Source organism: Notothenia rossii (assembly GCF_949606895.1).
Source record: "Notothenia rossii genome assembly, chromosome: 1".
In the NCBI taxonomy this organism is placed as follows: Eukaryota; Metazoa; Chordata; class Actinopteri; order Perciformes; family Nototheniidae; genus Notothenia; species Notothenia rossii.
Window position 1 is genome coordinate 39,681,736 of NC_136912.1, and position 110,000 is coordinate 39,791,735.

At 40.8% G+C, this 110,000-nt stretch overlaps 3 protein-coding genes across 15 annotated transcripts; all 3 read left to right on the forward strand.

Moving 5' to 3' along the window:
* Window positions 1-15,381: 15,381 nt before the first annotated feature.
* On the forward strand, window positions 15,382-72,386 carry LOC307042702 (uncharacterized protein; the record flags this gene model as incomplete). Of its 13 annotated transcripts, XM_079686738.1 has the most annotated exons (8): window positions 15,382-15,814; window positions 36,213-36,322; window positions 45,808-45,888; window positions 64,943-65,063; window positions 68,642-69,663; window positions 69,944-70,099; window positions 70,566-70,655; window positions 72,072-72,386. In XM_079686738.1, exons 5-8 carry the CDS (start codon window positions 69,142-69,144, stop codon window positions 72,384-72,386), a joined length of 1,083 nt encoding a protein of 360 aa, XP_079542864.1. In that variant the 5' UTR covers window positions 15,382-15,814; window positions 36,213-36,322; window positions 45,808-45,888; window positions 64,943-65,063; window positions 68,642-69,141. The 13 variants fall into 13 exon arrangements, with proteins under 13 accessions (XP_079542864.1, XP_079542858.1, XP_079542865.1 ...); XM_079686732.1 differs by lacking the exon at window positions 64,943-65,063 and having other exon boundaries at window positions 45,808-45,899; XM_079686739.1 differs by lacking the exon at window positions 36,213-36,322.
* Window positions 72,387-72,886: 500 nt separating this feature from the next.
* LOC307019066 (uncharacterized protein) lies at window positions 72,887-75,592 on the forward strand (the record flags this gene model as incomplete). Its single annotated transcript, XM_079649686.1, has 4 exons — window positions 72,887-73,279; window positions 73,382-73,589; window positions 74,255-74,994; window positions 75,377-75,592. The coding sequence occupies exons 1-4, from the start codon at window positions 72,890-72,892 to the stop codon at window positions 75,590-75,592; spliced, it is 1,554 nt and encodes a 517-aa protein (XP_079505812.1). The 5' UTR covers window positions 72,887-72,889.
* Window positions 75,593-76,446: 854 nt separating this feature from the next.
* LOC307047674 (uncharacterized protein) lies at window positions 76,447-79,809 on the forward strand. Its single transcript, XM_079694780.1, has 3 exons — window positions 76,447-76,637; window positions 76,930-77,078; window positions 77,341-79,809. The coding sequence occupies exons 1-3, from the start codon at window positions 76,603-76,605 to the stop codon at window positions 77,511-77,513; spliced, it is 357 nt and encodes a 118-aa protein (XP_079550906.1). The 5' UTR covers window positions 76,447-76,602; the 3' UTR covers window positions 77,514-79,809.
* The last annotated feature ends 30,191 nt before the right edge of the window (window positions 79,810-110,000 follow it).

Sequence of the window (110,000 nt, forward strand, 5' to 3'; positions counted from 1 at the left end):
GGGTGCAGCAAGTCAGCAATATTCATCTTTATTTCATTCATTCATCCTCTGGCTCTGGTGAGCTGATCGGAATCACAATCAGAAACAATTAGATTTTTTGCACCAGAAAAAAAAGCAAGTATTGAAAAGTCAAGGAGATAGAAATATAATTTAGAAATGTATCAATTCATCACTCAAACAATCAAGATACTATATTTATCCCAATGGAAAATTAGTTTTTTGTGGCAGTTGCACCGTATTAGAAGAACCTAAATTATATAAAATCTGTATTTTTTTTAAATATTTTTTTCCTTCTAATTTGTTATTCTTTTCTAAATAACACACTGTTATTTACTCAACAATAATACACAATTATCCTTGTTTTTACTTTATTTTTTAATTCTATAATCTCGGGCTTTTTTGCCGTCCGTCAGGAACTGAATTTCAAAATAAAATAACCGGAAACAGACGTAGGCCTATATGGGATATTTCGAGCATTATTGGGATACACACCCACTGAACTGATTACCCAAGATCCTATGGTTGAAGCTCGGGTTGTGTTCGAATAGTCCATTTAGCTTAGGAACCTTCGTAACCGAGTGAAATGACCCGGAAGTCCCTCAGTGGCAGCCATGATAAGTGCCGTTCGAATTCTCTAGAATGATAGGAAAGGAGGTTTCAAACTTCCTTTATAACCTCCTTTAGCTTAGGAACCACTGGACCTCCCTAACCAAAAGGAGAGGAGAAAATGCTGCCCCACAATGACTTGCAGCCGCAGCATTTGACGTCACACAACAGTCGGCCGTTCACGGACACAAACGATTATGACGGAGAAAATGATATCATGAAAGTTACGGTGCTTATTAAGCATTTTAAAACGTATGTGGTAAGTTGCCAAAGTGCTTTGTTTTGAACGTTTATCAGTATTATAATCAAAAAGAGAAATATGAACGTTAGTTTTTACTGAAATGATCAAATAAAGTCAACATTTCACTGAGCTGTGTGGGGTTTGTTCAACTTTTAAAAGATGTTTGAATGGTGATATACACAGTGATAGGTGTTAAAGACTAACGTTTATAATAAATACATTTGTATTGATTTTAAGATATTTTCATAGTCCATACAATCATACGTATTGGGATCATTTGTAATTATGTGGCCCGGAGGGAGAGGGTGACAAGCATAAGTTGCACTTTCATTTTGTATTTCAATTCCAATTTTGGTCATGAAGAATATGTTTCTCTGTTGTTCATAAAGCATAAAGCAACAGCATCAGAGCACGGTGCAGTCTCTAGATGAGTCCGTCGTTCTTATTAAACATCCATTTTTAGTCCGTTGTATAGAAAACTGTAGTTTCCATAGTTTCCCCACAGCAGCAGACGCACACAATGACGTCCGCTGGCGAATCGTAAACACGTCGGATAGTGAAAGTGCATTCGGATTCTCTAAAGTACCGCAGTCTCTTCTCCTAAGTCCTTTTGAATTCTCCTGTCCACTATCCCTTAACCCCGTGACGTTTCACTCAGAGGTCAAGGAATAGGAGATAGGGTTAGAACTTAGGAGCTGATTTTTAAACTATCCGAACGCAACCATGGTGATTGGATGTTGTAGCCGCAATGCATGTTGGGATATGGTGTTAATGCGATATTAAATAACTATCAATATAATTGCGTTGCCAGGCAACAGCTTGGGGTGATGTTTGCATGGTAATCTGCAGTACTCATCCGTTTATCCTTGTTAATTACACAACATTGATTGGTTTAAATTGTACAATGCTTTTGTGTTTTCCCCCTTCGATTCGGAGAAACACATATTTTTTTCTGAGTTTAGGATGGCCTAACACTACACTACCCATAATCCTTAGCTATTGTTTGGGACTACAGTCCCTTTGCTTGACAAACCCCGAGATTAATCTTCAAGCTCTGTGATTGGATGTTGGAGTGGCAGTGTGCCAAGGTTACGCCGAGCGATAAACAGATCTATGAAATGGAATGAAACTACGGCAGCCTATCCAAAACTGGACTCTAACGGCCCCTACACACGGCGGCATGCGTTGCCGCTTCAACGCTTCTGCCCATTCACTTTGAATGGGGTGACGTCACGATTCGCCGAACTGCATTGTGGGAGCAAAGCGTAGCTTCTCTCGCGGTGTTCGCTGCAAAAGTAGAGCAATGTTCTACTTTTCAGCCAATCGAATCATATGCCAGTACAAACTCTAGCCAATCAAACCGCGTGCTTGTGTGTCTGGGGCGGGAGATTCATGTGATTGGTTGTTGGTCGAGTTTCAGCCCCCCCCGCCGGCAAGCGACAACGCACGCCGCCGTGTGTAGGAGCCGTAACAGGTCACGCTCCCCCCCTCACCCCCCAGAACTACCCATGCTGGCTATTTTGTTTCGCAACATGTTCTATGGCACGTCTCTGCTGGGAATTGTAGTTTTAAAAGACGTTTTGTCATGGTTTTGGATTTGCTGTTTTCATTTACCACCTTTATTATTTTTGAAATGTTTTCCTCCTTGTGTCTTGTCTGGTCCTACTTCCTGTGTTTGCCTCCCTGTCTTTAGTTTCCCTGGTGTGTCTGATTGTGTTCACCTGTTGCCCTTGTGTTTCTGCCTCCTGTAAGACATTAAAATTAATGTTTAATTATGTAATATAGTTTAAACATACAGTAATTTCATAACTGTTTTATTGTGAAAACATTTCCGGTTAGAATTCGCCTGTGGTTAAAGTTTATTTTGAAAAGCCATTCCGGAAGAGATTTCCGAAGTACCAACAGCAGGTTTGATTTCCGGCTTTGACATAAACGCGATTACTGCCGTTAAAATGCATTAAATAAAAAGTCATGAAAGAGAGTATGAGGAGAAAAGGCGTATTAAGTTATGTATTGAATGAACAACGTCTGAATCCTCTGTTATGCGCAATAACGGACATTGAAGACCGAGGTGGGCGGTCCCCCTGCTACGCCAACCGGCACGTGAGGAGGAGCCAACGGAGGATACTTAACCAGCCGACGTGCGTGTTTGGGGCTCTCTTTTCTTTCGCTGCAGACCCGAAAACACAGCTGTTTTCTCAGGACCATCTTCTGTTTGTTACATTACCGCGCCATTTAATTAAAGTACACATTTGAACCTTATGCCAGAGACTCCATTGGTCTCTTACTTCCTAAGCTTCTCTCCTGGACGCGAGAACAACGAATACTCTAATACTCCCCTGCCCAGCTGTGTCCTGTGATTACCCTTCTGTGTATTTAGTCTTGTCTTCCGCTGTGCTCCATGTCTGTTCTTCGTCGTTTCATGTCCATGCTACCTGTTGTTTCTTCGTGCCCATGTTCCCTGCCTCGCCTATGCTCGTCTATGCTTGTCCAAGTCTCCTGCTTTTTCCTGTCTGTCGTGCTCCCCGGTTTTGTTTTTGTTAAAGGGAGGGAATCCTCATGACACACATTTTTAAATAATTATCATCCGATAAAACAGACCAGTCTCTGCCAGTCTTTTTTTTTTTTTTTTTTAATCCGATGACATTATCAGTGATTTTAAGCTGATTAATTACCGAAATAACATCAACCCTGTGGGCGGTGCCATTTTGACGAGTCACATGACTTATTTTACCGGAAGTGACGTGAACTATGTGTTTGGTGTCGAGGACAAATTGGACGTATATGCTTTGTTCATGTTGTTTACCCTAGTTACTCTCACAATTCTATTGAAATATGCCTCATTGTATCGCGAAACATTGCCACAATTCGGATAGGAACAATCCACGGAATGCTCCGTGTGCACGTGCACGTGTGCTCCGGAATGCTTTCTTTATTTGATTGATTAACTACTATGGAATTTATTCAACTACATTGTACCATTATTATGTTAGGCAGGGCTGCCAACACTCACGCATTGAGCTTGAGAGTCACGCAATTAACCCATATCTCACGCACTCACGCCACACTTGCCTTTCCTCACGCTAAGTTTTCGTCCAAAACAAATGTATATAAATATAAAAATAAAGTGAAGGAACAGCAAACCGAGCGGTCTACGAAATGAGACGGTCTTCTGGCTTAGTTCAGTAAAGTTGGAACAATATTGGAAGATTCTGATTTCACGGATCAATAACTCATGAAAACGTTATTCAGACACAAATGACGTCTCCTAAGTACCGTGGTAAGGTTGACAACGAACTACAATCACATTTTGATAATAAAAAAAAGCCAATACGCGCCGTCCTCCGAGCTGGGCACATTACATTGGTCTCTATCCGCAGCCGGAGAAGAAACGAGTGCTCTGCTCAGGGACCGTCTGCAAAGTGCAACTCTGAAAAAAGAGAATACAATAATATTCAATCACTATTATACAGCTTATTACTACCAAACTCACCACACACATCAATAGTCTCCTGGTGGTCATACTACAGCAGAGAGTTTGGAAGAATATGCTTTTGAATAATTGTGGGGAATATTTATAATGTAAAATCTTCAATAAATATGGCATAATCTTAAATAACTTTACTATTATACAGTATATTTCTACCAAACTCACTATTTGCATTGTTGTTGTTAGCATCTGGTTAGCTTAACGGATATTAAAAGCTGTTTCTAAAACAATGAGAGGGAGAGCTCTGTCCTGTCAGACTGAGAGATAACTACAGCTCAGTGAGGTAAGGGACTCTGTTTAGATACTTTACTCTAGTTATCTCAGTAGGTCTCATACGTTTTGGTCACCATTTATGAGAATAAATGAAAAACAGTTATGAAATACTATATGACAGTGAAACAAGAATACAGTTTAAAAGGTGAGTGATTTGTAAAATATCCATAAAGAAAAAGAAAATCTGTTTACCATAAATTCATTTTGCTCTCAAAGTGCACCAGGTTGATGCATTTAACTTCAATATTTAAAAAAATAATCTTCCCAGGGGAGCATGCCCCCGGACCCCCCTAGAATAGATGAGGACCCCCCCCCCACTTATAAAATAGCACTTGATTGTAAGAGTTGCGGGTACACTGTGTATGTGCGTATTCCACTGTAGCGCCCGGTACATTAATTGGAAACCCTGTACATGTTCAATACATTTGTAACACTGTAAACATGAACGTTTTCTTTTCAGCTTCTCCAAGCTGAACTCAAATGTTGGCAGCACTGTGTTAGGACTCCTAGCCTACATTGTTCTATAAAGAGTGCATTCTGTAGATATGCTTTTTAATTTCTTTTATCATGGCTATACTTAGTAAAGTTTTGGTTTTGAAAATTATCTGTCATTGTCCTTCATGTCCTTGCCATGCAATTGTAGACAGAATCCATTTGAAACGCTTTAGAATTAACAACCATAAACTTCTTATTGAATATGGTCGATACACAAATACTCCTGTAAATGACAGGTTGTGCAAACATTGCCATGAGATTGAGGATGAAAATCATTTCCTCCTAGAATGTAAACGTCATTATAAAACTTTTGATAAAGTCAATTCAATCTTTAATCCAGAACTTCCTAACCAAATAAAATGTCTTTAGTTGATATGTCCATTAATAATAATAATAATAATAATAATAATAATAATAATTGTAAAGTATATAATGCTAAGAAGAAAGGTCTGTACCCGTAAAATGTACCCACCTTTCATTTATTGGTTCAACCAAAGAGGTGCGTTTCACATCCTTCATGGCAACCAGTGCTGTTCTCAATACAGCTTTTTCTAACACCACAGTGTCGAATTCCCTGTGTAAACATATGCAATCCAAGTCGTCTGTGAACAGTTTATTTTCAAGCTCTTCAAGCTCATGACAACATATGTTCATAAGAGGATTGTCCATGGCTACACACCGATTGCAAGTACACCATTCATGTACAGGTCTCCCTACTCGCCCCCCGAAATCAATTGCACGAGTAAAGGGATCGTCTCCAGCAAGATCACCGTGCTGTTCATCCTCATCGTCACTGTCCCTGGATTCCTGACGGTTCTGGCCACTTGGCTCGAATCTATATGGCTGAATTCCCCCATCCAATCTCTCCGCATTGCTCAAAACTTCTTCCTCGGCTGACGAGTGCGAACTCAAATACTTCGCCATGTTTTCGTCGAATGAGCTGTCGTGTTTACAAAGTGAACGCATAGATGACGTTACGACCTAGTTTTTCGGATCATGTGACTACTGAAAATGGCCAAAATGGCAGCTGCCTGACGGAATATACAGGTTTTGATAAAAAATAGCAAATAAATCATTATTTACTGGGGAATATCGCTGATTTCTTCAGGGTACGGTTTAAACATAATGTTTCACTAAATACTGAAGTTTTTATTAACTATCTAATAACTGGAGCCTTCCTTTAATTAGTTTCCTGTTTTTTATGTCTTAGGCTTTTTTTTTTAATAAAGCTCGCATTTTGTTAACCAAACCTTTTTATATTTTTTAACTGCACTTGGGTCCTATTTTCCCCATCCTGACAGTACAAACAGACCAGTATGGACCCAACAGTTGTTTCATTTAGCCAAGAGCTTTATGAGCTTAAAGGTTCCATGTCGTGGCCATCACTACTGATCATAATTCCATGGTTGAGGTATACTAAAATAGATTTATACTATGCAATGTTCTAAACTCACATTGGTTTCTCATACAGCATCTCTGTAAAGTATGTGTATTCACCGGTATTCACTCTCTGTCCTAAACGGCTTGTTGGAGCTCCCCCCCCTTCCTGTGAGCCCAGTGTGCTCTGATTGGTCGGGACATTGAGAGGCTCGTTGCAGCGATCTGCTGCGAGGAGCGGACAGGCTTCCGGGATTGCAAGAAAAGTCCGACATTTAAACACGATTTAAAATAAGAATAATAATCATGGCTTGATATTGAACATGTTTTTATTAACCAAACAGCTTCCGGTCTTCCAAGACATGAAACATACTACCAATAGAAATAGAACTGCATTGCTTTTAAAATCGCTCTGTGTGACACGAAAAAAAGGGGAAAATCGTGTTGGTGAGGATTTTTTGCGAGCAACGCGACCAACAACCAGTGTTGGGTGTAACGCGTTACAAAAGTAACGGAGTTACAGTAATATATTACTTTTTGCTGTAACGAAGTAATGTAACGCATTAATAATGAAATGTTGGTATATTACCCGTTACAATGCTCAGTAACGCAGTTACAACACATTTCAACCCGAAATTAAATGGTGTTTTGTTTTTTAAGAATGTACTAACATAGCGAGACATTCCGACACCAGACAAATTGTGCGGGTAGATTAATAAATCTGGTGTTTTTACTGTTCAGGCTTCGCGTCGGGATCTCCCGCCCCCGACATACAAAATAATAGGTATGTTAAAACGAAGTAAACTGGATATAAAATCCCCAAACAGGCGAAAACCTACCAGTTTCACCCACTGTCTTTGCCACCTCCCTCCATGCCTGGTTCCTCCGGTTTGTATCCCGGTAAGTAAATAGGGACTGGTCATAAAGAACCGGGTGATTTGCTTCCGCAATAATTAATTTCTCCTCCATTTTGTTAGGAATATAGAAAATTAACTGCGGTATGTCACTCCCAGCTTACACACGGTCAGATTTGCCTAAACCGGATTTGATTGGCGGATGCTTCTACCTCAGCTTCAAAAGTTGAACATTGCCCAACTTTTGAAGCCTGAGATGCCAGGAAATCTCCGCTTTGCTTCCCACGATGCAGTTCGGCGAAAAGTGAGGCAAAGTGACGTCACCCCATTCAAAGTGAATGGGCAGAAGCGTTGGAAGGTTTTTGTAATGCTGCTGTGTAGACGGGCCGTAACACGAAATGCCGTGAGACTGGGTTGAATTATGGTAGGGGCATGGTTTTGTTGTGATAAAATGTTTACTGTGAGTGAAATACCATGTCTTACAGCTCCCTCAGCACCAATGAAGACAAAGAACAAAAAACAGACAAAGGCATTCTTTCACTGACATTTCCCTAGTCGTTAAAGAACGAATGTAGGAAAGAAATGTGTCGCAAAAGAGGACATCAAATAAATCTCATCTTTCTTCCTATTTCGGACAAAAGCATTTTAGAGGTGTGAAAACAAACAAATGCTCATGTGTGATATATTGGCACTTTATGTTATTTTACACCTCTCGTCTCTAATGATCCCAGCTGTTCAAATAAAGCCGTTTCAACACTTCAACACCTCGAGTTGGATTAGTATCCAGGTTTCAAGCAAATGTAAGGAGTGTCTATCGGCGTGTTCTGAGGTACCTCTCGGCAAAAGGGGACTTTCCTGGGGGGGTCGTCTGGGGTGAATGGCCTGACATAAGGCTAGATCTGGTGCATCAAACCCCTGTGGCACAGCAATGGAGACAGCACCCTGGCCTGCGTGCAGAGGAAGCACTCTCAAATGGAAGCGCTGGCTTTTTGGATGCCATTAATTTGCAGTGACAGTTGGGCTTTCATCGACCACAGTGCTGTATAAGAGAGGTCAACCTTAATGTGGAGCTCAGACTCTTATTTGATGTGCGAGAATAAAAGAAGAGGGAGGAAACTGTCTCCCTTTTACATACATTTGGTTAAACAGCAGCTGGCAGTCAGCTGTAATTACACAACTAAGCTTGTGCATTATTTATGCCACATTTTAAAAATCCATTAAAAGTCATTTGGTCTCCTCTAAAACCTGTCATTATCGATTGACTTTACTGTAATTGCTGATTTAAGCCCCCCAAAGATTTTCTGCCGGGTGATTAAGGATGTAGGCGCGCTGCAAGGGTGTGCAGGAAACATGCGCTGATCAAGTCGCTTTAAAACTCTCAAGCACACGTAGTATTTCACCCGGTGGTCAGCCACTAAAGCCGGGGCCTGGATTCAATATCTGATTGGAGTGGATGGAGGTTTTACAACTCTGATCATTCATATAGCTGCTCCTCCTCAGCTGATGATTTGTACACTAATAAGGCTGTGGTTTACTTCCACAGCAGCTACTAAATTGGCATTGCATTAATCTTCTGCATTGCAAGAAAAATGCACAGTGCTGACTTCACACAGTGACTCTGCAAACCACAATTGGCTGCAACTCCCTATCTGTGGCAGAGACCTGCAAAAGAGCCTGGGAAAGATAGAGTAATCAATACCGACATCATTAGCATGGACTTGTTAAAACGGCTCTTAAAGCCCTGTGTTAACATTTAACGTCATGAGCCTTTGGTGATGTTTCTGGGGGGGCTTAATAATTCCAAAGCAAGTCCAGCAGAGTGTTAGGCCACCTCACAGTTCAGTGATGTAAAGTTAAATGGGCTCTCAATTGCTTCTGTATGGCTTTAAACTGCAAAATGATTGAGAGCGCAGTGACGTTTGAGGACAGCTGTTGGTGTAGTGGATGATAATGGACAGCTGAACAGTGCCTGTGTGTGCTGTGATATATATAATGTAGTGCTGTGCTTTAGAACTGAAGCATAGTGTGTACATTTCAATTATGAAATAGATCTGTTCTTCCTCCGTTTTGAGAAAAAAAAGCGATGACACCATACCCTAACACTTACTTAATAATTAAAGTTTGTTTGAGGATGGTTCTTACAGAGATGTGAAACGTGAAACAGCTTGAATTATTAAGATTTAAGAATGTAATATTCACTTAAAATATCAAAGTTTAAAACAAAAAGGAACAAACCTCTCACATAAGGAAACGTTATACTTGACTTCCCTTCATATCCCTGCTTCAGTTCAAACTGCATCGCTCTACCACTGTGAATCAAACTGTGCTTTGTTTCGGACAGTAAACACATCAGATGAAGCGTAATTGGGCACTGGTTCAGAGATGACAGCATATGTAGCAGCCACCTGAACAGAGTCCATGCCAGCCATGGGTTGGGGCAGACACGGTGGGGGTATATACAAAAGACTCCCATGGCACCAGCAGATGGCTGAGAGGCTGACCAAGTATGGCGATTCAATCTGCCGCTATTATCCAAGGTGGGCCAACTTCCTCCCGCCAGCAGGTCGTCTCTTTCATCACGCGCTCGCTCTCCAAAACTAATGTCTCCTGTTTGCATCAGCTGGGTTGTTGTATAGCTGCTGTGGGTGGAGATAAATGAGAACTACGGAGCCATGCCCGCAATTTGGGGAATATCACTTGGCAAGCAGGTAAATGTTTAAATGGTGGAAAGCTCTCGGGAGCCTAACTAATTTCTATCTATCAGTTTATACTTAAATTCAAATATTTTATCTCGGGCTGTCAACGTTAATGCGTTAAAGGTGGGGTAGGTCATTTTGGAGAAACCAGCTTGAGTGCGCTAGAATTTGAAAATACACAACCGGAAAAAATCTGCCACTTCCTTACAGAGCCCCTCCTCCGACACACACGAGCGCGCACATGACCAATGAGGGCACGAGATAAGTTTGTGCACAGATGGAAGGCTGACTGGCAGGTAGGCCATCCAGTTATTTTAGCGGGGCCGGCTAAAATGATTGGTCCTGCTTTTTACAGTACTACAGCTTCCACAGATGACCTTTTTTTATGGATTTTTGGTCAAAGCACTTAAGATATTCATTGCTATCGGGATGTTAAGAGCATTCCATGGAATATAACAAAAAATTTATCTCGAGCCGGTTTCTCAAACTTACCTACCCCACCTTTAATGTTTGTGATTGATCTGTAACCCTTAAAACGTTCAAAAAATTGAACTCAACTTTATCCCTTTACCAAGTGGGACTGAAATGTCTTCCCATTATTCCCGCTTGAATGTATATCATATATTGCATGGCAGTGAAAAGGAAAAGTGAAGGAACTGGCACACACTACATGTATTGCACTGAGTCTAGCAGCACACCTAATCCATGCCAAAGGAAACGGTACGTGTTTGCTCTAGTTGTGGTAAAAACAGAGAAAAGTGCATTTTGGCAAACCATGCACAATTTTCTTGAAGTTGGAAAAGGAGTGGGAGATAGAGGACAAGATCACCATAACAGGAACAGATAGTGCTTGCAGTATGATAGTGCCGGAGAGATACCACCGTTCGAGCCCTGTGTGGCACACATTATAAGAAGGGATATCACAGCGACTTTCCAAGAAAGCGTCTTTGTCAATGCTTTAGCTACGTTCTCTGAAAATCTTTTGGAGAGTAGACATGTTTTGACTACAGGCAGATATTTGCATGACCAGGCCAAGAGTCGGTTTAATATAAAGACTGGAGAACAGTTAGTCAGAATGGGTGGCGGCATACCATGTGCAATATTTGCTTTTATTATTCATTTGCTGTATTCCTTGGCCAGGGCTTTCAATTGAAACCTTAAGTTTCAGACATTAGATCTAGTTCTCCTGCATCTTCCTATTTCCTGCTCCAAATGTCATTCACATAAGAGAGATAATGAATTTGAAACATGAAAGGGAAAAACAAGTATGATTTAATCATATAGTATGTGCTTGTAGCTGTGTGCATCCATTTATCTCTGTATGCAAGTGCACCTGTTCAGTATCTGTGTCGGAGCATGTCTGCAAAAGTCATGATTAAATTAGAGAAAAAAAAAAAAAAAACCTTTCAATTACTTTCCCCAGACAAAAAAAATGTGTATCCTGGCATTGTTTGCACAGAAGCCTAGATCAATAATTGGGTAAACAATTAAGTAAGAAATCCCTCCTTTCAGGCAAAGGCCAGAAAACAAAGGGTTTGAAGAGGTTAGCCTTCAATTGAATTACTTAAAATCTGATTAAAGAGATATTTCCATTCAAGGAGGGCAGATGAAACACACACAAGCACAGCTCAACAGAACATTTAGCAGCACGTTTACTTCTGTCAGAGGCTGTAATGAGGGCCAGCCACATATCACTGTTTAATCTTCCATGGCACAGTTTCTATTAGAAGCCAGACAAATGGTGGTTGGTAGGGAAAAGGAAAGGTCAGCCGATTCTCCGGCTCATTGATCGTCTGATTTTCTACCCAAGTTGCCTTTGTGTCCCATCGTCTGACTTTATGATCTGAAGTATCGTTTGCCACATGTCAGGCGCCAGCACCGACAGCTGCTGATCATGAAGGTCGTGCAGTTACAAGGCATGCATACGCACAAAGCAGAAACATGTGTTCATCAAGTCAGAACCGTTCCAATGTAGTATATATACATCTCTGCAAGGTCCGTCTTTCCTTCTTTCTGCCCAGCACATTCCTTCCCACTTATCGTCTTAAGTCTTCTGCACAGTTTAAGTTCAGTCTTTGCCTATGGGTCTGAGGCACTTGCCTGGCAGACCAATCTCACTTTTTCTCAGATGTTTTCTTCTCCTCGTTCCGATCATCAGCCAACTTTTACTCCTCCTTCACACTTCATCTTGGACACCACCATGTTCAGCTCGGCTGCCAACGGGAAGGAATAAATGATGGGCAAAGCACAGAAAAAAGGTTCCCAGAGACAAAAAGGTGCAATGAGTTTTGCCTGTTGTTGAAGATGAATGTGTATTTTTTTGTGACTTTGCGCCCCTATAGTTTCAAATACAATTCACCTCAACGCTCATATCGTAAAAATTGACAGCCTTAACGTCAACCTGCATTTGTTATGATTACATCATTATGAGCAGTGGTGGAACAACTTATACCTTTGTATAATAAATAACACAGCAGTGTATAAATACTCTGTTACAAGTAAATGTCCTTTTTCCAATATGTTACTATATTAAAGGTAAAAAAGGTATTAGCTGTAAAATCTACTTAAATAGCAACTTGCAGGTTTTTTTTTTACTACATTTATGAAAATTACAATTTAAAAAAAAGTTAATGCAGGATTATATATGTTTTACGAGACATAAGGGCAGGAATTCAGAGGGAAAGGAGCCGTTTTGAGCTCAGCTACTAAAAGCTGCTTTTTTTTTACGTCATACGTCAAACGCGTCATATTACGTCACATGGGGGAGCAACTTTCTCGGACTCCTTCTCGGCCCAATCCGCGGTAGCAGTTTGTAGTTGGTTTTAGCGGTTGTGATTTAGTGAGCTGGTATTTTTTCGGTAATTTTACATTGCATTTCACCATTTGTAATCATGGTGAGCTGGAGTTTGTGCAGGTTGCTCAAACTTCAGGACATCGAGCCAACAGTTTCCCTAACAGGAAAAGGACCGGAGCTTGCTTTTGTTCCTGGGTGCGTTGTGCGAGGTGCATCTACCTCCCTGCAGCACATACTCTCCACAGCTGAGGCCTATCAAACAAAACGTTTATCAGGGAACCGTATTACATCTCTCTCCTCCACTTCGTTCCTCTCTCTCCCGGAGGGACCTGTGGTGTGAGGAGAATCAGTGGAGAATAGGGCAGCTGTCTTGGTGAGGGACCGGTGTTAGCTACAGTTAATGTTAGCTAACGTCAGTCACATCATACCACTGTTGATACTGATCCATAATAGAAACTAATGCGCAAGTATCAGCCGTATCTCGCGTTACTTAATGCAACTCCACACTACGTCTTACGTTGCTGTGTACTGGAGGGGAGAGAGAGAGGAGCGAAGGGGAGTTCGCTCCTCTCTCTCTCCCCTCTGGCACAGCCCCACATAGTGTCAGCAGAAAGTCTTAAAAATAATGATGACAAAAGATTTGTTTTAAAAAATATATAAAATATATTTTAAGATCATGTTTAATCATCTGATTTGTCTGTACATTGCTGTTTTAGTCTGTGTTCTTCTAATTAGTGTCTAGAGTGCCGTTTTGAGCCATGTGGGACAAAACCCGATCATGCCCCTCCCTCTCACTGTCTAAGTCAATGGTGACTCTAAAAACTACACTACGCATGCTCAAAGTATTTTTCAATTGAATGTGTGTGGCAAAAAAATAATGACCATAGGGGCACTGAGCTGCCATCAGGGTTTCCCACACATAGACTATACTTATTTTTTTGTTTTGTTATTCGTCCGTGACCACGACGCCATCTGCGATCGATTAACTTCTGGACAATGATCCCTCGCTCCCTATCTCTGATCTCGCCTCCTTCTGGCCTGTTAAGTGGCCTGCCTCACACAGGGTGACTGGCTGTCCACATGATGTGGCCTGCCGACATGGCCACTGTCATACAGATAATAAATCAAAGCCCTTGATTGGTCTCTTGATTGGTCTCTGTGTGTCATTCAAGCTCGGGATAACCTCAGCTCAGGTGAGGTAAAGGACTCTCTGAGTGTTTAGATAGTTAACTTAGTCTAAGTTCTCAGTGGGTCTCAAACAGTGTGGTCACCATTTATGTAAATACATATTTCCATTTGAGAGGATAGTGATTGGTCTAATGGATAGTGAGGTGGGCTGAAGATCGGAAGGCTGTTAGTTCTAATCCCGCCAGGAACACCACCACTAGTGTGCCCTTGAGTAAGGCACTTAGCCCTTAGTGACTCCAGGGAGAATGTCCCTGTAATCGGTCATTATAAGTCGCTTTGGATAAAAGCGTCAGCTCAATGAAATGTAATGTGATTAGTAAAATATGCATGAATAAATAAATAAAAAGTTAACTTGGTGAAAAAAGGTAAGATACACTTTTAAAACTTGTTGAGAGCTAAAACTAGTCTTTGCTGCTGCCTCAAAGAGGAGCAGGGAGGAGAGGAGAGAGACAGGAGAGGCTGATTCAGGAGCAAAGACACACTCATAACTATAAATGAACCAAAAATAAATTAATAAACAAGTTTCAGTGTTTTTTTCATATTGGAAACGGTATGTTATTGGTTATGGCCATGATTTTATGATTATGGAAATGTATACAATTCTGTTTAATATAGGTGTTTTCATAGATCTAGTCTCTTTATTTTCCCCTCAAAATGCACCAGATTGATGCATTTAACTCCAAAAAAAATAATAATAATCTTAGCGGGGGAGCATGCCCCCGGACTACCCTAGAGGATTTGAGGTCGACCCCCGCTTAAAATCACATGGATAGGTTCCCAAATACATTTAAAAAAAAAATAGTAACCCATTTCCATATGTTTATGTGTGGGTAGTAGATTTAAACTATAGGGCTATCATTATGGGCCCTGTCTGTACCTGTTCGCTCTGCCATCGCGTGAAGGGTCTGCTAACAAGCGACCAACAGAAAGGTTAATGTTAATGTTGTTGCACGTCACCTCAACACCCCCTCCCCCCCCAAGTATATTTCAGATCTGTGGGAAACAATGGACCAGCACCAGAGGTGTTCCCATACACACAGGCGTTGGAGCTGTTCTTCATGAAACCCAGAAGGAGGAAGTGCTCTGACAAACAGTGTCATCTTTGTGCAAAATGATTATACAGGAATGAAAAGTCAATAAATAAACATGTTGTTAAAACTCACACTGCCACCACCCGCCCAAGTATATTTCAGATCTGTGGGAAACACTGCATCCCCACCATACGTCATCTCACATCATTCAGAATTGATTGGCTGTAAGTACGTCACGTGTGCAGTGCTGTGAAACGTCACGTGTAATGTGAAGAGGAGACGAGAGAGCATATAGCTAACATCACCAGCGATTAAAAGAAGTAAAAAACTGAAAGAAAATGAATGAAGTTGACCATTTACTGGAGCACACATTTGAGACACTTAGTCTCGGAGAGAAACTGGAGGTAAAGCACCTCGGTGCCCACCATCTACCGGATTTCCAAATGGTCCAGACTGCGGGCAAAGTTAAACGCGGGTTTAATGCTGAGTGGTTTGCTAAAAAGAAATAGCTAACGGCGAGCATCCAGAAGAATTCCCTCTTTTGCTTTCCTTGCCTGATTTTTGGTGAAGATCAAGGTACTTGGTCGAGGACAGGTTACAAGGACTTAAAGCATCTTTCGGAGAGGACAATGAAGCATGAGAGCAGCAACACTCACTTGGAAAATGCCGTAAAATTGGGATTACTGGGAAGGGTGAATGTTGCAGCTCAGATTGACAGCGCCTACAGACGCGGCATTGATGATCATAATAGGAAGGTGGAAGAAAACAGGTATGTGCTGCATTGGATCATCACCTGTATTAAACTGTGTGGGAAATGTGAGACAGCACTGCAGGGCCACAACGAGTCGGCGGACTCTCTGAATCCAGGGATATTCGGGTAAATTTTCGAGACAATGTGTGAGGGCGATTCCAGGCTTCGACGGCACTACGAAGCTCAGCCCGTTTTTAAAGGGACATCAAGCACCATACAGAATGAACTCTCAGGCTGCATGTATGAAGTGTACAGGGAGGAAATAGCCAAGCAAGTGGACAACACATCATTTGTTGCCGTTCAGGCCGACGAGACAACCGATGTCTCCTGTAAATCGCAAATGGTGATTGTGCTGCGATACATTATTAGACCCTCCAGAAAAACGCGGGCTAAATTCCTTGATTATGCGGGCTAAAATCCTTGATTATGCGATTAAACATGCAGGGTTTTTATGTGATTTTATGCGGGGAAATTGCGGGAAGTTGTGAAATATGCGGAAAGTTGCGAAATATGCTAAATATGCGGGAAAAAAATCATAGATTTTTTTTAAAATATTGGGCTTTCTTATTTATTCTCTCTCACACACAACCTGCCACTAACGTTAAACCCCTTTACTATTCAATTAAACACATTCAATGTTTATTTATTGTAAAAGCAATTGGGCTATTTTAATCTCACACACACACACACACACACACACAGACACTTCTCCGCCTCATTCTGTTTTCATTTACTCGTTCGTTATCTGACCAGCTTCAATCTTGTAGGCTACTCACCTCGTTTCTTGTAGCCCTCGAAAGGGTTTTGGAGGTTGATGCCTAGGTGAACGTCAGTTGTTTGGCTTTCTTGTCCGCAGCAGCAGAAAGCATTTTCGAATGTTTGAACTAATCAAAGTGGGTCGTCACCGTCGATTTTCTCTTATGCTCCAACACACAGTTGCACGGGGTGCAGAATAGTTTCCCCCCACTTTTTGCCCAGTCTTTAGTAGAAATGTTCATTGGTAAATGAGATGGATTAGATATTTTCATCTTGGTGTTTTCTCTATCGTGTGAGAGAAAACATTCTGTGGTGCGCGAGCTGATGACGTCACGTCAAAACGAGTTAACTTTTTTTTTTTCAAATTTGTGTGGAAAAATGCGGGGATTATGCGGCCTTTTGATAAATATGCGGCCTTTTAAAAATCTGCGCCATTTTGCTGATTATGCGTTAAATTCTGCGATCGCAGAGGGTCTACATTATGCCTGACCTCACAGTTACGGCCCGTCTACACTACAGGCATCAAAAAATCTTGAAGCTGGGCGTGTCTGAAGCTTGGCAATTTTTTGCGAGCAACCAATCACATGAATCTCCCGCCCCCGACATACGAAGCAATAGCAATGTTAAAACGAAGTAAACTGGATATAAACTCTCCAAACAGGCGAAAAAACTGTCAGTTTCACCCACTGTCTTTGCCACCTCCCTCCATGCCTGGTTCCTCCGGTTTGTATCCCGGTAAATAGTTCCGGTCGTAAAGAACCGGGTGATTCGCTACCGTAATATCTCGTTTGGAATATGAGGAAATGAACTGCGGTCTGGCTCTCCCAGCTTGCACGCGGTTTGATTGGCTGCGCTTGCACTGGCGGGATTTGCATAAACGGGATTTGATTGGCTGATGCCAAGCATCGAGCCTCAAAAGTTGAACATTGTTCAACTTTTGATGCCGATAGATGCCCGTGATGCTTGCAAAGCCATGCCATGCTCCCCACAATGCAGTTCGGCGAATATTACAAATCTTCTACGTCACCCCATTCAAGTGAATGGGCGAAGCGTTGAAAGCATTTTTTGATGCCTGTAGTGTAGACGTACCGTTAGAGTGTTTTTTGGAGTTTTTGGAAGTAAAGGACAAAACTGGTATAGGGTACCGGGGCACTCCCGCAACATCTTGCAGGAAACAGTGTCTGAGGGCATGTTCATTTAATAAACTATGAATGTTTTATATCCATGTAACGGGAAGAACCTCATCTAACTGATCATTTAAAAAAAAAAAAAATCCCCCACAATGCTAACGCTGAGCCTCTGAATTAGCAACGAGAGAAAAATGCTAACAGATTACTGCACCGAAATTCATCTTCCGAAATTCACTCACAAAACCTTATTATTTATCTTTTCTGAACATCCAAAACATCGTTTCACATTGTGAGATGACACATAATCGATGGGTACATACATTATCACTCAATGATACGAACTTGCGACTTTATAAACAAAAACAGACATCAAAACATGTGGCGCTAGGTAGCTAAAAACACTAACATGGTTTACCTGTGTCGTAGTCTGGTCAAAAGTGGTCTTTAATGGCATTAAAACGATACAAACGCTGCTGAAATTAATCCATAGGTTAATCCAATGTGTCTGTGTCCCTTTGAAATGATTTATGATAATCCATAAGCAATAAAACTGCTTTTCCGTTTCCAGATGTCAGAGCTAGTATAGGTTTGCTCTGATGCAAAACTGCATGCGCGAAGCCCCCACCTTTTATTTGTAACATGTGTGTGAGTGGGGAGATTCCCCTTCGATTATATTGGCTCTAACGGTCAGAAAGAGATGTCAATCACCAAAATCAACCAATGGGTTCCAGAGAAACGGTAAAACCCCCATTTCCACCCAAATCACCTCAGAGGTGGAGTTTTTTTTTCTAAACCTCTCTAAAAAGGTCAAATGTCACTTGTTTTACATCAATCTTGATACAGGGTACTTATTATATGTTGTACTTTGGATCCCTAAAGCTTTTAGTTTACCTTACCATCATCCAAGGGTAGTTTTCACTATAAGTAAAACATTATCTTTGGACGGACACTATAATTTACAGTTTTTTACTATGTTCAATCTGAATTTTCTTTAAAATAACAAACATCTATATTGATTCTGACTTTTCTACATCCAACTCACAGGTTTATCATTACTTTGAGAAAAAATATTATTAATTTAACCCTTTTAGAAGGGAAGATATGGTCATTTGTTCTGGGAATGTCATTTTCGAGCCTGAGACCTGAAAAACAGGCTCAGGGCTAAACAGGTTAATCAATGATTTTATCACTGAGAACAATCTCGATTTTATGTTTTTAACGTAAACTTGGATTGAACAAAATAACAGTGCAGCTGTTCTTATCGGATCAACCCCTCCCAACATTAGTTTTATGAGTCAGGAAAGAATGCATAAGAAAGGGGGTGGAGTTGCTATTTTATTCAATGATTCCATTCAATGCAGGAAGACTTTGCTTCTTTTGAATATGTGGCCCTTAAGTTGTACCTAAACAGGGCCGTGGGAAGTAGGGGTGCTGAGGGTGCTGCAGCACCCCCTGGTGGAGGACAGGGGATCTGCACTTCTACAAGATATAATACAAATATAATACAAACAAAACGAATTTCCAGCCTTGATGTAACAACATTCATAATTAAGTAAAGATAACACCCTTTTCACCGTGGTTACATTTTCCATTTGCCCTGTACGATGGGCGCTGTAGTGATGAAAGTGGGGGATGTTGGCTTATCAGGCGCCCGCAGCTCACAGCCAAAGTGAGAGAGATAGAGAGAGGGGCACCGGTACCGGCGGGGATTGTTGTTAGCTTCTGTTGCGCTAACGGATATAAGAAACTGTTTCTACAATAATGTGGAGGGAGAGTTCTGTCCTGTCAGACTGAGAGGCTCAGTGAGGTAAAGGAATCTGAGGGTTTAGATAGTTCACCTTAGTCTAAATTATCTCAGTGAATCTCAAACGTATTGATCACAATTTATGTAAAAAAATCTTTCCAAGGCACACCTTTATAATTATTAGGATAAATTAAAGCAGGTTTGAAAGCATTCCAATGTATACTATAGGACAGTAAACCAAAAATATCATTTAAAACTGGAGAGATTTAAAAATATGCATAAATAAATAAATGTTAACTGTTAAAATAAGATATGAATGACCAACAAAAATAAAATAAGTTACATTTATTTGTTATTGGCTATGGTAGGTTATTGGTTATGTTCACATACTTATTTGATTAATAAAATGCAAACCGATTTTTCTCATATGGGTGTTTAGAGTTGTACCCCCTAGATCAGTCTGTAGTAATTGGGCGCTCAAAGTGCACCAGATTGAAGCATTTTACTTTAAAATGTTAAAAACATCTTCTCGGGGGGGCACCCCCGGACCCCCCTAGAGTATGTGGAGTCCACCCCCCAATTAAAACATGTTATAATACTAAATACATTTGAAGCCTTTTTATATAAGCTGTCCACCATGTCAGTATGTTTCTCTTTTTGTAGTGTATTGGTCTTTTGTAGAGGTTTTTCATTGCCAGCTAAAATCGGTCAGAACCAGCCCTGGTGTTATCCCCACAGCACCCCCCATTTGAAACATGTTCCCACGGCTATGTACCTAAATATCTATAGACCACCCAAATACTGTGCAAACTTTGTTGATGACTTTACTGAACTGCTGTCTCGTGTGTATTGACTTTGACCCTCTAGTCATTGTTGGTGATTTTATAATATCCATGTTGACAACCCCCAGGACAGAGGGGCTAACGAACTGTTTTGTGTTCTTGGTAACTATGGACTGACTCAGCATGTGACGGAGCCCACGCACAATAAGGGGCACACTCTGGACTTAATTATCTCAAAGGGTCTGAATATCTCTAAGGTTGTGGTGACTGATGTTGCACTCTCTGATCATTCCTGTGTTTTCTTTGAGAGCTCTATTTTTGTTCACAAAAAATGTTCAAAAAGAGGTAACCACAAAGCGATATTTAACTGAAAATACTAGGGAAATGTTTACTCAGAATTTTTCTTCCAAACTTGCCCTGCTAACATCTCAGTAAATGATCTAGTAGGTCATTTTAATTCAAAAATGTTAAATGTTATAGATGCCATTGTTCCAACTAAGGTGAAGGAAGTGACTGGCAAGAAAATATGTCCATGGAGAAAGGCCATCACCGTGAAAACAGAAAAAAAAGAGTGTCGAAAAGCTGAACGTAGGTGGCGAAAAACCAATCTCCAGGTGCACTTTGAAATCTATAAAGAAAGACTTGGCCTTCATAATTTGGAATTGAAAATTGCACGACAGTCTTTCTTCTCTGACACCATTACCAAAAACAAAAACGCACAAGCCGTTTACTACCGTTGACAGACTAAACCCCCCCCCCGTGTCAGTAGCCTCTGAATGCTGAAAGGCGTACATATATATTACAGCACGATTTCTTGTTGAATAGATTTCAGTGGTTCAAAATTTCGCGATTTATTTGCAAAGGAAAAAGTGGGTCCCGAGGCCTGACCAGTTGAGACCCACTGCCTTAGAACGTAGTATGACTCATTTTTTCCACATTGAGGTCTCTAATGACCTATTTGAGATCACCTGCAGCGTCACAGAGGGAGAAAAAGGCTAATGACTGTTTGAATTGTTTTGCGAGTATTCATCCAAATGTTTTTTATGATGTCTAAATGAAGTTTCAAAAAGTAATGAAAAATAAAGAATAAAACCGGAGGGAGCGTTTTTCAAATTTCAAATGTAGCCAACGTAATTATTTTGGGCTGAAGTATTAATTAGGTGATTGCGGGGATGATGTTTGGGGGATACTTTTTCATTTGACAAACTCGCAACCAGTGTGTAAGGGAGAAATCATTTATGGAAAGGATAGGCGATGGAGAAACATGGCCGCTGGATATGGTGGCGACGGTACTATGAGGACAGCCAAATTGGAAAATACTTCTACCTTAACATGCACAGACTCTGCTGAACCACAAGTACAATTTCTGTCAGTGGTCAGAAATACTAAAATACTGAAAAAACACGAAGTGAGCAAGAGACGGAGAGATGGAAACAGGGGGAAGAAGTTGAACAGAATGAAGAATAGATTAAGAGAGAAGTGGAAAACATGCAGGACTACAAGAGAAATAAAGATAAAGGTTTGTGTGACAGAGTGTGAGAGATGCTTTGACTGGAGAAAACAGTAGTGGGGTGGAGGCGGTGATAAAACAGAGGGCACAGAGAGAGATGAAAGTCAGTGAAGACCTTGAGCTTTTTGTTCCTCCCTCTGATGCTACTGTGGCACAGCTGGAGCTGCTCTGCTGCCTCTGGAATCTCTCAGTCGAAACCAGAATGTGCCTCAGCTCCTTGCAGTGGGAGGGTTACAGAGCGAGAGGCAGGTAGATAAAAGGAGTTAGTGATTCGACAGTATTGAGCAGTCTTTTTTTCGAAATATGCCACAGTTCCTGCTGGCTGTTTTTATTCCAGCTAACGGCTCACACATATATGCTACCGGATCCCTACTGCTCTGAGGGAAGATGTTATACCGAAACAGGGGTGGTTTTTGATAAAGCTTATTAGGGCTGGCTCAGGCTTACCTTGAACCAGTCACACGAAGGCTTAGACAATCCGGTGACTTTGACCTCTCTTCTCCTACTTCTCCTTCTCTTTATTTTTTTGCAATTATATCCTAACAATGCATGTAACTAACTATGGAGTTTTTGTCTCTCTCACCTGTCACTTTTCCAGTATCAAAGGTTATGTCTGGATCATGACTGTGACCGTTAATTTTATTTTTAAGTCACCACGTTCGAGCTCTAAGTTGAATGTCGAAATAATACATTTTGGCTTGCACTATATTGGAGGTTATTGTAAATCCCTATGTATTTCTCTCAAACATATACACGCCAATATCATTTCTATTTATGAGATCATGGTGCGTGAATATATTGATGCGGCTTACATCGGAAATAGGATAGGAAAACCCATTTCAGTCGTTAAAAAAGTAAGCATTAAGTCTTTATTTATATGCACTACCATGACTCAGAGATCAGAAAAATATGCTATTGTTATGTGATTATTTATCTGCCTTTCCTACACACATTCTTTGTTCAGTCATCCAACATTTGTGTCCCTACCTGTGGTTCATTTATACATGGATAATGTTTAAATATATGATACCTTTTTAAACAATTTTCAAATATTTAATTAGGGGACGTTTTGGCTATCCCTCGACTTTGTCATTTCCATCCAAAATAACAGTTGGATATTTTCCTTATTGCATAGTAAAGGTTATTGAGTTATCTTTGTCTTTCTTTGTTTGGGAAACTAACTAACCATTTTCACATGCATGCTAACAAAATCAGACAACCTTCTTGAAAGTATCATTAACAATTAAAGCATATATTTTCAGACAATAGCCTACGTGAGAAAGAAATCCCACTTAATGGAACAGTATATTAAAAGTGTAATCAGGCACACTGTGGGGGGGACTGCAGGGCGAGTTTGACCCCATCAAGTCTTAATGAGGTCCGCTGAGTGTTAACCCCCTCATTTAAATAAAGTGCATCAATATTAATAGATTATTAATGACTCACAGAAATTATATGTATAGTGGACTGGACCCAGAGATCCCGCTAAAGAAAGTAAGAGAAATGTACAGAAAAAAGTGATACTTTTCGGAATGTTTTGATGTAGTTTAGATTTCTGCAGCACTTAATCTCCATCAATACATCTCATACCAATTTATTGATCTTTTTGTCTTTCTTCAGAAGGTCTTGTTGGTTCCTTTTAGTATTTATTAACTAAGCTGCAATCAGCCATTAGGGGCAGCAGCGAGCACATCCTACACTTTAACCAAACTTGGACAAGCCACACAAAAGTGAGATGAAAAAAACAATGTTGAAAGATGGCGACTTTCTGGTTAGTTCGGCATACGTGGCTTACTCTGTCAAATTCAGTCACATAGACCATTAAACACATGTTGTGTTGCATTCACTTCTGGAAAAAGAACAGTCTTAGATGTATTATGACAATCATCTTTTTTGTTGGCAAAAATGCTTTTAATTGCTGAAATCAAAGACTCTTATCTGTTTAAAATCAATGAGCCATTGTGACAGCCAACTGAAGTGAAGGACTTCAAGTGTCTCAGGTTCTTGAGTGATGGGACAGTGAGATGGGCCGGATAATCAGAGTAGCGGGAACTTTAACGCGTGATGAAGAGAGAGCTGAGCCAGAAGGTCCATCTTCATTCCTACCCTCACCTATCGGTAATTGAGGGTGGGTCATGACCAAAAGAACAAGATTGTGAATACAAGCTGTCAAAATGGGTTTTCTCAGGAGGGGGACTATCATCTCCCTAGGAATAAAGGTGAGAAGTTCAGTCATCCGGGAGGGACTCTGGATAGAGCTGTTGCTCCTTTGCATAGAAAGAAGCTAGTTTAGGTCAGCTGGAAGGAGATGGAGGGGCAGACCCAGGACCAGGTGGAGGGATTATATATCCACACTGGCCTGGGTGGGCCTTGGAATCCAACAGTCAGATGTGGCTACACTGTAAAAAAATGTTTTGTAAAAAAACGATAAAATGTCCGTTAAAAAAAGGAAAAAACTGTAAAATAAAATACGGAGATAACATGTAAAAAAACAGTAACTTACCTTACCACAAGTAGCCTTTATTACTGTAATTTTACATTAAATATCTTTCTTTTAACATATATTATTTGTTAGAATATAGTCATAAACCTCTAGAAAACAGAATAATTATCTTTTAAAAATAATAAAGAAAAGCTAAAATACAGAAAATTACTTTTATTATTACAAAAAAGTACCGTATATCTAAGACCATTTACAAGTAAAACACAAGGAAAATAACGTCATTTTACTTTGCAAAAGCGTTAGTTTACATTAATTATCTCATTCTTTGCCAAAAAAATCTGTAATTTCACAAGAAATCTTCTTATAATTCCATGAAATATATTTCTTTTAACATATATTAATTGTTAGAATAGAGTCCTTTACCTCTAAAACAACAGAATAAATATGTTTTTAAATGATAATAAAAGCTTAAAGACAGAAGATTACTGTTGGTCTTTAAAAATATTACTGTAAATCAAAGATCATTTACATGTAAAATACAAAGAAAACATGTAATTTTATTTTCGTAAATGCTTAAGTTTACATTAACTGTCAGATGTTTTGCAGAAAAAATCTGTATTCAAATACATTTATAAACTGTCAAAATAAATGCATTTACTTTCTTTAAATGTAGGTTTACTGTACTTTTACATTGTGTCAATCTTGTATTTAAAAATATAAATTGGAAAAAAGAACTCCTGAAGTATGATGATATTTGGCTGCATAATACTTTAAAATCTGTGAAATGATGCAGCAAAGAAATGTATGCAATATCATTAAAACGTTATGCCTTTGGCAACATGTTGAAAATATTTGACAATATAAATAAAAAATGACACCACCAGCATTCTTTTTTATAATTTCTTTTTATTTGCAATGCCGTAACATAATTAAGAACACAAAACATACTAGTTATTACAATACTTTCTATATATATATATATAACCCATACATATACACACATACATCCATACACATAAACACAATAATAATAAAGCAGAATAGACCGGCAAAGAAACCTTAAACATTAGCCAACATTTTGTGCCAAAGATAACATTATAAACACTAAACTCTCTTAACAGTTATGTATGTGACTATGTGTGTGCGATTTTACTCTCTCCATTCAAATTCAGCGATGTTGGTGATCAATGAAAGCAACTTCGGATTGACTGACTGCTGTTTCTTTGAAGCTTTCCTCTCCATTTTAGTCCCGTTGTCCGGATCGATTTTGAAAAGGCACCTGTTAAGACAGAAGTACACTTAAATGTAGTGCTACAAACAATAGTTTTTATAATTACAGATTCTGTGGATGATACGGCCATTAATTGTCTTCACACTTATACAGCTTGAAGTCAAAGGGCAATACTACCAGTGCTTAATTTGTAAATCATAAGGTGCCGGAACGCAAAGTACATATGACAGCTCAGGGATGACGAGACGCGTACAGGTCCCGGAACGTATACAGAAAAGGTGCTGAAAACAACATGAAAATGTCCACTTGCAACGCTGTGGGACTTACAAGCCTCAATTTCAAATAGTATCTATGGTATAAATGTTATGACGATAATTTATAATTTTTTAGGCTAGTACGCACAACATAGGCAAATGCCCACATCACCACAGGTGGGACTTCAGTATACAGCCAGCAATTAATTTCTCAACAGGTTTAACGTGTAAAAAAAAATATTTATTAGGCCTATTCAAAGATTGGCACGGCGGCCTATTAATAGAAAGTCACATCACGAGCATGTCCGGATTGTCCTCTATCTCTTTTTTTCTGCTTTTACTGCGTGTGTCTGTGGCAGTTCTGTGTCCTTTGGCCACCCAGGACCTCACGTACGGGACTGGATTGAATTTAGCCAGGGGGGGTCCAACAAGATTTAGGAAGAGTAAAGATGACATGGTGGATGTGAGCAAAGAGCTACGGTTGGGAGTGCAAATCAAGTTCATTTGAGAAAATCCGCGCTCACATTCAGCACTTGCAATGGGAATGCTGTTGACAGCAACAAGTAACTCCATCAGCTCATCGGGGGTGTCTTTACCATCTGAGTCTCTGTACGTTCTGTAGGCCCGTATGACTGCGCGCGGGTTGGCAATGTTGAAGCGCTGACACAGTGACTCGACCTCAGTCTCTCCATACAGCGCACCTGCGTCCTCGGGCCAGTATTGTCGGTTAAGCACCTTCAACTCCTCAATGAACTTGTTATATCCAGTTTTATCTGGCATCCGTCCTCCTTAAGATAACATACGGTCCTCCAAGTTCTTGGCCACAGTTAGAAAAAACTGACCTGTCGCTGGACGTCCCACACTCTTCTACGCTCAATGCGCTCTCCTCTCCTACTGAATCTTCCTGCTGTAAGCCAGCTGATGTCGCGGTTCCGCTCGCCTCTTGCTCCGGCTGTTGTACCGGGCTAGTTGATGCCAGGGTACCCAACCGTTGCTGTTGGTGGTCCACCTGGCTGACGGTAGCTGGCTCCTGTTCCGGCTGGCGGTGAACCTGACCCGCTGCCCGGGCTTGGCTAGCTGTCGGTTAGCTAGCTGGCTAGCTGTTGCGGCGCTAACCTCCTCCTGGTTTTGACCATCAACATGACCGCTGCAGCTGCCCTCGTCGCTGCTTGTGGAGGCTTTTCTGACTCGTTTTGAAGTGTCTATTACCTCTTCCTTCTTTTTGAAGAAAGACAGTAAATGTAACTGTCTTTTTGACATGCTTGCATTGAATCACCGTTTCTTCCTCTCTGCGACGTGCTCCTCATGTGGCGAATTTCAAAAGTGAAAGACGTTTGTCCGTTGGTCCAGCTTTTCAGTGCGTAAACACAGATCTCCGACTCTTTCAAATCTTAATCTTAATAAACGACATAAAATTCTTGGGATTTTTTCTGTAAATTAATATCTGCATATTTTATTTCATTTTAACCATTTTTATTTTTTATTTTTTGTGAGAGGTACCGGATCTGCCCAAATAGGTGCCGGAACACAGGGTGGCCAAAATGAAGAGGTGCCGGATCCTGTTCCGGCAGGATCCGGCTCAAATTAACCACTGAATACTACTCTTAAATTGACTGTTATGATCATATCTGTACATTTAAAGTATTTGTTTGAAAAGACTTCTGTTTAGACCCTCCAGAAAAACGCGATTCTGCGATCGCAGAATTTCCCGCATAATCAGCAAAATGCCGCAGATTTTTAAAAGTCCGCATATTTATCAAAAGGCCGCATAATCCCCGCATTTTTCCACACAAAGTTGAGAAAAAAAATAAAAAAGTTAACTCGTCTTGACGAGTAATGATGATGACGCAACGTCATCAGCCCGCGCATCACAGAAGGCAAACACCGTCGTGTGAAGGTGTGGAATTCAAACACCAAGATGAACAAATCGAATCCATCACATTTACCCACGAACATTTCAGCTAAAGACCGGGCAAAGCAGTACCCAAATGTCTTGCACGAAAGTGGGGGGAAACTGTTCTGTACCCCGTGCAACTGTGTGTTGGAGCATAAAAGGAAATCGACTGTGAATACCCACTTCGATTCGCTCAAACATTCAAAAATGGTTTCTGCTGCGGACAAAAAAGCCAAACAACTCACGCTCACAGAGGCTTCAACCTCCAAAACCCTTTCGAGGCTTGCAAGAAACGAGGTGAGTAGCCTACAATATTGAAGCTGGTCAGATAACGAACGAGTAAATGAAAACAGAATGAGGAGGAGGAGGAGGGGGGGGGGGGGGTGGGTGGGTGTGTGTGTGTGTGTGTGTGTGTGTGTGTGTGTGTGTGTGTGTGTGGGGGTGTGGGTGTGGGTGTGGGGGTGTGGGTGTGGGTGTGTGGGTGTGGGTGGGTGTTGTAGCTTGCTTCTAGTATGCTTGTTTATCATAGCAACTCTTTAAAAGTGCTCCCTTTCATTCAGTAGTAGCCTAGTAACAGGGTGCGGGAGAATAATCACCTTTTTTCCGCTTCCCGCATATTTCACAACTGTTCGCAACTTTCCGTATATTTCGCAACTTTCCGCATATTACGCAACTTCCCGCAATTTTCCCGCATAAAATCACATAAAAACCCCGCATTTTTATCGCATAATCAAGGATTTTAGCCCGCATAATCAATGATTTTAGCCCGCATAATTAAGGATTTTGGCCCGCGTTTTTCTGGAGGGTCTATCTGTTATATAAAGTCGTCACTTGGCATCACTATCACACTGAACAGTATCGCAGCAGGTCTGTAAACAGAACAAATACTTGAGGTCATTTGAGTGTGGTAGCTACGAGTGCCATCTTGAGAGGTTTGTGTAACTGGGGCGGATGAGGTGCATGTGAGCAGCAGAGTGAGCGGTGTAAAAGCATTTTAGTTAACCAAAATAAGTATTAATGTGTTTGTTCACTGCAATAATACCGGGTTTTGGTGCCCATCCCATTTCGGTGCAAGAAATAGTTGCTTCTTCCTCGTCAGATTCCGTTGTCATCAGGTGCTGACACTCACGCAAAGCCTCTATAGACCACACACATACACTAAACCTGCTCCATGGCTGTATTACTGTGCTGTTGATATGAATAAGTTAAGGAAATCAACCGCTACCAAGAATCTTGTGTGTTCTTACCGACACCCCAAAGTGTAAGTCACTCCGAGTGAAACCTTCCCCTATACAGTCCTAGCTGAATCCCTATTCAATAGGACTCCTTGAAAACAATTCCTTTTTCCAAATAACATAATTGGTTTTCTTTTGTTGTCGACAAAGGGCCCTCTTTCTGTCATTTTCATTGAGCTGAATTAAACATACCACCGATTGGCTAAGAGTGAGTTTGGGCTTTTAGGGAGGAGCTAAAGCACACCACTGCAAAGGAAAGGGGTACGCTGAATTTACATCGCAAGACGGAACTAGAGCATAATGCGAAACAGAATGCAGCGCAATAATTTTTTTATCTCGATTATCTTGGATTGTCAGGAGCACTTATCGTGTGTCAGAAATGTGCAGAATCCTCTACTCTGTGGTTTAAGATGGAATGAGTTAGAATAATTACAATTCAAGTCTTACCTCTGCAAGAACTCCAGGGTACCTCCCAGTTCTGTGGGATAGCTGATGTTGAGGCAGTAATATACTGCAAACATCAGTGTCAGGGCGTCAACAACATTTGGGACACTGCCATTGACGATGGTCTGGTCGACGGCGACCATGAAGTGTCCAGCTGTCAGGGGAGAACCCCCTGTAAAAAAAATTATAAATGCAAAAAATATTTGGTGCAGATTGTTCAAATTTGTTTGTACTGGTGATCATATGGCCAATTGTATTTAAAGAATTGTGAGCTCCTGCAGCTTTCTTTTCTTTCTTAAGTGTTTCTTAATGTTAACAGTAGAAGATGGCACATCTTAAAGGGATAGTTTGGGTGTTAAAAGTGGGGTTGTATAAGGTACTTATCCATAGTCAGTGTCTTACCTAGAGTAGATGATTTCGGTATGCCCCGAGTTTGGAGATGCAGACAGGAGCAACCACATGGAAGCAAAGCAATGTACTGCTCTGGACAGAGTCAGCAGCAAAACATATTGTAGCCACCTTAAAGAAAGGCCCTCCTAAAAATATCGTACGCTATATTTTGAATATTTTCGTGTGTTTACTTTGCCATAAGACAGCCCTTTTCAGGGAATTGAAGCTGTTGTATGCATCTATACTCTCGCCAAAGCAACCTTAAGTAAGTATGTTTTTGTTATTGTGTGACTTTGGTAAGTTCGGATTCACCAAAGTCACACAATAGCACAAACAAACTAAGCGATTGAGGCAGCAGCAGACAAGCAACTCCAGTGTTCTGAGAGGTAAAATTATTGTTTTCTGTCTGGTGGCTTTGATGAGAACATCAGTGTTTCCCCTATATACAAATAGTGGCGGCTCAGCGTCGCTGCTAGGGGGCGCCAGCCAGGTATCCAAAACATTTTTCTTAAAATAATAATGAGTGGCGAACCCTTTTTCATTTTTTATTGTTTGTTATGTGGATTTGTAGTATTTGTGTTACTGGCATAGGTGACACAGTCGGTCGCCTAGGGCGCCAGATCTTGGGGGCGCTGCGCTGGTAGCTCTGGGAGGGAAAACATTTTTGACCGTTGGTGCTCATCCAAATGTTCGGCCTTGATGTAACAACATTCATAATTAAGTAAATGTAACACCCTTTTCACCCCGGTTACACGTTTAATTTGCCCTGTACGGTGGGCGCTGTAAGTGATGAAAGTGGGGGATGTTGGCTTATCAGGCGCCCGCAGCTCACAGCCAAAGTGCGACCGTGGTAGCGAGAGAGCGAGCAAGGGAGAGGGCGCACCGGTACCGGTGCTATTAGAATCTGGTGCTAGCTGCGCTAACGGATATAAGCACTAGATGTTTCTACAACCAGGGTGGAGGAGAGCTCTCCTGTCAGACTGAAAGGCTCAGTGAGGTTAAGGACTCTCTGAGTATTTAGATAGTTAATATTAGTCCAAGTTATCTCAGTGGGTCTCAAACGTTTTGACTACAAATTATGTAAAAACATATTTCCAAGGCACTGCTTTATAGTTATTAGGATAAATAAAAACAGGTTTTAAATCATTCCAATGTATACTATAGGACAGTAAACCAAAAGCAAAACGAGAAGCATTTCGGATACAAGTAGACAGAAGGAATGAGGTATTTGCGGTCAGGGTATGGCTGGGGTAGGCTACAGCCATACCAATAAATGGCTTAGCCCCACCATGAACAATGATATTAAAGTAAGCAAAATAAAGTCTGCCAACTCGCGGAGTAAATTGCACAGACAGCAGTTAGTAAGATTGATTTCAGTAGCCACTTGTCTGGAAATACCGAAGACTAGAAACGGTTTTGAACACTTTTGTCATGTAGTGATCGTCTTCTCAATAGAACATCTTTGATAATATCTTCTGGCCAATCAGAATCACGATAACGGCGTAGTGTTGTTGCAGGAAGTCCCGACGGAGAGTACTGTTGCTGTAGTACATCTCTATATACATCGGTACAACTATAAGACCCCACGGTTTGATGATTGATAGGTGTGTGGGCTGTCTTTCATTTTGACACACAGAACAATGGGGGCTATCCACCCTTATCCACAATGTAAAGTAATTCACACAGCCTCTTCCCTCTCCTCTCTGTGAGGAGCAGCAGGTTCAGCTTTCAGAACAAAGTAACAAAAAAGTAAAATGGCATTCATTTTTTTAAATACGTTGTGTAGTAATATATATTTATTTATTTTTCTTCTTAAGAGAGCACCAGAATGTGTATTTGATGTTAGTATTTCAAAAAATCTCCTGAGGAAGAATCCCCCCAGACCCCCCTGCAGGGGTTGGGTTTTCAACTCTTTCACCTGTGGGGAAATTGCAGGATTGGCTCCAGGTAGCCCTTTTTATTTACTACAAGACAAATGTGCCTTTTTATTTCATACAGTTAAATTTGGATTAAGACAGGGAAATAATCTAAACCTCACGCGTGGCGTTTCACTGTCAAGGCGAGCGTGTATGTAAATACATTGCAAATACTGACTTGAGCCCCACCACTGTATGGGTTAGCCCTACCATAGATTACCCAACACAAATAATCTGGCGCCGCAACTGTTTGCGGTCTACTATGACAGAGAAGAGCCTGTCAAGTTTGACTGTACTCAGCATTGAATCAAAACGCACCATAGTTTCAAATCTTAATAAGTTTGTGTGGCGTTTTGCTGATCAAGATGGTAATCGCCACATTCAGCTGTTATAGACATGCCAACTTGATGCTCTGCTCACGGATGAGTCGATGAGAATAATAAACTGTTTAAGAAGATGACCTTACATGTGTAAATATATGTTTTTTCTTTGTGGGGGTCTGCCCCCAAAAAACAGTTTAAAGTCCTGAGAAAGTCAAATAAGAAGGTGTGTAAAACTTCACTACCCAGCCAAAAAGAAAGTAACCACTTTGATTTAACTAGGCCAGTAGGTAAAGGCTTTCCACTGGATAATAACTGCAGCGATGTATGTTTTAGCTGAATACACGTTTTTTTTTTTAACCCTAACTGATGCAGTTAGTCACTTCTTTAATGTTTGTTCTTTCTGATGTAAAGTCAAGGTTGTAACTGTTTGCAATGAAGTTGTGGGGCGCTGAACTGTTCCTTTGATTCTTTTGAATTATGATAGTAATTACTGGTCTTTCAAATTTGAAGGAGGGGGAGCAAGCATCTTGAGGAACATTCATCATTAACTCTCCAAAATATATAGTTTATTTAATAATAACACTGAATATGTGAATCATAACAGTGATTGACAGCTGATAGGAATAATATGATTGTTAATATTATCATATTCATACAGACACACATCGATGAGACAGTTAATTAATGTACTTATTGCAGCAGTCTGCATATTTGGTACCCCTGCTGGTCTAAGAGTTAAACCAACTCATTCAGTTAAAATTCATAAAATTACGTGTGCCACCTTATATATTTATATTTAAGGCTTTACTGATGTGCCACAATAATGTCACCTAATGTTATTGAGTTAAAATATCAATATTGTGGCTTTCCAAGTTAACATTGATTGATATGACTGCGATTAAATCAGCATATACTTCTGCCAGGGGATGCCACCCCTGAAATTCTCCTGCCACCCTCTTGCCACCCCATGAATATGTATCTAGATCCGCCCCTGCCGGGGGGACATACCCCCGGACCCCCCTAAAGGATGTGACGTCCACCCCCTAATTCAAACATGTTCATACAATACTGAATACATTTGAAGACATTTTTACGTCTATTACCTATGTCAATAAGTTTCTGTTTTTGCAGTGTATTTGTCTTTTGTAGACATTTTTCATTTATTCTTTACACATAAAATATCGCCTCAAATCTCACCTAGGGCAGCAAATTAACTAGAACCGGCCCTGGTACTAGGCCTCAAGAGCCTTTCTTTTGCTGACACATAGAAACAAATTGGCGGGGCGCACTTTGCACGCAATAAAAAATTCCACGTGCTCCGCGCCCACATTATGCTTGCCCCAAGTGCCTTAGTACCGCTGCTATGACTCCATCCTAGGGGAAACACTGAACATAGATGGCGACTTTGGTTCTCTGTAAGAAACATAGACAGTATAGCTGTCTCATGGCAAGGTAAACCAGCAAAATGTTCTAAATATATCATACACTTAACTGATTTTTGTTGTGAGCCTTTCTTTTATGTGTCTTAAATATGTTTTGCTGCCGACCCCATCCACCCCAGTACATTGATTTGCTTCTGTGCGGTAATTCCTGTCTGCATCTCCAAACTGGGGGAATGCCGACCATCATCTACTATGGGCGTAATACACTGATTATGGATAAGTACCTCATACAACCCCACTTCAAAACATCAGGTCTGAGTGCCTGTATTTAGGCTATACACTTCATTGTAGACTTATTGTAGGAGCTTTAAACTTCCAACATTTGAAAATAAATAATAATAACTCACACCCTCACCAAAACGTATGCCATTTGTATTAACACAGCCAAATGATGGGAACATTTAAAAAAACAAAAATATTCCAAGCCAATGTAGCCATGCACAAGGATTAAAAGGCGGGGGGAATAAATAACAATCATACCACACACAACGATTCATGGTGCGCTTGGCAGGTCATCAACTTCCGATGGCAGACAAGTTTCATCAACTTTCAGGAACATCTTGGCCTGGTCTTCATTGAAATGCCTCAAAAGAAGCATCTAGATGCCTTGCTTTGGCTATTTCCATGTCTGATAGGATGTCCTCTATTTTGCTCTTCTTCTCACGGGACATGAGGTATGACACAACTCTTCTGCATTTGCTTGACATAGCTTCTTTGTCAACATTCATACCTGTGAGTTATTTGAAGTGAGCCCTCATGCCGCACATCTCAAACAGATATGGCAAATCTCTTAGCAGAACCGGGGTTTCCATTCCCTTTATGATATCATTTCTCTGAGTGTAGAATGTTGCCACCATTTTCTCCTCAATCCTTTTGGTGTCCTTGCTCCTCGTTATGTGCATGTTCTTTAATTCTAATTTTAACTGTTCTTGAGTCTCCCCAGTTTCACCTGGTGGTGGTCGCTGTGGCTGCCAATTAATACACCCATAGGTATCGAGTCTCATTGTCTTGGGAGGTTGGTCTTCACCCTCACTTGCGCTTGTAGCCTTTCTTTTTAAGTAAAGGGAGGTTTTTCCCCTTTTTAAATTGTCCACTCTGCTCTGCAGCTGCTTGGTTAGAGAGTCATAACCGGTACCTACAACTATGTCTTCAATGTAGTCTCGGAATGAAATTGGATACATTAAAACCATCTCCCTGGCAATTTCACTTAGGTGTTTTTTTCCTGGCATAGGGCAGATGGTAAGGATCTCCCCTGCAATCAGGCGAATCACCTCACGCCTCTCACATCCTGTTGGCCGCTCGTTGTTTACAAGCTTTCTTGTTATCTCTAATGGCATTTTACTCCAGGGGATCTCAAAATTGAAGTGCCAGTTATTGTTCAATGGAGTTCGTCTATGCAGAGTTGAGGTAGACGGGGTACTTGAGGTAGACGGGGCACTTGAGGTAGACGGGGCGCTAAACATAATATTTCTACAACGCACAGAACATTCTTGATATATTTTGGCTATACTAGATGTGGCTCTCGTCATGCATCTCATAAACCTCTATTGTTTAAAAATCTCTATTAAACCTGGTCACAGAGCTCAATTAAATAGTTCATCTTGCAACTGGTTTGATGCCTACACCTGGTCTATGGGTAAAATGAAAATATTTGAGAGGAGATAAAGTAAAAGCAGGCATCGACCAGGTACCAGTTTTTTAATAGGTGGGGAAGCAGTAGGGCTTGGCGATATATCTACTGTTTAAGGCAGTGGTCGCCAACCGGTCGGTGCGGGTAGATCGCGGACCGTTAAAAAAAAAAGTAACAAAAGAAAGAAAAATAAAATAAAAATAATAATGTTTGAAAAATACGTTTTTAGATGTAAACCTATCATCCACCACCCCGTTAGCAGGTGCCACTTTATTGACGTATATTTGAGACACCTCAGTAATATAATACATTAACCGTGCTTTACGTGAAACTCATCATGACACAAGAGAGGACGGCAGGACTGTAATTTCCCGTGTTCAGTGAATGCAACAGAGGCAAGACACCAGACCAATCAGAGAGTTGCATGGAAATAAACGTGTGCTTGTGTCATTCAAGCTCGGCTCTGTGTGCGTGTGGCGATAGCGCATTTAGTGTGATAGAGAGAGAGGGTGAGGAGAGAGAGAGAGGGAGAGAGAGGTGCTAGCGGGGACTGTGATGTTAGCATCTGGTTAGCGAGCTGCACTAACGGACATAAGGAGCTGTTTCCACAACAAGCTGGAGGAGAGTCCTCCCCTGTCAGACTGAGGGGCTCAGGTGAGCTAAAGGACTCTCAAAGTGTTTAGAACGGTTTTGTCACAAATTATTCAAAAGATTATTTCCGCGGCACACCTTCATATGATCATTTTAGTTATACAAACAATAAGAGAATAAATGAAAAACAGGTATGAAATACTATATGGCAGTAAAACAAGAATACAGTTTAAAAAGGGGAGTGATTTGTAAAATATCCATAAAGAAGAAGCCAACCTCCTATCCATCCCCACCCACATCAATCACCGGACCTGGGTGGACAGTGCCTTCTCCGTCGCTGCCCCCTCCCTCTGGAACTCACTCCCACAACCCATCAGAGACTGCACTGACCTCACCACCTTCAAAAAACTTACAAAAACTCACCTCTTCAATCTGGCTTTTAATGTGTGATTGTTTTTGTATTATTTTACTTTAACTTTAACTATATATTTATTTGTTGTTCCTTTCTTTTCTCTTCACTATATCTGTAAAGCGGCTTTGAGCACCTGTAAAAGCGCAAACAAATTAAATCTATTATTATTATTATTATTATAAAGAAAAAGTAAATCTGTTTACAGTTCTGTTTCATATCTCTTCATGTTGCTCTCAAAGTGCAACAGATTAATGCTTTCAACTTCAATATTAAAAACAAATCTTCCCAGGGGAGCATCCTCCCGGACCCCCTACAGGAGGTGTGGACCTAGAGGACGTGAGGACCCCCCCAGGGGAGGTGAGGACCCCCCTAGAGAAGGCAAGGACCCCCCTAAAGGAGGTGAGGTCCGCCCCCCACTCATCAAAAATTGCACTTTACCCCTGCATGTATGCCGTGAGCTGATTATGGAGCCTTCATTGTAACAGTAATTCAGATGCAATTAGCCTATATAAAAGGGCTCAAATTGGAAGCACTGTCTGGGCCGTCTTTTTCACTAATTCTGCAATAGGTAGATCTCGCCTTTCACCTAGGCCGAGGTCGGTGATCTTGGGCTTAAAAAGGTTGGTGACCACTGGTTTAAGGTAGGTCCGATATTAGGAATTATGACGTCATCCCGATAAACCCAATAAAAGTATTAATAGCCCCGATAATATACAATATATTTTTGGGTAAAAAAAAAAGAAAAAGATACTGCGGTGTGGGTGGATTGGGATGAGGGGCGCTTGTTTTTCACTCGGCTCCTCCCGTTTTGCCAGTACTGTGGTATTAGTGGTTTAGGAAGAGGGGAGTTTTTCACAAATCCAGCGCTCCCTAAGTCATGCCTGGCTGTGACCTAAATGGTGTGCGGCCATGAAGCCATGACAGTAAACCAACATGTCGTCGGTAGTATGGGACTATTTCAAAGTTTCAGAGTTAGATAGTTCGCTTGCTATTTGTATTAACAAATGCAATTCAGAAGTTCCACAAGGAGGGAAAAAGGCAACGAGCTATAATACTTCCAACCTGATTAGTCACCTGAAACATCGATATCGCTACGATGGTGTGTTAAAAGCGTACGAAGACGCCTGCGCTGCTAAACTAGCGGCGAATCCAAAGCCAGCTGCAAAGGCACCGGGGCTTTTACCTATCGACGAGGCTTTTGAAAAAGGCAAGAATTTTGCCAGAGACGACCCCAGGGCTAAAACGAGGAAAAAACTACAGGTACATTTAATATATATATATATATATATATATATATATATTTATATATTATATTATATTATTATCAGGTATCGGTCTTGAGAAGCAGGAAGTTATCGGCATCGGTTTGAAAAAAACAATATTGTGCATCCCTAGTTTAAGGTATATCGATATAAGATGAAACAATACCATGTATATCGATATAGTTTGATGTTGTGTTGCATAACCTGTTTTCTCTGTAAAGCTGTGCCAGTGTGTTTGCCTCTCTTCTCTGACACTCCGCACGACCTCCCCCTCCCTTTTTTTGGTTGGAGTGCAGCAAAGCGGGAGTTAGTCCTCGACTGAGGGACTGACTAGAATGATAACGTTGCTGAGTGATGAAGTTACTCCATTGGTCGAAGTGAGTTATAACTTTAGACCATCAGCCGACAGTGATTCTGCTGGTTATGTCGCCTCCGCGATCAATCATCTGATCAACTTCTTCAATACACACGCAGATGTTTTTTTTCCTGTAGGACTATGAAATGTATTTTTTCCTGTATACCATTTTTATAAAGTCATTTATATTTTCTCACACATACTTGCGGGTGAATAGTCTCTGTGTGGCTTTTCACTTCTCATTATTCTTCTTGGTGTGGCCATAGGTGTTTCTGGCTCAGCTCTGGGAGGCGGGTCAGGAATCCCACTGGCATCGTTTTCAGCTGGATAAAAGACACAAAATAGGAATTAGGCCTGCTATCATGTTTTCTCATTACAAAGCTTGTTTTGCAAGACCACAATATTACAATTCGGATGATCTCAAATGGAGTGAGGATGTTGTGCTTTTATTTTCAACATTAAAAGGAAACATCGTTTTTACAACTCACAAATAAGTATAATTACATAAAGCTTTAACACTGGCAATCAGTTTTCTAGCGTCGATTGGCCTCATGACGTTTTTGAGATCTGCCTCGATTAGATATTTCAGGTCTTCCAGGGTGTCCACTCCCATTTATTGAAGAGCCTCCAACACCAGCTCGTTTGTACTTGAGTTTGGCAGCACAGAACTAATGAAGCCAGCTACAAGATCACCCTCTGCATCATCCATAACTCAAAAAATAAGAAAATAAGAACAAATAAAACAGGACAAATGTAATTTTAAACATTCTCCAGAGCCCTATCTTTATTCCTTAGCTTCCAAGGCAGCCATCTCATGATTAGCTTTCAACACCTAAAGCCTGATTTATGCTTGGGTATGCGTCTGCATCTTTGTGGAGCTTTGCCGAGAGAGCAGGGGTTTATATTTAATGATATATATATATATATATATATATATATATATAATTAGTAATATTTATTTATACACATTTTTAACTCCGTTACACGTGGCGCATAACACCTCGTAGTCCATTTACTCTTTTAAATTGAGAATAGTGTACTAATAACTAATGCTGGTGCACATTTATATAAAGTTGATTATGATCAGGAATATCCCATCTGTACTTTGGTGCCCTGTCCCAGGTACAACTTAAGTAGGTATTAATCAATGTAGTTTACTATCATTTTTAGTCATGCATAGTAGGCTACTGCCTTCCTGATTGCTTTATTTTTGAGAAACCTATTCTGCACCTACCTTGGTTTTAAGAGAGTCCAATACCCTATGAGACTGTTCAGTCTCATAAAACATGCTCAATTAACTTATTGAAAACACAAGCTCACAATCAAGTCAGATGGGAGATCTACAGAAGCAAAGTGTGATAGACAAAGATGTATTACTGAGATTATTTTTTTAAACAAACAGAAAATAAATCTTTGTTGTTCCACAAGGCCGTTGTACCTACATTTGCTATAGCAAATGGATTAACAAGTGAATGTAGGTACTTAACCTTCAACTACCTTCTGCCTGAAATCCCTGTGACATTATTGTTGTAACCAACTAGCTGTGTGGAACATTATCACAATACATATTTAAGCTAAATGACTTTGATTGTAAAAGATCTTTCGCTGTATTACTAGCTTCGTCAACATGCTTTGGTGAAGGCCTATTCTTTCAATATGATGGACTTGAATAGTTGGATATTATTAGACGTCTAAAAGGACAACATTTGGTTCTTTGTTAGTAGAGTTGCTTGACTTTAAATGCAATGCTAATACCAATTTAGCATAGTGGTAGCACTAACTGCTAACAAGGTTTTGATACAGTATTCAGAGGCTAGCTGTAAGTGCCAGCTAGCATGTTCAATGTTTTGGGCTGAATTGTACTAGGCCTAGGGCAGGGGTCTGCAACCTTTTTGACCAAAAGAGCCATTTTGCTGCTTTTTCCCCCAAAAATGTTTGTCTGGAGCCGCAAAACATATTTCATAGCTTGATAGCTAATAGAGTTCATTTATTAGGCTATTTATTACATTATATAAAACTGTTAACCTCTAATAAGAAACAAAGAACTCCTATAAGGAGAATTACAAATAATACACAGGCTTACTTTAAAATAAATTAAACACAGCACTTGGGGAGTCCTCTGCACATTTGAAGGAAAAAAAATATTATTAAAATGGGCCCACTTTGAAATAAATAAAACATATAGCTGCATCCTAAAAATAGTTAAAGGTAGAGTAGGTAAGAATCATAGATAAGAATGGAGAAACCAGCTCGAGTGCGCTAGAATTTGAAAATACACAACCGGAAAAAATATGCCTCTTCCTTCAGACTTCCTCACAGAGCCCCTCCTCCAACACACACGAACGCGCACATGACCAATGAGGGCACGAGATAAATTTGTGCACAGATGGAAAGCTGACAGGCTGACAGGCAGGTAGGCCATCCAGTTATTTTAGCCGGGCCGGCTCAGATGATTGGTCGTGCTTTTTACAGCGCTACGGCTTCCAGAGATTAATTTTTGTATGTATTTATTGTCAAAGCATTTAATATATTCATTGCTATCGGGATGTTAAGAGCATTCCATGGAATATAACAAAAAGTGTTTTCTGAAATAAATTACATACCCCATTGAATTATGACTGAAGATCGTCAGCTGTCTTCCTCTCCGTGTTGTTGTTCCCGTTGTTCCTCGATACGTAAAGGCTTTAGTGCAGCACCTTTGACAACTTCTCTCTACATATCAAACATACCGGTAAACCAGCATCGTTTGCTGTGAAAGCATATAACTCTGTCCACACAGAATTAAATCCTGTGTTCCTCCGGTACTGTTCTTTTATTTATCCATAGTTCGCTCATCGAGCCGGTGGTCAGGTTATTCGCCTCCAAGAAAAGGCGCTCGCGCGGGACCGTAGCAGGATGTGACGCATATTTTAGTTGACCTAATTAAAACCGTTTTGTTTTTTATTTATGTGTCACAGTATCACCTCAAAATACAAGATACGAAACATTTTCAACCATGCAACAAAATATAAATAGTCCTACAAATATTTTTATTTTATTTCCTTCTTATTTTTGTCAAAGCTCAAGGGAGCCAGAGCAGAGGGCTTAAAGGGCCGCATGCGGCCCGTGGGCTGCGGGTTGCCGACCCCTGGCCTAGGGGAAGATGCTAATGTTATTTATCCTCTAGATCCTTTCATTTTTCACTTAAAGTGAAACTCAATAATTGTTTTGCATGCTGTCCGCCAATCACTCTGTTTTTTAAATATTGAGGTAAGACACACATTTTAGAACATTGATACATTTCATAAAGCTACTTTCCTAACAAACGCGGTGCAGTTGTAGCAATCGCTACGAGAATGCACTCTGTGTTAGCTGCACAAGGCACTTTGCGTATAGCTTCACGTCTATGATGATCTGAAAAGCTAACTGATGTCAGAAATGTACACAGCTTTTTTTATGTTGAAAGAGATTAGCAGCTCAATGTTACTTGGGTTGTCAACGCAAAACAGTTGGTTGTTTCTTAGTTCAATCAGGAGAGACGTGATGTATGGAATACATGTTTATTATCGGATGGAGGGAAGTGATAGGTAAGCTTGAGGAGTGGCGCTCCCTATGAATTAGTGAAGGGAGCGAGTATTGCCATGACAAGCAATACGAAGTGATAGGTCTTCCTGCCTGAACTTGCGCTGAGCTTCATTAGAGTTGCTTTACTGTAATTTCAATGCTAATACCAATTTAGCAGGTAGCTAACTGCTAACAAGGTTTTGATTTTCAGAGTAGATTGGCTGTAAGCAGGGGCGGCGCCAGGGGGGAGCTAGTGGGGTGCTGAAGCACCCCCCAGGATTGCCAAAGCACCCCCTAAGCACCCCCAAGAAATATGTTTTTTTATTTTTTTTCGATTTTTTTTTTTTAATTAAATTAAATTTGAAAAATTATTGATTACATCAATGCAAATGTGAAACAAACAAATGTTTGAGCAAAAACATAAAGCCAACACAGGTGATTAGGCCAATGGCCAGCACCCATTAGATTTTTGACCCACCCATAGGCTAAATTACTTTGTGACACTTTAGTGACTTCCTGTTAGCTGGAGCGCCAAATTATTTGCGAACAGCAAAGTGACAAATAGATCGTTTTTTAGTCCTTAAAGAGCCTGTGACACGAACCCAACAACTGTTGTGCAATGAAATAGTGGGCTACGAGTAATCTCGAACCGTCAGTTTAAAAAAGAAAAAGCGATACCGTTCCGATAAATATCAATAATTTCGAACATCGCGGGAAAATTCCTTCGACTCATTTTGAGGTTTTGGGGGAAGCCGGAAGTGACGTCATTGCGGGAACGCTTCACTGTGCGGCAAGAGAGCCAAACACGGACAAAGTGTGTTGTCATGCGTAGAAATTGTGAATTACTGAGTTTAGGCACGTTAATAACGTTTTAATGAAGTTGACTACAGTATATTCATATTTGTCAGTGCTTTCATGTCAATTCGGCGAACATAAACATAAATGATCGTGGTGAAGATGATGATTAAATTAGGATTAAAAATCGGTAGTGAGAGCTGCTGAATTTCCTCCCGTCGGATGTGATATAAAAACAAATCGATTATTTTTGTAGTTGTAAACTCAAGTGGATGAAACTACATTTATTAGTGCTTTCATGTCAATTCGGCGAACATATGTTACATTAAATGATCGTGAGGATGATGATTTAAAAATCTTTTGTTTGAGCCGGTCTGCATTTCCTGATGAGAAAACAAACCTTAGCTTTTTGTAGTTGCAGTCAGTGGTGTAGTGGGCGTTGGACGCGGGGTTACGCCGTACCCCCACTTATTTGAAGCATGATTTCTTTTTTTAATAGTCTAATAAATCTAAAATCATTGCCAGTGTTATCAGTTGCAAGTGTGTGTTTGTTGTAATAATGACGAAAACATAATAGGCAGATTTCACAGTAATTATAATAAAAACGTAGCTCAAGCATTTATGCAACTTGATTTGAAGCGTGTGTGTGAGGGGCAGAACTGTGTGTGTAGGGTGACCAGGTGTCCCGCACTGTGCGGGACTGCACACACAGCATTTTTATTATTTGTTCCGCGTCCCACACATTGAGACTATGTCCCGCATTTGAGTGATAGTCGCGCAGAAAGGCCGGATCGGTTCGCTGACAGCCGGCACCGCCCTTTATTATTATATTGTCTAAACGGCATCATGTAAGTTGCGCTGACAGGCGACACAGAGGTCCCCAAGCCCCCCCCCGTTGACAGTTCACGAGCGCGTCCATAGTGTCTCCCGTCCACCCACCACCCCGTCCACCCAGTAAAAACATCCCCACTACACCACTGGTTGTAGTAGTACACCATCATGGATTAAACGTGTGTTTTTATGGATAAAATGCACGGATTATTATTATTATTATTATTCCCACTCCGATCGGGACACTAGGTCCACCGTTTCCCCGCAGCGAGGCTCCCCCCGTTGACAGTTTACGTGGGCTGGGCTGGGTGCAGTGGCGGACTGGCCATCGGGACGAATCCCGATGGGCCGGCACCGAAGTGGGCTGGTCGGATAAGTCACTAGCACATCCCCCACTCCCCCCGTTGACAATTTACTAGTGGTACCGAAGTGGGCCGGTCGAGAGTCCCGGGCTGATTTTTAGTCCAAGTCCACCACTGGCTACATGACCGTATGATCGCCCATATTTACGCACCTAATTCCTAAACTTCTAACAGATACAACATAAACCGATCCTTCAGCCTCATATGAGCTCTCAGACACGTTCAAAATTAAACTGTCATCGCTGTCTGAGCTTGCTGTTGTGTGCCCCATCGTGCGTTTACATGCAGATGCTGGGATCCTGAACGGTGCAGCTGGAGAGCTGTGCCCGCAATGACGTGACACATAATTTGGCGGGACTTGAAGAATCCCCGAGAAGATCTAGAAAATTGTCAACATTGAAGGGCAGATTAATGGTTATCAAAGTACAAATATCCAAAATCAGTTCAGGAAAATCAGTTTTCAAGGGTGGAACGAGCCATTCTGTGTGCGTGCGCGAGCACCGGTGGGTCTCTACTGGAGATCGTTGTGGTTAGCATCTGGTGCTAGCTAGCCAAACTAACGGATATAAGGAGCTTTTTTAACAACAAAGTGGAGGGAGAACTCTCCTGTCAGACTGAGAGTCTCAAATAACCTCAGCTCAGGTGAAGTAAAGGACTCTCAGTGTTTAGATAGTTAACTTTAGTCTAGTTATCTCAGTGGGTCTCAAACATTTTTTTAAAGGGGAGTGATTTGTAAAATATCTATAAAGAAATAGTAAATCTGTTTACAGTTCTGTTTCATATGTATGTTGAGAGATGTATCCATAGATCTCTTAATTTTGCTCTCAAAGTGCACCAGATTGATGCTTTTAACTTCAATATTTAAAAAAAAATCTTCGGGAGCATTTCAAAATGCAAGATGGGGGGGGGTGGGTGCTAGTGGATCGCCGGAGCTGTTAGAACTACAATATAAGCATGTTAATGTTAATCTAAGTGCAATGCCTTGCGGCCTGTAACACCATCCTTGATGGAGCATATGTGTGGGCAGGAAAGGAGTGAGCAGAGAGTAAATGGTAAAATGGTAAATGGACTGTACTTATATAGTGCTTTATCCAGTCTTTAAGACCCCTCAAAGCGCTTTACATACTACATGTCATTCACCATACACCCATTCATACAGAGCAGTGTATCTTACTCTAGAACCTAACATTATCACACATTCACACACACCGTTGGCCATGCCACCGGGAGCAACTCAGGGTTAAGTATCTTGCCCAAGGATACATCGACATGTTGACTGCATGGGCTGGGATCGAACCCACAACCTTCTGGTTCAAAGACGACCACACTCCCTCACAGCCACAGTCGCCCCACAGAGTAGAGTAGTTGTCGATTTTTGTTCTGTTTTCTGTGACTATCTACCTCACCCTCTCAGACTTTCAGTTGCGCGCGCTACTAAAGAGACGTGTTACCATGGAAACCAAACAATGGTTCAGCTGAATTAAAGTCCGAGTGGAAACAGTTGTGTGTAAATCTGATTTTGGGAGAAATGCGGGAGAAATATGACCCCGGGAGGAAACCGGGAGAGGGCAATGAAATCGGGAGTCTCACGCGAAAATCGGGAGGGTTGACAAGTATGAGTTGCAGAAGAAAATTCAACTGTAGCGCTGGTGCATTAATGGGAAACCCTTAAAGTTTGAGCACCCTCTATGAAACGTCAAGCTACCCCACAGCACCCCCTAGAGAAAATCTCTGGCGCCGCCACTGGCTGTAAGTGCTTGCTAGCATGTTCAATGTGATGAGCTTATGCTAGGGTGATAAGGCCTAGGGGAAGATGCTAATGTTATTTAACTTCCAGATCCTTTCATTTTTCGCTTACGGTGAAACTCAATATGTTTTTTACAAACTGCATGTATATGCTCTTTGTGTTTGTGCATGTACATATCCTCCCTGTGTGTGTAATGTGTGTAAACACAACAGAGTGGGGAAAGACATTTCCCTCTGCTGAGAAATCATAAGTGAATGGCCACATTAGGTTTGCCTGCAGTGAATGCTAACACCTATTAGCCAGTTTATAGATGTATCATGGCATAGTCAGATGTCTCTCATAACCCACAGTCTATGGCTGTTACGGGTGGGTTATAGCATAATTGTATAACTGAATTGTGCTCGGAATTTGCACCCAACATGTTAATAACAGTTTTTTTTTAACTCTATGGTTGTAAACAGTTTTTATAACATGAAATCTTCAAATTAATACAAATGTAGCAATAAAGTGAAAGTCAAAATGTGTTTTTACTATAATAGGATATTCAATACCTGTGTTTTTTCAGTTTATCAATGTAAAGTAGTTGTTAAATTAAGCAAAATTACAAAATATTTCTTTCTTTACTCATATATTTTCTTGCAATTATACATTTTATAAATGATTATTAACAGTATATTTTTATGTATTTGACAGTGATATATAGCCAAAACAAAAGTATTTTTTTGTAAAATTACACAAAATGCAGCTAATTTTGCCAACAGAAAATTCTTTATTTTTACGGTTAGTTTCTTTAAATTCACATTTAAAAACAGCTAAAAAAACAGATAAATAATGTATGTTTTTTTTTGTTAAAATACATGACACATTTCAATAAATGGTTTATTCTTGTAAATTGAATATGATTTCCTGTAATTATGAAATACAATAAAAAAACTGTAATTTTTTCTGGGGAAAAACTGTAAAAAAAACATTTTTTTTTTACCATGCAGGAAAGGGGAAGTTTGGGGCCGACCACTGAAACTGCTTCCTCAGCGACCCGGCTCTGGATAACCGGTGGGCGATGGATGAAGGTGACTTTCTGGTTGGTTTTACATCATCTCAAATCATACACTTTTTTACCTGCTGGACGGCTTTTAAAGTAGAGCTTCTTTGCAGAAGGTGTTAAGTTTAATTGACATTCATTTAGTACCAAAACTACAACAAATGGCAACGTACAACAAAGTGCAAATTCATCTAAAACACTATTTCTGTTAAAAGCGAAAATTTGGGCTGAGGTGAGTCCAACACACCTATTCACACTGATGGAATAAGTTCTTCTAGACAAACAGGTACAAAGTAGAGGAATTAAAGGTCCAAAAGCGTATTTATATATGATAAAGTCTCATCTTTCATATGCCGGTTTCATTCAAGTTGGGTTCTGTCTGCAGTTGAGGAAAATGGAACCCAGATAGGAATTGAAAATGTCCTGTCTGTGTTGACTGCATTTATGGCAGGGTGCCATGGGATAGATGGTGACCACGAGCTGAGTCATCCTACCTCTGTGTAAACTCATATCGCCATGACTGGGGGTCAAACAGCAGTAAGCCCATCCATATGCAGCACCTTCACAAAAAAATAAAATAATAGCCTGACTGGGGGATGTTGTTCACAAACCGAGGTGAATGACAGAGCTGTTTGCTTCTGATCAGCCCATGGTATCCCAGAAGATTCACAGGGGGGGGGGGGAGGGGGGACACTGCAGCTGGAGAAATCAGCATAAACATTCCCAAAAAGCCAAGTCCTAAGTAGAGGTTTAATGCTATTAAGTGAGGCTGCTTTTCATGTTATGAGTGACAGATGCATGTGTGAACTTCTACTGTATGCAACAATGTTTTTACAGGTTGCACGTCTGCAGCAGCTAAAATCCAGGAGAATAAATCAAAGTCAGGCTTTTTCCTTGCTACTTAGTGAAGGGTAGGAGTAACCTTTAAGAGTGTCTCTCAAGTGATCACATGATTAATTCACGTGTGCTTAGAGTAGGAATGGCCAATCAGGCACAATGGCTGCGGTTAACAATTTTTTGTCCTGTCTTTTGGTTATTTCACTGCAGGATTTAACCAACATTCTGAACAAAAGCCTATCTTATATTGTTTATACGTTATAAGTAAAAAATAAACATTGGAAAAGTTCCACCTGTCAACAAACACAGGAAATTGGGACGAATAAATTACAAAAGAGTTGGCATTAATATAAACATTAAATACCCAAAACTAAAATGACTCATTATGCAGAATGGCCCATTTTGGAATATAATTGTCTTAGAAACTCATGATATGTGACCCATATTCGGTGGATTTTAAAGAAACAATGTCTTGGCTTTTCAGAATATGAAACTTTTTCGGCATATTCAGAAGATAAATACATTTTTGAAGCTTGTAAAATTTCTATGACGAGCGGAAAACCGAGCAACTTAAAGGGCCGGCATGACAGCAGGCGAAGTGTGTTTCTTCAAAAATACACAGCACACACACTTATAGCTACACTCACCAATTGTCTTACGCCCAAATTCCTTATGCAAGTAAAAAAAAAAACCTCATCCTCAACGCTACTATCTTAAAAATGAGTTTCCCTAATCAATTCGATAGATTTATGTCGGTGATCCATATGCTGACTGTTGAAAATGATGAGAGGATAAGCCTGCTAACAAGCTTTGTTGTAAACAAGTATTTCAGAATCATGGCTAATCCGGTTGTAGTTCTAAGGGGGGGCAAGGGGTATATGCCCCCAAAATATTAAGCCTTGAGTCTCCTCTTAAAATAACATTGGCTAAAAAAATATCTACTAACTTTGAAAGCCTTTTTCTCATAATCACAATAATTGTTTATCGTTATGTGAATAGTAAATAATGATTATGAATTTCTCTAACTTAAATCAGATATTTAGTTTAGCGGTTGTTCACGTTATTTGCCTCAGTAAAGCAAAGAACATTGTGAAGAACAGTACACACCCTGGTCACCATCTGTTTGGACGGCGCTACAGATGTTTTAAAGCAAAGACAAACAGACTTAAAGACAGTTTCTACCCCAGAGCAATAATTGCACTAAACTCCAGCATGCATTGACATAATATATATATATATATATATACATATATTTTGTATACACACTCAAACGTACTTAAACCGATATATTCATGCACTTTAAACTTATCTGAATATTGAAGCATGAATGCTTGTTGTTGTATGTTGTCTCCTCCTGAATGTTGTACGTCTCTTGTTGGTTTGTGTATTTTTGATGGCACCTTAAAAAATGGAGTAGCTCTACTCATCTCATTGTATACCTGTATAATGACAATAAAGTATTCTATTCTATTAACCGTTTTGGATGTGTAACATTAAGTTGTAGCACTTATTTAGAACCTAATATCCTTATTGTAATATATGCACAAGAAAAAGGTTATTTTCAAGGAGGATTAGAATAATACAACTAGATGAACACACATTGATAAACCACATTTTTGTTTTAAATGAAAAAACTATTAAGAGCTCTGGAAATAAACAAAATAATAAGCCAATATTCAACTACCCGGGTACTGTGTTTTTTGTGTTGGCTTGGTAAGCTTATCTAATACATGAGAGGGATGAATGGTGAGGGGTTCTTCTGCAGAAATGCCCTCACTCTTAACTGCTGACTATTTCAGGGAGAAAGAGAATGACGTTTAACTCACTCTCCTGCTGCATTTGTTTGAGTGGGTTACAGATTAAAAAACAGGTGGTTAAAAGACGAATTAGGAAACCAGACTTTTGGTCCAATAACTAAAATGCCTGACACTAGGGCAGGCGCTCCAACAAGGCGTTTAGGACAGAGTGAATACACATATTATAGAGAGATGCTGCGAGAAACCAATGTGATTTTGGAACATTGAACAATGTAAATATATTCTCGTAGACCTCAACAATGGAATTATGATCAATAGAAATGGCCATGACATGGGACATTTAAAGCCAGTGTACAGGGAATTGCAAGCATACATCCAATTAAGGATCTTGAAGAGATTACATCAGACATACTCATGCAATAAGAGTTGGAGAGGAAAAAGAGGAATGCATATTTAAGGTAATTAGGAAAAGATTGCCTCAGCGTGTTTGAACGCTGCTTTGTATTGAGGATAAGAGGACTGAGGCACTTTGAATATGCCATGAAAGCATAAATGCAAGCCTCCATGTGCTGTTTTTCCGCTGCTGTGTCCAGATGTTAATTGTTGCACTGAGTCACAATTGCAAAAATCAAAGCCCTTCTGTTGAAGCAGGCTTTTACTGGACACATGAAAACAGACAGTTTATTTTCCACCAGGAACAGTGTGGACCTGAAAAAGGAAATATATGGTCCTTGTAGATGTTTTTGTCACTTTCAGAATGTACGTATTCTGCTGAATGAAGGGAACAAAGAGAAAAAGCACAGGCTAACTGGTCATTTTACCATCATTATTTCTTCCGGTGTCCCCCATCCTGATTGAGTCCACACAAAGGAACAAATGACTCACTGGCTGTGTTCGTTGAAACTGCAGGAAAATGTTTTCAAAATCCACTCATTTATCTCAGCTCACATGCCCGCTGGACATAAATTCAGAGGGTTTATGAAAGTGAAAATCGCAAAAAAGGACAAAAAGAGGATCCTCCAGAACCTCCAAGATTTAGCATGCAGCTATGAGGGGAATATACTAGATTGAAATAAATATAATCTAACCCAGCAACCACCTGGTATGCAATAACAGAATTCTACAGATATACATCTTTGAACGTTTACTCATCATCGAGTAGTGCAAGGGTTCATGGTTGTTTGTGCTGAAAGGATTTCATTCCTGTGAGGCATGATATAGCGCTGGTGGGCAGAAGATGACCGACGGCCCAGGATACTCAGGGTTGAGGTAGGTGGATATAGAGCTGCTGTTGTGGCTGTGCAGATTCTTAAACAGTGGGAATAGCGATCTGGGGGCAGATCGCAGCTTAGGCAGAGATCACGCAGCTTGGAGGAGAACCCTCGTCATTGGGTTTGCAGCCATCGAATAAACATGGGTGCCGACCCATGTGTCGGAGGGCAATGATGCGAGAAGTTCAGCATGGAAGATAAAGGACAAAGAAAACAGTGTTAGTTTTAGCAATGATTATTCGGGGTTCCTTGACTCCTCAAACAGAACTGTCAGACATTGAATGTTTCAAAACAGTGTATTTGATCTACAAAGTTAATTCAGTAAGGGAGAGACTATGCTAATGAATAAAAGGTCAGAGGTCTGTGTATATTCACCACCTGAGAAACCCATAGAAAGCTGTAACAACTGCATCTGACGTTTATCAATGTATAGTGAAACCCCTTTGCCTGAACTTATACATTAACCTTTGCACGGGTGCAAAGTTAAGAGGCAGTATTTATCATTGCGTGGAGGACGTGCCTTGGCCCTTGAGGAGCAAATTAATGAACTCTAGCTTGGCTTTATAATTAGCACTTGAAGATGCAGGATTTGAAGAAAATGCAATTAATGCATGAACAACTATTATATCTATTGCATAAGTACACAGAGGAGGTTGGGACAGAAGAAGATAAAGTACCAAGCTGAATTGTATGCTTTGAATCATGCTCTTGGTTGGAGGCAGAATATGGGAAATCCTTGAGGGGCTTGACGTGTAGATCCAGAATCATTTGGTTGAACGAAGGGCATGGCAAGCTGGTGGGGCAAACCACTCATTCTGAAATCTCCCGAACCAGCAGAAGGCGCAGCATCTGTAAGTAACTAGAGAGGATCTAAAGACACCGCAAGGTCATTATAAAAGAATGAACATAACATTCCACTCGTCGCAGAGGGGCTAAGGACCAAAGATCTGAGCAATAACCATCTCTAAGATTGCATTTATGCCGAATAGTCCGCGTCTTTACCCCAGACGCAAGTGTATTACATAGTTTCATTTGCAGAAGGTTGGGTTTGCGTTCACCCAGGCAACCTCAAACAGACTATGAACTGTAAACTAAAGTCATTGTACGGAGATGCTTTTTCAACAATTGGCGGGACATTAAGCGGCCTTTCTCTGTACACAGGGGACCAGTGAGGTAAGCAGTCACCAGAATCAATGCATGACCCTACAGATGTAGCACTCCAGATAGGACTCACATGGGTGTCTCCCATTCAAAAGCCCAGCGGATCCCAGTGGCTGGGGGTGTTGCCAAATTGCTAGAGGGCGTTGCCAAATTTCCCCATTTGTTCAATTACAGGATTTAACCATGAGATGGCGCTTCATTCACAAATACACAAAGACAACTGGGTGTTGTAGAACTTAGTCTGTTTGCAATGTTTACAGCTCTGCACTTGTGTTTGCTGAATAAGGTAGCATTTAATCACTTATTTATTTTATATATTGTTTTATATTTTCACAGGCTACTATAATGAAAAAACATCAATATTTTAGATCAAATAAAGTATATAGTTTGCTTTATGCAGTATATTTGTTGTAATATTGTTGGGGTGTTTTTACACAGTACAGTAGATTGAAGTAAATCAATTTATACATTAAGATAAGATAAGATGGACCTTTATTAATCCCCGTGGGGAAATTCAGTAGTTCAAACAGCAACAGGGTAAGAGTGAAAAACAGGATAGCACAGATTCACACAGATTAATAAAATCAAAAATAAGATGAGCGATACAAATAAAAATAATAATAATGAGAAACTATGAAATAAGAAATGAATAAAACTCACATATAATTATCATATCATATATTATAATGTATTGTATTATTAAGTAATATCATACATTAACCCCATTATAGCAGATGCCACATTGAATGGATGAACACATTTATGCATCAATAATTACAACAGAGTATTTCTAAATACAAGTTGTAAAAATACAATATGTATTTAATATGAATAACATAATGATTAATTTCAGATGATAATACTTTTCAGGGTTAGGTCCGGTCTGACAGCGCTTAGCTCTCTGCTGAAGATCACTGCTCTAAACAAAGTCAAAAATCCTACATCCAAACGGAATAAATATAATTAATTATTATTAATACGTTAAGTCTTGTTCATTGTTTTTCACTTTTATTAAACGTTTGATATTTCCGGCACAGACCCTTTCATACCGGCAATGCGCGATTGAAACAACAGAAAGTGTGACAGTTTAAATATGCAAGTGTTAATTACGTCAACGAAAACTATGACAAAAAATGTTCGTCAACAACCTTTTTTACATGACAAAGACGAGACGATGACGAGCTAAAAATAGATTCTTGATAACGAAAACTATGACGAAATGTATATTTAGTTTTCGTTGACGAGACGAGACGGGACTAAGGGACTAAGGTGCACTATCGGACATTCAAAATGTAGCATATTTTCCCCCAAGTGTCCATCTTGTCTGTCAAAATGCATCTTACGTTTCTAACTTGCAATATCATTATTTCTGCTCTCTTCACTCCAGAAGAGCGATCTCCCTGTGTCTCTCTGTGTACGGGGGGCGGGGACTAACAGACATTCTGCAGCGGACACAGAGATCTGCCGAGGAAGGAGCGTTTCGAGAGTATAGAGACACATTTTGACTAAATGTAATTTTTCATCGACTTCGTTGACTAAAACTTTTTGAGTTTTCGTCGACTAAAACTAGACTAACACATTTTTAGTTTTCGTCGACTAAAACTACGAAGGTTAGGAATGACTCAAATGTGACTAAAACTAATAACCATTTTCGTCTAAAGACTAAGACTAAATCAAAAACAGCTGCCAAAATTAACACTGAAATATGCGAACACAAACCTACAGACTGGGGGTTGGGAGATCACAGGGGGAGGGGAGAGCTGTGGAATGTGACCATCCCCCTTGGGAGACTTACTCCACACATTCCGATGGCCAATTAGTTTTAAACAAAGAGTTTTCAACATACAGTGTAGGCAACATGGAGGGGGGGCTTCTCAAAAGAGAAAATGCAGATATAATTCACTCTCTCGACTCGCTGGTATCTCGAGCTGAGCGCTCATTGGTGGTTTGTACCCCGTGCTGCTGATGAAACTCTCCATTGGCTCGGCAAAGGTTTGTTGTTGTTTTGTGTCAGTTTTACGTCGCCACTTCCATTCACATTTTTCATCATTGTTCCACAATGTTTATCATGAAATTAATATCCATATAATTTATACTATACTTGCACTGCTTACCGTTTTCATACTTTATATATCTTAGTATATTCATACACACTGTTAATACTGCTCACAGGCTGCTGTGTATATCTAGTGTATTCATACCCCTCACTGTTTATTCATCATTCAATTCATTCTATATTTTATTCTGCAGATTGTTACATTACTTTTCACTTTACTGCTTGTTGCACCGTTAGAAGCTAAACTGCATTTCGTTGTCTCAGTACCTGTAATCTTTGCAATAACAATAAAGCAGGCATCTTCATTGTGGCCTCAACAATCAAGTTCTAAGTAGTGCAATATGAAATAAAAACAACTACACTCTTTTGGCAGTGTTGTGGTGCCGAGAGATGGGAGTCGGAGGTGGGGTATCAAAGGTACAAGCTAGACTTTTATTTAGCATCTGAAAACCATTGGAAACAACTTCATGCCCGGGAAGCGAAGACCGGCGGAAACAGGAAGTCCGGTTCACTAAAATGTCCGTGCAGAACAATACCTCAACCCACAGATCCGTGGGTGAATAATGTCAATCACCAGTGTACACATTAACAACAATTACACTATTTTGGCAGTGTAACAATTAATCAAGAACTACACTCTTTTGGCAGTAACAATTAGATAAATAATAAACTTTCAGTCTGACACTGAAGAAAAACTATTTTCAGCAATCAATCTGTTTAGTTGACTCTGGGTGACATGTGGTGATTTAAAAAAAATTGTTTTTTGGCTGTTTGGATGGTGTTGCTCCATCTGTGTCACTGCCGGTGGTTGAGACGGTGGGGTCTTTGGCGACTAGTTTTATAGCCCCATGTAGGCCTACATTAGTTAATGTAGGATTAAACTACATGTATTAGTGCATTCATTTCAATTCGCGAACGTATGATACATTAAATGATCGTGAGGATGATGATTGAAAAACGTTTGTTTGAGCCGGGCTGCATTTCCTGAGGAAAAAACATAGCAATGGTTTTGTACTTACGCCAACGTGAATTAAACAACATTATTTTGTTAAATAAAAACATGGTGATGTTTTGTAAATGATTACATGTCTCTTATTTAGCACAGAATATGATCCTATCCGTGACATATGGATTTTAACAAATATCCGCTATATCAGACACCTGTAGATCAATCAACTGTTTATTTCACATGAGTTCCAGTGTGGCAGCTTTTCACGGCTCCCCCTGGTGGATCCATGATCAATTGCAGCTGGTTTCATTAAAATTACATTTATTTATCAAGGGGGCGTATCAAATCCTGCGGGGGGGTTTTCCTTTTCAGCAGGGGCCCACCCCGTACAGATCACGGACCCGCATGGGTAGGCGTCTGAAATGAAGCGCTACATCTGTATAGGTTACTGGATGTTGCACACAGCATAGATAGCAAAACAAGCGATAACGCGCAAATAGTTTGTTTCCCATGTTTTGATGCGGACTACGTCACACCAGCAATGAACCTCTCCAGAGTTTGCTAGCGAGCGACCCGAGACCACCTCTTTTAGGCGGAGCAGAGGTATCGAACGGCTTCCACACCAATCCAACGAACCGCATCAAGGAGTTAACGCTACAGGGACCGATTCAATAGTACTAAACAAGCAGGTGTGAACGCGACCTAAGACTATGGTGCCTTAAGGTTTGGACAGAAAGGCTAGCACTTGTTCCTTATAAATATAAAACATCTCTTTTAGAGAGACTACCAGTGGGAGACCATAATTGAAGGCAGTAATCAGTATTGAATGTATTACAAGTCTAATATGTAGTATAATGTAGAGCGCTTTGAACACTTGGTAAAGCGTTCAAAAAAATATATATAACATGAATTGTAATTATGGCTGTTCTGATGCGGGACAGCTTGTCTGGTGGCAGTGAAGCTTGCATCACACACTATCGAGAATGATACCGATAATTCTAGACGTGTTGAAGGGCTTCCAGTTCCTGTTCAGAAAGAGGTAGGCCTAGGTGTTGAAAAGTTTATCTGGGAAAGTTAACAACTAGGATAGGAAATGGTTAAAAGATGGACACCAAGGGGTTCTTGCAGGTGTTGTAGAGAATCCAGCATAATGCTTCTGACGTGGGCTACTATGGCAACCAAATGCACATTTGATTGTAAACCTTAAAATATATATGCCACAGAAGGCATATGGGATGTCTGCTTTCCCTGCCATGTCATCTACAGAGCATAGAAACGGGAAAAATCTTTAGTAGTTATTAATACTCTTGACAGAATAATCGTGAGGAACTAACGGCTCAATAAAGAAACGTTGCTAGAATAATTCCTCCTAGCACGAGGCTAGGGGCCTGTCATGTTTTTAAACGTTTAAATAGCAGCACGTGTAATGCTCCTTGCTCCTTCAGTGCAAACTTCAGTCTTGAGTGCGGGTTTCAACAGACATGGGTCCCTGGGAGACAGCATAACCTGCTAAGAAACCTTGATTTAAGCCTGTGATAAGGTCATTTGACAAACATCTGTGATTAGAAAGAGCTTGGAAACGATTTGCAGCATGAAGCCTCCTGAGGCACACCCAGCGAGGGGGCAGAATATTGCAGGTAGAGCTTAATTCCTGTAAGGAAAAACTCTTCTTTGGTAGGTGATTAAATGTACATGGCCGCTTGGCAGAGAATGATTCATGGTATTGTTACGGCTGCTGCCTTCCTGGTCGTCTGAGTGTTTTCAGCTGTGTGTGTTATATGTAAATGAGCTGTGCGGTTGCCCTCCCGGCATTGGCTGCCATCTCCTGGTCCGCCCCTGAAGATTGCGATTGGAGCACGCCGGGCCCGACGCACTCCAATCGCAGCGCACAGCCGACGCACACCTGCTGGAGATTATTACAAAGCTTGGGGACAATCATCATTCTGGAGGCTCTGTATGTGGACAGATGCCTCTCGCTACTTGCTCTTTGTTCTGGGGTTAAAACTTGTGTGATTAGTAGTGTCTACAGTAGGTTAGTTAGAGTGTAGAGTAGCTTAGTTAGTGTTTAGAGTAGTTTAGGATTCGGTGACGGTTGCCTTTAGTTTAGCTGTGTTTTTGTATAGATTCTTTGTGTTAGTTGTACCACTTTTAGAGTGAGGTTTTGTTTTGTTCTTTATTTAGTATATTAGTATTTATTTTCCCTGTATGTCTTTAGACTCCTTTCTTAGACTCCTCCTTTTGTTTGGTTATTTGACAACCGGTGCCCTTTTGGCCCTTTTGTTTGTTTCAGGTTGCTTGCCTGCCATTTTGTTTACAGCTGTTTTAAACAAACGCTTATAATTAATACCAAGTCCACTCTGGTCGTATTATTTCCCTTTGGTTCCCCTAGCCCAGGGGTTGCCAACACGTCGATCGCGAGCTACCAGTAGCTCGCGGAGGTTTTCCGAGTAGCTCACCAGAGGGCGCTAAAGTGCAGTTGACATGTTGAGACATATTTATTTATGTAGTATATTTTGAGAGTAAGAAAGATAGAGAAAAAGAGATGTAAGATGCAGTCATGACAACTGAGGAAGGTCCGTCAAAGAAGAAATCTAAAATATACTACTTTCATGACGAGTGGGAACATGAATTTTTATTTACGAGCATCAAAGACAAGTGTGTGTGTTTAATTTGTGGCTCGAGTGTTGCGGTGGGGAAGAAGGGAAATGTCGAGCGGCACTTCACAAAACTTCACGAAAACTTTTCAAAGGAGTATCCCGCCGGCAGTTGCCTTCGCGTTGAGAAGGTACAACAATTAAAAGCTACGCTACAAAGGCAGCAGTCATTGTTCACGAAGCCTGCCAAGAAAGCTAGCCTAAGTACAGAAGCATCGTTCCGAGTCGCTCAGTATTTGGCAAAGAACAAAAAAGCTTTCACTGATGGCGGTGTTCTTAAGGGAGCGATGTCTGTTATGGCAGAGACTTTGTTCAGAGACCACAAGAGCAAGTCGGAGATAATGTCTGCCATTGACGATGTGCAACTGGGAAACAACACTGTGGCGAGGAGAGTGTCGGCGCTGTCAGTGGATGCCATGGGACAGTTGGAGCGGGACATGGTCAGGTGCAAGTGGTTCTCCATACAGTGCGACGGTGACGGTGGATGTGAGCGACACAGCTCAGCTGTCTGTGTTCATCCGGATGGTGTTTGAGGATTTTACGGCGAAAGAGGAATTTCTGACACTGCTTCCACTCAAAACAACAACAAGAGGTGTGGACGTGTATAATTCTATTAAGAATTATTTCATAAATAAAGGCGTGCAAATGGAGAAGCTTGTATCCATAACAACTGATGGAGCCCCGGCTATGAGAGGTCGCCACAACGGTTTTATCGCAAATTGTAAGTCAGATCCATATTTCCCACGTTTCCTGAGTTACCATTGCATCATTCACCAAGAAGCACTTTGTGCCAAAGTTATGGACTTCAATCACGTCATGAAACCTGTGATACAAATAATAAACTCTATCCGAGCGAAGGCAAAGCAACACAGGAGCTTCAAAGTTTTTCTTGAGGAACTGTCAGCTGAATATGGAGATCTCCTTCTCCATGCTGAGGTGAGGTGGTTGAGTAGAGGGAAAATCCTACAGCGCTTCCTCTCCTTGCTGAATGAGGTAAAGCTCTTCATGGAAGAGAGGGGGGAGGACACCTCCATCTTATCTGATGCTGGTTGGGTACTTGACCTGGCCTTTTTGACTGATCTGACAGGAAAATTAAACCAGCTTAACCTCCAGCTACAAGGCAATGGCAAAACAGTATGTGACATGATTAGTGCTGTAAAGGCCTTTAAAGCAAATCTGTGTCTATATCTCCAGCAAGTAAAGGGAAATAAATTGCATCATTTCCCCTCTGTTCAAAAAGTACTGCAGGAGAATAAAGCTGCTGCTGGCTTTCTTGACTTATCAAAGTACTGTGACTGCTTAACTAAGCTTGGGCAGGAATTTGAGGACAGGTTTCTTGACTTTAAACAGCTTGAGCCCTGTGCAAGTTTCCTTGCTAACCCATTCAACATCGTGGATGTTACTGACATGTCTGAGCAACTGGCCAGCCTTTTCAGTCTCAGTGCTTCAGAGTTGGAGCTGGAGATAATCAATCTCCAGAATGACATTCAGCTGAAAGCACATCAGATGGACAAAGATTTCTGGAAGCTATTGGACCCAGAGAAATTCAAAAACATTCAAACTGCTGCACTGAAACTGTCCTGCTTATTTGGGTCAACATATCGCTGTGAATCAGCATTCTCTGATATGAACTTTATCAAATCCAAATTCAGGACAAGACTTACTGATGAACACCTCAATGACTCAATCAGAGTGAATTTGTCAGGATACACACCCCAGTACAGTGCTCTGGTGGATGCTATGCAGTGCCAGGTGTCACATTAGCTGAGTCAGGAGAAAGACAACAATGCAGTGACAGACTGAATGTTTGAAGACATATGTTTGCTTGATGCAAGTTGAGAAAAGCACAAGCCATATTCCCCTTTTACATGTGAAACAAATTTGTGAAATGCTTGAAATAATTTAAATTATAGAGCTAGAAATGTTATTATTACAATTAGGAACTTTGCACTCTTATCTGTAAAACTGTTTACTGTAGTTATTGATGTTAAAGCAGAACTCAGTATTGCATGGTGATTATTTGTCTTTTTTTCTCTTCATGAGAAAGTCAAGTTTATTCATGTTAATGTTAATGTTTCTGCTCTTGAGTCACGAATGTGATATGTGCACTGAAAGCTATATAAAATAACATGAGTAGCTCTTGGCCACTTTCTTTTTTCAAAAGTAGCTCCCGGTTAGAAAAAGGTTGGAGACCCCTGCCCTAGCCCAATAGGGAACGTAACAGGTATCCATAGAAGAGACACTGTAGGAGAGATCGAAGTCTAAAATGATGGTCAAAAATGTATCGAGCTTCCCTTCATATTCACGTAACGGAAATGATTAATTTATTTCCATTTTTTATTTAATTGATTTATAGTAATATAAATACTTATACACTTACAACTTCTGTATAATTGCCTCAAATATGACTTACTGCAGGCCAACTATTTCCATAATAAAACATTTCTTATGCAGAATAGTATTATATACCTGCCAAGATGCGATTCCTGAGGAATTGCTGCTGCATGGGGCAGGAAGCTAGAACCCGTGGCTGGATCTGGGACTCCAATTCCCAGAATCCTCGGGGGTGTGACGTCAGCGGCACAACATGGTTGAACGCGGAAGTAGAAACATTTGTTAACATTGCAGGCAGAGGAAATCAAGTTTGTTCACGGGAATATATCGTGGAATTAAAGGCTTCAAGCGCTAATTTTACCTCGAGAAGGTAGGACAGGATGGCAGGTACTTTGGGAATGCCGGAGTCAGCTTGCTCCTGCCTTTTTTGGTTTTTAAATACCCGCCGACCGAGAAACAGTGCGACTCTTAGCTGACACACAAGAGAGGGGTTGTTACCGGAGCTGGCGTAGAACTCGGGACTTCCTCTGGCCCAAAGGATATTAAAAGCTACTGCAGGTGAGGACGGAAGGGACACCAGAATGTGTGTCGTGCGGGAGCTGTGGCTCAATCCAGCGGCGTCTGAACCATGCTCTGAGCTAGCCTGTGTTTCGGGAATTAGGCATTTCTTACGGCTTCTTGCGTATGCTGATTCGGTTCCAGAATCGGAGATTGCAATAGACATCTGCAAGGACAGCACCGGCAGGCCAGCACTCATCATTTTCATCAACATCTGTATACGGGGGTGGGTTGTCTTGTTCTGCTAATATTTGTAACTGTCTCCTCATGAGAAATGTACCCTCCCTCCTTTCATACCATTTAAGGTATGAACAGGGTATATGCAGGAATCCTGAAGTCAAATTGAATACCTTTAAGACCTTTTTTAAGACCCTTTCCATACATTTTAAGACCTCATCGCAACTTCGAGTTCTAACCGGTTACATTGGCGACACATTTTACCTCACATTTACTATATTGATTGTAAGATAGCAAAACTAAACAGAGTGCACACAGACTACTGAAGCTTCCTTTCCACATGAACTTCAGCCTCTCTGTGAAGGTCAGGTTTAATGCAGTATGCTGCTTTTTTGCTTCTGTAGACCCTGTGCTCTTTCATTCCAGTAAAACTCCTCAGAAAACATTAGAAACCAGTATTTGACCAATAAACAAAACAATTGACAACTTTGAACTATGAAATATATAAAACTTTGGTGAGCTTCAGCGGGGTAATGCAATATAGGAGCTCCCTCACAAATACCCAGGGGTTAAATTGGTCCGGGGCTGTCCGGGGCTAAGCCCTGGCACATAGGGCGATGCTCTGACGTCATCACCCTCACACATTTGTCATATGTTTACAAAAAAGGATATATATGTTAAGACTTTTCTCGTTCTTAATATAGACTATATTAGGGTCAATATGTGTTGACTTTACTTTAAAATAGCAGATCTCTGTGACCGGATATAGTTTGGCTTAAACCCCGGTCCCACGAGGACGCATACGGTAAAACGCATACGCAAATGCAAAATAGTATTCCGCTCACACGCATTCGATTCATTAACGTGGACGACATCCTGGTGCATAGCAGCTCGTTTGAGGCGGCCCTGGGATCTCTAAGAGTGGTGCTGGAAAGGATCAGAGCCGCTGGTTTGAAGCTACACCCAGATAAGTGTAATTTCATGCAGAGAGACGTCACTTTCCTGGGCCACAAAGTGGGGGGCGAGGGCATCGGCACCCTGAAAGAGAAAGTGCAGGCGGTCGCGGGCTGGCCAAATCCTCACAACCAGAAGCAGCTGAAGAGTTTCATGGGCCTGGCCTCGTACTACAGGAAGTTTGTACGGGGTTTTGCTTGCACTGCTGCACACTTGTTCCAGCTGCTGCAGAAGGACAGTGATTTCCTGTGGTCTGAGTAATGTCAAGCAGCGTTTGACAGCCTTCGGTGTGCCTTGAGTGAGTCCCCGGTTCTCGCCCCAGCCAACCCCAGTCTGCCGTTCACCCTGGACACAGACGCTAGCGGCGTGGGTGTAAGCGGAGTGCTCTCCCAGACTACATCAGAGGGGGAGCGGGTGGTGGCATACTTCAGCCGGGCGTTCAACAAAGCAGAGCGATGATACTGCCACTCGCAGGGAACTCTTGGCAGTGGTGCTGTCCATCAGGCATTTTAAATAATACCTGTGTGGCCAGGCGTTCACAGTGAGGACTGATCACTCTGCATTACAGTGGCTCATGACATTCAAAGAGCCAGAAGGGCAGGTTGTCAGGTGGTTAGAAGAGAGCCAAGCTTTCGACTTCAGGGTGGAGCACCTGGCTGGGGTGCGTCACACAAATGCAGACGCTCTCTCCCGCCGCCCGTGTGCCGCTACTGTGAGAAGAGAGAGACTCATGAAAAGGAGCTGCTGGAGGAGGACACGTCTGTGCGGCAGCTCGGCAAGTGGAAGAGGTTATTTGCCGGGAGCTCCAGACAGTGGACGTGGCAGAGTGGAAGCAACAGCAAGAGCTGGACGCCGTCCTACAGCCTGTACTGCAGTGGGTCGAGTTGCAGCAGCGGCCACCGTGGGAGGAAGTGACAGTGTTCTCCAAAGAAACCAAGGGGCTGTGGTCTCAGTTTGAGGCTCTGCGTCTCTGTCAGGGCGTACTACAACGTGCATGGAAGGAGCCAGCAACAGGGGAGAAGAGGTGGCAAGTGGTGGTCCCGAGGGATCTGCAAGAGGCTGTACTCAAGGCCATGCATGGAATGGCAGGCTCTGGGCACTTTGGCGTCACTAAGACTCTCCGGCGCCTTCGACAGGGCTGCTACTGGGGGCAGTGCCGGAGGGATGTCGAAGACTTCTATCGCCGCTGTGACCCTTGTATGGCTCGGAAGGGCCCCCCTGGTTTTCATGCTCCGCTGCAACAGTTCCCCATGGGGTCCCCAATGAAGAGAGTAGCGGTTGATGTGGTGGGGCCTCTACCTTTGTCAAACAGGGGTAACCGCTACGCCCTCATGGCCATAGACTATTTCACAAAATGGCCAGAGGCGTATGCCCTCCCTGATCAGGAAGCAGTGACAGTCGCAGATGCCATGGTGGCCGGCATGTTCAGCCGGTTTGGAGTGCCGGAGACCCTGTAAAGTGACCAGGGGAGGAACTTTGAGTCCTGGGTGTTCACCTCCATGTGCACACAACTGGGCATGCACAAAACACACACCTCCCCCTTGCGACCTCAGAGCGACGGACTAGTCGAGAGATTCCATCGCACCATGGGGCAGCAGCTGGCCATCCTCACGTATCAGCACCAGCGCGACTGGGACGAGCATCTGCCCCTTGTGCTCATGGCATGTCGCTCTGCAGTCCAGGAGACCTCAGCCTGTTCTCCTGCCCTCCTCATGTTGGGGAGAGAGCTTCGAACCCCTGCTGTTTTGGCGTTTGGTCAGCCGCCAGATTCCCTGGACACGCCTCCAGGGCCTGAGTACGCCAGGAGACTTCAGGACCGCCTTGATTCCGCTCACGCCTTTGCCCGCGATCAGCAGAAAAGTGCTGGGGTGAGACAGAAACGGAACTATGACACCAGGACAAGCCCACAACGGAAGAAGGCCGATGCCCAAAACTGGATAGCCAGTGGGTTGGTCCCTGAGAGTACTGGAGAGGGTGGGGGAAGTGGTCTACAGGGTGCAGCTGCCTCCCAAGGGGAGAAAAGTTGTGCTCCACAGAGACAGGTTGGCTCCGTACAGAGGAGTTGCTTCTCCACAGGCCCAAGGGACACCGGGGCCCACAGCCGCCCCCTCGACACCCCCACTCAGGTCCCCCGGTGAGCAGAGCAGCAGCCCCCCGTCAAGGACTGAGTGTCCCCCCACTTTCTTCCCCTTTTCCCCGCCTGGGCCAGAACCGGCTCCCCCTGACCCCAGTCCCCCTGCCGGGAAGGCAGACACGACCCCCGGGTCGGTTCAGAGACTTTGTGTGGTAGTATAAGTTTATAGTGAGACCCCTCGGTTCCTGTAGAGGGCAAGAATGCGCCCTGCTCTCACTGGAAGGGATGTTAGTCCACCCAGACCTTCCTAGTCAACTAACAGTGTGTAGTTGTAGTGTTTGTGCTAGGTTTTATTTGTTCCTCGTGGGTGAGGAACTTTGTAGTAGGGGGGTAGTGTAGCGACCCTGTATAGGGTGCTGAGGGTGTCACTCAAGCATCCCCCGTCTCTCTGCCAATCACAGAGCTGCACAGTGATGCTGGTCTAGGTGCAGGCCTGTGGTTGGGGGAGCAGAGGGGGAAGGGCGCGGAAGTTGTGACGTAGACACTGCTATATATGGGCGTGAGTTGGGATGTAGTGTTCAGTTTGAGGAGGAACCCACAAGCTGTACCTGTAACCTGTGAACGTGTGTGAACAAGGGAAGTTATTAAATCCCAATAACTGGAAGCCTGTTTCCGACTCCCTTTGTAGAACGTTACAATACAGATGTAGCGATTCATTTCAGACAGTTTGAAACGCGAGGGCCGTGATTGGTACGTGATCTGCCCTCGCTTAAGGGCACTGTTAAAAAGGATATTGTTTTTTAGTCAGATGGGCAAATGTTATCATGCTGAGTGAACTCACTGCCCATTACAACTCATTAAGACGAGTTACAAAAACTTCAACTTCAAAAATATTTGTAAACTCAGAATAATCCGTTGCATTAACTTGATAACATGAGTCAGCCTCTGCATTGTATGTAACACGCATGCGCCCGCAATATGACGTCACACACAGTGTTCCAAAACTGAAATGAATTTGAAATCCGAGTTGGCTGCCATCTTTCTTCCTCGCTCAGAGCCCGGACTGGAGTTATCAAGTAAGTACATTCAAATGTAATCTAGTTCATCAGCAGACAATGCGAATTAATTAAGCTGCCCGAGTGAAATAGCGAGTATTTGAAGGAGGGTTGAGCCTAAAACTCGGCTGAAATGAGTATCCGGTACGGATAATGTACTTTTCACGATTAAAAGTATTTTTTACGAGTAAAAAGTCAAAAGCGCAAGTGCACACACGTGCAGTGATGCCAATTTAGCACTTTTGTTTCTAGCCCGATTGCCCCCGGACACGTGGGCTGACGCAGCATCGCGTAACAAACACCGTTCCAGGGCTTGTTAACATTTAACAACCTATTAATGTGTCATACCCACTTAACGGGGAGAAACTCGACTATAATAACCATTTTTACCACATTCAGACCGCAAATCACCCAAATGAACCCAGAGGTGAGTCCGCCTGGACCTACTTTTTCTAAACCTCTTTAAAAAGGTCAAAATTCACTTGTTTTGCATCAACCTCTATACAGGGTACTTATTATATGTTATAGTTTGGATTCCTAAAGGTTTTTGTCTACTATCCCATCATTCAAGGGTGGTTTTCACTATAAGTAATGTTTTTTTAGACGGAAACTAATTTGCATTTTTTTTTACTATGTTCAATCTGAATTTACTTTAAAATAAAAAGATCTATATTGATTCTGACACGATCTACAGTCACAACAATTTTTTTGTCAAAAATGGAGGTGATGAAAATGCATGTGAATTGAAAAATAGAGGGGTATAACGGATGTGAATTAGAAAAGTGATTAGATTAGTCTAAAGCTGATTTGATTAAAACAGTTGTAATGTGATGAAAACAGAGCAATGTTATAATTTTCCCGTCTTACATTTCATCATTCTTCAGCATTCATAACATAAAATTGTCATTTATCAATTAAGTGTCCTCAAGGGTGGATGTAACACAAATAAAGAATGGAGGTGATGAAAATGCATGTGATGTGAAAAATAGTGATACATTGACAATTGATTTGATAAACTTGATTGTCTACCAGACATTTATCATTTACAGCAATCCATTTTTAACATCTGTTCAATGTATTTATTTCCACTTTGTAATAACAGTGTTTACATGTCTGGATACATTAAAATCTGGATTGAAAAACATTTTAGAGAAGAGTATGTGGACTTATTTTACTGTGTTGTGTGCTGATAACTCAGTAATATAACATGTTTTTCTTTCTTTTTTCTGTACTGGATAACTTCAGTGGAGGCTGTGCAGTTTGGAGCAATTCCCCTTCAATGAGGTGGTCCTGCAAGTCTTGTCATTACTCCTCACCGAGCCAACGCACACTAATTGTCCATTACAAACTGAAGCACTGTCATCAGGCAAGGAACTGTCCTCTTCCCTGTGTTTATGCAGACTGTGTGTGCTCCTTCAGGACCGAATCATCTCTTAAAAAACATTTAACTAGAGACCATAGTCAAGCACATTCAACGCAGGTGACCTCAAGGTTAAATTGTGAACTGTGCAATTTCTCAGAGACTTGTAGTGATACACAGTATTTTGCACATTTAAAAATACACATACACAATAAGGAAACTGTGAAATGTCCCTTCAAAGACTGTAGTTTTCAGTCCAGCGTGTACAGTACTTTTTGTGCACATAAGAGCAAGAAACTAGACCCTCCAGAAAAACGCGATTCTGCGATCGCAGAATTTACCGCATAATCAGCAAAATGGCGCAGATTTTTAAAAGGCCGCATATTTATAAAAGGTCTGCATAATCCCCGCATTTTTCCACACAAAGTTGAGAGAAAAAAAAGTTAACTCGTCTTGACGTGACGTCATCAGCTCGCGCATCACAGAATGTAAACAACACTGTACAGAGTGAACGTGTGGAGCTCACACGATAGAGAAAACACCAAGATGAAAAAAATCTAATACATCTCATTTACCGACGAACATTTCTACTAAAGACCGGGCAAAAAGTGGGGGGAAACTATTCTGCACCCCGTGCAACTGTGTGTTGGAGCATAAGAGAAAATCGACGGTGACGACCCACTTTGATTCATTCAAACATTCAAAAATGCTTTCTGCTGCTGCGGACAAGAAAGCCAGAAGAAGTGTGTGTGTGTGTGTGTGTGTGTGTGTGTGTGTGTGTGTGTGTGTGTGTGTGTGTGTGTGTGTGTGTGTGTGTGTGTGTGTGTGTGTGTGTGTGTGTGTGTGTGTGTGTGTGTGTGTGTGTGTGTGTGTGTGTGTGTGTGTGTGTGTGTGTGTGTGTGTGTGTGTGTGTGTGTGTGTGTGTGTGTGTGAGATTAAAATAGCCCAATTGCTTTTACAATAAATAAACATTGAATGTGTTTGATTGAATAGTAAAGGGGTTTAACGTTAGTGGCAGGTTGTGTGTGAGAGAGAATAAATAAGACACACCACTGTTTACATTTTTTTTAATTCTTTTTCCCCGCATATTTCGCAACTTTCCGCATATTTCGCAATTTCACCGCATAAAACTCTGCATGTTTAATCGCATAATAAAGGATTTTAGCCCGCATAATCAAGGAATTTAGCCCACATAATCAAGGATTTTTGCCTGCGTTTTTCTGGAGGGTCTAAGAAACATAATCTCTGTACTGTTGATGATTTCCGTACAAACTTGTATCAAACTTGTACTCAAGTCACTTCAAACTCTGAAAGTACAGGATTTGATGAGACAAATTCGGACCATCTAGATTTAACAACAGATGATTACATAGAGGATCAAGACCTGCATGATTTGTTACAACAGAAAGTTTCATCTCTCTTACTGCGTATGCAAACGATTTTGCATGTGTCTAAGACAACAACTCAGGAAATTATAAACGAGCTATGTAGTATTAGCTCAGTTGTGGAAGAGTTCACACCAAAAATAATTGAAAGTGTACTGATCAACCACAATTGTGCAGTAAATAGTGCAGTCACCACTGCTATAACTGAGATAGTTAAAAAAGCAAACCCCCTAAGTTTCCTCTAAAAGGCCGGACCTTTTGGCTCTGAATACAAAAGAGAAACTTTTTACAAGAATAATAAAAAATAAAAAAATGTATATTCCAATTCTGAAAGTCTTGACAGAGCTGTTAAATCGTAACGATGTGTTAGATAAAGTCTTGGAGACAGAACACAGAGAAACTGTTGAACACTCAACTCAGTATAAAACATGCAGAGACGGTCTATATTGCAAAGAGAATATTTTGCTCTCATCAGAAGATCTAAGCATTGCCCTAGGATTGTATATAGATGACTTTGAGGTTTGCAACCCATTAGGAAAATCAAGAAAAAAACACAAGGTCTGTGCAGTGTATTGGGTCATTTCAAATGTACCAATACGGTATAGGTCATCTGGACAGTCAATCTATCTTGCATGTCTGTGTAATAGCAACGATGTGAAGAACTACGGGTATGGTGGCATTCTTGAACCACTCTTAAAAGACCTTGCAGTATTTGAGCAGCAAGGATTGTATGTTCAGAAATTGGGAACAACTGTTAGAGGTACTGTGCTGTACGTGTCTGCAGACAACTTGGGGGCCCATTTGCTTGCTGGATTCCAAGAGAATTTTAATGTTCACAAATTTTGCCAGTTTTGTTTAGCTAGTCGGCAAGATATTGACATTCACGAGGTGAAGGAGGGAGTGTTTCCACTGCGGACAGTTGAAGCTCACAATCACAACCTTCTGGAATTGAACAGACAGCAGTTAGTTTCTCTGAATGGAGTAAAGAGAGACTGTGTTCTCAATAGACTTTCTCATTTCCACACAATCCAGGGCTTCCCCCCAGATTTTATGCATGACCTTTTTGAAGGAATAGTTCCAAGGGAGTTAAGTCTTTGTATAAAGTCTCTGGTATCCAAAAAGTATTTTACAGTAGATTATCTGAATTCCATCATTGAATCCTTCCCTTTCAAGTTTACAGACAAAACCAACAGACCTCAACCAATTTCAAAGTATTTTGCTAAGAAAAATTCTATTGGTGGGAATTGCCATGAAAACTGGACGCTATTGAGACTACTGCCGTTGATGATTGGTCACGTTATACCAGAAGATGACAAAACTTGGCAAATCTTATTAGATTTAAAATAAATAGTTGAAATACTGGCTAGTGGGCATTTTTCAGATGAGACATTGTCATACTTGGAGTGTAAAATCTCTGATCACAGGTGCCTATTGAAAGAGGTGTTTCCCGATTTCCACCTCCTGCCCAAGCACCACTTCCTGGAACATTATTCGGGACTGATTCGGAGATTTGGGCCCGTGACAGATTTCTGGACTATTAGGTTTGAAGCAAGCACAGCTTTTTTAAAAGGGTGGTGCATGATTCTCACAACTTCAGAAACATCTTGCTCACTCTAGCGAAAAAACACCAGCTTTCTTTAGCTTACCATCTAGACTTGCCAAGTCTTTTCAGACCTGATTTGGAAGTTGGACACATTGCTGTTGTTTCACCTAAAAAACTTGAGCACCCCATGAAGCAGGCGGTAGAGCTGAAATATGGAAACATAACTCTTGTATCTCTTGCAACCCATGCCTGCCTCTATGGCACCAAGTATTCAGAGGGTATGATTCTGTCCGTGGGTCACACCAGTGGCCTGCTTAACTTTGGGAAGCTAGTTAAAATTGTGGTTGCGTCCAGCAAAGTGTCTTTCATCATAAAACCATATCAAGCATGGTACATAGAGCACCTGCAGAGTTATGAGCTGAAAGAAAAACAGTCTTATGAACTGGAGATTGTGGAATCACATGAACTAAATGGATATCAACCCCTGTATCCATACACAAGAGCAGGCAAACTGATGGTGACACCAGCAGTTTTCTTGCTTCACTAAGGTATGGTTTAACTGTTAGTTTACTTTAAATGGTGTATTCCTCTCATCCAACGCAAAAACTAATGAATTAATTTTAATCGGCTTTTTTGTTCATTTTGTCTTTTCTCAGGGTGTTTCTTCTCCATCTCCAGAGAAGTCCTGAGAGTTTCTCAATCAAAGGAAGATGCTGTTGCGCGTGATCATTTCGCCACAGGACATAAGGAAGCTTTGATTGGACTCGGTTCCAGATTCAGTTCATGACCTGAAACTTGTGTTGAAAAAAGGTTTCAGCTATGCTCCTTGTTTGACCTTCAATATGAAGATGAGGACTTCAAAGACTTCTGTAACCTCACGTGTATTGACGATCTACCAAAGGAGAAGGTTACATTGAAAGTCCATTTTTGCTCCGTCTCCTCAGACTCCAGTTTGGAAACTTTAAGTGCAGGGTGTCCATCATTTCCTTCAACGTCCTCTGCATTGAGCAGCCATACAGATTCCTTTGCAGGTCGTTCACAGCCGTGGCCAACTCTCTTTCCCCTTCCCACCTTCTCATATGAGGTTGAGCTGAGGCTCATTCAGGGCAATGATGCTTTCAGAAAAGATGGAACACTTCGATCCATTTCAAGGGACATGAAATCTGATATTCTGGAGAAAATGGCTGAAGCAATGTATTCATTCAAGGCCTACCCTGATGATGAACAATTTGAGAGCGCAGCCATTGCACTCATTGAAAAACACCCTTGCCTGAAAGAACGTGGCTCCACATCTGGATGGTATGGATGGAAAATTAGTTTAAAGTTTAAGATGGGCAATCACAGGCAGAGATTGAGAGAAGCAGGCTGTCAAGAACTGATGGTAAATTCCGAGAAGAGAGGTCCTGGGGACACGCGAGGGAAGAGAAACAAAGTAAAGAAACTAAGACGGTCTGAAACAAACTTCTTTCCAGATCTCCCCCAGGGAAGAGACCGACAACATCTTGAAGAAGAGCGAGAAAAGATGGCCCAGGAGAGGAGAAAAGCAACCCCAAACCTGTCCTTCATTGATGATGCAATGAACGCCACATATGCATTGAGAAGACAGGAGCTTGTTGAAGAGGAGCCACCTGTGGCCGAAATGAAAGTCAGATGGCCCGCGCTGTTTACTGAAAGACAGGTAAATTGCGTACATTTTTGCTTGCTTTGAGTGCTTTGAATTTTACCAACGCAAAATCTTAGGCTTCGAAGATGACTGTAGCAACAGGCATGACAAAGTAATAATGTTCTTCTATTTCATGTATTGCATGTTCAACATTTGTATGTGGTTTGAAATATATATGCTTGTGCAATACCCAGTGGCGTTTACATCGTATTACATCTGGGCAGCTTGTGAAATGTGAAAACGTAGGTCACTTTTAACTTGGACTAAAATGATGTAATGTCACTTCTTCATATAGATCGTCAAGGAATTCACCAGGCTGATGTCGATGGACCTCAATTCACTCTATGAGGGTCTGGACAGCCACCTGCAGAAATTCCTTCAGTTGTTCAGGTCAAAGCGCTTTGAGGGGATCAAAGAAATGTCATCCTTAATGGAGAGCCTCGACAAGGATGTAAGTACAGTTCTTTACTTTAAAGTACTTTGAGGCAATAGAGCTGCCTTTCCACATTCATTCTATGTTCTCGTGTAAACTCAATGTAATTGTTACGACGGGATACAGGGGAAGGACCCAAAAGCAGGCGCCTGAGGCAGAGCTTGATGCAGTTCAATTATTTAATAAACAACATGGTGGTACAAAGGCTTAAGGGATAGTGAGGCAGGCAAGGGTCAGAGAAGGCAGGCCACATGCACACGGACACAGACACACACACAGACACACACACGGACACACGGACACACACACACACACAAACACACACACGGACACACACAGATACACGGAATATGAAGGAATCTATTAAGTTAGCTATTAAGTTAGCTGTGAACGTAGTGCAAATAACCAGAATGCCTTGTGGAGTGAGGGGGTTATATAATTCTGATAGCAAGGAGCAATATTAATTTATCATGTGTTTTGGCAGGCATCGAACCAAAGGAAGAGGGTAGCAGTGTTGCAGGGCCTACCATGGTACATGAGGGAAAATCCTTCAACTATCATGAAGATGTGTGAGGTAAGCGCTGAAATGTCGTTCAAGATGATACAAAAACGAGTTCACAATTAACAGGGTTACACTAGTCCAGGGGTCGGCAACCCGCGGCCCTCGAGCCGCATGCGGCCCTTTAAGCCCTCTGCTCTGGCTCCCTTGAGCTTAAACAAAAATAAGAAGGAAATAAAATAAAAGTATTTGTAGGACTATTTATATTTTGTTGCATGGTTGAAAATGTTTCGTATCTTGTATTTTGAGGTGATATTGTGACACATAAATAAAAAACAAAACGGTTTTAATTAAGTAAACTAAAATATGCGTCACATCCTGCTACGGTCCCGCGCCGGCGCCTTTTCCTGCGGGTGAATAACCTGACCCCCGGCTCGATGAGCGAACTATGGATAAATCAAAGAAAAGTACCAGAGGAACACAGGATTTAATTCTGCGTGGACATAGTTATATGCTTTCACAGCAAACGATGCTGGTTTACCGGTCTGTTTGATATGTAGAGAGAAGTTGTCAAAGGTGGTGCAGCCTTTACATATCGAGGAACAACACGGGAGAGGAAGACAGCTGACGATCTTCAGTCATAATTCAATGGGGTATGTTATTTATTTCAGAAAACACTTTTTGTTATATTCCATGGAATGCTCTTAACACCCCGATAGCAATGAATATATTAAATGCTTTGACAATAAATACATACACAAATTAATCTCTGGAAGCCGTAGCGCTGTAAAAAGCACGACCAATCATCTGAGCTGACCCGGCTAAAATAACTGGATGGCCTACCTGCCTGTCAGCCTTCCATCTGTGCACAAATTTATCTCGTGCCCTCATTGATGATGCGCGTTCGTGTGTGTTGGAGGAGGGGCTCTGTAAGGAAGTCTGAAGGAAGAGGCAGATTTTTCCTGGTTGTGTATTTTCAAATTCTAGCGCACTCAAGCTGGTTTCTCCTTACCTACCCCACCGTTAACTCTTTTTAGGGTGGAGCTATATGTTTTATTTATTTCAAAGTGGGCACATTTTAATTATATATTTGTTTCCTTCAAATGCGCAAAGGACTCCCCAACTGCTGTGTTTAATTTATTTTAAAGTAGGCCTGTGTATTATTTTTAATTCTCCTTATAGGAGTTCTTTGTTTCTTATTAGAGGTTAACAGTTTTATATAACGTAATAAATAGCCTAATACATGCAAAAAAAATGTAGTTTTTGTCTGATATAACAATAAATAGAACTTTATTAGCTATCAAGCTATGAAATATGTTTTGCGGCTCCAGACAATTTTCTTTTTTGGAAAAAGGAGCAAAATGGCTCCTTTGGTCAAAAAGGTTGCAGACCCCTGCACTAGTCGTTTCAGGCGTCGTCTGTGTATGCATATATGGCAAAGCATCTCTAAAGCACTTTCGTTGTTGTTTTTTGTTTTCTTTTTGCATGAAGCCAACGGATCCTGAAGAGCACGTCATCAAGGAAATGGTGATTGGAATCCTTTCAGTCGTTGAAGATGTGAAGGAACCTCTTCCAGCTTCCTACATCGATGTCGCCCTCGTGATCGAGGAAAGGATAGTCATACGTCACCTTGGTGATGTACCCAATGCTTTTGTGAATCTGATGGGATTGCAGTACATGCTGAACTTTGACTATCCAAAAGACTTGAAATACACCTTTGAAGTGATTCAGCGCCTGTTCATGGGAATTGGGTTGGACTCGTGCACTCCCAGGGTCCACTCTCTAAAGAATAAATTGCTCAGTTAGAGAGATGGCCTCGGAAGATGTCTCTGCATCTGTCCCAAATGATACATCTTCATTTTTTTTGTCATTTGTCCACTGTTCTAAGAGGAAAATAAATGACTCTGCGGGTCACACCAGTTTGTTTTCATTTTCTATTGCTCCATTTGGAGGAAGTGTCTGAGAGACACTAGTGTGTATTTTATGTCGTACAGCAACCATGAAAAGAGTGGATATTTCAGTACTGTTAGAATGTTTTGATGTTCTGACTGACAGTTAAAGTGCCTGTGACACGAACCCAACAACTTTTGTGCAATGAAATAGTGGGCTACTAGTAATCTCGAACCGTCAGTTTAAAAAAGAAAAAGCGATACCGTTCTGATAAATATCACTAATTTCGAACATCGCGGGAAAATTCTTTCGACTCATTTTGAGGTTTTGGGGGAAGCCGGAAGTGACGTCAATGCGGGAACGCTTCACTGTGCGGCGAGAGATCCAAACACGGACAAAGTGTGTTGTCATACGTAAGAATGGTTCGACGATGCGTTGTGTCTGGGTGTTCCAATACAGCAAATGACGAAGTAAACATCAGCATCCATAGCTTTCCCACAGATGTCAAGCGTCAGCGCACATGGGAGAAAAACGTGCAAAACACAAGGGCCAAATGGTCTGTGAAGAACCCCCGAACGACCTACATATGCAGTGCCCACTTTCTGCCCGATGATTTCGAGGAAGGGCCTATATTGATGGTTAGAAGTGGGATAGATGTAACGCGAAAACGGATTCTGAAGCCGTCAGCAGTGCCTACTCTCTTTCCCACGCCGTTGCAAATCCGTGAAGGAACCGGAGACTTTGCCACCGCCACCCCCCCAGCAAAACGCCACAGAAGTGCCTACTTCGAGAAACGAGAGAAAACTCAGGTAAAAACAAATACTTTGGCCGCGATTCAGTTTAGCAATCGTGTAATTTTAATAATTCATGATGTAATAATTGTAATGTAAATGTCACCCTTGTGCTTGTAGGTTTTGGATTTTCTCCTAAAGCCACTGTTTACAGCTGATGGTGCATCAGCTGCACATACTTCAACTGCATGCAGTGATGCATCAGATAATCCCATGCAAGAGACGCCAGGCACTATGACCTCTGCTTGCCAAACTGATCCAGTAAAGGAGAAGAAAAAGCCACAGAGGAGCAAAGGGGTTCAAACTAAGCCGCGAGAAAAGACAACAGGTCAGTTATTATTATCAGTCATTATCAGTTACAAAATTAAGTGCATATGTGTGTCCAGTAGTCTGCATTGTACAATCCCTCTGCGCTATGATGCCTCATCGAGAAGCAAGTTATATTAATTCTGTTCCTGTCCCTCTATTATAATACCACCTACATGATATGATTTTCTTGGTGCAGGCAAGGTCTTATAATGGAGGGACCACTCACCAGTGTAATCCAATTATGCATATACATATATACTGCAAAGCATATAAAGTTTATAAATCAAAGGAAGATGAATTTGGCAATGCATAGGATGTATGTATTAAATACCGAGTCAAAATAACGGTTTTGGGAGGGAGGGGGTATGTAGATGATAACATAATTCAATAGCAACATTTCCATCTCATAAAATCGTACATGTACATGTATCACAGCATGTCAAGTTTGGCGGGACATTTATATTGAACTATTAGGCGAAATATACGTGGACCCTGGAAAATAAGCCTAAAATGCAAGTGGCTTCATTTTCCAAAATAAGTCACACTCTAGTACTTTCCATATAATTTGCACATGCTTGTATTGCTGTAAACTGGACTGTCTATTACCTTCTTGCAAAATATTACTGGTATGGTTTGATGATTGGTTTTTCATATCATAATTCATATTTGGAAATCTCTTTTCAGGGACTCCAATAGAGAGGAAGCTGTTCCAAGACACTGGCAGTCAATGCAACATAATTCCCACCCCAAAGAAAGAGGTATCACCTCCACCATTATCAGCATCTCCATCTCCACCTTCATCACCAGGATATGATCCACCTTCGTCCCCCCACCTTTCATCATCAGAAGATGACTACCAGAAGAACAGTGAGCCGGATATGGATGAGCCTGTCACACCCATCCACAAGGAGAAGAAGTTTATTGTCTTCATGACTTGCCTCACGAGGTTGCTCAGCTGGTGCCACTGCCCCGACTGTGGTTCAGTTGACATCTCCACATGCCACAATGTCATTGGCTCATTCTTAGTCATTACGTTGTCATGTGCATCTTGCTTCAAGAAAGTGACATGGAACAGCCAACCCTACATCGGCAGCACACCAGCGGGCAACATTCTCTTGTCCGCTTCAATTTTGTTGGGAGGTGCCACTGCAGGAAAGGTTCTGCGGGTTATGAGAACCATGGCATTGGCGACCATATCATCACGGACATATTTCCGGCACCAGAGAAGTGTTTTGTTGCCAGTTGTCCAGCGAGTATGGAACATGAGACAGACATTCTTGCTTGGCACATTTCAGGCAGAGGGAAGGGACCTGGTCCTTGGAGGTGATGGCCGGGCCGATAGCCCGGGACATAGTGCAAAGTTTGGGAGTTACACCATGTTGGAGCTGCAAGCCAATGTAGTAATAGATATTCAGCTAGTTCAGGTGGGTTACCAGTATCTGAAGAAGTTTATGAGTAGGTTTGAAATCACTTGACTGATATATTTTGTATATGCAAAACACTGATATTAAGTGTATTTTTTAAATATCTATTATTACATTTGTTGACATTTTTGCAAATCATTAGCCAATGGTGTGGCCAATTCAAACCAGCTGCATTGGACATATGGACAAAATAGATATAGAATAAAACCACAGCTAGGTTTGCATAATTGTTTTTCTCGTGGTTTCCAATTATTCTATTTACAAAATGGATTATTACATATTAAACCTGTTATCTATTACATTTACTGCAGGTCTAAGTGTAGTTATATTTGCATTGTATACATTTGTCTAATACCTATGTATCTGTTTTCTGCTGTTTTAGAGCAATGAATGTGGTGGTAGCTACCATATGGAGAAAACTGGGTTGGAGCGCTCCCTGGCACATCTTGAGTGGCAGGGACTTGAAGTTGGCACGATGGTCACCGACCGACACCGGCAAATAGCCAAGTGGCTCAGAGAGACCTATCCCCACATTGAGCACCTCTATGATATCAGGCATGTAGCAAAAGTTTTGTGTCAGCATTTGACATTTGACTAAGTGACATATACCTCGCTTGAGTAAATGTTTGTTAGTATGTTTAGCACTTGGCTCTCTGGGCTCTCTTATATGTGATGGAATTCTTAACACACAGATATGATATAAATGTAGACACATGTAGGACTATAAATGCAATCATGTAATTATTTTGTGGCTTGGTTATGTATTTGTAAAATAGATAAATATTTACTTTCTACATTTTATTTGCAGATACTGAACCTGATAAGTAGTCTAGTGACTAGTCTATACAGCTGTGCTAAGTTTATGAACATATTGATGTCCTTTAGATTTAAACTATTTATTTAATGCAAACATCTGTTTGTGACTATATATTTCTAGGATTTTCCAAAAAACTGCTTGCGGCATCCAATGAGCGGGAGTGTCAGGTGCTTCGCCCATGGATAAAGAGTGTGAGCAAGCATATGTACTGGTGTGCGGTGTCGACCCCTTCTGGTGAAGGAGCCCAGATTGTTGCGAAATGGGAGTCGGTTGTGTCTCATGTACAGAACGTACACACAGGCCATGGAGACCTATTCCCATCATGCATCCATGGCAGGCTGGAGGGGAGGGAGTCCCACAAGAAATGGCTACACATTTTAAGTTACTGATAATGGATCAATGTAATCACTTGCCAGTAATCAGTAACAATTCTTTGTGCTGTCCCAAAACAGAAATTTTAGGGACCAAAGAAAATAAATATGAGGGATTTTTTTCTGTTAGGTTATATAGGATCAAAGGTATCCAAAATGGCAAACAGTCGTATTAAAACAGGTTCTTGTATTTAAATACAACCTCATCATTTTGCAGTGGTATGTAAATATGATATACTGTATGCAAGTTTCCATAGGGTAAACTTTTAAAAATCTTTTTCAGCATCCAAGGCAGCAGTCAAATTGGAGACGCTGGTGTGCAACAAAACCCTGTGTAAAGACATTTTGAAGCTATCTGGGGGCTCCCAAACATCAGCAGTGGAGGGATTCCATAGCCTCCTTATCCAGTTTGCGCCGAAGATGTATGTCTTCTCTTACACAGGAATGCTTTGTCGGTAAGTTTATCACCATTGATCCGGCTTGCAGTGTTTTAAAAATAACCATGAGGTCTACCAATAATACATATTTTATATGAAGTAGCCCTTGAAAATCTTCATTGACAAGAGGCTGGATTGAAATATGGAAGTATTTTGCAAATGTATGTTAAATTCTTTTTTAAAAGTAACACAGGTACACATGCTTATAACAATTGTAAAAACAAATCAGGAAGCCCCCCCCTCCCAGTTTGTGTGAATCCCAGTAATAAACAAATATTAACACATAATTATGCTCCAATTCTTATTGCAGGATACTGATTGCAGCCCTCCACTTCAATGAAAATGCCAACCGGGTGCAAGGCGTGACAAAGACTGGGGAAGCCATGTATAGCATCAAGTACCCAAAGGGTAGAAAGGGAGCAGCAGTGCTTCGCAAAGTGTTGGAAAGTCCAACCTATGGTGAGTGAAATTTGTAATAATATAATAAAGAAAAAGTAAAGACAACATGATGTGGTTGCCATGCACATTGTATCAGTGACATTCTGTAACATACAACCTTGTAACATTACCAATTCCTTCCTCAGACAGAGATAATTAATTAAGGCATTTGTGCATTTAGTAAGGTTTGCACAGTGATGGGCATGACTATTGTGAAGTCACGCAAGAATCAATTACAAAATTGCAACAGCATGTCTTGAACTATTTCAATTGGCACTTGCAGAATATGCCCAAGAACTCCTGGCAGAAGTAGTGAAGGAGTGCACAGACAAGGACTATGTTGAGGCAGAGTTCGCAGTGGAACCAGTGAATGTGCCACCCCCACTCTGTGCCGAGTTCCCACATCCCGAGAAAGCAGACCTTGTGAAGCAACACCTAAGCCGCTTCAAAAAATAAATTAGGTTCATCAGGTTCTGGCTGTGGCTCTTGAAATCCCTGGTAGTTGGGTGATGGGAAGGTATCACGGATCTTCACCACGACACAGGCAGGCAGAGGTACCCTGATTTGCTTGCCGAGGTATCCCCAGCACCATCGTACCAATTGGCGGTAGGCAGTGTAGCGTCGACGTCTGTAGGGAAAACATAGGGAGAGTGAGTTATTAGCTTTAATATGCATCATACATTACCAAATGTAAGATGTTCATATCTGTAAAATAGTTTTGTGATGTGTGTTACGTGCCGTAGTGGGTGCTGGTGTTTGTGTGTGTGTGTGTGTCTCTCTCTCTCCCTGATTGTCTCCAGGTGCAGCCTCTCCCCCAGGTGCTCCCAATCACTAATCAGGACCTCCATAAAGGACCTGAGGAAGGCTGCAGTGGCCCGCTCCCCTTCTCCTCTGGCTGCATGTGTGCAGCATGGTCGCTGTGTCTCTGTGTGAGGCCTAGTTTAATGTGTGTGTTGCTCATTGTTAGGAGATGTTCTCCAGTGTACCTTGTTTAATGTAGTCACTTTCTGAGTTGTTATAAATAATAATAATATATATAAAGTTGTTATAGTTTAGTTTGCAAGTTGGCTGGTGAGCCCTTTCTCTTTGTTTAATTAAAAGTCCATCTTGTGGCTTCACAAACCGGTTTCCTCTCCTTTTTCTCTTGCCCGGTTGTTTTTGTGTTTTTTTTACTTCTCTTTGGTTCCCCTAGTCCAGTAGGGAACGTAACATGTGGCAAATCTAATAAGTACTATGGCAAATGCTCACAAAAATTACAGTGAAATATGTCTGTTACCACTTGAAGTAGTAATGTTTCAGTGGGCAAGCTAAAATATGTAGTGGTATTGTCATCAGTGTACATGGTCGCCTACTTGCATCAATATGGTATGAACAGTGTATAGTGTTTGCACATCAGAAGTTTAATTTGTTGTCAGAATATACATACTCGTGTGGAGATTTGTTGAGGTGGCCATGGTTCTGCTTGTAGTATGAATAGGCCACGTCCAGCACATATTCATTTAGGCAGACTGCCTCAAATCCAGGGTGCTGTGTGATGCAGGTTCCCCCATGGTTGCCATTGAGTGCCTGGACCTTTGCCAGCTCTCTGCAGCATACACACTCCTGTGCTGTTTCCAGGTTGTCTGCTCTGCAGCATCCACATGTGCACCTTGAAAACAACAGTTGTATTTTTAGAAATGCTGCATGAATTGTAATAAACATCAGTAAAATGTGGTATATATTGTGTGTGATAAAAATCATTGTAAACATGATTCATCACATATTTGCTGTTTGTAATCTACCACATCTTTATTTTATTAACATGCATTAATTAATAGGAAGCCAACAATTAATTGTTGCCTAATGGAATATATTTTACTCCAGAAGCTATAGATTTTCAGGGGAAATATAATTATTATGCACAATTTGTAGACCACTCCATTCAACACCATTGGCTCCGTAAATAAAATAGTTTACAAACCATTCCACATTGTTCAGGCATTGTAGATCGAGAGTTATCTGGCGATCGTCGGGCGGGTTGTCATCTCCACTGTCCGACTCGGAGTTCGTTTCACCCGATTCAGAGGCATATGGTTCGAATCGGTAGGGCATATAGCCAATATCGTCTAAAATGTCATCATGAGTATCACTTTCCGATCCTTCAGCCTCATATGAGCTCTCAGACACGTTCAAAATTAAACTGTCATCGCTGTCTGAGCTTGCTGCTGCTTCCGCCATCGTGCGTTTACATGCAGATGCTGGGATCCTGAACGGTGCAGCTGGAGCGTTGTGCCCGCATTGACGTCACCCATAATTTGGCGGGAGTTGAAGAATCTCCGACAAGATCCAGGAAATTGTCAACATTGAAGGGCAGATTAATGGTTATCAAAGTACAAATATCCAAAATCAGTTCAGTAACAGTTTTCAAGGGGACAATATTTACTCAAATTGATGGGTTTGGATGATGGGCCAAAATCGTGTCACAGGCACTTTAAGTTAAGAGAGATACAATTTTCTATGTATGTTTTACTGCATTTTACTGCAGCAACCCTGAACACTTACTCCTCAGAATGGACTCTGTTTAACAAGTCACTCAATTACAGTTGTATCTATGGGACAGTGTAATTTCAGTTTTTGAGCAGCCCAGAGCAAAAACAATGGTGTGTTAGAGGGTGTTTTTTGTTTGGTCTACATGTTCCAAGTAAGGTCTTTATGATATGTTGACATCCATTGACACACTTATTTGAATTAAAAAGCAACACTGAACAGTTAATGAGTGTGTGGGTTGGAGTTCTTCATTTCTTCAGTTATTGATATTGTAATAACAGTCCTGATTTAAATGTCTTTTCAGCTATTTTTTCATGTGTTAATATAATTTAGACTAAGCTAGTTGTCGTGTTGATTTATAGTATAACTTTGTAGCTATTAGTTTGCTTGTTAAGTAAGCCTGGTAACTTAACTTGGTACTAGAAGTTGAACAAACACAGTTGTACATGTTGAGCCAACTTGATAAACACATTTTTAAGAACTCAATCAAATAAGTTTAACCAATATCTTCTTAAGTTATGTTAACTAATATTTTCTAGTCCAAATAACTTGACACATGAAGTTGTGTCAACAGACTACAAGTTGTATCAACTAATGTATTGAAGTGTAATAGACTTGACAATAAATGTTGAATCAACTTGACACAACTTAACTCAGTCAAAGCAACAAGATGACTTGATTTATTCAAGTTGAGTCAACAAATCATTTTTAACAGTGAGGAAAAACCTCCAGCTGGACTTGAGACCGCCCCCGTGATAGATAAATGTAATTATAATGAAGCCAGCTTCAATGGATCATTGATCCACCAGGGGGTGCAGTGGGGTTCCACGGATATCATACTCTGTGCTAAATAAGAGACATGTAATCATTTACAAAACATCACCATGTTGTTATTTAACAAAATAATGTTGTTTAGTCGAAAAAAACGAACGGGAGGAAATGCAGCCCGGCTCTCGATTTTTAATCCTAATTTAATCATCATTAGCCATCACGACTTAGAACGGGCGTGTCGCCTGGCAGGACAGAAGAGTGTGTGCACCAGTCTGCCTTGATTTATGAATTCATGTCCGCGACACTCAATGCTGCCCACAGCTGTTTTATAGAAGAAATACATCCTTCACTTCCACACACACACACACACACACACACACACACACACACACACACACACACACACGAAATGACATGAAATCACTGACAAATATGAATATACAGTATTCAACTTCATTAAAACGTTATTAACGTGCCTAAACTCAGTAATTCACTAAAAATATTTATATTTTAATTGAGCCTTGTCGGCAGATCAGGATCCCAAAGCGTAGCGTAGGAAAAATAGTCCGTTGTTACCGTTTTTTAAACAGTCTGAATGAAACGGCAGCTCTCAGCTGTGTATTTACACAACTAATGGCCCATCAACCACAGCTCTCTCCCCCCCTCCCCCCTGATCTTTCTTCTCCAGCAGCTAAATTAACTGTAGGTTACTCTGAGTGACAAGCTTACAGTTAGACACAACACTGTCATTGCAAGTGACCCTCAGTTAGTTGACTTTTATGTTCAACTGCTAAATTCGTTACTGATAAAAAAGGGCTTCTACTGTACCTAATTACCTTAACACTAGAACCGCCAGAGATTTTTGTATAGGCCTACCTAAACCAGTCAAATCCCGCTATTAGAATGCAATTTTTAACAACATAGGGTGCTACATAACACACTTTCAGGAAAAGTCACGGACTGGGAGACTTTAATATTTTATTGAAAAAAAGTTACATTGCACACACACAACAGACATCACACAAATTGACCCGATTGGCGGTTCTAGTGTTAAATAAACTCACTAATTAATGAAACCAGTTCAATACGCATTATTCTTATTCTTATCATTCTTTATGAGCGCAGAAATAGTCTTAAAATCAGATCTGTTTTTTAAATGAAATCTGACGGCAGGCAGTTAGCTCTGATCACCTATGATAAATGCGCCACACCTAATCGCTGGCCATTCAGCCACAGAGCTCCCTCTACACAAATCAAACTGTAGACGGTGTGAAAGCACCTATTGTTTTAAATAATGGTCGGAATGTGACCTGTGAGCCTTCTGAATTACCGTGGGACAGCACATTCTAAACTAAAATGTTCAATCAATAAAGTAACATCTTATCTTATCTTAATAATATCTTCATATTAATAATAATAATAAATCATACAGTATGTGTCCGAAAGGGAGCAGGAGGAAGCAAACACAAAAATATTAAAAAATATATACTGCATATTAAAGCATAACAAATAAAGAAGTGTAATGTAAACATTTACATTATAATTATGATTATTTAATATATAAAGACTATATATTATTGAATTACAAGATTAGATATACTTTAGTTGATCTAAAATATTGATGTGTTCAAATGCTCTTCAAAACACAACTGAAAGTCCATGAAACTTGTCTTTCTGTATTTGTGAATGAAGCGCCATCTCCTGGTTAAAACCTGAAATTGAAAATCTGGCTTAACATTCCTCTATACTGGTTTTAGGCAGGTCGTAGGCAGGAAGCTGTAAAATGGAGTCTGAAATGAAGTGCTACATCTGTATGATCATTATAGTTATAAAAAAAATAAGAGAATAAATGAAAAACAGGTATGAAATACTATATGACAGTAAAAAAAGAATAAAGTTTAAAAGTGTGATTTGTAAAATAACCATAAAGAAAAAGTAAATCTATTTACAGTTCTGTTTCATATGGATGTTGAGAGATGTATCCATAGATGTCTTCATTTTGCTCTCAAAGTGCACCAGATTGATGCATTTAACTTCAATATTTAAAAAAAAATCTTCCCGGGGTAGCTTGCCCCCGGACCCCCCTATGTGAGGTCCGCACACCACCTATAAAAATAGCAGTTTCCCCCTGCTTACACCTATATGCCGTGAGCTGATTATCGAGCCTTCATTGTAACAGTTGTGGGTACATTGTGTACACAGTATATGCGTGGGGAGTGTTGCAGTAGAAAATTCCACTGTAGCGACCGGTACATTAATGGGAAACCCTGAATGTTTGCACACCCTCTCTGGCGCTGCCACTGAGCCTGACTTGTGTTGGGGGGGCCCGACTTTTTTTTTTCTCCAATGGGGGGGCCTGACAGAAAAAGTTTGAGAACCACTGCAGTAGAGACACAAAATACTAATGTGAACCTGAAAATGAGCATTATATTGGATCTCAAAATAAAGCATATTGGGGCAGTAGTCTATAGAACAACAGTAAAAGCTAAAATAAATACTGAGCAAACGGAAAAAGCTAAGTTTCAGTTTAATAAATACAGTTGATTTGAGCTACCATGGCCATTGTGATGAACTGGAAGATTAGTTATGGTTTAACTCAAGACTTCACTTGGTGTAATGAGACTCGTGACTGACTCTGTTAACTGTGCACATGTGATTTGTTATATTTCTTTATTTGATTTAGAATTGTATTGTAACATTGAATTCCTGCTAACAATCCCATCATTTCAGAAAAAGGTAATTACGTGCTGTAAGGGCATACATTAAAAAATAAATAAAAATGCCGGCATGCGACGCTGTGTGGAGGATTAGATATACGGGGGTGCTGAGGCAATTGTCTTCTAAGTGATAGTGATCATTATACATGTTATCAAGTCAAGTGTCCCCAGTATTTATGGCATGGTTACCTTCCAGGGAAAAACAATATTATCAGAGCAGTTATTCCTGGCACAATGACTCGCTCTTTATTGGAGGCTCATGAAATCTAAGCTGTCATGCTGTCAAAGGGAGGCCAGCTTTTACTAATATATCTAAAAAGTGTCTGACTGCTGTTAGAAATTAAAATCAATGTTGATATGGCGTAATTTGAATTAAATCCACTGTATTTAAGTTAAATCAGTTTTATTCTGAAAAAAACTGAAGTTCACACAAACTATTAATTTAACACTTTTATTCTGAAAATTCTTCATTTGCCGTTAGCATTAGCATGTGGCGAAATGCTACGTTTTCAAACCGTGAATTGAAGATGAAATGACGTGATGTTGTACCCTAAACACCATGGGTTTAACACTCATTTATTGACGCTAAAATCACGTTTATTAGGGAATGTTTAAATAACCACAGACACCAGAATGATGTAATTTAGCAACAGAAAAAGGCAGGAATTGCATTGGACCCGCCCCCACGACGCCGGTCAATAAGAGAAGACTTCAGATGACAACAGAAAGGGCAAGCCAAGAATCGATCTCTCTTCTCCTGACCTGGGCTGACCCAGGGCTGCCAACACTCACGCATTGAGCGTGAGAGTCACGCAATTAACCCATATCTCACGCTCTCACGCCACACTTGTCTTTCCTCACGCTAAGTTTTCGTCCAAAAATAAATATATATAAAAATAAAGTGAAGGAACAGCAAACCGAGCGGTCTACGAAATGAGACTGTTTTCTGGCTTAGTTCAGTAAAGTTGGAACGATATTGGGAGATTCTGATTTCACGGATCAATAACTCATGAACAAAACGTTATTAAGACACAAATGACGTCTCCTAAGTACCGTGGTAAGGTTGACAACGAACTACAATCACATTCTGATCAAAAAAAGCCAATACGCGCCGTCCTCCGAGCTTGGCACATTACATTGGTCTCTATCCGCAGCTGGAGAAGAAACGAGTGCTCAGGGACCGTCTGCAAAGTGCAACTCCGAAAAAAGAGAATACAATAATATTCAATCACTATTATACAGCTTATTACTAACAAACTAACTACACACATCAATAGTCTCCTGGTGGTCATACTACAGCAGAGAGTTTTGAACAATATGCTTTTGAATAATTTTGGGGAATATTTATAATGTTAAATCTTCAATAAATATGGCATCATCTTAAATAACTTTACTATTATACAGTATTTTTCTGCCAAACTCACTATTTGCATTGTTGTTGTTAGCATCTGGTTAGCTAGCTGCACTAACGGATAGAAGCTGTTTCTCAAACAATGAGAGGGAGTCAGGGAAAGCTCTCTCCTGTAAGGCTGAGAGAGATAACTACAGCTCAGTGAGGTAAGGGACTCTCTGTTTAGATAGTTAACTTTAGTCTAGTTATCTCAGTGGGTCTCAAACGTTTTGGTCACCATTTATGAGAATAAATGAAAAACAGTTATGAAATACTATATGACAGTAAAACAAGAATACAGTTTAAAAGGGCAGTGATTTGTAAAATATCCATAAAGAAAAAAAATCTGTGTACAGTTCTGTTTCATATGGGTGTTGAGAGATGTATACATAGATCTCTTCATGTTGCTCTCAAAGTGCACCAGATTGATGCTTTCAACTTCAATATTTAAAAAAAAAATCTTCCCGGGGGAGCATATGCCTCCGGACCCCCCCCCCCCCACTTATAAAATAGCACTTTACCTCTGCTTACACCTATATGCCATGCTGTGAGCTGATTATCGAGCCTTCATTGTAAGAGTCGCGGGTACACTGTGTGTGTGCCTATTCGACTGTAGCGCCCGGTACATTAATGGGAAACCCTAGTTTGTACATTTTCAATACATTTGTAACACTGTACACATGAACGTTTCTTTTTTCGGTTCACCATAAAAAAAATCTCACTCCAAGCTGAACTCAAATGTTGGCAGCCCTGGCTGACCAACGCATGGGGGGAGAGCCGCCACTCGCAAATGTCATTTGTACATCACCGCATCTTTTGTGTAATTAAATGCTGTTAACTTTTGTGGGCTTCCCTTGACTCTTTGCAGTATCTCCTGCTCTCAGGTTTCAAGAATTACTAACACTGCAGAGCTGCTACAAGAGAGACGGAGAGAGGGGAAGAACAAAAGTGAGAAAATTAAACCACTGCCAGTGTATCGACTGCCACTTAGCAAGAGAAGTAAGAGAACAAATGGAAAAAAAGGAGACAGTCATATTGCTGCATTGTAAATTAGTGGGACACAAACAAATGCAATCTCAATATGAGGGACACAAATAGCTCGGGCAAAGCGCGGGACCCTGAAGGAGCAAAGGGGCTAAGAGAAGCAATCACAATTATTGGTGTTTATAATCAGCATAATGCCTCTGCATCAGCCAGCAGGGGCCGAGCGACCTCTACAGGTTGCCATTTTGATTGATGGTAACGAGGATGGGCTCACAGTCACCGTGGCAACAGTTGCATATCATGCATAATGCCATGATCTGCCTTTGTCCTTTAATAGCTGGCTAATGAGCAACCCCGGCATTGAGAAAGACGGAAGGAAATGCAGAGAGAGTCATGTGAAACAGAGAATCACAGGCGGACAGAGCGAGGACCATTACCGCAGAATGAAATCATCTCAATTCCACTACAGTGCTCAGCCTCAGAGTATCTTGGTAACAGTAGCTGTCACCCGCATTCCCTCCCACAGTTCCATTATCATTTTCATGCTCGCAACATAACAATGTCTACCCCAGCTGCAAGAGTACAAACCACCGGAACAGAGATGTTGCCGGGCACCAGTATGTGTGGGAGAAAGGCATAGGAGCTGGGCTGCCAGAATTAATATTATAGGAGGGACAAGTGTGCATTTAAAGTAGAGAAAAAGGTAACATCATTTGGGCAAGCTGAAAGGAAGGGAAAACAAATGTCAATGACACCATCAGACAAACGCTATAAATTGTAATCTAAAGACCAAAAGCTTGCTTTTATGATTTTTGTAGTTGTTCTTTGAAGCTCTGTATTGGTTCTGTGAATAATATCATACAGTGGACCAAACATTTTTATAATATAAGTGAACCAAAACACAGAAAACCAACAAATGTCCGTAAATATCTATTGTGAAAGGAAGGAAGTTCAGAGCAGAAGTTGTTAAAATAAATTACAAAGGTCTCAGGGGGCTTTACAGTTTCTACAGAACTCAACATCTCTGTCCTTGCAGGGTTCAAGGTAAAACCACGAATGAAACCCCCCAATAATAGGGAAAAAACAGAAGAAACCTCAATGAGAGGTGTGTGTGTGTGTGTGTGTGTGTGTGTGTGTGTGTGTGTGTGTGTGTGTGTGTGTGTGTGTGTGTGTGTGTGTGTGTGTGTGTGTGTGTGTGTGTGTGTGTGTGTGTGTGTGTGTGTGTGTGTGTGTGTGTGTGTGTGTGTGTGTGTGTGTGTGTAAATACACACACACATTTAATTACATTTATAAATTAAAAATATATTACATCAATCTTGTGGGTGCAGCCACATTTGTTTAAGGTTGGCGTCTGGAAGGACCACGACAACAGGCACACTTTACGACGCTAACCCATTGCACACTCTTCAGAAAATGACAGAAAAAATCTATAAAAGAGGTGTTGCGTTTTGGTCCCGCTGTGAGATTAGTTGTCATGACCTGACCTGAGTCCATAGTAACAGCCTGGATTGAGCTATTGCATTTTAAACTTGGAATTAAACTTTAGTTTTTGTCATGTGTTCCTGTTTGTATTGTGTTAACAAACAATAATTGAATCCCTTATTAATAACCATACTGTACCTACTAAATGTCATTTTCAACCGAAAAACAAGTACGGTATACAGCTAATGTTTTTTTCTCTCTTAGATGTTGTAGCAATGTAACTTGCGTGCTAGTGTGGCACAAGGAGCCACTGCCTGCAGGGACAGACTGTCCCCCACCAAGGGACATCCAGCTGGGACATGATCGCTCTCGAACAGCAGCTTCAGGCACAGGAGGTCAGAGGAAGCATGAGTAAAGCATAGCTATGAGGCTACAATGACATAAACCTCAATCACAAACCACATGTACGTCAGAGCCATGATGGTTATTTAGCCGTTTTTAACCATCCAATAACCATCTCTTACATATGTTCAATTATTGTTTTATGCCTAATACACATGGTTAGATTTAGTGCAGCCTTATCCCATTGGCAATGAAGTTCACTGCCCTTAACATGATCACAGCTCTAAAAATGTAAATAAAGCCACTTTATATATTTTTTAAAGCAAAGATGAAATCAGATTTTTTTTATTTAAATGATATGCAGGGTGCCTTTGAACTACTTGAAGTAATTTCTATAGAAGCCATTTGTCTGAGCAGCCATATGTCCAATTTTTCCTTTAAATCTGTATCTTCATGCTTCAAATCAGGCATATGCATCCCTCTATCCAAGCATCCTTTTGTTCTGTCCTTCCTCGTCTGCTCCTGCAGGTATTTTCCCTTTATCTATTACAGCAACCAATAGCAATGCTCTTATTCATACCCTAACAACCTGTAAAAACCAACGCACAAGCTCCTTAGGACCATCTCTTGGTCCTCCTGCTACTGTATCTCCTCCATTCATTGTTTTTACTTTCTGAGTTGTGTAGCTCCATGTATTTTCCTCGTTATGCCTTGGACTGTACAAACGGCCAACAGTTGGCTAAGGGTAGGCCACGGAGGTTTTGTAACACATTAAAGGCTTCTCAATTCTCTAATTTCCCCTCCTCGACTCCTATCCTCGACTCCTATTCTCGTGACTTAGTCCTGCCCACAAGAGATGCGAACGGAGGAGTTGAGGAGGGGAACCGAGGAAAGAGGAGGGGAAGCAGCAGGCGGTTAGAGAAATGAGAACTCCTATCCTCTGAGCGGTCATTTTAAAGAGACGTCCATTAATGATGACAGGAGCCACAGCAGCACTCTGTCTGATGGACAGATGTGTTCATGATGACTTATATATTTACTTTGAATTCATTCACAGTGCGGTATATTGAGATAATAACAGGCTACAGATGCGGACATATACACACACATATATAAAATATAAATATACAATTTCAGAATCAAACAAGTATGAGAGCACTCTCATAATAACATAACACAATCAGAGATATATCCCCCCCCTCTCTCTCTGGTCGCTGAAATGGGGATTTGAAATTACGGGCCAAAAGTTGTATTTACAAGTATTAAAAGTAAGCATAGGACACCAAACCAACTGAGACCCGTCTGTCCGCCGCATCTACGCACTGTACGATACACACACCTACACACTGTACCACACACACACCTACACACTGTACCACACACACACCTACACACTGTACCACACACACACAACTACACACTGTACCACACACACACACACCTACACACTGTACCACACACACACACCTACACACTGTACCACACACACACCTACACACTGTACCACACACACACACCTAGACACTGTACCACACACGCCTACAGCTCCTAAAGCATATAATCGGGCTACAGCCGTTGTGTATTTTATTATGTGAAGCACTAAATGGTCTTAGAAAAAATATCGACTCTTTGTTTGTAGATATCTAATAAACTACAGCATACAAATACAGAGAGTAATGTAGGCCTGTTATACTGAGTGATATATATTTTACACAGTGCTGTTTTCTGCACGGACTGCACAGCTGTTGTCACTGTAAACATCACGTCGCCGTTCAAGCGACTTCTAAAATAATATCCAGGGGATGCATGCAGAGCTGTCATTGGCTGAGATAAGTCTGGCCTTGCGTCATGCCTCCACCGTTCCCGGAAATGCATCAGTGGAGGAACCATCAGTGTATCCTCGATTACAGCTCCTTCAGAGAGCTTCCTCGATGCTCGGTCCTCGATGTGCATTTAGAGAAATGAGGTGTCCTTCAACATGGCGCGCTGAAATTCATTTACGGGTCACTACCGGAGGACCGAGGAGTCGAGGAGGGGAAATTAGAGAATTGAGAAGCCTTTAATGAGAAGGACTAAGTTAAATAGTATGCTACCATCTTGTTATCACTTTAAATGGCAGAAAGGTGTACTACTCCAAATCCCTTTTGCTAAACAATGAAACCTTTGTCAAAGTTTTGAAATTAACATTTATTTCACGAATAAAATAATAATATTGGCACTACCCATTCCCTTTGAGACATGAAGAATGCCAGAAAGCTTATTTATGAGCTTCTTTGTGCTATTTCTCCTGCTGATCTGTTTTTTTTTTTTAGCTATGGGAGGCAGAGAGGAAGCCCAGAAATTCTTCATGGTCACTATCCTCATTAAAATTATCCATGAGGTGCTTCTACTCCAGCTTTTCCATTTATGTTGTTGCGGGATAGCATGGCTTCAATCGGGCTACATGCAGACCCTTTCTGGCATCTCCACTGTCCTCCTGCACAAAGACCGGTCCTGTCTGAGCAACAATTCAGTATGATCCAAGCCAGCTTGGCACTTCACAATTACTAGACATCATCAAGTTCATCCGCATACTGACCTAATTGGGGAATAACATCAGATCATCAACTGCGTAGCTCACGTTTCAGGCTACAAACACTCCATAGATGCCTCCATATCCTGTTCCTCATATCCGAAGGAATAATTATTGGCAACAGATTGAAAAGGAATCTAATTTCGATACAACCAATGTTAATATCTACTAATATCCATGCTGCCCGTCATATCAATTATTTCAGGCACTAAAAGCGTTGGTCTCTGAACGCCACGATAGCAAAACGGTGCGTGTAGTGTAGTAGGTGTTGGTGGGCTTGTAGAACCCCAGAGCAGTATCAAAACTGCCCCTGGAGGAGAATCACTCTGTTAATGGGAGACTCCGTGGTAATTAGGGCAGCGTCACAGCCCACAGTCCCTAACCCCACCCTCTCTTGATCCCCAAATATATCAATCAAAACAATGCACATATAATATCAAACACAGCCAGAGTCAAACATTAATGTCACAGCAGTGACATCACCAGCGAGTCAAACATTAAATATCACAGCAGTGATATTACCACATCAGTAGAGCATATGTCATATTTCAAAATTCATCAAAACCACCTCAACCACAGTAACCAATGTGAAACTATAGTTTTACCTTAGCAGAGTTTCTATTCCCCTCATCATACGAGTCTTTTGATTCATATGAGTCACCAAGAGAGTAGAAATCCTTCCGGTGAAACAGGAGCCCATAGTCTCCAACTTTAAATAAATTACATTTTTAGAGCTACTAGTGAGGGCGGCAGTCCACTGTTTGTGTATTTTGAATTTAGAATTTGTCACTTGAGATTTGCATTTCACGAGCATATTTCACTAACATTACATTGACCTCCGCTACACAAAACATCATCTAACAACGTTTGTGTCTTAATGCTTGTTTATTGCAGTATTTGGCTTCTTACACTTGACTGGGTGAAGTCGTCAAATTATCGAGTCTGCAAGAAGTTTCACTGATCCGCGTCCCCTGAGCCGACGATAACTTCTCGCAGCTATCCTACTTGCTAAAGGCTAGGCAGACAGACTTGGGTACGTTGTAATGTGATTATATGTTGTAAGGAGAGTAGCGAGTGGAGCAAATTATAGTTTTAATTTGTACGTCACCAGGTGTAGGACTCAAAGGACTTGGGTTAATGGAGAGGGGAGATTTGTCACTCCCGGGTCAGATCCGGGTTTATTATCCGGATGAATCAGGACTAGGGCTGAACTATTAATCGATTTTAAATCGAAATCGCGATTTTAAATGATGCGATTATCAAATCGCAAAGCCTGCCATTTTTTTTCTTGTGTGTCAGTCACCCACACAATCAGAAGTGCTGTGCTCCACATGTACCAGCCATTGATAACCAATCAGAAGTGGCCCATGATAAAAGGTGATAGCCAGATTTATCCAATCATCTGCCAAGTATTTTTGAAAGTACCTGCCCTTTCCCAAATGGCTTCCAATGGAGCTTTCCTAGATGGTTTGGTGAAACACACCGTCTGAGTCAGGTTAGTAATGCTCCATCACATGTTTTACATCTATTACAGGGTGAATTTTAAACTGAAGCTTGACTTTAAAGCAACCCAACGGAAGTTTCATGTAAGTTTAGTTCTTTCACTCGTAGCTCGGGCTGCGGGGGTGCTAGAGACGGGAGCACGTTGATGCGACCTTCCTAAAGCCGGAGATATGGCCGCATTTTACAATAAACTTCCGTTGGGTGACTTAAAAACAAATATCGAAAATTGAATCGCAATATTTGTCAGAAAAATTGAAATTAGATTTTTTTCCCAAAATCGTGCATCCCTAATCAGGACTCCCCCATCTCTACTGTTAATGAAAACAGTTTACCATAAGCAGTACCGGTATCTGTAAAATCCTAACGATACCCATGTATCGTTAGGATTTTACAGATACCGGTACTGCTTATCGGTATCGGTATTTTTCTATACTCTTATCGATACTTTTCAATAATTTGGTGCTCAAAATTATAGACATGAATACAAGATGTGAAGATTAAACAGTCATTTTATTGTAGTTTTAATGCAGAAATAACTTTATAACTTATACATTAGCTTCTCAGAAGCAGACAAAAATAAATAAAATAACTTAAATGTGCCTGGCTTGCCCTATCATGCTTTTTGGGGTTTTCCCTCGGACAGAGGATGAAAAGAGGCATTTCAAAACTTTTTTTTTAACATTTGTAAATCAGTTACATCTTCATCCAGACATTTTGAACTGACAACCTAGCTCGACAAGAGACCCTTAAAACATTGTCCTACAGTGACAACATGCAAAACTGTGATATGAAGAAATTGGTCAAAAGGCTACGATGGCAAAAAGATAAAGGCGAGTACGTATATTATTCTGGATTGTACTTTTAAATCATCACAAAATAAATGATGTGCTGAACTGAAAGACGTCAAAATGTGTCTGAAGGGTTTAAACATAGAACAAAGTATTTCAGCTTAAAATATGTCAATTCCTAGAAAACGACAAACAATTGCTGAACCATACATTGAAACGTTGACCTTTAACAACATTTAAATGCAGTTTTCCAATTCACAATGACATCTGTAAGTTTAACTGGTTTATAAAGCATTCAATGAAAGGCCAAATTATTATAGGTGTAGGAGCTCACATCAATACACTGTCAGTGTTATTAAACTAAAAAAAGACAAGGCGGTGTGCCTGCAAGACTTCACTCAGGTAAACTAAACATATTACTCGTACGCAGCAGCTAACCTTCCTGCGAGCCTTCGGTCAGGTCACATTTACAAACGGCGCGGCTGAAGCCATCACACGAGATGAGGGTTCCCAACCAACCAGTATGAGGGGCCGTTAGGGACATTATTCAGAAATACCGTTCACATACACATGTGAAACACTCTCACACACACACATATGAAATGCTCTCATATACACATATGAAACGCTCTCACACACATGTGAAACGCTCTCACACGCACATGAAACGCTCACACACACACGAAACGCTCTCACACACACATGAAATACTCTCACACACACATGTGAAACGATCTCACACACACACACACATGTAAAACGCTCTCTCACACACACGTGAAATGCTCTCTCACACACATGTGAAACGTTGAGTTCAGTATTGAATTAATTTGCTTTTCAGTTAAAAAAGGAAGGCCTTCCTGTCACATGAAGGAAAATCAGGACATTCTGATGTAGAGCTTCAAAATAAAAGACCTTTGAAATCTCTATTATATATGAACAACCAAAACTCTCCAGTATCAAAGACTTATTTCAATCCAGGTTGAATGATGCTATCACCCTGGAGTGAAATAAGTATTTTATACTGGAGGGTTTTTGTTTTATTCTTATCTAAAAACAGAGGGATGACAGCTCATATAATAGAGATTTCAAAGGTATTTTATTTTGAAACTCTACACCAGAATGTCCTGATTTTCTCTGAGTGGGGTGTCCTGCTATCACCCTGAAGTGAAATAAGTCTTTGATGATTGACAGTTTTGTATTTATTCTTATCTAAAAACAGAGGGCCCATATGAGATTTCAAAAGTATTTAATTTTTAAACTCCTGAAGTTTTACATTCACTCAGTTATAATGTGGTAGTTATACGTAGTTTGTTATAAATTATTATTGATCACATTATATAGTGCATATTTCTTAATTTAATCTCCAGTGTATATGAATATGTTTGGTATATTTGTTATTGACCGAGTAAGCACTTTTATTTTGAAGGCAGTTTTTCCAGGCCTCTACCGTAATGCATAGGATATTCGCGCACCGCAATATAACGTGCGGGCGGCTGGCTGGCTTGAGACCGCAGTAGAATAAAAGTGTATATCGATTAAGAAATGCTTTCATTCTTCAATATGGAAGAAAAAGTTTTTAAAAAACTCAACGCAGTTAACACAATAAGATGTCATACATCGGAAATGACTAACATTTATCATCTTTCCTCTTTGTCTCTTATCTATAATTATCCATTTTAATGCTAAAATGTTCTTATCCGGACGTAAGAGCCGCAGACTTAACACGAAGTTAAACTCCACTCAAAATGAAGAAAAAGAGTCGTTGTCGTAGTTGGGAAACTTTACTGGTAACTCCTTCAACATGACATGGAGTGAAAACTGCAACAATAAATACAGAATGCAAAACGATCTTAGTCTTGTGTTGTCTATTCAAACACCCTTAGTTGCACTGTAAATGTATACAATATAACATTAAATTTTTCTTAATTTCTTAAACATCTTTCCATCAAATAAGCATTGATATGGGAACTTCAACATGTTAACAATGAAATGTAATCACTTACGACATTGATTGATCGGTCTTTTCATGCAGATGCAAATGGATCCTAACAGTGCCTAAACATGTGGCTTCCTTGAGTTTCTACCATTTTCTAACAGCATGACAGGAAATGATGCAATATTGAAAGGAAGTGATACATTCAAATAACTTTATGGACAGTGTCAAATAAACAAACGTTACAAGCCACCTGAAAGGTGCTGCAAAGCAGTATTTTAACCTTACAAATTATATGAAGTGTTTTTGAAAACACCACAAATGCTTATGTGCTTTTTAATCTTTATTTATTTTTTCTCCTCAACACCACTAAAGCAATTGCAGAGCAAAGCAGTGTTGTGCTTGATATCGGGGTGCACAGTCTCTCCCTACCAGGGGAGCTGTAGTGGGCCGTTGCCTGACGCGGGACGGAAAGAGGGACGATAGCTGACCGTCCAGTGCATTCCCACTTGCAGCTCCAACAGTCGTTTGCGGCCCGGTTGTGGCCACGTTCGGTAGCGTTCGAATAGTCTCAGCTGAGGCGAGAATACTACTTAGCAACGTTAACGGCCCGTCTACACTACAGGCATGAAAAAATCTTGGAGCTGGGCGTGTCTGAAGCTTGGCGATTTTTTGCGAGCAACCAATCTCATGAATCTCCCGCCCCCGACATACAAAGCAATAGCAATGTTAAAACGAAGTAAACTGGATATAAACTCTCCAAACAGGCGAAAAAACTATCAGTTTCACCCACTGTCTCTGCCACCTCCCTCCATGCCTGGTTCCTCTGGTTTGTATCCCGGTAAATAGTTACGGTCGTAAAGAACCGGGTGATTTGCTTCCGTAATATCTCGTTTGGAATATGAGGAAATGAACTGCGGTCTGGCTCTCCCAGCTTGCACGCAGTTTGATTGGCTGCGCTTGCACTGGCGGGATTTGCATAAACGGAATTTGATTGGCTGATGCCAAGCATCGAGCCTCAAAAGTTGAACATTGTTCAACTTTTGATGCCGATAGATGCTCGTGATGCTTGCAAAGCCATGCCATGCTCCCCACAATGCAGTTCGGCGAAGATTAAAAATCTTCTACGTCACCCCATTCAAGTGAATGGGCGAAGCGTTGAAAGCATTTTTTGATGCCTGTAGTGTAGACGTACCGTAAGTTGTGCAGGCTTTGTGCAGGCTGCTGAGCAGACATGATGAAAAATATTGTTTTCGCTTTTTTGAAATTTGCGGTTCTTCGCTGTTTTTTAAAAACGACTTCCTGTTCAACTGAGATGCCTTCCGTTTCAACTCAAATCCCTCTCACACAACATACTGAATTCCCTCTCACACAACATACTGAAATCGCATTTCATGTGTGTGCGTGTGAGTGCGTTTCACATGTGTATTAGAGCATTTCATATGTGTGTGTGCGCGTTTCACATGTGTATATATATGAACCAGTTTCATGTGTGTGTGAGTGCGTTTCATATGTGTGTGTGAACGGTATTTCTGAATAATGTCCCGTACGGCCCCTCATAAACCAGAATGGTTTAAAGTTAAACTAAGGAAGTAGACGTAACAGATATACCGATAGCAGCACCGTTTGTCCAGCGGCTTAACAGTATACCGATACCGACCAATCAGGTACAGGTATTGACTTAGTACCGGTTCTCGATACCCATCCCTACCAGAGACCATCTTGCGTTTACAAAAGCCGCAATGTTGAAACGGCCCGGAAGACAAAGTGTGGGGTGGGGGGGGCTTTTTTCACTTCCAACACCTCTTTTTCTGGCACCTTTGCTTTAACACTAACAAACTTTGAGCTTGGCCTTTATTTTGATCTTAACCTGTTCTCTTTTTTGTGACTGTATCTTGAACGTTTGTGAGGCAACAGATATAAACAGAAATACAAGCACACCTGGCAAAGTACTCAAAACCTTTTCTGTGATAGTTCCCACTAGACTAGGTGTTGAGGACAAGACTTTACCGTAATGGGAAAATACCACAATGCCAACCATACACTGTTGCAGTTGGTAAGCCAAGACCTTTAACACGTTGGTTGTTTAATAATTTCGAAGAAAATTCTAAACATAACGAAAGAGGTGAAAGAAACCCAATATGTCTGACTGTGGATTCAGAGAAATCTCAATTTCTACCAGCTTCCCTTTTCTATCTAAACCTTTTATCCAATACAAACAAACTGATGAATCCTAGATTGATGTCAAAGCATGTGTAACCTGCGAGGCCGCGCTCCTACAGCACTGAAGGATGGGCTAATATACACTGAATTATTTTCCCCATGTAGAGCCTCTAAAGCTCCATCTAGTGAATTATTAATGGTCCTAAAAGCATCTTTAAAAGTCATCAACAAGTGATCAAAAGAAGATACAGAGCATTTAGGCCTACAAATATAACTGTGAAGTCGGAATGTGTGTATAATGGTTTGCATAAAAATTCATACCGAATAAGCAATCAAAACGTTTATTTGTTTATGGTTTTATACATGATAGATACAAAGACAGTTCTGTTAGATGTACAAATCATCATCAGGTAATAAATGCATAGATTGAATTTACTTTAATATGGTTCCAAAGCACATCGGGTACATTAAGCGATTCTCTGTCATTTGTTTTCCAATGGACGCTCACATCTAAATTTGCTCTGTGAATGGTATAATGAATTACTAATTGCACATATGCTTCTCTCTCTGCTCCTTTCTGCAATATTTAGCATGAATTAATAATGATGTTTCACTGGTTGACAATATATGTATGTAGACCATCGCACATATGGATGCACATACTAAAACAATGCATATTTTAACATTACTGGTAGATATGACTGATTCAAAATGTATTGAGATAGCTTGAAAAAGTGTGTTTGTGCAATAAGACTGCAGACAAGATAATGTAAATATAGAAGAAAAACATCTGCATTGTCTAAAGAAATGTTTGAGGTGACGTGCAACAACATTAACATTAACCTTTCTGTTGGTCGCTTGTTAGCAGACCCTTCACGCGATGGCAGAGCGAACAGGTACAGGCAGGGCCCATAGTGATAGCCCTATAGTTTAAATCTACTACCCACATATAAACATATGGACATGGGTTACTATTTAAAAAAATTGTAAATTTATTTAGGAACCTATCAATGTGATTTTAAGTGGGGGTGGACTTCAAATCCTCTAGGGGGGTCCGGGGGCATGCTCCCCCGGTAAGATTAGTTGTTTACATTGTTGACTTAAATGCATCAATCTGGTGCATTTTGAGGGGAAAATAAAGAGACTAGATCAATACCTATATGAAACAGAATTGTATACATTTCCATAATCATAAAATCATGGCCATAACCAATAACATCCCATTTCCAATATGAAAAAACACTGAAACTTGTTTATTTATTTATTTTTGGTTCATTTATAGTTGTGAGTGTGTCTGTGCTCCTGAATCAGCCTCTCCTGTCTCCCTCCTCTCCCCCTGCTCCTCTTTGAAGCAGCAGCCAAGACTAGTTTTAGCTCTCAACAAGTTTTAAAAGTGTATCTTACCTTTTTTCACCTATAACTTTTTATTTTATTATTATTATGTTACTAATCACTACCCTCTCAAATGGAAATACGTATTTACATAAATGGTGACCAAACCGTTTGAGACCCACTGAGAATTTAGACTAAGTTAACTATCTAAACACTCAGAGAGTCCTTTACCTCACCTGAGGTTATCCCGAGCTTGAATGACACAGACACCAATCAAGGGCTTTGATTTATGATCTGTATGACAGTGGCCATGTCGGCAGGCCACATCATGTAGACAGCCAGTCACCCTGTGTGAGGCAGGCCACTTAACAGGCCAGGCCATCGGGAAACCCCCCGGTCCCCCCGATGGCCAGTCCGGGACTGAGTACAGGAGGCGTAGAGCGAGGGATCATTGTCCATAAGTTAATCGATCGTAGATGGCGTCATGGTCACGGAGTAAAAAAATAAATAATCATATACAAAAAAAAAAGAAAAAAACCTAAATGGGTCGCGAAATATACTTGGGCGGCCGTTAATATACCTGGGCGGCCCACCCAAGTATAGTCTGTGTGGGAAACCCTGATATACAGGACTGTCTCAGAAAATTAGAATATTGTGATAAAGTTCTTTATTTTCTGTAATGCAATTAAAAAAACTAAAATGTCATACATTCTGGATTCATTACAAATCAACTGAAATATTGCAAGCCTTTTATTATTTTAATATTGCTGATTATGGCATACAGCTTAAGAAAACTCAAATATCCTATCTCTAAATATTAGAATATCATGAAAAAGTATACTAGTAGGGTGTTCAACGAATCACTTGAATCGTCTAATTAACTCGAAACACCTGCAAGGGTTTCCTGAGCCTTGAAAAACACTCAGCTTGGTTCAGTAAACTAAATCACAAGTATGGGGAAGACTGCTGATCTGACTGCTGTCCAGAGGACCGTCATTGACACCCTCCATCAGGAGGGTAAGACACAAAAAGAAATTTCTCAAAGAGCAAGCTGTTCACAGAGTGCAGTTTCAAAGCACATCCACAAAAAGTCTGTTGGAAGGGGGAAATGTGGCAGGAAACGCTGCACAACCAAGAGAGATGACCGCAGCCTTAACAGCATTGTGAAGAAGAGTCGCTTCCAGAATTTGGGGGAGCTTCAAAGACAGTGGACTGAAGCTGGAGTCCAGGTATCAAAAGTCACTGTTCACAGACGTGTCCGGGAAATGGGCTACAATAGCCGTATTCCCATGGTCAAGCCACTTCTGAACTCAAGACAACGGAAGAGGCGTCTGACTTGGGCTAAGGAAAAGAAGCACTGGACAGTTGCACAGTGGTCCAAAGTCCTCTTTTCAGACGAAAGCAAGTTTTGTATTTCATTTGGAAGTCAAGGCGCCAGAGTCTGGAGAAAGGCTGGAGAGGAGCAAAATCCAAGTTGCTTGAAATCCAGTGTGAAGTTCCCACAGTCAGCGATGGTTTGGGGAGCCATGTCAGCTGCTGGTGTTGGTCCACTGTGTTTCATCAAGCCCAGAGTAAATGCAGCTGTGTACCAAGAGATTTTAGAGCACTACATGCTTCCGTCTGCTGAAAAGCTCTATGGAGATGAGGAATTCATTTTCCAGCATGATCTGGCACCTGCCCACAGTGCCAAAACCACCAGTAACTGGTGTACTGACCATGGCATTACTGTCCTCGATTGGCCTGCAAATTCCCCTGACCTGAACCCCATAGAGAATATGTGGGGTATTGTGAAGAAGAAGCTGAAAGACACCAGACCCAACAATGCTAATGAGCTAAAGGCCGCTATTGAAGCATCCTGGGCATCCATAACACCTCAGCAATGCCACAGGCTGATTGCCTCCATGCCACGCCGCATTGATGCAGTAATCCGTGCAAAAGGATTCCCAACCAAGTACTGAGTGCATTAATGGACATTTTCAAATGTTTGATTGTGTTTTGCTGTTATAAATCTTTTTTTTTTTACTTGGTCTGAGGAACTATTCTAATTTTTTGAGATAGGATTTTTGAGTTTTCTTAAGCTGTATGCCATAATCAGCAATATTAAAATAATAAAAGGCTTGCAATATTTCAGTTGATTTGTAATGAATCCAGAATGTATGACATTTTTGTTTTTTTAATTGCATTACAGAAAATAAAGAACTTTATCACAATATTCTAATTTTCTGAGACAGTCCTGTATATATATGTTTTTTTTTTTTTTATCCAAGCCCTTATATACCCACCACTTTCAACACAAAGTGACACCCATGGTTATGTCACTTTATGTTTGACTAGTCATGGATTTACTGCATGCTGCTCTTTGGAAGGCACCAATGCACACGCTCAGGCACCCATAGAGGAGACAAAGATGTGTAACCCTTGGTCAAGACTGTTAACCATGAAAGTTTGGAACATCTACAAGGTCCTCATCCTATATTCACTTGCAGACACTCAGAGCAAAGCTGCCTAACATAAAGCATGCTGAGGGAAAATGACTTGAAAGCATTGATGTATTATAAGAACTGTATACAGTTAGAGGTGGGGCCTCGTTCATTCCTATGAGAGATGCTCATCGGTGCATGATGCACAAATGGTCCTACTCTTGAGAGCAAAGCGTCACAGATGTCCCGACATGCCTGGCTGTCCCATAGATAAATGGGAGAGAAAATAAAACTGGAATCAGTTTTTGAAGCATTTAACAACTTTTAAAACCTAATGATTCAAATAAGGGCTATAAAAGTGTTCATGCTGGGTAGTTTATTTAGTTTATAAGTCAATGGGAAAATGGGTTTTTGGTCCCAGTGACGTCACATGCTGATACATAAGTTGTAGTATCGCTGTTTGGCCACTAAGAATATTTGCATCAGCTTCTTGCCATTTCCGTTGGGGCTTGCTTGAAAGGGCCCTCTCCTCTCCGCTCATAAAAAAACATTACAAAGTTTGTCCAATAGCAACATCAACTGGTAGGGTGACATCTATGTGATATTAGTTCCTTCATTCGAAACTTTACATTAACTCTACACAAGACAAGTACTGTAAATGTCAAGGTTTCTGGTTAGCTCTATATTGTAAAGAGTTCTTGTTTTTGTTCAAGCAATTGCCTTACTCACCGGTATTTATAGTGCAAAGAAGCACTTCCCACCCGGGAACATTGCTATTTGTATAAATAGGAACAGATTGAATAAAAAGTGTCAAACTTAACCTTCACAAACTATAACATTTGCTGTTTTGTCTGTCCACTTTGACCTGGGGCCACTGATGTGTTCCATTTCTAGCATTGGTGCTCTTCCATTATTTTGATGGCCCATGGTCCGGAAAATATGAAATCAAATGTTTCCAACAGTCCCAAAAATAAACACGCATTGTTCTGAACTCCTATTCCTTAAAAAAATACACTCTCCCTGCAACAAACAAAGCACATGGCTAATTCAGGATGGTGTCATCAAACCTTTCCTTCCCCCACCCTCTGTGGGTCCTTATTTAGACATAGTTGAAAAAATAACCCAGACAGTCTGATGACGTCATTCTGTAAAACAAAAAGCCATGTTCCTTCTGTTCCTTTCAAAAAGAGGGTGAATTTCAGGGCAATGCGCTTTCGGAAAATTGGGTGTTTGTTTTGGGAGGCTTTCAGGCAAATGGGCTTTCCACCCAATGGGACATTTTGTAGACTGTTTGGGTTTCAAAATAATGGGAAGTCCCTCTCATTTTGCCACGGCAGTTGAAAACATTGAACAGCATTGGGTTTAACCGTCTGGAAAGTATGCTGCTGTTTCACTTAATGCCATGTGTTGACAATAGGGCTGTCTGCTCAACAAATTTGACTGACAATGTCATATTGGACGGATTACAGGTTATTCACCACTGGATTGAAAATAAGTGACTGCTGAAAACACAGCAGTATGCTACAACACTGAATCAATAACCTACAATACAGTTCATTTTCTTGGCTTCCTTCTTCAGGCATTGCAAAATTGCACAAGAGAACTCTTACATCTCTTACGACGCATTGATACTGGCGTATAATCCACTGCGCACAAAGGATTAAGGCACATTTATTTTGTGTCCTTTGCATCCTTTCTGTGATACGGTCTCAATAACAGAAAACATGCTGAAGGGCAGCACTGGTTAAGAGTACATGTGTGTATTCTAGCATAGGGTAGAATAGGACGATGACAGGGAATCATGCTTAATTTCCACTATCTTTCCCTTTTCATTATTTCTCTAGAGGTGGTAGAAATAAGACTCTTACAACAGTGGGCAACCTTTCAATGGGTTCACGGTGCAACACAGAGATCTTAAACAGGACCTTGTAAACAATTTACAAAAAACAATAAGTTTGTCTTTTCTGTTCCCTATATATATATAAATATATATTTATATATTATGACTGAATCAACTCAGCAATTCTCTCTATGTTGACAAAAATACTGTGGTTCAAATCTCATGGACTAAACTCACTTGGGTTTATGTCAGCTGCTCGTGTTTACCGATCTCAGCACTGAACATTCACACAATTAAATTACCGAGGCAAATCCCATATCATATTGGCCCGACTCTCATTTTTACCTTCCTTTTAGAGAGGTGAAAAGATAGATTAGATATGTGGAGTCCGCCATACTCTAAAGAACAGCAAGATAAAAAAGGTCCAAGTTCAATGTCTTTTGAGGGTAGTCAACGCAGGCAAAATGAGTGACTAAAAGAACAATAATTTAAGCAGAAGTTGATGTAGTGTCATTGGTGTAATCTGCTGTAAGTCTAGCAAAAGCCATGAGAAAAGCTGGACAAACGTCAAGCTGTGTATGTGAAAGGACCGTGCAGAAAGGCTATGATCTAATGCCGGGGTTTTCAAAGTGTGGGAAGGTGAGGCTCCCCTCAGAGAACATAAGAACAGCCGCGCCCCCCCCCTCCCAATTATTATTGCTATTATTATTATTGTTGTTGTTGCTATAATGCAGGGGTATTATTATCCAGTGGAATGCCCTTACCTACTGGCCTAGTTAAATCAAAGTGGTTACTTTTTTTTGACTGGGCAGTATAGTTTTACACACTGTCTTATTTGACTTTCTCAGGGCTTAAAACAGTTTTTTGGAGGCAGACCCCCACAAAGAAAACAATACATTTACACACGTACTCATTTTTAGGGGTAAAAGTGTGGAGATGTACCTTAATGCAGTGTGTTTGTATATAAAGTCGACCAGAAGCCCTAACGGAGGGTAAGGTCATCATCTTAACAGTTTGTTATGCTCATTGAGTCATCCATGAGCAGAGCATCAAGTTGGCATGCCTATAACAGCTGAATGCGGCGATTACCATCTTGTTCAGCAAAACGCCTCACAAACGTATTAAGATCTAAAGCTTTAGGGCGTTTTGATTCAATGCTGAGTACAGCCAAACTTGAGAGTCTATTCTCTGTCATTGTGGACCGCAAATACCTCATTCCTTCTGTGTACTTGGGTCTGAATGCGCCGTCCCGTTCAAATGAAATCGCCGCCAATCACATTTCCTCACTCGGGCCAGGGGTTACTCGTAATGCATACGAGTGATGATGGGGGGGAGTGCGATATTAATTAGGTAAATTAACTCAAACACGTCATGTTACAATTATTTTGCTGCTTGCTTCAAAAGGAAAACTTGCACGGCTCTCATGTCAGGGGTACTTGAGTGAGTGACATGCAGGCTCTGCATGCAAGGCAAACCACCAACAATCATTCTTGATCAGATCACAGCAGCCCCCGCCCCGCTAGTTTGCAGAACATCAAAACACCGTTAAAAAATTTGCTAGGCACAGGAGGGCAATACCGGCGAGAATGAAGATTTACTTCCAAAAAGAAAAGCAACATCTGCCATCTGGAACTATTTTGGATACAAAAAGGTTCTTCTCTTCTTCATTCACAGATGAACCCCCTTATTTGAGGGTAAGCAACATGCATTATCATGACGTTTGTTAGATCATGACTTAAGGTATGATGAGTCAACCAGTTAAGATCCAGACGTCCGTGACTAAAATCCTTCATCCGGTTAAATATAGTGAAAAAAATATTGCAATGTCAGTTTTTTTCAATATCGTGCAGCCCTATTTTGCGGTGAACGCTGTAGTACCCAATCAAAGCATCGGACACATCCACGCCGCCCATGCTTCTGTTGTAGTCCGCCACAGCGTCAGGAACGGTAACAATCTTAGTCTGCCACACACCAGCCCGTTTCACTTTCCTCCTGACAGTCTGTCCACTGAATCAGAAGATGCAGAGGGAGGCTGAGTTAGTACTGGGGCAGACGTCATATATATATATATATATATATATATATATATATATATATATAGACTGATATACAATACAGCTTTATTTATAAACTGCTAATAGTCAATGTCTGTAGAACTACAAAACAGCATCCATTTGGCGTGTGTGAAATAACAGTGTATATATATATATATATATATATATATATTAGGGCTGGGCGATTTTTTCGGTTTTAACGATTAATTAGCATTTTTACTTTCCTACGGTTTGTGAAATGGCTGAACCGAAAAATCGCGATTTTAAAACATTTCTAGACTCCGCAGATTTGTTTTGCTTTAAGGGACTCCGTAGTAGCTTACTCTCTCACTTTCCAGAACGCGCCAATATGGTCTAGCTGCGGCCGCGGACAGTACACAACACTACACAATACTACACGACACGCCCACCTGACACTACGGTGGCTGAAAAGGGTCTAGCTGTGGCCACGGACAGTGGAGGTTAAACCAAGCCCCCAGGAAGTGCGCCGGAGTCTGATGAGAATATTCGTTGTGGCCAAACGGCGGTACTACACTTCCTTTAGGTTGCTGGGCCCGGAAACACTTTTTCCCTTTGACTTACATTGGGAAAGAGTGATCTGTAAATATTATACTACATGGGCTGTATGATGTAAATCTCGTCAATTCGCTTTTAATGGTAGTGCCTCTCAGCCACCGTAGTGTCGTGTCAGGTGGGCGTGTCGTGTAGTGTCGTGTACTGTCCGCGGCCGCAGCTAGACCCTTCTCGAACGCGCACAAAACTCAGCCACATTGCCTGTCAATATCCGATCTGCAGCTCTGCCGATATTATTTGTTGTATTTCATTTTACAAGTTTTTTCAGGGATGGCCTACAAGAGATTTTTATTTCACTTTGATTTTAAAAAAATCTTTCCACATTAATGACAGCCAAATGGTGCTGTTTCTATTTTTTTTATTCTTGAACAACTGATTTGTTCACATAGGCCTAGACTACTGGGTAATCTCGTTTATTTTTATTGTGTTAATAAAGAAAATATTTATTTAAATTTTGCCTTGGTCGGGTTTGTTTAGAAAAAAACTGAAAAAAACTGCAAGAAATCGAGGTTTAAATCGAAAATTGTCCATTAGTTAGAAAAAAAAATAGATTTTATTTTTAGGCCAAATCGCCCAGCCCTAATATATATATATAGACTGGGTTGATATACAATACAGCTTTATTTATATACTGCCATGTTATAGTCACGAAATACAGTTTTAGAGAGTGAGAGACAGAACTGGACTCCTCACAGCAGGGAACTTCAGCTCAGGTACAAAGACTCTTTTTTTCATACTGGACAAAGAATCAAGAAAGATATTGGTTTAAATAAATGAAGTATTGACTTTAATACACTGATATACATTCCATTAAACAATACTAGATCACCCTACACATCAGTGAAGTTGAGGGTTTTTTCCATGCAAAAATGTATATTTAGATGTTAACAAGCAATGTGATTTTGTCAGCTTCAGGGCTCAACGCTAACTTTTAAAAGTGGTTGCCAGGCTGGCAACCAGGCATCAGCTTTTGGTTGCCAAAACTGAAAATACGGTTGCCATTTTTAGTCACCTTATATTTTAAATAATTAAGATACTATACAGTTATACATCAACTTAATAGTGAACATGTGACGCAAAAGAATGTTCAAATGCTTTACAATAAGTAATTAGTGTGAATGCTGTTTACAGCATTCCTCTATAGTGCTTCAAATCTTTATTCTTCCCCTTATTATTATTAGTGCGAATGCTGTTTACAGCATTCCACTATAGTTCTTCGAATCTTTATTCTTCCCCTTATTATTATTATTAGTGCAAATGCTGTTTACAGCATTCCACTATAGTACTTCAAATCTTTATTCCCCTTATTATTATTATGTCGGCCAATACTTTGGCTCTCCATAACTTCAGCTAATTTTCAGCTACAGAAACCATTCAAATATTAAACTATTCAGCCTGTTCAGGAATCGATGAGAAACCTTCAACTTTTTCAAAATAGTTTATACTTTTTGAAATTCAGCTTTTTAAACTCTTTTTTTTAACATTGAAGTCAATGGGAAGAGCCTTCAAATCAGCCAATACTTTAGCTCTCCATAACTTCAGCTTACTTTCAGCTACAGAAACCATTCAACTATTAAACTATTCAGCCTTTTCAGCAATTGATTGGAAACTTTCAACTTTTTCAAAATATTTCACACCTTTTGAAATATTCAGCTTTTTAAACTTTTTTTTTTTTTTTAACATTGAAGTCAATGGGAGATACCTTCAAATCCTGTTTTCCTACACCTTGCGCCAAATGCTTCTCCTTCCACATAATTTCAGGTAGATACTTCATTCCAACTTTCAAATGATCACAAGACCGTCAGCTATTCAATTCCTATTCAGATTTTTGATATCTTTCACACTCTTTGAGATATTGAATTTAGTTTGGAGCTTGGTAGAGAGGCCTTTTTCAGATTTTAACATTACAGTGGATGGAGCAGCTTGTTAAGTCTAGAATGCTTTGATCTCAAAACAGAGTGGAGCAGTGCTTAAAATTATCCCCCAAAAATGTTTTAAACTTGCCATAATTCCCAAACCCTACACTCCTCAGACATATTTTTTCATGAAAAACGTAGGAAAACCACTCCTAGGTTGTAAAATAAAAAAAGATTTAGAAAACAGATTCAACAAAATGCCTCTTGAGGGCATGAAGAGACAAAAAGTCCAGCTAGCTCCCAATTGATTCCCATGTTAAGAACATCCGGATCTTTCTTCAGAACAGAGTGAAGTGCACTTTAGACAAACTGCTCTCCTCTTCACATTTACCAAACAAAACCCAAAGAAAAAAAAACATATTTCAGTTCATTGGGGTTCCCTGATGCTCAAGGTCTGGTATTTTTTTGATAGGAGCCACATTTTTCAACAGGTGGCAAAATGGTCAGATATACTCCTCAATGCATTCTTATGGGACTCAGTGCTGCAGTTGGTTGTCATGGTGTTGCTGGGCAGATTGGAGCCACACACGTGAGTGACATCATCAGAGCAGACACCATGGAAACCTTTGATCTCTGGGTTTACACACACAGGTGTTTGTAAACATTCAATCAAACACTCCACTACTCCTTTCCTGAAACACTACGGGGGTTGTTTCTACACGTACCACTATTGCGGTAAGCATGTTGTAACTTCCGGTTATGGTTGTCATCTCCGGGTATCCCGTGTGCCTGTTCTGTTGCTGATAGCTTATTATCGTAACTTAATCGATCGTTTTAAAACTCTTGATCACGGCAACTGCCTGACGTTGTAATCACACGTTACTACAGCTTAAGCACTCACAACTCTCCTTCTCTTAGCGACTGTAACTCCACAGTTGCCTACACTCTTTTCGGGTTTGCTAACGGTAGCTACTTTAGCTTGATAGCTAGCCATGGCTCTTTCCCCACCCTCGGGTGCTATTTCCTGCTCTAACTGTCTCATGTTTGGTTACTTCCCTACCTCCTTTACTGGTACCGATACATGTGTTAAATGTAGTATAGTTGTTAGGTTGGAGGCGGGAATCATAGCCATAGAAGCCCGGCTCCGCATCTTAGAAAATAACTCAGCTACAGTAAAGCCCATGTTAGCCGGTGCGGGCCGGCAAAAGGTAGCTTCTCTTAGCCGTACCCCGGCAACTCCCGAGCAGCAGGGAGATTGGGTGACTGTTCAGAAGGGGCATAACACGAAACCCGCAGGTCCCCACCAACCCGTTCACGTATCTAACAGATATTCCCCACTCAGCGAGACACCCGCTGAGAAGCCAACTCTGGTTATTGGTAACTTTATTATGAGACACGTGAATTTAGAGACCGAAGCCTCCACAGTCACATGCATTCCGGGGGCCAGAGCGGGCGACGTTGAGGCGCATCTTAAACTGCTGGCTAAAAATAAACGTAAATACAGTAGGATTGTTATTCACGTCGGTGGTAATGATGTTCGTTTACGCCAATCAGAATGCACCAAACTTAATGTGGCGTCAGTGTGTAGTTATGCTAAAACAATGTCGGACACCGTAATCGTCTCTGGTCCCCTCCCTAATCTGATCAATGATGACATGTATAGCCGCATGTCATCATTTCAGCGCTGGTTGTCTTGGTGGTGCCCAGCAAACAATGTAGACTTCGTAAATAATTGGACAGCCTTCTGGGGAAAACCTGGTCTGATTAAGAGAGACGGCATTCATCCTACTTTGGAAGGTGCAAATCTCATTTCGGCAAACATTTCAGGGCTTTGTGGACTTAATCCATGACAAACTGGAGTTGAGATCAGGAGGCAGAGTCGCAGTCTTACACGCTTCTCTGCGCTCTCTCCTAGGCAGTCATCCATAGGAATCCCGAATCCGATAAAATACCCAATATTAACGGCGTGTGTGTCTGCCCAAGGACAATTTAAGGTAAAACCTAATAGAGGTGTCATACATAATAACCTAATAAAAGTAAAAGTAACAACTACTACAGTGCAACAAAACAGGAAGATTAAATGTGGTCTCTTAAACATAAGATCTCTAGCATCTAAAGCAATATTGGTAAATGATTTAATATCAGATTTTAATATTGATATATGCTGTCTCACTGAAACTTGGTTGAGACATGAAGAATATGTCAGCATAAATGAGGCCACTCCACCCAGCCATATCAATACTCATATTGCCCGAGGCACGGGCCGAGGAGGTGGAGTTGCAGCAATCTTTGGCTCAAGTTAACTTATCAATACTAAACAAAAATTAAATTATACCTCCTTTGAAAGCCTCGTTTTTAGTCTTACGCATCCGACCTGGAAAACTTTGCAGCCAATCTTATTTGTTACAGTGTACTGTGCACCAGGTCCTTATTCAGAATTCTTATCAGAATTCTCTGAGTTTTTATCAACTTTGGTACTTAAAACAGATAAAGTAATTATCGTAGGTGACTTTAATATTCATGTTGACGATGATAAAAATAGACTTACTGTTGCATTTAACTCTATATTAGATTCTGTTGGTTTCTGTCAGAGTGTAAATAAACCGACCCACTGCTATAATCAGACTCTCGACCTTGTTCTGACTTATGGTATTGAAATTGAGCAATTATTAGTCGAAACGCATAATCCTGCTTTATCCGACCATTTCTTAGTAACTTTTGAAGTACTGTTACTAGACTACTAAGCATTAGTCAAAAGCTCCTGCAGCAGAAACCTATCTGTTAGTGCTATAGCCAAATTTAAGGAAGAGATTCCACCAATACTTAACTCGATAGCATGTCTGCATGTAAGGGAGGAAACTTATACAAAATGTACACCACCCCAAATTGATCATGTTGTTGATAGTGCTACATATGCGCTGCGAATACAATTAGACTCTGTTGCTCCTTTGAAAAAGAAGAAAATAAAACAACATAGATTAGCTCCATGGCATAATGCCGAAACCCGCAAAATAAAGCAAAAGTCGAGACAACTTGAAAGGATATGGCATTCCACTAAACTTGAAGAATCTCGTTTAATTTGGCATATTACTCTCGATGAATATAAGAAAGCACTGCGTAAAGCGAGAGCAGCCTACTACTCTTCATTAATAGATGAGAATAAGAATAATGCAAGATTTCTTTTCAGCACTGTAGCCAGGCTGACAGAGAGCCACAGCTCGACTGAGCCTTCTATTCCCATAGCACTCAGTAGTAATGATTTTATGTGCTTTTTTAACGATAAAATTGTTACTCTTAGAAACAAAATCAATGACCTCTTGCCTTTGACCAGTATAGTATTATCAACAGCTCCCGGAAACGTAAATTCTAATATTACACTAGATAGTAAACTAGAATGCTTTTCAGCCATAAACCTTGAACAATTAAATTCAATGATTCTCTCTTCTAAACCATCAACGTGTATCTTAGAACCGATTCCAACTAAGCTGTTAAAAGAAGTTTTTCTATTAATTAGCACTTCTTTATTAAATATTATGAATATGTCTTTATTATCAGGCTATGTTCCACAATCTTTCAAAGTAGCAGTGATAAAACCGCTTCTTAAAAAGCACAACCTCGATCCAGAGGTTTTAGCCAACTATAGACCTATTTCTAATCTTCCGTTCCTCTCAAAAATTCTTGAGAAAGCAGTCGCAAAACAGCTGTGTGATTACTTAAAAAACTATGATTTATTTGAAGATTTTCAGTCTGGCTT

Excerpts from the sequence above, each read along its gene's own strand:
- LOC307047674 (XM_079694780.1), top strand. The coding sequence starts at position 76,603 with ATGTATGTCTTCTCTTACACAGGAATGCTTTGTCG. Across the intron at positions 76,638-76,929 it reads TACACAGGAATGCTTTGTCG|GATACTGATTGCAGCCCTCC; the intron begins GTAAGTTTATCA and ends TTCTTATTGCAG. Across the intron at positions 77,079-77,340 it reads GTTGGAAAGTCCAACCTATG|AATATGCCCAAGAACTCCTG; the intron begins GTGAGTGAAATT and ends TGGCACTTGCAG.